Genomic DNA, 144179 nt, shown 5'->3' on the forward strand with positions numbered 1-144179 from the left:
AAGCAAGTGTAAAATGGATAGTCTGACACTTAAAAATTTATACAAAGTGGAGGTTAAAGTTTACATATTTGAAAATCACATATACACTAAATTACCATTATCTGAATTATCCAAAGACAAATTGCACCATAACAGCTGCAAAAAGGCATAGAGTTTTGTTTTGTTTTCAAGGGGACAAGAGGGACGAGCAGAGGAGAGGGAACAACAGATAAATTAACAAAGTAAGACCAACTTCGTAAGGTCAATCGGAGACATGCGGACACAAATTAAACAGCTTTCATCTTTGAACCATAGGATAAAAACAATCATTTTGTATTTGCGCATAAAAGTTTAAGCCGATTCCATGAACACAGAGGGTTTTCATAACATAATATTTTGCCACTGCTATTCACAGAACACTGCAGATGTTATTTTAATTTTATGTCGTTCTAAAGAAATACATGAAAAGTTTTAAATACAATGGGATTTTATCACTAAAGGGCCAGAACGGCTCTTTAATGAAAAAACAAAAAACAAAAAACAAAGATCTTCATTATTCTATGCAAAAGCTTTATTTTTAAAAGTTCAGTGATCTCATAAATAGAGACACTAAGTGGGAGTTTCACGCATAAAACTCCTTAGTAGGTGCCTTCTGATAAGCAGCACTGGATGGTTTGCGTTCTCCAAGGTCGTAACTTCCTTCATCCTTCTTTCTCATGCGATACACCAACAGCAGGATAAGGAAAATTGCAAAGAGAAAGCCGATAACTCCGCCAGCAATGACAGCTGAAACACGCCAAAAGGAAGATTACTTTCAGGAGAGATTCAAGGGTTGCAGAAATTAACTTTGTGGAGCCCCATCTATTTACGCCTTTCTAAAAGGCTCCATTTGAAAAACCCCCAAACACTTAAAAACTGGATTCAACGAGGCAACCAGGTAATTACCCAAATCTGACATTCCCGAGGAAGGTACAATACTTTCTTTGATTAGAATTAATAATATCGGCCAAAAGCCTCAATAAGAAAAATCTGGCTGGGGCCTCACCTAATTCCTTACTTTAAAATTCTTTAATTTTCTCACATTTCCTAGTCTAATCTTCTAATTGCTTTTTCAGTGAAGGCACAAAACAGGATATAAGTGACTTAAGTTTTGTGAGGGTAAATATGAAGAAAAGCAAGCCAATGTCCTTTCTAGTCTTGGCTTTGGGACTATCCTTTCAAGGACTGAGTGTTCTTAAATCGCACACGTCTTCCCCTTTAAAATCAAATGGTGACTGCTTTCATCAGATAAGTTACAATGAGAGACAGCATCCTTAATGCCTTGGGCGTTATTTGCGTCAACTGCCCTCCCCCCATAAAGGACTTTTCCTTCTCAAGTTTATTTTGGTATCAGGATGACTTGGAGCTGGACGAATTGAGCTTCACATCCCACCATACCCCCACACCCAGTTGTTCTAGACCAACTCAGGTCCTAACTTTCCTCTTCTTGTACCAAGCGGTAGGATGAGGGAGCAGAGAGAAAATAAAGAACATTTGCCTAACTCTTGTCTCTCACTCTGGAATGAGACAGGCCCTCAGACTGCTCTAGGCAGGAAGGTGACTGACATTCAGCAAGCTTGGCCTATACCTCTGAATATCACTTAGCCAAGCAAGGCCTATTTAAGGACCCTCCCACCAGGCCCCCACTGGGCTACTCACCTGCCAGGACTTCTGTTCGTTTAAACAGATTGTCTGAGTGCTTCTCAGTATACACATTTGTATCATCTTCAGCTGGGTCCATTTTCCTTTCTGAGTCAGAGAGATGAACTTTTTCTTTATCAATTTCTTCAGGTGACTGATAAGGGAAAAGATTATAAAGATCTTTTTTAATGTGCTAGAAAAAAGAGAAAACAGAAGTATATTCCAAGGTTTATTGTTTTCCAACAATGAGTTTGGGAAATAATTGTGATGTTTATACCAACAGGCAAGTCCTAGGATGGAGCCACGTTGTCCAAGGTTTAGTAGAACACCATCGCAGGTAGATGCAAGATGGCCGCTTAGTGCGTTCATGATAATCCAGATGACATGGTTAGCTTGTTTTAGTTGACACTTCATAAGCTCCGTTTTCTCACCACTCCTCTGACTTCAGGCTCCAGCTCCTTCTGGCTGCGCCAACCCAAGAACATGGTCCCAATTCTCCTTACCCCTTCAAACTTTCTGCTACCCGGGGCACTGTGATGACAGCTTCCTTTCAGGCCTTCTCTCCAGGTGTTCTCCAAGGGCTCTTCCTGCTACCAACTCTGGGGAGTAGCCCTCCAGACTTAGTCAGCAATGCTCCCCTCTCCCTACTCACTCTTACAACTTCAACGAACCCTGAACTAGAACTTCAGGGGTCTGGGCTCTGTAAATAGCTCCTGTGTGATCCTGACCAAGTCATGCCGCTTTCCTGCACCTTGGTGTCTACCTCCATTTAATGGAGGGCATTCTGAGGTTCATGGGCTTTCCACAATTCTAAAGCACAAATCCAAGGTGGTAACTCTCAGAAGCTCAGCTCCAGCGAGCATTAACCCCAACCACACATTATTATGACAAATCTCATGAATTCCCCTCAGATTTTTTGAGTCTCTATAATCATTTGTGAGACCTGACACAATTACCTCTGACTTACCTTCGGATCTGCATTTCAGGGGTCTGTGGGTGTGGGGACAGGAGGTCTCCACAGGGCTGGGGCCACCATGCACTAATAGGGACAGTCCCACAGTGCACAAGCTTCTGGGTGCTCTGGATGGAACATTCATTCTTTACACTGAAACGCTTTATTGTATAGAAGCAGGGGTTTGACTAAGAAGAATTATTTCTACAGTATGGAGCTAATCTGAAAGACCTCAACTCTTGTATATATGTGCAAAATGAAATTACAAAAAGGCACCACAGATGATTAAATGAAATCATTTAAAGATCTGTCACATCCATGTCTGGTTGTTTGGATGCCGTGGAAATGTATTGGAAGTAAAAGATTGTGAGCAATGCTCTGCTTCAACCAACAACTGTGTTCTTTTTATTTCTGTCACATAAATTTACAACAAACTAGATAGGATATCTGTAACAGTGACACTGATACCACTGAGAGACCCATTTGAAAGCAGTCTATGTTAAAGATATCCTAGAGGCAATGTTTAATTTAATTGTACCACCATGTAACTATAAGATAGAAAATTAAGTCACTTATTAATAATATTCACTATCAATATTATCATTATCAGTACCTAGAATAATGTTTGACACATGATGAGTAGCATTTAATAAACCTCTCATGAAGAGATGAATGAGGACTCCATTGAATACAAATGATACTAGGAATATAAATATGTTAAAATGTTTGGGGATTCTTAATTTCTGAGCTCATCTGCTAAACATCTATCTTCTTTATCTAGGTCTGACACAATCACTTCCTTGAAGCCAATTTTTTAAAAATTTAAATCAATTTTCAATCCATTCCTGTCAACTGACCAGAACTCTACTCTCAAATTAGGTTTTGCTTAGGATACAACTCTTTACCACTGAAAGACAAAGTGGAATTTCCTGCCTCAAGCTAACGGGTCTTGATGGTCACTGACTTCAAGAGATTCTGTCATGACAAGCGGTCAAATAAAACTGTGGTAACGCCAAATGCATCTTTCAACAGCCACACTGGATAACTGTGCCACACACATTCTGAGGGACCCTCTCCCCATCCTACCATCAATAACACACACCAGTTACTTCTCATTTCTCCCCTTCTCCCATCCTTCTTCCATTCATTCAACTTCATACATTTATGGAGCAGCTACCATGCATGGAGCCCCCACATGCTAGGTACGTCTGCCTCAGGGTTCAGAGACCTCCTTTTTTCCGATCACCTGGCCTGGGAAGTCAGTCTGCCACAACAGTAATTGCCCCATCTTAATCCTGCAGAGCGCACTCCAGGCTGGAGAGGATTGAACATGGCTCTTCCGCATCTGCAGAAATGTCCTGCCTTCCCTTTCACATGCCCTGGGGGCACCTTGGGGCTGGGCGGGGAAAACAAATGCACTCTGACAAGGGGAGGAAAAGAAAAGCGTGGGAAGCCCCCATGTGTTCCTAGCTGCAGGGGGGCACCTCTTCCTCCAGAGAAGACCTGGCACTATGGACAGGAGGCAGCCTTCCGCATCCTGTCTCCTACAAAAACTTGGCAGCATCTTACTTCTGACCAACAGATGGGTGAACTCTCAAAAGGGACACTTGTGTTTCCAGGTTTTCGTAAGCAGCCTGCTACCCTGGGACCATGGACAACGTCTACTACTGCAGTTACACACGCTCATTTGGTGAATTGCCTTGGTCTCTACGGCTCTAACCAAATTCAATGGAGGCTTAGAGAATGCTTCCTGAGTCTCAGGTGCCATTCTATATGCACCCACATTTCTTCTTCTCAAGGACCCATGAGGAATGGCTCAGATGAGCTAAGAAATTTGACCAGATGCAGGATTTAAAGCCTAGGCCATCTTCAGACATTTTTTTTTTTTTAAGATTTTATTTATTTGGGACGGTGGGCGCGAGGGAGAGCGCATGGAGCAGGGGGAGGGGCAGAGGGAGAGGGACAAGCAGACTCCATGATGAGCATGGAGCCTGATGCAGGGCTCGATCCCAGGGAGAGATCATGACCTGAGCCAAAACCGTTAGCCAGACACCTAACGCACTGAGCCACCCAGGTGCCCCTTCTTCAGACTTTCATATGCATTTTCCAACTTAAATAGCTTACCCCGTAGCGAGTGGTCAACTAACTACAATATAATAATTATAAGGCCAAAATCACCAGTCTCCTAGTTTTCACTAGCTAGTAGTTTTGCTGTGTTCTAAATCCAAAGACCTTATTTCTTAACAACTCAGCTCTCAAAATGACTATATTGGGATGTAACCACGTGCATCATTATCACTGTTAGAGGCCAAAGTCTGTAGGCCACTGATGATAGGCCTGAGGAAACGTTCAGAAATAATGAGACAGGTGCCTGGAGTGTCCTTATTCCATTACCTGTTCCAGCACGTGTAAAGTTCACAATGGTCTTAACTCAGAACAAAATCTTTATGAAATGAAAACAAATTTTCTTGGCTGAAGCTCAAATAAACAGAAAATATCTTGCTTCTTAACTGGGCTGTGAGATCCTTAGAGAAGAAGCATCCTGTGAATGATATCCATATAGAAGCTAGGTCTGGGTGATAAAAGTAGTAGGAAGAATGACCTACCGAGCTAGGAAGAGACGTGGAAGAACCTTACATGAATATCGCTCAGAGAAAGAAGCCAATCTCAAAAGGCTACATACTGTATGGTTCTAATTGTATGACATTCTGGAAAAGCCAAACTATGAGGACAGTAAAAAGATCAGTACTTGCTGGGGGTGGGGGGCAGGAGAGATGAGTAGGCAGCACATGGAGGGCTTTTAGGGCAGTGGAAATACTCTGCACGAGGCTACAATGGCAGATACATGTCATCGTACATTCGTCAGAACCCACAGGATGTACAGCACCATGAGCGAGCCCTAAGGGGGACTATGGACTCTGGGTAATAATAACGTGTCAGTGTACCTTCATCGGTTGTAACAAACGTACCACAACGTGCGGATGCTGACAGAGGGGAGGCTGTGCACGTGTGGGAGCAGGGGGCCTATGGGAGCTCTCTGGACTTCCCCCTCAGTTTTGCCGTGAACCTAAAACTGCTCTGAAAAACAGTCTCTATTTAAGAACAGAAAAGTAGTAGGTGGGTAAATGTCAAAATGATCCAAAGAGTAAGGAAGAGCCATTTACAGCAATATAATGAGAAGACCATGTGAACTCACATCATTTTTGAAGGGGGCTTCTCAAAAGGAACAATCTGTGCAATTTTAAAAAGCATTTACGAGGACCCGCTAACGCAATGCAAAACAAACACACCTTCGTCTGAGCAGGTATCTTGTTCTGTATCTTCAGTGTCGTGGTTTCCACTTTTGGAACAGCACTAGTGAACCCTATCTTTGGAAGTGGTCGGGATGTTGTCAGCTCTGGGCTCTCTATGTCCTCATCAGCTCCTGGGGGGGAAAAAAACAAGCAAAGGTGAGCTGAGCACAGGAATCCCAACACAGGTTTCTCTATGAGCAGAGGGCGCTGTGCGGGGTGGACGCTGACAGAGCCAGGTGCTTTCAAACTACCTGCTCCCCAAGAACCCCACACTAACCTTCCCGCAGTTTTCACACGATGAGGGGATTTCAGAGTGGATCTGTGGGCAGCCGGGCATTTTCTGTAATATTATCCTCAACGCTCTCAAGGACCCCTTCTTTCACTTCCATGCTCAAATCTCTCCTGCTTACAAGATTTCTTCCTTTCCTATGCTGAAACATGCCACACTTCCCATTTTAAAACATGACACAACAAGAAAGGCAGACTCTCCCACAGCAGACCCTTCCTTCTCTGAGGGGATCTACTGCCCCCTCTCTCCTCTCTTTTATAGCCAGACTTTTCCAGTGGCCTGGTGGGTCCTCACCAGCAATGCACTCTGCTGGCCTGCCTCTAGTCAGATTTCCCCGGTCACCACGCTATCGGTGACGTTAGTTAATGAGGTCACCAACGTCCTCCACAGTGCCGTAGCCAAAGGCGTTTTCCAGAGTGGTCGTCATCCAAAGGAGGAACCTCCTCACACCACTGGACACTGGCCAATGATCATCTCCTTCTCCATATACTATCTTTGGGCTTCTAGCACTTTGACTTCCCAGTTTTCCCCCTCACCTCTTGGGCTACTTCTCTCCTTTGTAGGCTCATTCTCTTTCGACCTGGACGCAAAAATATCAGAGTTCCTTAAGGTTCTGCCCTAGGCTGCTGCTTACTCTACCTTTTCTCCCTCGCCTACACTCCTGGCTTCAATTACCATCTAAATACAAAAGAAACCTATATTTATATCATTAGCTTAACCACTCCTCTGAAATTGAGACCTACATATCCACTGGCCGGCTTGGCATTCTCACTCAAAGGACTCAAAGGTACCACGCACCTCTCACATGTTCAAAACAGAGCTCACGATCTCCCTTCCTGTCCACCTACAAACCTGGTTGTCGTCCTGTGTTACCTGGCAGAGAACAGAACCTTCCATTCCTATAAATCACAACCTGACTTCTTCCTTACCCCCACCTTGAATCCATCACCTCAGTTCTGATTTTACTTTAATAGGTCTTCGCTCTAACACCCTTTCCACAGTTCCAGGGCCACCAGCCTCATCCAGACCACCATAATCTGTCCACAAGCCACCAGACCTGCCTTCTTCCTGAGAGCCCCCTCTCAGTTCACTGCCCACAAACCAGCTGTGACCCCATCATCCTCCTATTTAAAACCATTACAATGGTACCCCACTGCTCCTGAGATAAACAGAAAATGTCTCAGCCCAGCCCTACATGGTTCAGCCCTGAACCACCTTCCCAGCTTTCTTGAGCATCATTTTCCCCTCTTATCTGTCCCCTGATGTCCTGCCAGAAGCCCTCACCTGGCTAATTCCTAATTCACCTCCAGACCTCAGCACAACGGTCATTCCCCATCTCATCCTCCCTTCCATATTATGTCAGAGCCCTCTGTTAAATGGCTTTTTAGTACTACCTTTCTTAGCCTAAGTACATTTACCACAGATTTGTAATCATGTGTTTATTTGTAGGCTATTGATTGAAGTCCCCCCCTCCCCCCACCCCAGCTCACCACCACCACACACGAGACTGGAAACTCCATAAGGCTCCAGCCTCTCTGGAGCCTCTGGTTTGCTCTCTGAGACTCCCCAGCACATACAGGCTCTGATCCAGTGTTTGTTCAAAGAGTGACTAACCACTAACTGCCACCTGGGCACTATTTTGTTTTGTCTTTGCCTTTTGACCAGAATAGCATTTGAGAATTTCTGACATTCAAATGCAACATTCTTTTTGAGGTGATCACTTGTCAAATGTGTAACAACTCAAATAAACTCAAAACTCTGTACCTCAAACTAACCCGCTTCCTCAGACAGGAACGAGTAACGAACACCTCCAAGTTCCTCACAGAAGCACGGTCACGTAACAAGCAGTTCAGAAAAGGTAACGTGCTAGAGACAGGGCAAGAGCTCTTGTTTTTGTTTAATGTCACATTTTAAAATATTTTATTCTATCAACTGTCTCCTTTAACTTGAGCACATACACTCATCATACGGGGAAGAAACGGTAGGGTATATGTGAAATAAATACGGGATTTGGCATTAAAAACAAACCTAGTACTGGTTCTGGCCTATTTAGCTGTGTGACCTTGGGTGAGGAATGCCTGAGCCTTAGTGTCTTCACCTGTAAAATGGTGATAATGAATTCTCCGAGGTCTGCATATGATAGATATTAGAAAGCACTGTACACACAAAACAGTATATGTAAATATGTCACAAATAATGATGGCTCCAGAAACACACTGCTCTTTTATATCAGCCCCCCTGATTTTCTATCAAAGTCTTACATATAATATGCTTGATTTATTCCTACAATGAATCATTTCCTTACAAAAGATTTTTGCCAATGCCAAATGAAAATTTTCCATTAAGGGCTCTCAAGACCCCTTCATTCATACCAGTTACAAATATGAATCACCGAAGTAGGGGGATCTGTTGTGAGAGAGGGGAGATTTTTGTAAGGTCGAAAATTCCCTCAAGCTAGACTTCCATCAGAGACAGGGGAGTGATCTGCCTCGGGTGGTTCTTCTACTGTATTTGTCATCATCTTTATTCAAATAGATGGTCCCCCCCTTGCCCAAACAAGAGACCTGGGAGCCCCCTGGATCACATCTCCGGCATCCCTGACTTGTGAGCTTCTCATTGTTTCCCCTGGCCTGAGACATCCCACCCCAGAGCCTGTTTCCACCTGGGAAACTGCTGCTCACGTCATCTTGCTCAGGATCAATGTCATCCCCTCTCTCCACTACAAGACTATCTACTTCCCAGCCTTCAAAACATCATGGCTTTGGTCTCCTCTACTGTTTTAGGTGTCCTTGTGAGTTTAAGAACAATACCTTTATTGACAGCTTAGTTGGGCATTGGAAAGCATGTGTGTTCCATCTACCATTTTTAACCAGAACTCTACATTTCACTCTCAAATTTTTGTTGTACAGCACTTCACCATATTATGTCACTCATGACATGGTGGTACAATTATTTTTTCTCATTTCTGCATTTCTCTGTCTCTTGGTTCCTTGAAGACAGGGACCAAGCCCTTCTCATCTCTCTGCCCTATAAGAACATGGCATGATGTGTGGCATTCAGTGAATGCCTGGAGTGTTCATATTCATTAATGTCCATTCTTGAGTCCACACAAATAGCATGGCCCCATCTCCTCACCGGGAAAGTACCCTCTAGGCCCCTGGCCATTTTCCTCTGGTCCATTTGCTTTTCCACTAGGTAGCTAAGCGGAGTGAGGACAGAGGGAACACTGACCAAAACCCTGGGGCATCCCAGTTTCCAGCTGGGACCGGGCATCAGCTAGGCAGGGCACCCTGATTCTAGAGTGACATATTATGACACAGGAGGCAGGTCAACAAAGGAGCAAAAAGGAACACACCTCAAGTCCGACTCCCCAGCCCTCACCCCAGCTCTTTTATGCTCCGATAGTATCGTCGGAGGCAAGTTACTCAATCTCTCCGTGCCTTGGACTTTCCCATGTGAAAACTGGAGATGGTAACAACCTGTCCTTATAGAGATGGTGGAAGTATAGGAACAGTGCCTGGCACACTGTATGGGCTTTACGAATTCTAGTTACAACTTCTACTACCTTTAAGCTGTAAATCGATATACCTTTACACAGTGCCAAGGGGTCTCCAAAGTCTAGAATGATGCACTTCTTTGCAGCAATGTTCTGCCCAGGGCTGGAGCCATCGCAAAAGCAGTATGGATCCACACTGAAGGCTTAGCTCTATCTATCTGATTAGTGTGCTCTGGATTTCAAATGACCCACTCCAGACTCCTTTCACCTGCACGGGTACAGAGAAGCAGGACTATGTACCTGCTTTCTTTATATTAAACTTCAGGACAATCTTGGCATAACTCAAGAAAATGACTTGGACAACATCTACAGATCTAACGACTCTTGGATTCTAAGATCTACGAAATGGGAAGAAAAGGGGTCCATATTATCTCTTGGGACATTTTGAAGATAGTTACAAAGCACTCTTGAGGTGCCAAAGGAAAAAAAAGAGGTGCCAGGAGTGAAAGATATTAATAGTGTTGCGGGCTATGAAGAACAACTCTTTCCACACTCATGTGGCATGTGTGGTATATATCACTTCCCCAAGAATAACTAGGGCTATTTTTACATTCATATTGCACTGTAAGCTCATTGTTACTAGGTCAGCCACCATCGCTCTCATCTTTCTCAGACTTGCTGTTTTCCAACTTAAAACACTCACTCCTATACAGGTAGACCTCAACAATTGATTTTAGTCTGTTCTGGGTCATTCTGAAGCCCGGTCCAGTCTGATTTCACACATCTACATTCAGCATAACTTTGACCATCTGTTCAATCTACAGTGAAAACTCCAAGCAAGAAAGGCCCTGGATAAGACTTTCCTAGCGTACTGCTGACCACAAATTCCTGACTTGATTATTCGCTGAATATATGCACAAGTTCTTCTTCCTTTCCAGCTTCTTGGGGGGCCATTCCTGGTACAGGTGAAACATTTTCCACATATGGTAGATTGCAAAACTGCCAGAATCCTTTACTCCCCCGGCCTTGTATCCACGTCCTCTGTAATGTGACTGTGCACATCCTTTCATTCAGACTTGGAGGCTGGGCTGGCCTAGGACCTGCTTTTGACTAGTCAAATGTGGTAGGGATGCTGTGCCAATTCTCAGCCTAGCGTGCAAGAGGCTTTGCACACTTCCACTTGCTCTCTTGGGGTCTCTGCATCCTCCTTTCAACAAATGGCTGGCCCACTGGAGGAGGAGAGACTGTGTAGACCAGAGCCAAGTTTGCCCCAAAGCTGGGACAGAGCCCAACCAAAATCAGTAAAGCTGCCCAGACTCTAGCTGACCACGGCCACACGAGGGGGTCCAGTCAGCCCAGCCTAAATTGCCATCCTGCAGAATAATGAGCTAATGAAGGACTCAGCATTACTGAGATCATAGGTTACAGATATACTAGGGGAGTGAGGATATCACTGTACCATCATTTTGCTTGGCTGATACATTCTCCCTCCTACTCTTGAGTAGGAAGGCACAACTCTTTTTGCTTCCACCCATAATCTAGAACGTAGGGTTGGTGGCTTCATCAGACTGGTGTCTGAGGGACTTCTTTCAGGGTGGCTTCCCACTTTTATCACTCTGAAAGCCTTCATAATAAAATTAAAACCAATGTTAACCCAACACTGACTACTTGCCAAGCACCAAACTCTAAGAGCTATAGATGTTTTAACCCCTTGGAGCCTTGCAACAACCTGGGTGACAGAGATTATTATTACTTTCCATTTTATGAAGGAAGAAACGGAGACTCAGCCAAGTCAAACACATTCCCAAGATCTCACAGCTTAGCTAGAATGTGCATCCAGGCATTCTGACTCCAAAGTGTGTCCTTAACCACTGTGCATCCTGCCTGTCTCCTTGAAATAAGCTCCAGTAGGGGTGGGTGGGTGGGTGGGTGGGGGTGTGTGTGTGTGCGCGCGCATGCGCAAAAGCATGGAGAACAGAGGTGCTCATGGAAGTAGATGGCCTTACCCGAGCCTGAGGCAGAAGCATAGTCATCATCATCAATAGGATACACTCCCGAAGCTTCTTCAATGGAGCTATTGTCGAGGTACATGTCTTTATCAGATGTCAGCTCTGCTCTCTGAGGAAAGAACAAGAAGGGGTTCAGGATGGTGAGAGATCAAGAAACCTGCTCATTTAGTTTACTGTTCAGGTTTACCCCAAGGTGACTACTCCTCTTTCCTCCAGTCCTTTGAACCCACATTTCCAGCTCTCCCCTTCCTCGGGACATCCTGCTAACGTGGATTAAGTCACAGGCTGACCATAGGCAAACCCCCTGCCCCCCAAGGGAAGCCTCAGTAGCCTAATCCAGGAGAACGAAACAGCTCAGAGACCTAAGCACCTATCAGGGGCTTATTTCGTTATACTCCACTGAACCTGTCTAAGTTTCGGTGGTCCCAGGGTTAGTTATAAGCCAGCTCAGGCATTCCCTCTGTCACAAAGTCATTGTGAGGCTCCCTTACTGGAGAAGTACCAAACACTCAGATTATTTAAGACTTTCTTGGGGACGAATACAATGGTTTTACCACACTTAGACCAAATCATCACCCAGGGAGCCATCAAGGCCCACCAAATGTCTGCAGGCCTGGCCACACTCAGATCTTTGTCACTGTGGCCGAGAGCTCCCCAGGTGTTCGGGCAGCCCAGACCTGTGCAGACGCCAGGAAGGGAGGGCACCCTGCAGGCAGCAGTCCCCAGGGGGCTCCTCTGACAAGAGCCAAAGCCCACCTAGGATTCACTGGCTTAGCAGAGCTGTAATGACAAATGCAGATAAAGCCACACGAGCACATTCTTTTTATATTACTGGCACTTGGAACCAGCAAATCACACACTTCACATGGAGAGGGATCATTCGCAAAGTACGCCAGCTCTACAGCTTCTTTGCTCTTCAGTAAGCGTTTTTGTATTAAAATTCAACCTCATCCTGGCCATAAGAGTAATTCACATGAATTGGAGGCAGAGTAGATGTGTCATTTTTTTATAAAATGGTTTTAGTAAATTGGTATTTTCCCGCCAGTATCTCAGGAAAACCCAGAAACAAAAGCAGACGGTCAGATTCTAAACAACATTTGTGTTTGGAAATAGGCAACACTCATTATTGTCCTATTTTTAAATATTAAATAAATTCAACGTTTGCTCCTAAGGGGAATTATAAAAAATGTTTCCCTTACTACTCTGGCTCTCGTTAGATTTCCTCTTAAAATAAGACTCTGTGTTCCAGCGCTCGCTTTGACTGGAACCTTCCTAGGAGGACAGACGAGGTCCAGCCCTCCCTAACAGCACTACTTTATTCTCTCGGGTTTCAGCGGCTGCCTGGCGAAGCTGAAGCCTTGTAAACCTGAGCCCATGTTCTCCACCAGGCCTCAGTGCCAACCGACAGAAGAGTATGCGAACTCCTTTTTTTGTGTGAGCTTGCCACACCGGCGCGCTGAGCACTGAAACCCTCGGGGCTCGTTTTCCAGTGGGCTGGCTGGCCGGCATCGAGTGACCACCCTGAGCCAAGAGCGTGGTGGCATTTTTCTGCTAAAATGGTCAGAGCTGACCTCCGCAGTCGGAGGCCGTCGGGCATCATACTGGTTTCCAAAGCCGTAATTCCCAAAGCTTGTGAACCATGTCAGGATGGTCGTGCAACTCTACCATCAACTTAACTGGCCCCGAGCTGACTCTCCACCGCTCTGAGGGCAAGGACTGTACCTCACGTCTCTTTAATCCACCCCAGCTCCCCGCAATCACAGTAGCTGGTGCGTGTGTATATATATTATATATGTAGTAGGTGCTCAGTAAATGCTGCTTGGCCTGTTGGGGCTCACACTGTAAGGCAATTTTCCGTCCGGCTTATGTTAACCTCTGTCCTGTGACTGTCATCTGGAGCTCCCTCTCATTCTTTCTCTCAAATCCTGCCTATGAAACAGGCTCTGACCACCCCAGTCCCTGGATGTGGTCATACACTGCGATTTTGGATTTTATAGCCTATGAACAGTTTAAGCCCTAAACTCTTACTGTTATTTTTCATTGTTTCATGTGTACTTTCTCTTGCCCCTCCGCCGAGTACAACTTGCTGAAGGCAACACACTTCCTGCCTCTCTCAAAATGCCTGCGTACTCAATAAATATTTGTCAGTTGAGATTACCTAAAACAAATTGGCCTTTGACTCAGGTTTCAGAGTTAACACATGTCACGGGACCTCCAGGATTCCTACAGTTAAAATCTCTCCATTCTAAGCCTGGGAGATTGTCTGCCCCAGACCTCCCATACACGTTGCATCACATCTCCTTAAGTAACCCAGAGTCTGAAACCTAAGTCAAAGTATCTTTTAACATATTAGAAACCTATTTGTCTTTTCTTAATATTGATTCCATTTTCCTCTTGGCTCTGTCCAAGAAGTTGGAGGTGGCATGGTAACATGAAGATATTTAATCCCTACGGGTAAACTGAATTTCTGTTCATTAGGTGAGCCAGTTGTCATCTGTCACAACAGACAGGCAGAGGGGCCAAGAAAACGTCTCCCAGGGAATTCTGGCCACCTCACAGTTCAACCACACTGGGTCGCCTGACAAGCAACTGACTTCCCCAGGACAACCCTCTGAGGAAGCTGTCCCACCTGAGCTGCTACAGGACCTGGGGTAGAAGTGTGGGCGCGTCTGGAGAAGCTGGTTTGCCCTCGGCCCCTCGGGGTCTACAGGGCTCCAGCATGGTTGTGGGGCCGATGAGATGTTTCACAGGCTGGAGCACCACTAGGTATTTGGCTCCTCCATCCTCCAGTGTCGTGCAAATGATTGTGACATCAAACCCACAGTTATCTCCTGCTCTGATGTCAGGAGGAATTACCAAAATCCTTCCACAGTGTCCAATTTACTAACAAGCAGGGCCCTTTTCACTCTGTAGCAGATAATGCTCAAAGAATGCCTCCCTTGTCTTTCCTTTAAACAACAACAACAACAACAACAAAAACCTTTCCAAACATGACAAGTGCTTTTTGTGGAGACTCCGCACTCCAGGCTGAGAGAATTTCTGCACTCAACATGCCTGGAGAGCAAAATGGATTTGCACAAACACTCCCCTGGGGCAAGATGTGCATCTCTCGAAAGCCATGGAAAGGGGTGACTCAAGACGACTGCTTTTACACCTAGGCACATGTGGGCGGCCTCGCTAAGCAGAGAACCCTGGGACTCACCCTGAGCCCCCTCTTGCTCAGTGAGACACAGCCACTGGACTAAGGGAACGGGGAGAAAATTCACACAGGCACAGCCCAGCAGCACGGAGCGGCAGGCCAACGGGAGGATTTCACAACGAGGTGGTTTAATGTGGGACTGACCATTTCTGTGAGGCTGTGCCAATCCTGTTAGCTAACAGGGCTCAGAGTACGAGCTGAAAGAAAAACAGCTGGGCTTTCAGACCTTTTCCCCCTTGGCTGATGCAAGACGTGAATACAGGAGAGCAAAGGGAAGCTGTGGAAAGCCACTAGGTACGGTGAGGAGGAAAAGCTACTGCAAACCAAGATAGAGGCTGACACTTTACCACCTTCGGCCACGGAACCTGGAGCACTACACTGCCTCCAAGGAGAAGGCAGTTCTTCCCAGAGAATGCACCACTGACTCAGTTTTGTATCCCCACGATGCCCAAAGGCAGGCAAGATACATACCTGCTTCTACCCTAACTCCCTCCCTCCTTCTCAAGCCCCCAAACTGCAGCAACCGTATCATACTGGGCCTGGGCCATTAACTATTAAGGCCTTCTTACTTGGCCACTGGCTAATAAGTCTTTGTGTTTGACTCCATTCTCTGCAGAGGGACCATCCTTAAATGTCACCGTATCACTCCCAGCTAAAAACCTTTTATTGGTTCTCTGTCACCTGCAGGATGAAATAAAAATTCCTTAGCTTTGAAAGAAGTGCTTTCACCATATGGTCTCACCGGCACTTCTAGTGTCGGCTGCCGCACCTTCCTCTACCCAACCCCGGGCTCCCCGACAAACTCAAAGAGACCTGGTCACACTGATTTCCTTTATGTAAGACCATTACGAGGAAATACACTCCTTTAAGGATGGGAAATTGAGGAAAGCCATGGTGATCTAGGCCTTACATGCTTGAGGATGATGAAAACCAGTATTCTGAGAGAATGATTTAGCCCAAACTCATATGGTATCTGTAATGTAAATGAACAGAGAAATGTTAATTCGACGCATAAAAGACCAGTGCCCGGATCTTGGTTTTAGTAATATCACCAACCTGTCTATTTGTGAGACAGCAAGTGAACAAATCTACATATTGGACTTTCTCACATAGATAAAGCCTACCTTGAACAAATATTATGTTTCAAACTGCCAGTGTGGAAATCAGTTATTTAGAAATCTGAGGTCTTCCTTGGAAGATACACTGCCTTATCTACTAGATGAATGTCCTCTAACTCCCTTAAACTAGCGCAAGCGATGAACAGTGGTCAAGGTAATTAAAGCTCAAAGCAGCAGGTGTTAAATTCACTTTACGGTTGCAACTTAGGTTAATAACAAAGTCAGAAATTAGAAAATCTAACTATTTATGGACACCAGACATCCCTGCAACTGACCTTCAGAAAATTAGCCTTTGGATATAAAAATAAAATACTCATGTGGCCTAATATTACATTCTGTATCACATCACAGAAAACAAACATCTGGATGATGCTCTTAGTTTTAGGGTAAAGGCACATCTAGTCCTGATTTGGACTCACATGTCTATTAATTTTTATGGTGATTACAAAGTGCCAGACCGGCTGTAAGTTTAGCTTATCTTTCCAGAGATGACTTAATAAACTCTTTTGTTACTAGCTAACATACACTGTAAATGAATAATAATTACCTAAAATTTTCTCCCACACCGTCATTCAGAGATGATACATGTGTCCTTCAGATGAACTTGACAACTCTGGCTTTTAGGTAGAGCCCAAAGGAACATTAATCTTAGAGCTTGACTGGACATCATAGGCATCAAGATCACCTATTTATTTCAAAAAGTGAAGAAACAGAGCAAAGTAGCTTTAAATCATCCAGTCTGGTTGGTGCTCAAATTTGAGCCCAAGACTCTGGACACTTAATTCTGGGCTCTTTCTGTTACAATGTAATTCCCCAGAACGTGAAGATATCAGAGCCATTCAGCCTGGGATTCAGAAGGATTAGCAGTAGCTAACTGCTAAGTGTTTATTATGTGCCAGGCATTTTGTGCTAAGTGTTTTGTAAGCACTGGCACATTTAATCATCTCAACAATCTCCACTGCAGACCGAGGAACTGAGGCTTGCCCAAAAAACATACAGCTCAGAAGTAGAGAGCAGAATTCATATCCAAGTCTGAACTTCAAAATGTAGGCTCACTGAGAGTGCTGGCCGTGCTGAGCCTACCTCCCTGCCTGCTTTTCCTGTGATTCACATGTAATCACCATAGTGGTCCTGAGAAGAACTATTGTGCAATAGAGTCACACTGACCTGCCTGATCCAGCACTTACACATTTTGGCCATGGAAATTCTCCCTCCAGGATATCTATTTAACATCTTTCAGAACTAGCATTCTTGGCATCCTAGATAGGAAAAAAATTCTACGTTAAGAGTTAAGAGTTCTAGCTTAACAGTTCCTTCTCTGCCTAATGTCCTGTAAGTTCCCCCTATGAAGGATGCCTGGAGTCATGACCATCAATTGCCATTCATTCATTTCAGGAATACCTTCCTCTCTATCAAGTATCCCATCCAAACCAAAGAGGTAACAGAAGAAAAGATCCCTATGTTTATTGTTGGAAAAAGATACTGTTGTCCTTGAATAGGTGACATTTGCCTGTTTTGTAAGCTTATAAGCAAACACTGTTGGATTTACAAGCACTTATTTTAAGGGTTTGTTTACAGCCAACTAACTACCTGGTACCTAATCATGTTCTAGGCTTACTCTAACATCCTGTATAAAATACATACAAACGCCAAGGTCAAAGGTGAGGTCACACATGAAAGAAAATTTATAAATTCTTTACTTAAGAAAGCTAAAGTGTTATACTTTTTTTTTTTTGAGATTTATTTATTTATTTGAGAGAGAGCTTGCGTGCACAAGTAGGGGGAGAGGCAGAGAGGGGGAGGGAGACAATCAGACTCCCTGCTGAGCAGAGAGCCAAATGTGTGGCTGGTTCTCAGGACCCTGAGATTATAACCTGATCTGAAATCAAGAGTAGGACGCTTAACCAGTTGAGCCACCCAGGGGCCCCTAAGCATTTTAAGAAACACTTTAGGGTACCTTCCATGAAGTGGGGAATGGATTTATAGGCATACCTCAAAAATGGCAGGTTTGGTTTAAGTTGCAATAGCATTATGTCCAAAAAAACCAATCTATGTAACTTAATTATAAAATATTGCTAAAAAAAAATGCTAACCATCATCCAAGCTTTCAGTAAGTTGTAATCACTGATCACTGTAACAAGTATAATAATGAAAAGTATGAAATATTGCAAGAATTACCAAAATGTGACAGGGACACAAAGTGAACAAATGCTGTTGGAAAAATGGTGCTGACAGACTTGCTTGATGCAAACTTTCAGTTTGTAAAAAACAATTTGAAAATTGTTTCAAACCTTCAATTTGTAAAAAACAAACAAAACACAATACCCGCAAAAAAGCACAATGAAACAAGGTCTGCCTCTAAATTATTTATTTGCACACATTAGGAAAAATAAATCCAAATTCTGAAAAAAATCGTTAGGCTTCATGAAGGAAGAATCGCATGTAGGTATAAAGTGTGAAGGAAAAGGAGAACTAGTCAGGCCTGCTCATAAAAATGGCAAATTAAAAAAAATTTTTTTTTAAATGTAAAATCACAGGCAACTATATAGAGAAATCCAACTGGTTCCATGAACCTTTTGCCACAAACTGAGGCAGATGACAGAATTCCTACAGTTCTTCAAGTCTGAACCACTCATTTGGAATTACCACCAAGGTGGGGTCTTCCTGTTGGATACAGAGGGGGAATCTTATCTCACCACTTAGAATGCACATTCCTTGAAGAGGTCCAAGAATCAGGGCAGGGCTGTTTTCCGCATCTTCTATCAGACCTAGCATCGTGCTCTACGAACCAACACAGAATAAAGGCTCAACAGAGTAGAAGAGGTCAGAGCTGAACCCAAAGGTTCCCCGAAAGGCTGAACCCAAGCTTAAAGCCATTTGGGGAAAGGAAAGAACCATCCTTTCTAACGAAGTCAACTGGTTACCTCACATCTGGGAAAACTAGATCAATGTTCTCTTACCTGGTCTCTTTAAAAAGGGCAATCTGCAATTCAGCCTTCTACTGTGAGGAGAAGCTATAAAGGTAAGTGTTGACCTTAGAAGAAAGTGCCAACTCATTAAGGATGCCTCCAATGAGCCAGAGACAGTGTTAGTCTTTGGAGAACATTTCAATGGCTGAAGAGCACTTAAAAAGTAACACTGAGATAGTGTACTTAATGCTAGAAATTTTCTTCTTTGTTAAAATAAAAAAGAAAAGAACTGAAAGTGGTTCAAAAGCAGTTTGATTTCCTAGCTTTTAAATTTTGAAACATTTGAATTACAAAATTCAATCAACATGTCTTTTAAAAAATACTCTTCCTGAAATTGGTTTATTGCTAATACTAAACAAAAACCAGTCTTCCTCTTAGGCAACAAGGAAGTCAAGTCAGGGGAGGGCAGGGGGAAGCAGGACACACTGATTCTTTTTTTTTAAGTTTTTATTTTAATTCACACACCAGCAATTCTTACTTCTGTTTGTGCTAAAGGGTTCAGATTCCTAATCCGGAGAGAGAAGCGAAGAACCTTTGCCCTGAATTAAATTCGTTGGCAACAAAAATATGGCTCCGCGAAGCAATGTATATTAAAGCAGTGCCTGGGACTTTTTGAGTGGGATTATGTTGAATATGCATGACACACAAAAGGAAAATGTTCATTACTTACAGATGTGCTCCAAGTTGTGCTTTCTTCCTTTTTTGGAATATCAAACAGAGGAAAGCAAGAGGTTTGTAGCCATGTTATTATAAGCATTGCTGCCTCTCCCCCTCCCAAACTAGAATATTCCAGTATTTATTTTGTTATCCATATGACCACAGTTTAGACTAGAGTAAAAATAGAAGCCGTGTGAGCCTAACCTGAAAAGCCCCAAGTGCTGGAGAGGGTCAGTATTAATATATTCTAACTGAAATAACGAGATTCTGTTTCCTGGTGGAGTTTGGCAGGAGCAGGGGGAAAAAGAGATTTGGAATTTATTTCTTATTCAGAAGTGTTTTGTAAAAACTACCATAACGGGACAGACTCCAAGTCAAGCACAAGAAGCCAACAGGCTCTGGTTTAGATTTAATAATTCACTCTAAGGGTTTTCGACTGTGACAACTTTAGGCCCCACGGCACAAACACATATATTCTCCACCCTATATGAGGGCCCAGAGAATGCCACGGGAAGCCTATGGGACAGGCAAACAAGAAAGACCTTAGGTCCAAAGGGCAGACCAGACCCTCCCGGGCTCCAGCTGATGATGCCAGAGAAGGGACCTGCGGGCTGAGGCCAGCAGCAGCTGATGGATGCAATTTCCAGCTGAGACCGTACGTCAGAGGTCTAACCTAGCACTGAGTTTGAATGTTAATAGGAATATGGGACACTTTATTACTGGTCTGTAAAGAGACACCTTGACTATTTAAAAGGCACCAACTAACAGAAATTGGCACAGGCCCTTGGGGAAGCACACTGCTAAGGTGTTTTAAGAAGACAGGAAATCTTTTATACCATCTGACCAGGTATTTCTAGCCTCAGGAATTATCCTAACGAAAAATTATAGAAGGAAGAAGAGTTAGGGTGTTTACTACCACACTAAAGCAAAATCACTGAGATGACATGATTCCAACTACAGCGGGGGGCTGCTCTGTAAATGATGTGTGATGTGTTAGCTTTCTCAACATAGCCGTTAAAAATCATATACCGCAGAGCAACAAAGAAAAGTGTTTAGACAACACATTAAATTCAAAAACATATATTAATTTTTCCTAGTATTACAATTCTATTAAAATTTCATTATCATTTGGCCAAACGCAGATAGGGGAATGGAAAACGAAGAGAGTTCTGGGGCGCCTTGGGTGGTTCAGTTGGTTAAGTGTCTGACTCTTGATCTCAGTTCAGGTCTTGATCACAGGTCGTGAGTTACACACACACACACACACACACACACACACACACACACACAGTGAAGAGAGTGCATTGGTGAGGATGGTGGCTTATGAGTGACTTCTTTCCTAACTGACACTATCACTGCATTGGTAACATATATATGTGGTGCTGCATGCACAGCAAGCACAAAGCCATGAGTCACAGTCACAGGTAACAAGGGACCAGCCTCTAAACATCAACAGTACAAACAAATAAGTTTTCAGAAGTTCAACAGTTCATGCATTCAAACATGGACAAGTGCATATATACAGAGAGAGAATCTAAAGAAAGCAACATGGAATTATATAGGTGTATAAGTGATAAACACTAGAAACAAAACAAAACAACTTCACACTTCAGAAAAGTGCCACAGAATGACCCGACAGTGCTTGGGCCACTCCTGATTCATTTCATCCGAGGTCACAACAGCAAAAGGTCTAGCCAAATGGATATTCAAATCACAAGATTCCAGGTTCTAAAATTTCCTGGGTTTAATTACCCATCTTATTAGCTACTCTTGGCTCCTGGGTTATTTAAAGCAAGGAAGCTGCTCCCTGTCAAAGTCAGGTTGCCCAGGTTTCTCACTGAACACGTTTGCCTTCCAGCTTAGGCCCTGCCTGTGGAGGCCAAAACCTGAACTCGGAGCATTGTGCCCTGACGGGCCCACAGGGCTGACATGCCAAGGGAGCCCCCAGATGTTCCACACTGCTCCTGGTTTTCAGAGTCTGTTCTACTACACTTATCTCTCCGTAAGGAGAGCCTCTCATTCTGCCTCTCCTACTGATTCCAGAAAGCCTCTGGCTTGACCCAGTGACTACCTGACCTCGGAGGGCTTTTTCAATAAAGATGACATTTGTGGCTGGTTTCTTATCCTGAAAGATTGAAAGTGTGTCCGCACTTACCCAAATAAAAGTAACAGAGCAAGAAGGGGATAAATACAAAGGTGGTAAGACCACTGATTGCAAAAGAGAGCCAAGCTGTTCTGAATAGTGGGCTTTTAAGACCTAGTGCCAAGGATGCCCAAGCGATTATTCACATTACTAGTATCTGCTGGAAAAAACCACCCTGATTCTGCCCCAAGACTCTCAGCCCCAGGCCCCATATTTCTTGTTGTTATATAAAGAAATTGTTCTTGACTAAACTTTTTAACCGAGTGGGGGAAACAAAACAAAACAAAACAAAACAAAACGAGGGTCAAGCTGCTTTTAAAGAAATTATTTCCTTGATAGAGAAACCAGGACAAGATTTGAAGATATCATTAGAGTCTATTATGAGATCCATCATGGACCCTGCATGAAATTTCCCAAGAGACGGAACCTCCCCAGGCTGCACCACAGCACTTGAGACAGGAGCACAAGATCCCGGACAAAAGCACGTGCTTCACAGAGGGTGTTTATGTGAGTCCCATGACCTGTGCCACCTTTTAGGCAAATTCATTTCAGAAAGTACTCCTGTTGGCACGCTGAAGTGTTGTATTTGGCTAATTTATGTGAAGATAACATTTACACATTTGCCAAATGAAGAGGAAAAAAGACTGATACTTTTCCCCCACCAACAATAAACACTTTATTGGTTTTGTAAACTGACATGTGGCAAAGCTTCCAGAATCCCAAGAGGTAACCTGACCCATCCCAGCGTTGTCTCCTGTCTTGCTGATCTACCTCCTCCATCAGAGCCTAGATGTGAAGACAGACACTTCGCCGATGGAACTGTATACGGTCATGATACAGGGTGTAGAGGATGAAGGGAAAGAGGGAGCCTGCAGGATGGTTTGGCTACCTGCTCAGGTAAAAAATATTGAAGGAGTGCTTTGGAATATCTATTTACAAAGAGCATTTCATTACTTTTTTGCCCCCACATGAGGCTGATTCACAGTAATTCACTAGTGATAATTAAAAGTCTCAGTTGGAGCATACATTCATAAGCACCATTTCATGAGAGACACAGCACTTAGTTTTCTAAAATATGGTAAAGAAAAGCAAATAGTTATGAGTCAAAATATATCAGGCCATCTCAGGGAAATTGGTTTTCTTTTCTCCAAGTGAATCCAGTAATAAAAGGAGCTTGCCAACTGATTCCATCCGTTCTGAGGCAAGCCATACAGAGGCCTCTGTGGTGATTTAGCACCCAAGAGCGCTAAATAAAACTTGATGATGCTAAACCTAACACTATTTTCTAAAAATTCCCACATTCCCCAGGATCTTCAATTCTGCCCAAAGTCACAGACCACCCCATTTCTGCAAATGCCTCTGTAAAATAACCAATGACAAAGTCTCGATAAAAAGCCCTTCCCACCCTTTCACCCCTTCAGGCAAGCCCTCTGAGCTACCTGTATCTCTTAATTTTCTGGGGACCTCAGAGTCTTACTGACAATGCGTAACCCTGGGAGCCCGGGCCACCGTAATGGTTTCTCACTCGGGTTCCATCACATGCCTTCCAACATGGGACCAATTTCTAGTAGATTTCACTGCTCCAGGCATCCTGCCTCCTGACAGTCTCTCTCCCCACAGAGTGTTTATTACTTAATTGGTACGAGATCCACGTGCAGCCCCCAAGAATACCTCAGTCATGGCACACGTATGTAAGATGCCCACCGAAGACATGGGACGGGCCTCAGGGAAACAGCTGGGGAGCCATCAGCTTCCAGGATTCCTAATGTCAGCAGGACATACCTGCCTTTGGCCAATGTTCTGGAATAAAAGGAGACCTCCGACTCTCTTCCTGCTGTTTAACCTTGCACACCGCTTGTAGCAAAAAATTACTCACTTCTTGCCCCTCCTGCTTTGGAGGCTGAAGAATGCGGGGCTGAATGATCACAGCTGCTGGGCAACCTCTTTGGCATGCAAGCCAGCAACTCCTCACCTAATAGCCTTCCTCTGCCTCGCTGCCCGGGCCCACCAGGGACCGCCACAATCTCTTCAAGCGGTCACATTGCAGCGCAGCCCCCATGGAAACCCATTTGGAACTGTTCAAGCTCGTACCAAAGATGATGTTTTTAATACAGATTGTTCTTTTTAAATCCCTTACAAAAGCAGCTGTAATCAATCGTGCTGGGGAGGGGAGGGGGGCTCCGTAAAAAGCTGCCACTCAGAAAGTCCTAATATTGATTCCTTCCCCTTTCATGGCTTTTAAGAAAACAATCCCATGCTAAGAAACCATAATCAATTTCTCTAGACTTTGCTAACATGAAACAGTATCTAAATTACAAAATATTTTTTTTTAATTCAATGAAAACCATAGCCGATATAAGAAATCCATCTGTTATCCTGCCTTTCGTTCTAGGGAAAACATGTTTGTTTTTGTAAAGGAAAGTCAATTGAACATATTCGATAATTATTAAATACTGACTAAAGCTCAGGAACTAAGAGTTGTTAAGCAGGTGACACCCAAAGATTAAGGGGAAATCTGTCTTCATTTGAGATCTGGCTTTTCCAATTCTTCATTTGCAAGACAATATATGCTATTTTTCCCTGTGCCTATTCTTAGAGAAAACTATCAATTCTAAGCCTGTGTTTATAGACCGTCATGATTCCAAGTGGTCACATCCTGACTGAACTTCCAAATACCAGAGTATTTTAAGTCGTTTCCCAGGAATTATGGTAGATATATTATTCTGTCAAATCTGCCTCTCCACATTAGGCCTCTCAGAAACACAAACATTTCAAAAGGCAAAAAGTCAATGTTTAAGACTGTAATGTGCAGATGGAGCAATTTGGCATTTTCATTTTAAAAAAATTATATTAAAAGTCCTCGCCAGCCTCAACAGCCCATTTCCAGATTAGACATTAAGGAAAAGCACAGTTTAAAGTAATGTCTGTTATCTGTACTCCTGTTTAGAATGAAAAAAAAAAAAAAACAACCCAAAGACTTTATTAAAATGCCTTACATAAAATGAATACAGAACCGGAATCTAAGCAGATAGACAGCCCATACCACTGTGTCAGCGTGGCACTTACCACGTGCACGAAAGGAGATCTGGTCAAATCCGAGAACTGGCAGTAAAGCAGAAAAACAAGAAAACTTAACTGCCCTTTACTTTGCTCCCAAGTAAGTATAATTTCAATTTCAAGGGAGTGAGCTATGATTTCTGTGGTAAGGATCTGATGCTCATTCAGGTTTCCTGTTCCCAGCATCCAAAGACCACAGGAGTTTACAGAACGGATGGCTATATGATTTGCAAATGTATTAGTTGAGAAGTTTAACTCCCTCTCCACACCCACCCCAACCCTTCAAATTAGAGAAGGCCCCTGCTTTTTCACCAAACTAAATAAGCAAGAGCTGAGGGTTCTGTAAACCTCCTTAACACTAGCTGATCAAGGGCCAGAACCTTTGTCAAGCCCTACCTCCTGGGGCCGCCACACAAGGAGGATTTCACAGCTTCACTGGCCTGGGCAGCCTTTGTATCCCCAGTATGTTCCTTAAAGCAACTTTCCTCCAGCAAACAAATCTCTGGCCTTCCTCTCTTCCATTGTAAAACTGTTGCAGCACAAAACACCCAAGCATTAAACAGAAACCAGAATTAGGATCAGCCTGGCCAACCAACGCCAATCCCATCCTTCTAGTTGGATGCCCTAGATCAGGGCTGGCTGGGGAAATTTACTACGGGGAGCAGAAATGTTCTATATGTGCCTTGTCCAAAATGGTAGCCACTAGCCACACGGGGCTGTCAAGCAGGTGCAGTGGGGCTAGTTCAACAGAGGCACCGAGTTTCTTATTTTATTTACTTTTAATCCATTTAAATCCAAATAGCCGCATGTGGCTAATGGCTACCATACTGGAGAGGGCAGTTCTGGAGAGAATTTTTAAACTGCTGTTGGAAGCCGTTGACCGCTGCCAGGCTAAGCCACTGAGGGACAAGTGCTCTCCTTAAACAATCACCACACATCAGCAGGAACGGGTGCCTAACAACCTAATTACCTTTTCCATCACAACGCTCCCTGGGCACTATACACCTGTCAGAAAAATTAAGCATTCAATCTAAGTAGGTCCTTTAATGACCATTTATCAAACAGCTACGATGCACTGAAATGTTTTATCATTTGCTTAAAAATAAGACGTCAAGGCTTGGGGATGGATACACAAAATATTGTGCAGCTGAACAATGCAATATTATTTACCAATACAACGAGGTGAGCTATGAGGCCACCAAAGGATGTGGAGAAAACTTAAATGCATATTACTAAGTGAAAGAAGCCAGTCTGAAAGGGCTTACGTGTTAGACGTTCCAACTATCTGACATTCTGGAAAAGGCAAAACTATGGAAACAGGGAAATGATCATGGTTGCCAGGAGCTCAGGGGAGCAGGAGGGAGGGATGAAGAGGTGAAACACAGGGGATTTTTAGGGCAGTGAAACTAGCCTGTGTGAAACTGGAATGGTGGATACATGACAAATGATTATGCATTTGTCAAAATCCATAGAACTGGACAACATTAAGAATGAACCTTCATATCAACTATGGCCTACAGCTAATAATAACGTACCAACATCAACTCAATAATTGCAGCGTACACAAATGTAACAATAAGGTAAAAGGGGAGGCTGGAGGAGTCTGTAAAATTTATTCTACAAATTTTCAAGAGTGCTCCCCTGCCCCCACCAAACAAGAAATTCTATTATCATGAAGTCCAAATCCCTGGAGAACTCCTGAGGCCTGCCCAAATAGTCTGCCCTGAGCTAAGCCTCCTGCTAGAGGGACAACAGATTTTTGGCAAACCAGCAGAGAAGAGATGGTTCCTAGTTACTAACAATGTGTGTACCTGGCTGCCTCACCCCCATGGCATCAGACTCAATTAGCTTCACCAAACAAATGAGACCTTTCCAGATTTCTAGACGTTCTACATGGCCCCTTCACTGTGGTGAGCGCATTAGGAATTCATTCCTAGTCATTCATTCTTGCCTACACCGATCCATCAAGCAAGGAAGGAAACTGCTAACAACAGCCAAGTGCAGTCCTCTCCTGGGAAAATGGTTTCTGTCCATGTATTAAGTAATGAGCTGCACCATTCATGCCCCCCCCCCACTTTGCTGTCACCATCATCGGGGTATTCTCTGATGCATTAATAAATTGCAGGAGGTAAGAACTCTAGTACATTCTGGAGTAAAAGAACTAAAATAGACATTCTTTCTTAGGACAGCTGGGGAAATCTGAATCCAGACTGGATACCAGAAAATAACCTAGAATCATTTAACTTTTCTGTAGGAGATATCATCCTTACAGGGGCTGAACGCTAAACTATTCAGGTGTGAAGTATCCTCATGACCAAAATGGACTATTCAAAGCACAACTCAGAAGGATCTAAATAAAAGAGAATCAAGAAAATATAGTGAAATGCTACCAAATTATTTAAATTTAGGTGGAAGAGCTGGTCCTAGTCTTTCAGCTTTTCTGCATATTTGAAAATTTTCATAATGAAAAAGTTGGGGGAGAGAGGAAATGCCAGTTAAAGAAAAAAACTTTCCAGGGGATATCAAGGCTGGTCATAAGGCACACAGTTCCTCACTAAGGGGACAAGAAAGCAGAGGTTTCATACCAGAAAACAAAGTGAGCTGAGCTTCACTGAAAATCAAGCCAGCGTGTGGTTAGGTGGTTTAAGCTATCTGGAGCCACAAAAGATTGCATGGGAGGGGAGAGAGGTCATCAGACAGTCTTTTAGAAGAACAGGAAGCTACGAACTTGAAAGACAAATTACAGTCCCAAAGGGAAAGGGTTCCCACCTTTGAAGATGTAAGGGGAGAAAGCAAAACCAGTCAAGGTAAGGAACTTACCAGAACAGCATGTACAGCTAGACTCTGAGGTGATCCATCTTTGGACAAATAAGCATCTGACACACAGAGATGGGATGGGAGCAGGCCATTTTTACATGTGAGGTTTTAATGGAATTCAACTTCCAATTGCAAGTAAAAATTATAGGCTGTGAGTAGGCTCAGATATTACGAGCACGAAAACAAGATTTTGCCTCCTTGAGCACATGAGTAACGGGACGGTCATCCAACAGCTGTGGCAAGAGAAGCACATTCTGATCTTCCTTAGCTTCATCTTCACCAGCCCCTCAATTAAACAAGAAATTGGTGGCAGCACCAAAACCTAAATGATTAATGTATTATATATTTGTATATTAAAAGGGCAACTTGAAAATTCAGGCTGGACACTCATGATTTGTGTACTTTTTTGACTTTAGTCAGTAAAAAACTGACTAAAACAGAGTCTCCTAGAACCCTTTTCCCTGGTCAGAGCATTCTCTAGAATACAGGTTTGCATTTCCAGACATTAACAAGACACAAAGCAGGTGGATCACGTGGCTCTTTTTCAGGCACACCTATCAATCTGAGCGCTGAAGTTAGACACCTCAACACTCACCCAGGAAGCATGTAGTAGGCTCTGCATCTTAGGGGAGAGCAAAGCAAATCCCCACAGTTTTCATGACGGAGAAAGGCTTGGATTTCTAGTTGTTTAGAACATACATGTAATGCAATAATTTTCCCATGGTTCTTGAGTTTCCCAAAGAAGTAAAGCATAAGGGTGGGAGGTGTTAAATGTCTTTCTCACAGAACAAGAGTTAAGACCAGACTAGTGTCTCAAAACCTTCCACAGAAAGTTGTCAGATGACTATAGACAGGTGTGGTTCCTATCGCAACAGGATAAGATCCTACAGCCTGTGCGGACAGTAGGTCTGGCTTTGCTACTTTTCAGCTAATGGAGATTTTGCACCTGGTAACCACAGATAACCCTCTTAGCTGGCTGCAGCTTGGGGGAAAAGGACGCCTGCTTTTGCATGGGGGCATCTAGGGGCCATTATGGTTTAAAATTCTGAAATTCCTGGGCGCCTGGGTGGCTCAGTCGTTAAGCATCTGCCTTCGGCTCAGGTCATGATCCCAGGGTCCTGGGATCGAGTCCCACATCGGGCTCCCTGCTCGGCGGGAAGCCTGCTTCTCCCTCTCCCACTCCCCTGCTTGTGTTCCTGCTCTCGCTGTCTCTCTCTGTCAAATAAATAAATAAAATCTTTAAAAAAAATAAAAAATTCTGAAATTCCTGAGGGGACAGCTGCTGCTGATAAAGCAGATGAATTGTGGTGACAGTGATCTCATTTCCCTCCACCCCAAGTTCTCAGGCGAAGACTCCACATCTCCTGCCAGCTCAGCTACCAACCCAGGGTCTTCGCCTGAAGATCCGGCCTATGTCCAGGCTTGCCAACCATCCAGAAAGGTTAGAGACGTGAGAGGCCCCCGAGGCTAAAGATGCTGGCCCCTCTCTATCTACTCAAGCCCAGGGTGGACTCGTTCTGTCACTGAACACCTGCTATGTGCCGCGTGCCGTGCCAGGTGTAAGACCACAGAGCTGCAGGGGAGTTGATCTAGCCTGGTGAAAGGGGGGAGGTGTGTGTGTGGGGGGGGGCAGGAGGAACGGGTTCAGGAAACACTGGCATTTAGGGGTCCAGGACAGGATGGGGAATTCAGAGGAGTCCTGGTCCTGCACGGTGGAGGGTAGGGTGTGTGTCCAGGCACAGAAATGACAGTGTGAGATGAGGCTGTGAAAAGGGTCAGATCCTGAAGGGCTTTGGGGGCAAAAACGAGGGAATTTATATTTATTCCGTAAAAGCAAATGAGGGACTTCAAGGAGAAGTTCAAATTTGTGTTTTCAGAAAGATCCGCCTGGGTGTGGTGTAGACGATGCACTGAGGGCGTAGACTGCAGTCAGGGTGATGAATCCGATTAGGCCAATAATTATGTAGGAGGTCTAAGGCCGGGGGATTGTGAATGAGAGTACGAGGGCAACAGTACTAATGTGGGTAAAATCCACCGGGCCTCCAAACTGGCAGAATAAGGGCTGAGTGAGAGGATGTAAGTTTTTTTTTTTTTTTTTTTTTTTTTTAGGACAACAAAAGCTGCTGTCTTTATAGAGTATCTGTGTGTGGACCAGACCCCGAAATATTCTCAACACCCAACAAGGTAGTACAATAATATTACCCCCATTTTCCAGCTACCCGAGCCTTGGTGATGACATGGTTTGCCACCATCACCCACATAGTAAGTCTAAGAATAATACCCAGATTTCTGATCTGGGGCCCCTGAGTGAGGGGTAAAGTCCTTCACGGACTCAGGAAGATAGGAAGAAGCAGCAGTGGGGTCGGAGGTTAAGTTGTGTTTGGGACGTGATGAGTTTGGAGAATGAGCAAGTAGGACATGCCAGCAGGAGTTACTGAAGAAAGAACTGGAAAGGATATGGAGAGATGATGGTTTTCTCCACTGCTGCTGAACGACGGGGTTCTCGTAGCCCTTTTGGCCACATGCCGGAAAGTCAGGCAACGTGGTAGGAGTTGGGAGGTGTCATGAAGAGAATCCACGTGGACTAAATTCTGAAGGCGTTTCCCTGGGGGTCAAAGGAGAAAATTACGCCAATCATGCCAACAGCTCCCGTTTTCACGGGAAGACTAAGGAGATGCACTGTGTTGAGAGTCCATACCGAATGTCAAGTAAAAACCCAACACAAATGTTTACATTTGTGTAGATGCACTCGCACTTTGAGGCACGTCAGGGGCCATGTTAAAAAAGCGACTGTTCCTCAAACTCAAGCCACCTCCAGGAAGGTCACACAGCTTTGTTAGTCTGCCTCACAGCTGAGCCACTGGTCACCACGACCCGGCAAACCTTGACACGAACACAACCAAGCACACACAAATGAACTGAATCAGGGCCGAGAAATAAATGAAGAAAAGATTTGTAATTAAGCCTTAACCTCACCCCGCCTCCATATAAACCTGTCGGAATAAGGAGTTCCTCATGAGATTAGGAAATGTTGAATTAATGTAGGTCATGACTTAGATTAATTCATCTTTTGAGAGTAAACACAGATAACACAACAAGTGATTCCACAGAAATGGATCACAATATGTGCAGGGCTGACAAATCTAGACAGATTTCCAGTTTGGGGCTCAGACACCAATCATTATACAATAAGGGAACGGAACACACACATCTATTGTTTTTTAGGAAATCAGCCTACATAGCACCTAGGCTCTCAGGAAACGAGATGTCTAGTCATCCCAGGGGAGCACAAAGTATGCAGTCAAATTGTAAAACCCCAAAGAGCCTGGGGAAGCCATAGCCATGGCCGCTCCACCTCACGCCCCCAGAGATGCCCAGAGCCGCTAGAACCGTTGCACTGAGGAGCTCAAACACAGCACAGAACGCCTCCACCAAAGAACAGAGGACAAGGTGATAAATCATTATCACTGGCTGAACTCACTCCCCAGCAGGTGGCCAGAGAGGTTTCAAAGCCCAGAAAATGTTTCCATGAAAGATTTTAGGCATTAACCACCTTCTCCTTTAATATGAAGAAACATTTTCCACCAGGGGCTCTGGAGTCAAAGACTATTAAGGAAAAGATTCATTCGGCAGCACCTCCTGTGGGGTCACCTCTCATTGTTCCAGGCCCCCTGCTCTGCAAAAGGCAGTAATAACACACAATGAGGCCGCCAAGGTGGGCCCAGGAAAAGAGAACACAGTCACAAGACTCCCTGAGCCAGCACTGATGGCCTTTAGTACAAGGACACCCCCCAACTTACCTTCCTAACAACCCTCCCCCCCTCCTGAGAATGTCAACCCTTCAATTTGCTTGTCCTGAGCCAAGATCTTTCCAGAAGTAAAAGTCTACCTGTGCAATAATAAACGGCCCCATGACTTGACAGAGCCAAGACCCAAAGGTGCTAACAATATTGTTCTCTCTCCCTCTGGGATCCAAATACCACCAAGCTGACAAAGATGAAGGTTTATGACATTGGAAATGTTCAAGGTACTGTAAGATTTTTTATGATTTTTGATAGTTTTAGTTTGTGGTCAGCTAGGTTTTCTTCCATTTCAACACAGCTTTGTTGCCAGGCATTGCGATCCGCAAGCCAACAGGCAAGGTCCTGTCCTTGAGGCAGCCAGCAATGCACAAAGTGTTAGAAAACAATGAGGTGTGTTCTTTGCTAGCAGACCAGGCACACCTCTGCTGAACAGATCAAATCCCCAAACTACGAACATGATATCAGGTTCCATCAGATGAAATGGCCATTTTGTAGGTCAGAAACATCTCAATTCCCATATGGTTTGGTCTATACAGGTTTTTGTTTTTATTTTCTTAATTGCTTTGTTTCTGTTCTCAAGTTGAGCAGGGGCGGTATCTGAACTCTTCACCATGGTCTGTAAACTCTGCATTATCTGGAGCTCTCCATTTTCCATCCTTACCTCGCCCCATCTCCTCAAATACACAAACCTGCTCCTACCCCAAGGCCTCTGCACAGGCTCTTCATCTACCTCATACTCTTCCCTCAAGCTTCTCTGTGCTCCAATCCTTCTCATTTCAAAGGACTCATCTGTCTTTATGAGGATATCCTCAAAAAAGCCTTTCCTGACCACCTTACCCATCATTCTATCCCAGAAGTCTAATAAAGACATAACACAAGCCACACATGTAATTTTAAGTTTTCTAGTAGTCAAATTTTAAGATAAAATTCATTTTATATGTTTTGTTTTTAAGAATTGTGGGTACAACATACGTTAATTTTACCATTTTAACGTGCACAATTCAGTAGTGCACAATTAGTACATTTGTATTGCTGTGTAACCATAAACGCCACCCATCTCTGGGACCTTTTTCAGCTCCCCAAACTGAAATTTTACCCATCAAACAATCACTCCCCACTCCCTCCACCCTGCACCTGATAAATCACCACCATTCTACTTTGTCTTTAGGAATTTGATGATTCCTCCCATAAGTGGAAATCATACAATATTTGTCTCTCAGTGCCTAGCTTATTTCACTTGGCATTCTTATGTTTTATTTAATCCGATATGTAAAAATTTAAGACGTAATCCATGTAAAAATGGGAGATATTTATCATTTTCTTTTCATCCTAAGTCTTTGAATTCCAGTGTACATTTTACACTTACAGTATGTTTCAATTTGGACCAGCCAAATTTCCAGGGTTCACTGGACACGTGTGGCTAGTGGTTCCAGTGGCTACCACAGTGGACAGCACAGGTCTATCATGTGACTTTTTTTTCTCTAGATGGATTTTTTTCTTCTTTCTATGTCCATATGTTTTTCTGTCTCCCTTCAGCAGAATAGGAGTTCCTCAAAAGCAAGGCCTGTGTCTGTGGCTTTCTTTCCTCTAAACCCAGCATAGATTAAATAGAATACAATCACATAAATATTTCCAGACAAAGGTCTTTAGAGCAGATTCTTCCAGAAATGAAAAGATCGATCTCCAAATTATCCCTGAGATCCTGTACCACCCGTAACGGAAACACCACCAGAGACTGCTTAGTAATTGGTCTCTTTTATAAGAAGATGCAGCAGCAGCACGAGCAAGTGGGTAGGAGCCTGGACCCAGACTGGCCCGGCCCTGCCGCCTCCCCTACCGGCACCGGGATGTCTCTGAGCTTCAGGTTCCTCATCTCCAATGTGGAAATGATCGTGATCGTGCCTACCTCAGAGATCTGCCATGAGCATCAGATCAGTTAATATGTACTTAATATAAAGTACTTTGAACAGCGTCTGGCGCATACTAAGTGCTCCGTGCGTGGGTTAGCTCAATAAATCATGCGAACAGGTCTCGCCATTGCCATTTTAGGAATGACGGGCAGCCCGGCTCCAGACATCTCTCTTCTTTGAACAGTTCATCCGCACAGCAGGACCGGGATTACTTTCCCACGGGGCACACGTGCTCACCCACTCTCCCGCTTATAGCACTAACAACAGCCCGATGCCTACAGAAGCCGGTCTAAATTTCCCTGCAGGGCAAGCGAGAGGAAGAGCACGAAGTGAGTTAACAGCCAGACTCCAGCTCCAAATGGTGAGGGTTGGGCCAGGCTCTGCAACTTAAAAGCTGAGTGACCTTTGAGAACACATTCAATTTTCTGAGCCTCAGGTTCTCCATCTGTAAAATGGAATAACAGCACCTACTTTTCCAGTTTGTTAAAAAAATTAAATGAGTTAATACCTGCCAAGCACTTTTTACAGTGCCTGGCACAAAGTAAGCAATCAATAAATATCTATTATAATGACAGGGCCCTCCACAACTAGACTCCATCCTATTTATTTATTTTTTAAAAATAGGCTCCACACCCAGCGCAGAGCCCAATGAGGGGCTGGTACTCACAACCCTGAGATCGAGACCTGGGCTGAGAACAAGAGTTGGACACCTAACTGAGCCACCCAGGTGCCCCCCACCCCCAGACTCCACTTTTTATAGCTTCGTTTCATTTAAAAACCATGTAAGCATCGAATAAGTACTAGGTAATATGTCAACATGGTTCTTTCCCTCATGGGAACTTACAGTCAGGTAGGAGACAAGTAGGAGCCAGTTATAACCCAGGGGGGCAGATGGTCTGCTAAGAGTGGTACACTGTAGGCTCAGACCCACAACAAGGGAACCGAACCCAGTCTTGGGGTGGAGGGCTTTGTGGAAGAAAGAATATCTAGGCTGAGACCGTAAGGGGGAGTGGGCATGAAAGAACATGCTACCGTTCTTACCCAAGCTCCAGCCACATGAAACCTCTCAGCCTTCCCTTATCACCTGACTTTTCACTCCCCGTCCTGCCTTACCGGGATCACACTCTGACTCAGGTCCGCCTACTCCAAACAGAGGAAGAGTTCCCCATGTCACCTGTTTCTCTACTAAGCACAGAAACTGTTCAATGTTTCCACTGAATGGATTCCCTTTTCCCCTGCTTTCCCTTAGGATGAAAGACCCACATCTCCAGAACGGTGACTTGAGCTATGGTCCTAGACCAGGTCTGTTAACCAGCTCCTGGCTTCAGCAGACCCAGCCAGGCTCAATATATTGTCCCTGACCAGCTCACATTCTACAAACTTGCAGATACATGAAAAGATGGCTCTAACTTAGTCTCTGGGTATTTATTGCCCACCGATGACCCGGGAACTCCAAGTAAGAGTCCTACCTCCAGGTTTTCCCTTAGGCAAGTCACTGAACTTTTCTGACCCACATAGGTCACCTACCCCTCCAGCCACTGTGCCTGTGTAGCTAATACAGGCAGAGCTTTGGGGCTCTTCACCAAGCACGATTCTAACCATTTTAGCAACCGGCCAATGGTTTGGTATCTCCAACATGTTCTGGTTAGGATTTTAGAGGAACATTATGAAAAACAGATTCACTGGAGCTGCTCCCACCTCTCGTTTAAAAACCGACTCTTTGGGCTGGCCAACAATTTTATTCGTTACAGTGAACATTTCATTTTCCACCCCCACAAGATGTATTATTTCACCACAAGATGTGCCAAGAGTAATTAAGAACTTCTGAGGAAGGGAGGAAAAACCCACATGTTTCCCTGCAGACAAGGGGGTTACCTGGCTCCGACCTCGTTAACTCCGTAAGACAAAGCAAAGCAAATGGAGGCAATTCTCCTTTGCGTATAAAATGAGCTCTCCTCCTATTGGTTAGATAAGAGTCAGTAACTATGCCTCTATAAGGAATCGGTGGTGGAAAATACAGACTTTCCAGTGTGTGGCAGATTTAGGTTCGAACAACCACAATACCTTGGTACGAGTTTCTTCTTCTAAAAAGTGAAGATTGTAACACCATTCTGGTGGTTACAATGACTACCCACACATAAAATGTCTAACAGTGCCTGGCACACAGTAGGTGCTCAACAGAGGTTATTCCTACTCTACTTATCAGAATACAGTTGGGTAATGAGGATTTGTGTTAAAAATAGGTTTAGGAAAAAAATTTCTATGACAACTAAATTATCCTTGTGAATACTCTTAGATTAAAGATGACAGAACATGCCAAAACTTAAGACTTTCATAAGACTCCATTTTCTCTTCAAACTGCAATTGAGAAATGAGAATTCCAATCTTTTTGCTACCAGAATTCTTGGAAGTCGGACTTTGAGGACATTCGATACAAAGTGTTATAGTCATGAGATCTTATTAAAACATTTTCACTTGTGTAAACTTCAGAGAATAAACACATACTTAAACACACACACACACACACACACACACACACACACCCCTCCCAAAATATAAATGCTTACAATGGGATTAAAGTATGAAAATAATGCACATGTTTCTCATATTGCAAGGTCGGAATGATTAAAGGGAAAAAAAAAAAGACCACCAATCTCAGGGAAACTAAGAACAACCAGCAAAAATACTTTTTGGTATGGTATATATGCTTGTTAGTTGTATTTCACATAAAACTAGTAAGTACAATAGTTATTATAAGAGCTTCTTGAGACATCTAAAATATGTCCAGTTAGAGCTGATATGATTTCCATTTCATTATTTTCCCAGAAACGTTGTGGGTAGAACACTTGAAAACCCTTCACAGTAGTCCTTATCATTCCAGCGAATCAGCTGTAGCCTTTGCTTCCAGAGCTACAATACCATTAATGGTTTCATAACTCCATAGCATTAGGGCAAATTAAACTCTCTTAAACAATCCAGAAATATTTAAAGGCCATGTAAGAGTTTAAGTCTTTAAGTTCATTTACCAATGTCAACTCCACTGTTTTTCTATGAAATGTGTTTTAAAATTAAAATTCCATATTTCTCTAAGAGAAGCATCTAAGAAACCCACAAAGTTGGCCAATATAATAGTCAAAATAATATAACCCTGATAATAATGATAAAACACCATCAGACATTTCCTTTTGCTGCCTTACATCTAGGACGCACTTTTACGTCCTCTAGTGAAAGTGGATGCTCACTGCACCCAGGTAAGGTAGACCACACAGCAGGCATCATCAATATCAAAAAGGATGTAAGTCGAGGATCCTACACAAGATCACACAGATAGTGAGCGGCCTTTTAAGGAGCAGAAAAGAAGACTCGAGTCCAGGTCTTGTGGGTGACGTGCCCACTGTATTTTCCATTAACAACAGGAATCTTAGATGGGGTAACAATAACTCAGGCATGTCAACTGGTTGCAGAACTTCCAGATCATCAGTTCCTCAATTATCCATCCCTGGACCCTTCACCTCCCACCTGCAGGGAAAACACCATTATATTCCCAAGGTCTACCATTTCTTCATGGCAGTTGGCTATGTGGCCTTTCCAATTAGACATTTCTAGGGCTTGTTGAGGGAAATGCAATCTTTCCCAATCTATGTGTGACGTAGATATGACTGGAGTCAGGGGAAATTGAGACACAGCCAGTTACAAGGCAACACTCAACACCACAGTCACAGAAGAGACTGATGTCAATGTCACAGATATTCAACTCTCTACCTTCGCCACCCTGCTCCCCACCTTGTCCCTGCCCTCATGGACAAGACCGCATATGCATATACTTAAGATTACATATATATTTTGTATATATACATATACACACACACACATAAATATATATCCAAAACTTATTAAACTAAGACTTAATGTAAATTCATTTCTTCAGCACAGATAAACAATGAAGAGTTGATGATCCCATAAGACCCAAGATCATCTCTAAATCAAAGATTAAGTCAGATCCAAGGCAGTTTCGGTGGTTGATATGATTTATCAGGACCTCTTTGAGCTCACCTATAAAATAAGAAATTGGACTGCAACATCTCTAATAAAACTTTCACCTCCAGAAAAAAAAATGAAGACATTTTTTAAAAATTGATTATTCACAGGGCGCCTGGGTGGCTCAGATGGTTAAGCGTCTGCCTTCGGCTCAGGTCATGATCCCAGGGTCCTGGGATCGAGTCCCGCATCAGGCTCCCTGATCCTTGGGAGCCTGCTTCTCCCTCTGCTTCTCTCTCTCTCTCTCTCTCTCCCCCCGCCGTCTCTCATGAATAAATAAATAAAATCTTAAAAAAAACAAAAGAATGGATGCTGGCAAAACTTTAAAAAAAAATTGATTATTCACAAATGGCAAATATAGACTCACTGAACCAGACTGACACTAAGCCGACATCTCATTTCTTAAAACAAACTTCAGAAATAAGAGATTAGTGTATTCATACATACTATTCATTCATATAATTCACTCATAAGGTATTCATTCATAATTTTAACTAAAATACCTAATGCATCTCATACTTTTAATCCATATGCTTAATGTATTAAAATTTTCCCCCAAATCCCTTTCCTCAATGTACAATTTTGAAAGAACAAATAAATATACTTGGGCAAAAAAAGATAACCTATTGCTAATTTATCAAAGTTTATGAAGCAGAGTGAAGAATGTACCGAGGACGAATTAAGATACAACACCATACAATTAAGTCAGTGTTCCAAAGGACCACAAAATTCAACTCCAAAAACGAGGGGCGAGGCACTTTTCCCAAAGCGCTGGCAGGGCTAATTTTGGCACTTAACTACCAGCAATAATAAAACTTGAAAAATGAACCACAGAAAAAAAAAGAAAGAAAAAGTAGAATCTCAAAGTATTTCCATTGGAAAGTTTTATTCAGTTAGATATCGATAGTCTAGGTGTGTAAAGGAAACAGCTTAGGTACATTCACCAGTCGGAGAGCATTCTTCAGGCTTTCCCTTCAGAATCCCTCACAAAAGCAGCCCCGCTGGGTTGCAGGTCCTTTACCTCTCTCCGTGAGGCTAGGCCCCAGGCAACCCTCACATAGAACCCTGTGTGTAAGGGGCTGCAGTCCAGGCCAGCAGAATGCAACTGTAATGAGAACAGAAGTGAAAACTCTTCTATGAGGTACTGATCACTTTTTAGGGAGCCCCAAATGCCCTACTCAAATCACATTCATGCTTGAACATGCCCTTGCAAAGTTAAAAGCACGAAAGGCCCTCTAACAGCCCATAGGCCTGGGCAGAAGCCACAGACCTACGGCCACAGCACCTTCCCAGCCCTCTTTCCCTAATCCCTACTGGGGGTACAGGTGACCTACATTTCCATTTTCAATGAGACAGGGAAATGATCCCTACATTTAACAATAAAACTCAAATGTAAAACCTTCTCCCCAGGACAACTGGGGACACCTGCGTGTTTCAAAATGTTGTAATTACCAAGTCATTGAGCTACAACAAGCTACAAGACTATGCCTAGGCTGGGCACAAAAGGAACAACAGAGATGCTGGCACAGGTTGGCTAAACCGCTCTCGGAACACCGGCCTGTAGTTTGGTAACTGGCAGCTTACTGGCTGTCCGGCCCATTGGTCTGTAATGACAGAGTGTAGCCATCAGTGGCTCATGGGTAAATATGGCCAAGTGTCCTCATCCAGTATGTAGAGAGGAAACAGAAGTAGAACCCTCAATTTAACAGTGCTTTTTCAGGCAAAGGGCCTGTCAGATGACATAGATTAAGAGCTTAAAGTATATTATATATATACATATATATATTTTTTAAGTTCAAAACACAATGTTAGCACTTTTGTACATAAACTCCAAAGCACAGATCTGAGTAACTGATGGCTCCCTTATGAATTTATCCCCTAGACTAAATGTATTAAATATGAACTGTACTGCTTCTACTTCCAGCTTTGCAGATTGCTTAGAAGAGCAGTTCTCAAGACGCAAGGTAGGATTCCTGGAGCACCAGAATCAGCGCCGCCCAGACACCTGTCAGGACTGTAAATTCTCAGACCCCACGCCAGACCTGCCGAATCAAACTCTGGGGGTGGAGCCCAGCCACCTGCGCAGTCACAAGCTTTCCACGTGGGTCTGACGCACACTCCAGTTGGAGGACCCCTAGTTTAGAAGTCTGAGAACAAAGATAAAAAGCGGAAATGTAGAAGATATTTATAGGAAATGAAAGGACTGAGAGAACACTCAGCTGAGTTAGGAAGCCAAGAGCATGAGCGGGTGTGCTAGAAAAGACGAAGGTCAGGTGAAAGGCAGGAGGACTGAGCGTTAGCTCAGGAAGCCCAAACTCTAACTGGAGATTTTGAGCTCTTGAAAATTTGCGGGGCAAGAAGGGAGATCCTAGAAGGGTGGGTTAGGAAGGACAGATGGAAGACTGTCAAGAAGGCAGATTAATCCAGAGCAAGGTGATCGAATATGGACAAAGGAGAGACTGATAAGGTTTCAAAAGGGGAAACATCACTAAGACTTGGCAACAGAGACATCTCGCTGACAGCATTTACAGAAACCACAACGGAAAAGGTAGGTTTAGGAGAAGACGGGCAGATTTTGCTTTTGGTATTTGAGGTAAGCACAGAGTGTCCAAGGGAAAATGCCTATCAGGTGGTTGGAATGGTGCAAGAGGAAAGAACACAGAGCCAGAAAAACAAATTAGGGGTGATGTGTGTGAAAACGTTGAACTGAAGCCACAAAGTTAAGTGCTATCACCAGGAGGGAGGGCAGAGGGAGGGTACAGAGAAAGAAAAGAATGGCGCTCTACATGAATGACTCTCCCCTCTCCCACAGTCACTAAATTAACCTTGGCCTCCACAGGAGAACCATCCAAGTCCCCCAGTGGGAAAGAGGGAATTCAGGTTAGCCTGCAGCTACAGAGAGAGAAATGCGGTAATTTAAGCATAAAAGTTCTGCTTGAAAACATCCCTAATTTTATTTTAGGTTTCGCTAAGAACGAAGAATTGAAGGTGAGAATTACCAATTATATGTGTTTCAATGGAATCCCTGGTTCCAGTAATTAAGATAATTAGAGCAAAATCTGCCTATCAGAATGAGTGTGTTAGGGATGAGGAGCCTGCAGAAGAGGGGGTGAGGAGCACTGGACTCACTCTAATTCCAATAATGCAGAGCCTCTCCCTTGCATTCTGATGAAAAAGAGTCGTCTCCTCAAACTCCCAGAGTGACCGAGACCCGCAGGGAGAGCCCTGCAGCTTCCCCATCCCCCACCATCCTGACTCCCCAGGCCGACCATCACCTTCAGAAACCCCGCCAAGGCCAAGCAAGGGAGCGGCTCCGGTGGAAATACCACGTGTGTCCAGTTATCTTTACATCACTGAAAGGCTAAGGCCCAGGAACTGACCTACAGAAACACAGTCAACTGATCTCCGACAAAGGGGTAAAAGCAATAGAATGGAGAAAGCTGCCGGAACAGCTGGACAACCACGTGCAAAAAAAAAAAGTCCAGATAGACCTTACACCCTTTACAAAAATTAACTCAAAATGGATCATAGACCTTAATGTAAAACTATAAAACTCCTAGAAGATAACACAGGAGAAACCCTAAACGACCTTGGGTATGACAATGACATTTTAGTTTTAATTTTTTTATTTAAGCACAATAGACACACAGTGTTACATTAGTTTCGGGGGCACAACACAGTGATGTGACAAATCTGTAACGTGATGCTGTGCTCACAAGTGTAGCTCCCACGTACCACCGTACAACTCCATTACAACGTCACAGACCATATTCCGCAGGCTGTGCCCTTTCTTCTCATGACTTAGCTATTCCATACCTGGATGCCTGTCTCTCCCCCTCCCCTTCAGCTCATACCTCCATGACCATCCCCTTCCTTCTGGCAACCATCAGTTTGTCCTCTGTATTTACAGGTCTGATTCTGCTCTTTATTCGTTTTTTTTTAGATTCCACACGACTGAAATCCATGGTCTAGAACAATGACTTTTTAGATACAACACCAAAAATACAATACACAGAAGAAATCCTTGATGAACTGGACTTCATTAAATTTAAAAACTTCTGCTCTGCTGAAAACACTGCCAGGAAAATAAGAGAACAAGCCACACTCTGGAAGGAAATACTTGCAGAAGACATAATCTGATAAAGGACCGTTAATCTAAAGGTTGTGGAGCACATGCTCTTCCTTCTTCTTTGACAGAAACCCCCCCTGCCCACTCTGACTTGACTACTATTTGGCTTTTGCCCCATCTTTTCTCCCTGTCCCAACCCTCTGAGATCTGTTCTTAGATCTGTTCTTCAACCTCTTACCACTGGTACCCAAATAACCTCCCACAGTAACGCATTTCAAATTAAGGAAAGTAAGGAGGAAACCAGATTTGGTAAGGAAGAAATCTGCTTCGTAGACACGACAAGAACTTCTTTGTTAAATCGATTGAGGGATCCTGCACGGTTGGGCCATTTAACTGCTATGAAATAAACAACAGTGGTATCAAGTGGCCTGGGAGGAACAGCTATCCGGAGAATAAACGCAATCGAGGCCATCCCACTCCCCTTGTACAGTGAGGCTGTTGTGAATTCCCACTTCCCACTGGTCCTCTGGGAATCTGATGCGACTGCGTACAAGGGTTCTAAACTGTGCAGGCCCAAGGGGCATTGCTCACAGTATGAAAGAGGCTCCGGCTGCTTGTTCTTGCTCTCCCCAGCTCGTTCAGGGAGCCTACTCTTCCTTCCTTCTCTACATGAGTTGTGTGTATGTTTCTATACCTAGAGGAAGATCCACCTTGCTTGGTCAAACACATGGTGGGCACACTTGGACATGGATATTGAGAATTGGAGGGTAAACAGACACACTTCTGGATGATGGCCATGTTTTCCTGCCTATGTGTCAGACTGCTCACTCCAGCTTTGAAGAGCTATTTTATCTCTCTTTTAAAAGACCAAGGGCTCTTAACCTGGTACGTAGGGAGTGTACGGATGGTTTTAAGGGATCCATGAACCTTCTGATTTTTTAAAAATAAAATCAAGTGTAAGTGTATACTTTCATCACATTCTCAAAGGGGCTTATGATCCAAAAATAGTCTCAGTACTACCATACTAGGTTATATAGAGAAACACAATCACTCCTGCTATTCTGAAAGTCACATGAACAAAAAATCCATAGTCTTAAAAACATAAAATCTGTCCTGTCATATCCACCAACTATTGTAAAGGGTTAAATACTTGAGACTCTTTAATAATTCAGTGGAACCATTAACTGTGGAGCAACTAACTCATACAGCACTTACCAAAACACTTCTACATAAATATCCTTTAATCTCCACAAATTGTGAAGTAGATATTATCCATGTTTTAAAAATATGGAAGCAGGGGCACCTGGGTGGCTCAGTCAGTTAAGTGGCTGGCTCTTGATTTCAGCTCAGGTCATGATCTCAGGGTCCTGGGATCGAGCCCCAGGTCGGGCTCCACACTCAGCCGGGAGTCTGCTTGAGGAGCCTCTCTCTTCCTCTCCTTCTGCCTCTGCCCCACCCTCTGCTCACCTGGACTCCTTCACGTGCACTCTTTAAAAATACATAAATCTTTAAAAATACAGAAGCAGGCTTTACAAAGTTAAGACATTTTCTCAAGGTCACGGTACTAGTAAACCAGGATTTGAACCTGGGTTGCCCGATGCCAAAATCCATGGTAACATTTGGTATAATACTAGTTAAAAAAAAAAAAAAGAAGAATCCACTGGACAATAGACACAGAAATCGTATTAGTGGTTGCCCAGAGCTGGAGGGATGGGGGGAGAGAAGGCGAGAACTGCACAGCAGGGCGGGGGACAGTGACTGCTAATGGATATGGCGGGGGGGTTGGGGGAGGACTTCGATGGAAAAATTCTAAAACTAGATTGTGGTGATGGCTCTGAATATACTGAAAACCACGGAGTTATATACTTGCTGAATGGCTAAGTTGTATGGTATGTGAATTATATCTTGAGGAAGCTGTTAAGCCAACTGAAAATTGTGGAGGGAGTGAATGATACCTTTGGTCCTATATGAAGCTATGAGGGCTTCCTAGAGGTCCAGGTGTTTTGTCCCCCCCCCCCCAAATATTTGATTCATTCCACATCAGAAAGCTTGGTAGTAACTGGAAGAGAAAAGTTGGCTCAGTATTCCTGGATTAATGCCAACTTGGTTAGACTTCAGCTGAAGAACTCTCGAGTTTCATCAATCTCCCTTCCTATAAAACGGGGATGATTGCACTACTTATTTGCACTCTTACTCAGAGAGGTATGAAAACTGAGACAAAAACCTAATAACCTAAACCTCAAAGCACAAAGCTTTGAGCACCAAATCATTACTGTTCATTCTCTTTAGCCTGGAAAGGTAGGGGCAAAACCAACCACAGATCATACGTGGTGTACAGCTTCCAAGAAAGCAGATTATGAAAAGCACTCATGAACATGGCACATCAAGCTTATCTTTAAACCACGGGTTCATTCTTCCATTTCTCTCTCCAGAGATCTTCAGTGGCCTCTTACTACTTATTAAATCCGAAAACCTTCTGCCTGGCCCCATACCCCACCTCGTTTCCTACCTTTCACCAACAACTCCACGAGATGGTCACCATTCCTCACTGTCCAAACTCCACTCCATCTCCAAGTTCATAGAGATTCTCCAGCATCCCTTCTTTTCTCTGCTCTAAACTGTCAAAATCCTAGATCTCTTAAGCCCCACCTCAAATTTCACCTCCTCCTTGGCCACTCAGCCTTGACCCTCCTCCTCTGTCACCATATCCCACCTCGTCCCTACTGGCTCTTGGGCCAAATACCGAAACCCTGTTTTCACCATTATTCCCTGGGGAGATCCCACATAGCAGCGCCCAGCCCTTTACTGAGCATAAAGTAGATAACTTTTGCTATTAAATTACCGTGAGTAGATTTACTTCCCAGTTCCAATACGGCATGCAAAAACAGTCTAAAAAATAAACCATTTCCTCCATTAGCAATTCATAAAATAATCTGGACATTTTCTTTATATGGGATTTTTAAGACCATGTATTATTAGTTAAGCACTTCGGTGGAAAACTCCTATCACCTGAGTTTATTACACAATAATAAGTTTCATTTTGACTCATGGAAATGTTTTAAAAATGGATAGTTGATTTATATGGACTTATCCCATTTAAAAATTACATTCAGTCATTCATTCACTAAATATTTCAAAGCACCCACTGAGTGTCAGGAACTTCGTCTCATCAACAAACCCTAAGCCAATCTCAGGAGATAAATTTCAGAAATTCTTTGTCATGTTTAACTTTGAAAAGAACTCTTCCACACACGGCAAGGTTGTTAAGTGAAGACCACAACCAACACAAGTGCCCAAACAGGCCACATACCTACCAATGAAGGCCCGTCAGTTGCTTGCCACGGGACCAGCACCAGCCGTCTCTTTTGTTCAAACATGGTTCCTACTCACGCAAATCTCGAGCTGGAATCACAGATTCCTTTCTCCCTTCCCAAGCAAGCACCAGGGCCAATCGAGTTATTTTCCTCTCAACCCCATCTCCACCCAGCAGAAAAGCAGCACGTCTGAACCCTAGCAAACCATTTCTAAATGACACACAGCTCTACCCTACACTTAGAGGCTCTTCAACCGCCAAGAACAGAATGGATCCTTCTCTCAGACGGGTTTCATGCAATTAGAACTGCTCTAACTACTCATGCATACCAATTATGGTCTTTATTTACAAAGTACACTGAATGTAGACAAGGTTTAGACATGCCCTGACATCTATCCTCAGGATCAGTTTAATATACTTGTGTTCCTCCTGTATTTATGTATCTTCTTTAAAACAATTCCAGCCTGGCATTCTAAGACCTTCCTACTACAAAACACAGCTATCATGTTCTTGGGTTTGGGGCAAGTATCCAACAGATTAAAAATACCATTCAGCAAGAAACAGCACCATCCTTATATGAAGACACCAACTGACCAGACACATGGCAAAATTGATACCAAAATAATCCTAAAATTGGTTAAAAGTGTGTGTGCACGGGACGGGGGCATTGCATAACCAAACAAGAAGGATCATTTTTCTTCTAAACATAATAAAAATGTCTTACTAAAGCTGGTTTATATATAGTTAACTTCGCAAATTATCAGCCCCAAAGAGGCGAACATAATGGTGAGAAATCAGAAATAACATCACAAAAATAAACCACAGCATAAGCTTTTAGTTCAAGATTGACTTCCACACATGTCACTTAATCACATTTGAATATATGTGTGTGATATTCTAAGAATTCACTCCAAACTATTTTAACAATCAAGCCCAAGAGGAAGTTGAAAGGTCTAGCTTTCACTAAGTTTGACAATTTATTATAGCTCAAGCTGGAAATCTACTATTCTTAGACCAAGAGAAAATTGATTTGATCGCAAGCCTTTTTTTGCAGCAAAGAAGTACATGGATTTGTACGGATGCCTCAACTTGTAGGGTCAATAAAGCGAGTTTGAAAGAGGAACAAAGGAAGGTGACTGGTGCAGAAAACGCTATTAAATCTGAAAAGTTTTGTCAGGAGTAGCTGAGAAGTGGTCTCATTTTTTGAAAATTCCCAAGACCGTAAAGTATACACAAGCCAAAGAGAAAAGTTTTAAATCTAGCCTACGTTATTAAATCCCGCCAATGACATATATTTGTATTTAAAAGTTTATGCAGCTCCCCTAAGTCAATACTAATATTTGTTGTCTGTGTGCTTTTACCTGGATTCCAGTACCTAACTGAGCCATCCTCGTTGCTCTGTAAACATGAAGCAATGCTAAGATGGAGAAGCAAGAGCTACAGCACTCCATGCCCTGTCCCACCCTCGGTAGCCAGTATCTATTGGTTAATTGATTGGCGTTTGGACTAAACAAAACACAGGAGTCCTAATTTGGTCAAATCTGACTGAGTGTTCTACCAGCTACTCTTAATGGATGTTAAGGGACTCTCACAGGCTCCCCATGATTCTAATGGCTTAAGAAAGGAGACAAAACAAAGTCTGTATCATCCATCCATCCATCCAGAACTCTTATGCACCAGGAACTGTGCCAGAGTTGAGAATATAATGGGTGCATGTTGTAAATTTTGGAAAACGTCCTGTTTTCCTCATGCTTCAGCATCCCCACAAACAGGTTGTCGATATCCTGGCTCCGGCAGCCAGAGAAGAGTGTGATAAAGCTAAAGCTGGTCCCCTGCCACAACTTCTTCTTGCACTCCCCTGTGACCTAGTGACATTCAAAGGCACCAATGAATTCCCCTCAAGCCTTTTGCTGGTATACTCCATCCTGACCCCAGTGAAGACACTTGCCCAGGGGACCTCACTTTCTCTCAGCTCCCCACCCACTTGGCTGAGCATGTTTCCTGGGCACTCCTTTCCATGTACCCCCCCCCCGCCCCCGCATGGCACGCCTGACCTCCCTCTGCCAGGATCTGGGAGCATAACAACCTCTTTAATTTCATATGCGTCTCTAAGTGTAATTTCTGCGGTCATGTTGGAATGAATCTTGAAAGATCTCACAAAGGGGACTTACTTTTCCATTTACAACACAGGGTGCAAAACTGGACAAAGTCCCCATCCTTCTCCAGCTTGCTCTAATCAGGGAGACCACCAAGGGCCACAAAAGTAGCCCACAGAAGTGCGTGCTTCCAAGGAGAGATGAACGGAGTTATGATTATGTCGAGTGGGGGTGGGGGATGGAAGGGTTGGTTAAAAAAACATGGGCAGAGGCCTGAAGGATACCCAGCCTTAACTCAGGGAAGAAGGGAGGGGAGAAGGATGTGGGAGGGGGGAGAGGAGAGTCCCATGCAGACAGAGCCACTCAGGTAATAGCCTCCGAGGGAGGAAGCCAAGAAGGCAGGAGAGGCTGAAAAGCTGCCATGCTTCTGAATGGCGGGAGGGCAGGGAACGCAGGGTGGGAAGGCAGAGGCCAGACCTACACCGCAGTGCCTTGCTGACAATGTGTCTTTATCTTAACGTAAAAAAAGAAGAAAATCAAAACCACAGAGCTTTGTATGGTGCAGTAGAAAGTGGACTGGATATCAAGTCAGACCCGTAACCCAAGTCCCAAGTTCTAGTTCAAAAACGACCTGAGTGGCATTCACCCTTGGGCCTGGTTTCCATCCCACTCAGAGAGTCAGCTAAAATACTAACACCCATCTCTGAGCACCCTTGTGAGGAATGAATAGGTAAAAGTATGTGAAATTGCTTTGTGAAGTGTTTGGAAAATGAACAGCACCGTAAGAGTAAAGATTATTTTTAATTAAATGCTGGAATATAAACCATGATCTGCACAAAATCTACCTTTTCCTTTTTTTTTTTTTAAAGATTTTATTTATTTATTTGACACAGAGAGACACAGCAAGAGAGGGAACACAAGCAGGGGGAGTGGGAGAGGGAGAAACAGGCTTCCTGCAGAGCAGGGAGCCCGATGCGGGACTCGATCCCAGGACCCTGGGATCATGACCTGAGCCGAAGGCAGTCGCTTAACCAACTGAGCCACCCAGGCGCCCTGGTATATTGAATTTCAATACACCAGAATCTCGTACCTTAAAAAAGCACTACATGTAAAGCTCCTCAGAAAAAAATATCCCCGGTATAAATCCAGAACTGTATGTCATCAATCAATTACCTTATTATATAGAGAGCTTGGAGTCAAACCAGACAGATTATGAATCTCTGTAAAAAATTAAACACAAATAAGTTGAAGTCACAAGGGACTCCCATGGTCTGAAGGCAATATTCTAAAGTAGAGCAATAAAGCATAAAGAAAAGAATTTGTGATTCTTTATGATGGATAAATGGCTGTATTATCTACTCTGTTATTGGTGTGTGCAGTTCTTGCTGCCAGTAAAATACCAAGAAGAAAAAAAAAGAGCAAGATGCTTTAAAACCGCTGTTGGTCTAAGTGTAGCTTATCTCTACAACTTCCTATTACCCTTATCTCTTCCGAAAAGGAAGTTACTGAAGCAATCAAACTTAGCAAGAGTAATGACTCCGTAGACAAAACAAAAACAAAACAAAAACAACTCCCCACAAAAACCATTTACGCTATTTATATCTTAAAACGTATATCTTCTAGATCATTTATAGCTACAATTGTTGTAGGTATCGTCTATAAAAATTTTTTTAAAAATCAAAATAATAAAACAGTACAATTTTTTAAAAAAATGTATTCTCATAGACAACCCGTATGATTAAGCATATTTATAGATTGGTTATATCAAATTTGAATGCCTTTAATATTTTCTGAATACTGGTTTATAAGGCTTGAGTCTATTTCCTCACAAAACACATTTTTCTTCCATATATTCATCAAATGAAACTTATTTTATGTTTTTTGGCAAATTCCCCTTCAACCGAAAAAAGCATTTTGTAAAATAAGGCTGTCAGATGTTTACATCATGTTAAAATCTGAAACTTGTATTACACACAACCCCAAGACGAAAACTGCTTTCTTTTCATCAGTCTGATTATAAAAATAGCTAATCAGGAATTCCTGAAATACCTACAATTCTTTTTCATACAATACCAGAAAACTCTTATGAGCTTAATGACTAGAGAAGCATTACTCCCTAACAAAGGCAAGATGCCTCGAGACTCCACAGGAATTTCATCATTGCAAGTCCTTGAACGTGGCAGGGAGGGTATACCACATTTGATGAAAAGTTCACTAAATACACTAGACAATTGTGAAGTGTCCCTTCTAAAGAACAACGGAACCAAGACACAAAATTGAGAGGGTTCAAGACAGTATAACACTATTTTTAATCACATTAGAATTTAGTGACAAAAAGCCTTAAAACTCCTTTGTCCTTTTCAGTCTTGAATGCAGAAGAAGAGTAAGTGGAATTACTAGAAAATTCTATCCAAGTAAAACTTAGGACTTCACAATGATACTGAATCAGAATAAACTCAGATATGACAAACACCAAATGGACTGAATGAATCAATTTTTTAAAAGGCAAAGTGCAAAACTGATTTTATGTCAAAAGACTAGCTTGAGAGAATTTTCTTTGAGACGTTGGATAGAATTCAAACAAATACACGGTAACAACACAGCACCATTTACTTCTCTCTCAATTTTAAAACCCACATTTGCCAAGATCAGTAATGTGGGATATAATTCAAGAACTTTAATATATCAAAACAAAAGAGGGAAAGAAGTTCCTCAGGGCTTCTGGATAGAATATAGTCCCAAGATGGAGCTCAGAGTAAAAACAAGTTAGAGTTACATATTAGATACTAGGATCTATATTTCATTTCTCATTTCACCTAGAGACTAAAACATTAACTGGAACAAGGTCTGGGTAAAGCAGGGGCTTTGGCCAAGCCTAGTGGGAGAAGAGCGGCATCCAACCAGAAGCCAGCCAAGAACACACACCGATGCGTCCCAGCTTCTGAAGAATACTGTGTATAATTTGTTATTTTCCCCAAATCAGGAGACATTCAGGCCCTCCAGAGAGACAACAAGAACTGCCATCTCCCCCAGCCAATCAAGTCCTGACTCATGGGGCACATACCCTCCCCCCGCCCCGCCCAAAGAATGGACACAGGCTGACCTTGTTCAAGAAAAAGGAAAGAGGAAGAGAGGAGAAAGATTTGAAGGAAGATGAAGATATCCGAGAAAACCTATTCCAAGAAAAAGGAAATGGGCCCAAGAGGACTTGGCACCCAAGTTCACAGGGTTGGAGTCAAGAGGGCAAGGAGACAAAGTCCCAGACCCCTGGAGCCTGCCAAACGCGCGGTGCAAGTCACATCTCTTTTCTGGTAGCTCTCCTCAGCAGATTCAGAGAACGACCTGCCTGCTGCTCTCATAAATGATCAAACTCAATCGCCTGAAAAGCCCATCAGAATCCAAAATTAAGCACCCTAAAACTAGCCTGCATATCGTGATGAGCGGTACAGTAGGTTAAGGACCGGACTTTGGAGCTAGATGGGTTAATTCCTGCTTCCACTAGCCCCTGGTGACCCTGGACAAGGTACTTAACCTCTCTGTGTCCCTCCGGTTAACTCACCTAATAAACTGGGGCCAATAATAGTATCCCTGCCTCGTAAGATGGCCGTGAGGATCCCCTGACTTTACATACACGGATCGCTTAGAATAGCAGCCTGGCACAAATGAAGCAACACATTGTATTAGTTATTAGTAATTACTTACTGAGGAAGTGGTCTGTTTTAAACTGTTTTATACTGTCCTATGAAGAAGAGATGGGTTTGATTAGGAAAATTATAACCATGGGAAGATTTTCTCTTAATCCCATTTAGTGGGGGAGATGTGAGTTTCTTGGGGCTTATAGGAGGAAGGTAATGCACCCCCAGAGCAAGGGGATGACAGGCATCTTCGGCACCTACACCACCTGCCTAGGCTAGGTATGGCCAAAGAAACCCTCCCCTGGGAGAAGGGGCTCGAACCAAGTGAAAGGTCCCCTGGGAGAGTTACCTACTGTTCCAGCAGCCCTGCTTACCGGCAGGACTCGGGTAAGCATGCTCATCACTGGCTGAGCAGGAAGCAAGTCCCAAGGCTTCAACAGTGACTTGTGAGCTGTGTACACCTGGGGGCCTTGTCGGACAGAGGATCATGGAGGCTGTTTAGGACTAGAAAAGAGATCTGAGCACCCATCAATGGGAAGCACTTGACTCCTGTCACCCCAGAAGTGAGACCTCCACAGGAGGTTCCCGGGGGCTCCAGAGGCTGAAGAGGAATCATCACAGAACGGCACCAGACTCACGATTGGCCAGTTTAAATAGGAGTCGCTGTGGCATACTTCAACAGAACATTTTCTATTTTCTAATAAAACGTGCCTAGAAAATGGAGATCGGGGGCTTGTTTCGGACTGTGAGTTACTAAGTTATTTCCCCAGGTTCCTGGCGGTCTGTGAGTTGGGTGGCAACCAGCCCAAGATGCGTGATACATACGTAACAGAGGAGAGAATCAAAACTCCATTCTCATGAGCGCCTTTGACACAGCTGCTGTGCTGGGAACAATGAAAGGCCAGCATTTCCCTGAAAAGTCCATTTTCAGTGGAACTTCTCTCCGGGAATGACTGTCCGCATCCACCATCAAGTGCTTCAGTTAGAACTATATTCTATCCAAAATCCTAGAGTCAGACTGAGACAACCATCCAGTCTCCCATTCTGATTTTAATTTTTACATTTTACAGCATAAGTACGTGTAAATATGTGGTCTTTGACAAACCTTTTGGGTTCCCATTTTCATATGAACAGAGAGGTCCCTAGACTATGCTGCCTGTATCTAGAAGTACTCATGCATGACAGGGGAGACCCGAAAAGCTCAAGTGTAAAATTTTGCACCTAAAAGAGAAAACAGTCTCAAAAGGGGAGCCAGATTTCAAAACTGCTGAATTAGAAAGATTATTCTAACTATAGTTTAGCTGACTACCCTTGGCTAAAAGAATAGTGTACATGTCCCTACATAACAATTTCTAGGCTCTGGTTTCATGTAAAGAAACAGGTTTTATTTTAGACAACGCTCATTAAATTTTAAGAAATCAAATTCAATAATAAACTTACTGAATCCCTACACAAAGGCATTTCAGGGTGTGCAAACATATGAGTTATTGCTCCAGCCCCCAGAAGAGAAACGGATATAAGGACTTCTAAAGCTGTTATTTCCCTTGATGGGAGGAACAAAGATCAGACCAATAAGATCCTATAAACAAGGAGGAACAAAGGGCCAATAATAAACATCCCCCAGATACCTGCTGGCTTCAATGACCTACTAGGTAAAGGACAACTGGTTCTATCTATGAGCTAGACTAGTTATATATCTACAATTGGCTATATTAAATACCTAGAACTGGTTCTATATACCAGTTATATTAAAGCTGTATCAATGCTCCTCAGTGTTACTGTTACTAGGAAGGAACTTTTCCCCTTTCTCAACAGCTGAGAGGCTGCTCCTTTTTCTAAAAACTGCTCAGTTCATGGCAACTGCTGGACAGTTCTCAGAGATAAAGACTCCGGTCCCATTTTCAGAGTTACCAACAGGTACAATTTTTGTTACTCACATCGCCCTCTCCCACACTTGGAGGCAAGACAGCCTCAACGCCACAAGAACATCTCAGGGGCTTGTAATTCAAGGGTAGGAAACAGAAGTAAACCGAAGGGAAAAGAGGTTTTGTTTATGACCCCCATCCCCGTTGGCCCATGTCAAGTCCGCAGGTTGGGGAAGGGGGGGTGGGTAATGCAAAGGAGGAAAATAGGGGGAGAGTTTAGAAATTCCCCAAATTGTTTTTAAATAATGCATTTCCTAAAGTTTTCTTAATAAACTATCTCAATTTCAGTATAAGGGTGTTTTGTTAAACACCCAGTTTTTAGATTCGTGTACTCTGACTACCCAAGAAATATTTCTGACCGATAGACTTTGCTATACAGGAGATAAAAGGTACACAGGCACATTTGATTTCTATTTACCAGAATGCTGAGAAGAGAAAATTTTACACAAACATACTATGCTGCAAAAACTCATTAAATAGGATGCCTGCTTCTTGTGCACACTGTTTTCTAGAAAGTTCTGTCTCCCATGCAGAGTTGGGATCAGAGCTGCTTTATCACTATGGTTCTACTTCCCAACCAAAATTGACATCAAGACAGTGAAGGCCGCAGCTTTCAAAGCTGCAAACTCCTTGTCGCATGTTCACAGCAAAGCAGATTCTTAATGTTAAACCTGGCAGTTTAAACAGAAGGCTCAAACCGGGAATTTCATTCATCCATTTCTGCTCCTAGCTACTTCCAGTAGCTCCTCAATATTCAGGAATATTCCTGCCACTTCAAGAAGAAACAAAGGAAGCCGTAAAGTGAGAGGCTAAAACAGAGGTTAAAAACAGGTGGAAGGTGGCACCTAGCTCGCTCCAGCCTGAAGACTGCTCGAAGGAGAGAAGAATTCCTCTGTCAGGATGAATCACGTCACAAATCTGCAACAGAAAGCACTTGTGACTCTTGGAACTTTCTTCCCCCTTGACCCCTCATGTTTGGGGAAACCCAAATACTACATACCTCAACTACCTTTATTATCGTTGTTAGTAATAAACATCTATAAAAGTTGCATTAAACATTTGCACAGAAAGTCAAACCAGGACCCACACCAAGTCCATTCAGATATTAAGAAAGCATCTTTTAAACCCAGACCCCACACTTTTGCATGTCGGTCACCCTGATATCCTGAATCAGCAGGCAAAAGCCATACTCTACCCAGGTACACCCTAATGTGGCTTATTACCATCTACAACTCTTACAGAGAGAGCCCAGGCTGAAGAGCCTCAGGACCCAATACCGTGATGAAGCAAATGAATCCAGACCCTGTGGTCTGGGCTGACACCTAGCAATTGCTAGTAGTTTCTTGCATTAACAGCCCAGTGGAGAGCATTGGTGGGGAGGTGGTCCCCAAGTTTGTGGGTGAGCTTGAGTCATAATTAGGCCTTCTAGATCCATATTTGCTGACTGTGACTCACACTTTTAAGTTGGGCTGCCTAAGTCTTTCACAGGGTAAACTAGTGAACCAGATTTTCACATGTCTAATCAAGACGTAAGATGCCAGTAGGCCCTTGCACCACCAGCGAAACATCGTCAACTCAAACTTCTAAGACACGATAATAAATTGAAAATAGCCTGCATTTTTCCCCCAGCAACTCAGATATGAGACCTTTCAATCTGACACAAAAAGGTTTTGCAAAGCAAAAGGCCATTTAGAATCGGCCCGTTTTCCTTCTGGTGCTATGGCTTTTTTTTTTTTTTATTGGTCACACCCAGTATAGCAGCCTACAGGCTGCAGGGAAAGTGCCCCTTCAGAAAAAGGCCTTGCTCATTGTGATGGTGACCTTCAGCAGAGGGAATTCACAGCAGGATGCTTTGCTGGGCCCATTAATCAACATATGGAAACTCAAACAAAAGGCTTGTTTAGCCCTTCTTCCCAAAAGCATTTCTTAATTCCACAAAGGAATCAGAAGGAAGAAGAGACTCTAGGATGGTTAGAGGGCTAACCATTCTGACGAATCTTTAATGAAACACTTGAGAAATCCATTCACACATAGCTCTGTTTCACACGCCAGCTTTTTTCCTCAGCTCCAAACTTGATAGTAATAACTAGTAATCCACCTCCTTGCTGTTAAAATAGCCCTCTCTTTATACTTCAGCAGAGACCACTGAAATTGCTCAATGAGGAACAGGAAAAATTCATCACACATTCTACAAAAAGCTCCCTGTTCCCTTTTTCCTCTGATTTATTATTAATGATGGCATGCCCACCCACACAGAAACAAATGGAAAGGCTAAGTGAGTCTAGGGCTCCACTATCACTCCATCCAACGTACTGGAGCCTTCTTTGTTCTTCTGGCTAATTTTTTCCACTACCAGGAACTGATTTTGGATTTTTAAAAAGAGACAGTAGAGAGAAAGCAAGCCAACCAATCAACCAAGTATTAAATTATCTCACCCAAAACCTCAGTAAGGGCTCCTCTGAGACGTGATCAAGACCATGGACACTCTCCCAGGAAAATGTGCGTCCACACAAAACAGTACAGTTTCTGGGAATTGATTCGCGAAGTCCTTAGGGCCATCCGGGGTTCGCATTTTCCAAGTCAAACCCCAAGACTACACCAATCTTTGACCTTGGGCTAGTATGCATGACTATAAAGAACCACTTAGAGGGGCAGATTGAAAAGGCTGACTCTAAAACATTTCTACAGATTATGTAAATGGGAAATTTCTCTGCAATCTCTTAGCAGTCTTCTTCAGCTGTCTGTACCTTCCTGTGAGGAGAAGTTCTACCTCTTTCATTCCTCATCCACCCTTCTCCCAGTCTCCTCACGCGTGTGTCACCTCACCAGGAGCACTGGTGACCAGCAGCCTTGGAACTGACCTTCCAGCTAGAGTGCTAGTCTCCCCACCATAAATCCAAAAACTTCATCCAAAAATGGAAGGATTGTCAAAACATAGTCCCCACCACTCCGTAAAGCAGAGGTTCCGTCACTTGGGGTGTCCAAGGTCAGTTGGAATGTTTGCCTGAAATGCAGATGCCCAGGCCACGCCGTACCCCTCAGAACACCCCAGACTGACAGAATTTCAGGGTGGGGTGGAACACAGGAATGTGAACATTTAAGAAACTCACTGGACACTTCGAGAACCACTACTCTCAAGTAGTCTTCCATGTGAGCCTGGCTAGGATCCTCATTCCCGGGGCGCCTGGGTGGCTCAGTCGGCTAAGTGTCTGCCCTCGGCTCAGGTTACGATCCCAGGGTCCTGGGATGGAGCCCCGCACTGGGCTCCCTGCTCAGTGGGGAATCTGCTTCTCCCTCCCCACTGCTCGTTCTCTCTCTCTCTCAAATAAATAGCATCTTAAAAAAAAAAAGAAAAAAAGGATCCTTCTTGCCCACCTCCTAACAGGACATGCTCACTCTCACCGGAGACTGTGTTCTATTTCTTACCACTACATGGAAACACCCACCTCTCCACCTACCTAAATCTTATGCATTTTAAAAGGTCTATCTCCAAGTCCCTCCTTCCCCAGTACTGATCTATTCTGGGGTCTGTCAAGGTGAATTCTTCTCTGACCTCAGATCAGCATTACCTAGTTCTTAAGAATGCCAGTTATTAGACCAATCCAAGTTCTACAGTATTAGAAGAACACGGAATGAAATGCAAATACATAAACATTAAAATAACAAAGTATACATAAAACAGAAGGAACTCCCAGAACCACCTAAAGGTTGTTCACTGAGTTTTCTGAAAATCCTCTGAGGTATTTCTGAATCCAAGGTCAGGCAGAGAGGAGTTAAAGTCTCCAAACTTGCTCTCTCAGCTAATGCAGTGAAGGCCAGCTCTCAGAGAAAAGCTGGTGAGGTGGGGACAGCTGTGCCATGGCTTAGCCTAACAGGATACACGGCAGCGCCAGGGGCCAGCTCAGCGGGCTTCAGAAAAAGACCTCAACTCCACACCTCCTCACACCCCCTTCACAGTGGTATTCTGAAAAACACCTATACAATAATGAAATGAAATAATAGGCCCATAAAAACCAGGGCAGACTGAAAACTGTAGGCGATAACCTACTGCACAAAAAACACGCAATTGCTTTTTTAAATTATGCTCAAACTAGGTGATAATTATACCAATAATAAGGTTCCACATAATATCCATGTGTTTTAAATTTCTGCAATCCTCACATCTTATCAGTGGGCATAACCATCTCTAAAACTACTCATTCAAAAAACCCAAGTGCAAAGTTTCCCAGGGATATGGCACTGTGCTAAGTGCTGCCCAGACCCCGAGATGAATGCAAAACGGTCATTGCCCTCGAGGAGCTCAGCACAACCTTGATGGAGGAATATAATAAAGACAAATAGCTATAGTGCAAAACAGTTGTGTACTAAGTGTCACAAGAGGAAGTCGAGGAACTACAGGAGTTTCGGGGCGTGATTACTAGAAGAGAGAAAATAGCATTCAGGTGGCAGCTTTCACCTGGCTCCTGAGGGACGAGGGTAAGTCTGTTAAGTGGAGGCTAGAACTGACAGGACAGTTGTCGAGCAGGAAAGGCAAGAGCTGAAGAAGACAGATGAAAAAAATCCCTATGCTCCGAATGGAATGAGACGGCCACTGACACAGGGCCATCAAGAAGATATTCGAGCTGAGGCCCCATGGCCTCTCTTGGGTAAGCCCAAAGGATGGGGATAATTTTGCAGTAGTAAGGTGTTTTTGCTGATGGGCCGACCATGTCCAATTAGCCCAAAGGTTATTTCTTTCCTAACAAGGAAGCCTAAATGGAAAGGAAATTGGAAAAAAAAAAAAAAAAACTTTTCTGAAATAAATTGGGCAAGAAGAAGAAGGAACATCATGGCTAGAGCAGTGGACAAAATCAGAAGATGTGGGTTGAAGTCTAAGTTCACCCTGCCAGCTAGAACGCCTTCAGAAAGTCACTCACACTTCCGTTTCTTCACATGCAAAACACAAATGATAATTCCTACATCCGGTAAGACTTTTTGCTGATCCAACAAGATGGGTGTGAGGGTCCTTTGTAAAACTAGAAAGCTCTTTCAAAATGTAAGGTGATATTGCTGGGTAGCTGTTGAAAATTTTTAAAAAATTTTAAATACACACAGTGGTCATGATTAAATAAAATTCAGCAAGATGCTTGCTGTCCACAAGGGGAATGCTCGGCTCAGGCTGAAGCAGAGGCCAAAAATGCCAGAGCAGAGAAAGGACCAACCAACAGGTTGGTGCTAGGATAGCTGGGTTGCTGGATGGACAGCCCTGAATGCACCTTGCAGCTAGACTTTCCATTTACTTAAAGAGGTACATCTCTTTAAAGAGGTAACCTGACTGAATTCTTTGGGACCACTGGAAAAAGCTAGAGGGCTTGTTTGTTCTCTGCTGGAAACAGAACTACCCTTCAGTGCTAAAGAGGCATTAATAACCTTCAATTAAATAGGCATTAGCAACATCAGCTTCCAACTTCAGGGGCTCATCCTCATCCAAAACATTCATTAAGTATGGTTTACTGTGCTGGGTCCTGCAAAGGTCAAAGTGCACAGCCCACGTCCTCTCTGAATTTATAGTTCCACAAAAGAAAATGATGTGGGCTGTAAACAGGAGATACAAGCACATCAAATAGGGGATTTAAAAGCGCAGGCCGATGAGGAAGAGCAGAGCTGGATTTGGTAGCAGAGCAGAAAGCAAAGCAGTTAAAGCAGAAGTTGGTTCAATGACCCAAGGCCCTGGTTTGGGGAAGCACTACATGATGTGAAGGGAAGGGAAGTTGGGCAGAAGGGGGAACTACAAAGAGAACTATTTCAGGTCCTTTTTCATGGCTTGGTTCAGGGTCACCTGAGTTTAGGACCAAAGCATCCTTAACCATGACATGACCTTGGACTCCCCCAACTCAGCAGTTTTGCACCCTTACCTTTCATTGACCTGTAAGCCCCCTCAAGTCTGGGGGCTTTCATGTCAGTCACTGGAGTATAATCAGCCCCGCAAAAATCAGGTGCCCAATAAATACCTTTTCTTAATTATAGTAAAATATACATAACATAAAACTGACCAGCTTGGCCATTTTTTTTTAAGATTTTATTTATTTATTTGACAGAGAGAGAGATCCTAAGTAGGCAGACAGGCAGGCAGAGGGAGAGGGAGAAGCAGGCTCCCCGCCGAGCAGGGAGCCCGATGCGGGACTCGATCCCAGGATGCTGGGATCATTACCTGGGCCAAAGGCAGATGCCACCCAGGCGCCCCAGCTTGGCCATTTTTATGTGCACAGTTCAGTAGTGTTGTTACGTACATTCACAATGTTCTACAACCATCAACACCATCTATCTCCAGGAAAACTGAAACTCTGTGCCCATTAAACAACTTCCCATTCTTTCCTCCCTTAGCCCCTTGCGACCACCCTTCCGCTTTGTCTCTTTGACTTTGACTATTCTAAGTACTTCATATAAGTAGAATCATGCAGTACTTGTCTTTTTGTGACTGGCCTATTTCACTCAGCATAATATCCTCAAGCTTTACCCAATGTTGTAGCACTGGTCAGAATTTCCTTCTTTTTAAATACTGTGTAATATTCCATTGTATGGATATACCACATATTGTTTTTCTCTAGTATCTTCTGAATCAGTGAAATAAATATACCTTGGAGATGAAAACACAGTCTCCAAATTTGAGAGAATTTCAAGTCTCCTGGGTTGGAATATTTAAAATTTCTTAAGAAAAACAGAAGAATTGGCAATTAAAAAAAGATCAGGGATGCCTGGGTGGTTCAGTCAGTTAAGCATCCAACTCCTGATTTTTCGGCTCAGGTCATGATCTCGGGGTCATGAGATCGAGCCCCGTGTCAGGCTCCATGTTCATCACAGAGTCTGCTTGTCCCTCTTCCTCTGCTGCTCCCTCCCTCTCATGCTCTCTCTCAAATAAATAAAATCTTCTTAAAAAAAAAATCAGGTAAGAAAACACTTCCCAAAGCTCTCTTCTTTCTACTACTCAAGGAGAATGCATGACTTAATAACTCACTTGGTGAACTGAGATTTTCCCACTAAACTACCTTGTTTTTACCAGCTTATATTTTAACACTTCCGTTTCAATGCATGAGTAAAACCTATTTTCATGAAGTTTAGGAGGATAGCCTCTTTATCTGGAAAGAGAAAAATCAGTATAGAATGAACAAACATTGCTAAACCTTTTCAAATCCTGACTTCTAAAGCCACAGAAGTTTAAAAAAGAAGGGGGAGAGTCCTCTGGGCAGCAACTATCACCACAAGGTGACCTCCCAAGTTGGGCAGGTGGGCACAAGAGGCCCCACCAAAAACCACTGTGTACAATTCTGATAGTCTTTAGGACATTACTGGTGTACCTGCAGGGGTTTCTAGTTTCCTTCCTCCCGCCATCTTGAGATTCTGAACTGACATCAGAAATGCATAATCACACGATTTTCATAATAAACACTACACTCGTTCTTCCTACTCCCTAGAACTTCTTAGGGGCTTGATCTAATGACCTCAGTAAAGTTAAATATAATGATTTGTTTTAAATGTTTGTCTTCTGTCAACTCTTCCTGTCAATATGGACCCATTTTAGGGCGCCTGGGTGGCTCAGTTGGTTAAGCGACTGCCTTCGGCTCAGGTCATGATCCTGGAGTCCTGGGATCGAGTCCCACATCGGGCTCCCTGCTCAGCGGGGAGTCTGCTTCTCCCTCTGACCCTCTCCCCTCTCATGTGCTCGCTCTCTCTCATTCTTGCTCTCTCAAATAAATAAATCAAATCTTTAAAAGAACATATGGACCCATTCTCCCAACCAAGTTAACTGGTTAGAACTGCTTCTGTTAATTTCTATCATATGATGTCCTAAGGGCAGGAAAGGGTTAAATTATACCTTGATCCAGAAAGGACACCTTAGAAAATTGGAAAACGTGGGCAGTCACCCACAAGACTAAGAATTCCAGAAATGTTATCTAATAAGAAAACTGAATGAATGAAAAAAAAATGCGAGCAGAATGCATTATAGTGAAAATCTAATTCATGTCCTATTGCTTTTTAATCACTAATAACTGACCAGGAAATCAGACCAGGCAACTAAAGGGAGCAGGGATCATTCCCCACATGTCCTTTTGATCCTTGTGGCATAATGCTGGGTAAATATCTATTCTACTTAATACATATTGATTTACAGAGGGGTTATTTACCTGACAGTGAGCAATAATGCAAGACTGTGGTTTCTCTTCCTTAACACAATTCAGTAATTTTTAAAATACAAAATCAGTCAGAAAGGGAGTCAACAGAGCATGAATCCAAAAATATTTATGTACTTTACCATGCATGTATCCCTACAAAGCAAAAAAAAACCTAGTGGAGATCAGTAAGCAAAAATAAGTACCCCAAAATGTTTGAAGAAAATACACTTTCATATCCTCTCATTCATGCTTAGATGTGTTTCATCTTTGAAAACATGTAAGATAAAAGATCTTCCTTTAATGTCATTTCTGCAAGAGCTCCAACAGCTCATGTAGACACAGACAGATGCAATTCTATGGTCAGTACTGGTTATTACAAGATAATGCCAGGCCCTGCTTTGTCCTCTTACTTAAAAGGAAAACCAGAAGACGGTCTTTTAGCCAAAATTTATATTTCATGTACTTTTTTGAGACACAAACACATAAAAATTAAAGGAAAACATCCTAACGATGTTTGGGCAGCAAACTCCAAAGACAGCTCGACTTGCAACAGCTTCTCATGACAGCCACACAGGGATAACCAAAATGGAGGGCAATCAGACCCACGAAGGACCATATCCAGAGTCAATGCTTTGGTCAATGGACTGGCAAGGCTGACTCAACTGGGGACAGTAGGACCCAGCTGTCTGATCTAACTGTACTTAGGGCAAATGAATTTCTTCAGCAACTGCTCTTTGCATTCCGAAGACTTGATTGAATTCTTAATATTTCATTCACAGCTCAGCAAAGAAGATCCTTCTGAAATATCAAGAGCATGGGTGGCTGAAGAAGTTGCCATGGCAACTGTCCCTCCTTCAACTTTCAGCAATTAAGAAACTTAGCTACATTGCTATACTTTTCTTGTGCAACAGAATTTGAGGCCGATAACCCTATAATGTGACAAAATTTAAAGATCCTTGAAGCAATGGAAAACTACCTGTATTTGCTTTAGAGAGATTTAACATTGGACTCTAACCAGCTTCAGTCAATTCAGCCTAAACAGAAAAAAATTCCCCAAAAGTAATGTTTACAGAAAGTTTTTTTTTTTTTTTACTATCCTTAGTATCTCTGGCTTGAAATATTTAATAAATATTTGTAAAAAAAAGTGCATTTGTATTTTTCCATATATATTTTTATATCATAAAACAAACTTCCAGGAAAGGGAACCCAATATATAACATAAGCTTTACATTTAACACAGACTACAGGAAATAAGTTTGTGTTATGGCCATGCCTCAAGACTAAACGTTCAGGAACCAATTAGGCCTGAAGTCGGGGGTCACTTTAAATAAAAAGAGTTTAAAGACAAAGCTGACAGATATTTTAAGTGCATCAGCACTCAAGGAATGAGAGAATGGACTCCTCCCCCTCCCCCACCGCAAGTTATCCTTAAAATTCACAGCTGTAGGTTACAGCCCCACTACAAAGTACTGGGCTCATTTAAAAAGCATTGAAACCAGGAAAAAAAATAAATAACCAAAATATCCCAAAGGAAAATCTTTAAGTCAGTAATTTTTTTTAACTTCCCTGAACCTAAAGTCACTGGATTCCTAATGCAGTTTTATTGACATAACACCGTATAACTGCCTGATGTGCTATTTCCCCCAACAAAGAACCCTGATAGCCCTCAACCATACTTCAGTGCCTGCATTTGTACCTTAAGTATATTGCTTTCAGAATTTTCTGAGAACTTCGTGACAGCTCTGAGATACCTAGACACTGACATCCTATAAACTTGAGGCTGGGGATCCCAAGCAACCCATGAAGCTTCTAGAACACAGACAAGATTTCAAATTCCAAGGGGTTTAAAATCAGATTTACTTTTTCCTCTTAAAAATAAATGATTAGAACTGCTAGACCACTAGCCTTCTTTCTTATTCTGTACCATTTATAAATTCTTTTGATAAGGAAGAAAAATCTTACTGTCACAGGACAATCTTTTCGGCCCCCTAAAATTTACCAAAGGTCATTAGAATTAATCAAGTTCTACTAGTTTTCACAATGGAACCCCACACAAAAGTACTAATAACATACCAATATTTGGAGGCAGCCTGGACTGGCTACGAAAGATTCTGATAGAAAATTCTTCATCAAGGGATCTGAGCTTTTTTTTTTTTTAATATTTTACTTATTTATTTGACAGAGAGAGAGAGAGCACACAAGCACAAGCAGGGGGAGCAGCAGAGGGAGAGGGAGAAGCAGGCTCCCTGCTCAGCAGGGAGCGCAACGTAGGGCTCGATCCCAGGACCCCAGGATCATGACCTGAGCCAAAGGCTGACACTTAACCCACTGAGCCACCCAGGCGCCCCAAGGGACCTGCACTCTTAAGAGCTTTTCAGAAACGCAATGCAGAGCCCGGTTTCCAGTATTCTGGCCAATAGCAGACTTTCTCTAATTGCCACAGAGGGAAAGCTCATAGGTCATCAATCCTAAAGCAAGCTCCTAGAGGCCGGCATTCCCTCCTGACCTGGCACTTCTTTATATTTCCCACAACAACAGAGCACAAGCTCCAAGAAGCTGGGACTGTACCTAGACCACTGCTACATCCACACCACCTAGAGCCCCGCCTGGCATACACAAGGCACTCAAATAGGATAATGATCCACATTCAGCAGGTACTCAAAGATTATGGCTGAGCTAACCTCCACCTGGGAGCATCTGTTAATTATCCTTCACCTGATGATTCCCATCCATAGCTGTGGCAGACCCAGTTCCGCCTCCCAGAGAGGGAAATTAAAAGAACAAAAAGTTGGAATAAGCCCTTCTATTTTCAAATTTCTCACCCATAAATTAAATTCCTTGAGGGGCAAATCCATATCATCTGATTACTTCGGTACTCCCCACAGACACTTCCCTAAGTGTTCCCAGTTGACAAACACAAATCATTCCTGTTTGCGTTTTCTCATTCAACAGCATGCCTTTAAGCTGCATGAAAAAGCCATTTCTAGGTTTCATAAAACGGCCTAAATACATAACTGGTAGAGTCTGTATTCAGTCAAGGAAGTGAAGACACAATGCCATGTTCCAGTATGCACCTTGGCTGGCAAACACAGGAACGTAGGTAAGGCTGAACCAGGCTACCATTACACTAGAATTGGGGAATCAACATGGACTAGACAAAGAACTTAATAGAATTGAATTATAATACCATGCCAGACAACCACAGTTTCCTGTGTTCTTAAGCTTAAATAGTTGATGGATGGTAAATAGAAGGATGTAGGTGGTGGTAGTTGGTTATGATATTTAAAATTTTAGTCTCTTTTTTCCAACTGGCTTTCATCTCTTCAGTTTTAAAAGCAAAGCAACTCCCAAGTGTACAGGTTTTGATAACTTGAGTACATTCTTGATTTGTGTAAATGAAATATTTGGTTGTTTTTACATATACTAGGCTGTTTTTAGTTTCACAACCTTAATTTTGTTGTTTTAAAAACAACCTTTTATTCTTTAGGCTGTGCAAAAGAAATATATAATTTACTACTCTTAATCATATACTTCTCTGTATAAAACATGGCAAACAGGTAAACCTTCTGGGAAAACATGCCCTATAAAATGTTTTTATGGTTCTTAATGTCCGGGAAGAAGACCATAATGAGGCATCCTATATAAAAGAAAGTCCTATCAGACTCCAGTTTCTGAAACGCTCAAATTCTATCTACTCTAACATCACTAGTTCATTGTGTAACCTTGAACAAACTACTTTACCTCTCTGGGTCTCCCGTGTCAATACAGATGTGTCTCCCTTATAAACTGGGAGGGTTAGATTAGTTTCCCAACTGCACCAAGATTCTAATGCCCTTTGGCCCTCAGGACAGCTGGACAGAGCCACAATGGAGGGAGACCCCAGATCTACCACCTTCAGCCAAGAGAGGCCATTTGTTTTTCCGCAGTGAGCTGTGCAAACCTTTTTAAGGTGTACCATGATGGGAAAATGACTGGAGGCACTGGAGTAGATGGCCTCAAGGTTCATGCCAACCTGGACATTTGATAAGTCTGTAATTTTGAGTCTGAGCTACTGCCAGAGCCAACGATGTGATTCTATCATCTACACTGCAGAGCAGGGTGCTTTATAATTAGGCAGCACTCAACAAATTTGTTACAATGGCTCAAACTGCCCTAGCATCACTATAAGAAATCAACATTACTATAAAAATTAAATATGTAATTACAATGTTGTTTACTAGCATTCTACTGATTGAAAATTTCTATTACTTAAAATCTTAGTTTATTATCTATCTTCAGTATGTCAAGGCACACTGTAAGATCCTAAGGTATTACAGAAAAGAAAGTTGTCTGTATTTAGCATATAGTTTTAATACAATGTTATAGTATATTCTAACTTTCATAAATAATTACTATATGCCATGGTAGCTTCACTGTTAATCATTCTAATATTTTGGGGGTACCTGGGTGGTTCTGTAGGTTAAGCGTCTGCCTTCGGCTCAGGTCATGATCCCAGGGTCCTGGGATCAGCCTCACTGAGCAGGAAGGATGCTTCCCCCTCCCCCTCTGCCTGCCATTTCCCCTGCTTGTGTGCACTCTCTGTCAAATAAATAAGTAAAATAATCTTTTTTAAAAAAATCATTCTAATATTTTGCTAAAGAATTATAATGGCACTTCTAATTCCTCATGCGTCCACTACCTCCATCAATTAGACAAAACAATCATAGTTTCTGGAGACTTAAAAAATATTCAGTCAACGAAAAGTACCTGTTTGAGAAGCCAGAAAAAAAAGAGGGTTTAAACACCTTTAATGTGTTTATCCTCAAAGTAAAGCAAAACCAACAAAGGGCAAAAAAAAAAAAAAAAAGCCCTCGTCCCCTGCCCCTCCCCACCATCTAGTCAGAAAGTTCTAGGCAACTCATTACCAGAAAGATGTAAATAAGCAAGAGGGACCTGGGAGAGGAAAAACAGGAAGGGCTAAGGAAGCAGAAGGGCTGGCACATCAGGGACAAGTCAAGTGAAAAACAACCTCTGTCCCTTAGCTAAGAGAGCACAAGGAACATCTAACTATACACACACACTTGGGATCAAGAAGAACGAACGAAGAAAGAAGAATTGTTCCCTGATTCCCAGGGTCACTGGGAAGGGAAAAAGAGGAAAGAAAGCATTTTGGGAGAAAAATGGGGAGGAAGGCAACTTTGGGACAAGCTATTCTGCATAAGGAGAAGGCTTCTGCCTCAGTCTACACACAAGCTTACTGCTCAAAGGTTACTGCTCACCTTAAAGCAGCCTTGAAAAGAAGCACTGAGCAAGAAACCATGGGATGAACATACCCCGGGGTATTGACACAATAAGAAGTAAGTACAGGGTTAGTTGACATTTTTGTCAGAATCTTAACACTGACCGTCAGGGTGGCCACTCATGGAGTTCTGGGATATGGCTACAAGTGAGGTTATCAATTATTAGTCTTCTCTTAAACTTAACCCACTCTTAACCAGGGAAATCTGAAAGATATAGAATATTATAAGAAAATAAAAATTACCCATAAGATCACCAGAGGTAATTACTGATAACATTTTGATGTTTTTTCTTCTTTTTAACATGGCCATTGAATATTGAGTGGGAAGGATGAATGGTCCATTATATTTGAAATTATCTCCTTTTCACCCAGTTTTCACCTCCTGAATTTAAAGCAACTCACTGCATACAGGTTTCAGGCATTAAGTGTGACTTCTGGTACTATTTGCACAACTCACTGGGGGAAACAAATGGCCGCTCTTGGCTGGAGGCCACAGATCTCTGTCCAGCTCCCTGGAGGGCCGAGGAGCATCTGAATCTTGGCACAGCTGTACAAGGGCATCCCAGTTAGTAAGAGGATCTAACTCAACTCTCCCATTTTACAGATGAGGACATCAAGACCCAGAGAGGTGGTCTTGCTCTTGTCTTGTTCAAAGTCACATTGTTCAAAGTCACAGTATATATTATAAATAATTTCAGCATTTCAGAAACTGGAGTCTAACATGACTTGTCTCTTACACAGGATACACCATATGGTCTAGGATAAATTAAGGATCATAAATCCCCTTCATAAGGCATGTTTTCCCTAATGGTTTATCTCTTTGCCGCACTGTATATGGGGAACTGTATAATTAAGAGTGGTAAATTACAGATAGCTCAACTTTTGGAAAATCCAAAGGCCAAAAGGTTGCTTAAAACAACAAAACTAGATTAAAAAGCAAGGTTATAAAAAACTAAAATTAGAAATATTTACGTTACTTTACAGTTTTTAAATAGTAATATTTCTTAGTATATGTAAAATCCAAACCATTTTTATTTTTTTAATCCAAACCATTTTAAATACTTTAAAATTTTAAATGGCATTTCTTTCTAGAAAGGGTATCAAGGTATACCCTATTTGCATTTTCTAAGTCTTTCCCAATACGATAAAAAAAAAAAGAATCCTTGTTTTGCATTGTTTTGATCCTAGTGATCATTATTAGCCATTTGTAACTCTTCTGTAAAAGGAACACTTTTATGTACTCAAGTTGAGCGATCACTGATCGTTTCTTGCTTCCAGGCTTAAAAAGATATCTTCCTTCAGAGATCAAGTATCTTCCAATTTTTTTAGTTTAGCGTTTTAGAAATATAGATTCAACTCCAATTCACATGATTGATATTTTGGTATATGACCTGAGGCAAGGATCTAAACAGGTCTTTTTTTTCTTTCCCAGGTATTCAATTTTACAACCTCCTTTACCAGATAATTTGTACATTCCTCCCATGACTTATCACCTAATTATTATTCTACATACTGAAGATCTGAGAGGTGCTGTTTTGTCTGATTGCATATTTTTTAAACTCACATCATCTTTTGTTATCAGAGCTTTGTAATATGTTTTAATCTCTAGCACCAATCTTTACCTCATTCTTTTTCCAAATTAAAATGTACACCTATGTGTATACAGGGCTGTGTGTGTGTACCTATACACATTCTTCCAGATAAACTATGGAATTAATTGAAAAACTTATTAAATTGATTTTTTGAAGACTACATGCAAAGATCCTTAACATCTCAATTTTCTCTGGTTCCTTTACCCGAATTATTTTGCTCCTGTTCCAAACATTCAATGCAGGTTCTAAAACCCCCTGGTTTTAAAACCCCAGAACTCGGGGCGCCTGGGTGGCTCAGTCCTTAAGCGTCTGCCTTCGGCTCAGGTCATGATCCCAGAGCCCTGGGATCGAGCCCCGCATTGGGCTCCCTGCTCCGCGGGAAGCCTGCTTCTCCCTCTCCCACTCCCCCGGCTTGTGTTCCCTCTCTCGCTGTGTCTCTCTCTGTCAAATAAATAAATAAAATCTTAAAAAAAAAAAACAAAACAAAACCAAGAGCTCTAGCTCCACCTGGATTTGAGCCCCCACTTGGACAGCCAGCATGGCTGCCCACAGTACCACGCAGGGCACACAGAGGCTCTAGGAATTGATGCTACAGGGCGTGCAGAGCCAGATCCCAGAGGGCCCCGTGTGCCCCACTAACCCACAGCATGGACTTCACTGGAGGCGCAGGGAGCCACCGAAGGACCTTTAAGTAGGAGAGTGCCCTGCTCAGATTCTGTTTTAGAAGGATAAAGACAACCAGCTGGATTAGTGTTAAAGCACTGCCAGAGGCAGAGAGAACAGTCAGGAGTCCCCTGTGGTCCCTGTGCTAGACAGGTAGTGACAAGGACAGAGAAGGATTCCAGTGGGTTATGCTACTGCAGTCTTTCCTCTCTTGCTGTACACTCCAGAAGCAGAAATAATGAAGCTCATGAACCTGTCCCCAAGCCTGGTCCCTCCCCCCACGTCAATAGGCCTCCCTCTCCACCTCCAGCGGTTACACTCACTCAGCCAGTATTTACTGAGCACCTACTATGGGTCAGGCATCATACTAGTTGCTGAAATAAATTGTGGATGGATCAGTGCCAGATAGCAGCAGAAGTCATCAAAAATGAAGAATAGGACTCTGACTTCTAAAAACAAAGCCAAATATTAGGAACTGTAGTCACCCAAACTTCAGGAAAAGACTGTTGTATGGAGCCACCACCTTCTCAGACGACACCTGCCTCTCCCCTCTAGGCCAGTGGCCAGGCCCAGAGCTCCCCCTGCAGATCCAGGAAGCACGTGAGTACCCTCAGAAATTTAAAAGAAAAATAAAAAAAGAAAAAGAAAGAAAATCTGGGAATCCAGTTTACCAGTAAGGCATGGTCTTAGACAAGTCCTCCAAAGTTCATATGGAAATCCAGGTGACCTGTTAAATAATGGTCAAAGTCTTTATCTCACTCGAATTCTGGTTCCATAAAAGACAATAATTATTAGAAAGTTCTCAAACATCACATCATTGCAAAGCTGAGCAGTAAACCACACAAAAATAAAAACCACCCACTGAAGGGCAGAAACGACACTACATTAGGTCCCATTTATTAAGTGTGACTACAGCAGTGCCTGGACTTCTACTGGACAGGAGGAAGATGGAAGAGGAAAGATTTTTAAGTATCACTCAAGCATGTTGATAACAAGCTTTGCAGCACTGGTTCATTATTCCCAGCCACCCTGCAATCATTAACCGGGGCAGCAGCGGGGGAAGTGAGAAGACAAGGTGACCCAGTTCCTTGCCGAGGAGACTTCGATGTCTTCGACCACAACTCTTAAGGAAGCCATAACTTCAACATCTGAAACTAAAAGAGCTAATAGCCTAAACTGGAATATCCAACTGACATGAGTTTGACTGGTTTTCATTAAATCTTTTTAGTCAGTTGTCAGTGTGCTTCAGAGGGAAAAAAAAAATACACACACACACACACACACACACAATTATATATATGTATGCGTGCATGTATGTCACATGCTCAACAGATGTAGGCCAGAATCGAAGCTGAGCTGAGTGGAGCTGCACAGTGAACAGCAGTTCCCCCCAAACAAAAGGTCAGCCATTTATAATGACATCCCCAGGGTGATATATGTGCACATTAGAAAGTTAGATTTCTTGAAAAGAATGTCCAATAAAGCCATCAATTTTATTTGGGGTTCATCTGGCTGCAATTTCTGCCTGCAGTCATTTTGCTCTAGGAAAACAGCACCGTGCAGGCACCTGGATTCACTTCAGGGTCCCTGCTCCATGCACTAGGACATTCCACGCATAGTTTCCCAACACAAGCCCTGAAATGCCTGCTCCCTATGTCTTAGCTCAGTCTGTAGAACATTCCCCCGCCCTTTGATGTCCAAGAAAAATACTCCACTTTATAACATGACCCTGCACTGGGCTTTTTCTGAAAGAAGCTAAGACCCCGCCACCACCGGGCCACCCTGAGCGTCTGTCCCAACAAGCGCAGAAGGTCGGTCTTAAAGCGACAAGCACGTCGGGTGAGGGTACATCTGCTAAATCCTGTTACTATTTTACGGAAAGAGAAATCACTAGAATCCCCCACAACTATCCTTAAAAAAAAAAAAAAAAAAAAAAGTCCACCTCTTTTCGGAGGTGGATTCTTGTCCCGAACAGTTAAGAATTCCTCCATCCTTCTTCAAGCGCCAGGGTCTTTGTTACCGAGTGCACATTTAAACCGATGTTTTATAATGTTGCTGCTTTGAGTCTCCTCCCTCTCCTACCAGGCATTTTGGGCTAGAATAGCCATCCCACCGTCACCTCCTACTGAATAATTAGAACAGTGGGCCAATTAAACTAATCACCTTTCCCCATATTTTTATCCAGCTTACAGATGTAAATCTCTCCCAGAATGCCTAGAATGAAAGACTCCTCTCTCAAAGCTCCTAGGACTCCGAGCGCTCCTCCTGGAAGAGGCCCAGCCCATCGGGGCCAGCTTCACTCACAGCCCACATTAATCAGTAACATTTTCAAATATGTGAGATTCATGTATATTCACCAGACATTCATCTTTCTTCTTCAAGAGCATCTAAAGGATCTCCCGTCATTAATCCTGAACTACTTCTACACTTCAAAAGCCTAAACTTCACATGAAGGTGGTTGAGCTCCAGCAGCAAACCACCAAATCTTCTACAAAGAGATTATAGAGAACGGCAGTGCTTGCTATACAATGTGGGATTTTTAGCGGCTCAGAGATCCATTGTATGCTTTTTCTGTTTTGTTTTTGAAGGGAAAAAGATTTTTAGAAGAGATTTCAAATTCAGAGGTTTATCACTGTAGTGTGAGCCACACACTATGGAGCCGCTGAATTAGTAACTCCACGGAGAAATTTTTCCTGATGAATTACACAGAATCTTCTGGCTCTGAAAGGAAGGACCTATTTTCATTCAAACGCCAAGTGACAAGCAGTGCAAAAGAAAAATTCCAACCCCAGGCAAGAGCAGCAGGAGGGAAATCTACTTCATTTGTGCAAAACTAATCCAGAAACAGACCTATGTACCCTCTTCCTAGAAAAAGCTACCACCAGAGGAACATTCCTTCTGGGCAAGGCGAGGATGTATCTTACACCTTACATCCTGAAACTGCTCATTTTGCTAAATGTCCAACTGCATAGCTTAATCACTACCTCAAATATAGATCATAGATCCTTAAGCTATTTTCCCATAGTAGTCCAAACAATTCTCCAAAAAGTGTCCTACTAGATCATATGAATCGGAATAATTGCTTATTGTTTTAGTTACCTCCCTTCACACCATTACAGCATAATACAGCACTCAGAGTGTTTCCCAACGGGGGTGAAGAGCCCCTGCTATCAAATCAGGGAAACAAAGGAGGAAGGAATTAACCACCTTTTGATACCTTCTCTTTCAAAAGGATGCAAAAGGGTATCTTTGGTGAAGAACAACAACAAAAAAAAAGGTAGCTTTCCCTTTTGACCTAGCTTTTCCCCCCAGAGGAGGTGGAAAAAAAAAAAAAACACAAAAAACAGGTTACCACTTGGAAAATGCACTTTAAAGCAACAGGTACTTCAAAAAGCTCAACCAATAAGCAGACGTAGGTATGTCCTAATTAGGCCACTGAATAAAAAAAAAAATCTACCCAAAGCATAGCTCTGCAAGACTTCCAACTGCCTATTTTTTTTTTAAAGACTTTATTTATTTATTTGACAGAGAGAGACACAGCGAGAGAGGGAACACAAGCGGGGAATGGGAGAGGGAGAAGCAGGCTTCCCGCTGAGCAGGGAGCCCGATGCAGGGCTCGATCCCAGGACCCTGGGATCATGACCGGAGCGGAAGGCAGACGCATTACGACTGAGCCACCCAAGCGCCCCTCCAACTACCTATTTGAGAGACCTCCTCCTACTAAGCGCTCCAGACCTCCCTTTCCTCCCTCTATTTAAAGCTACGATGTCACCAAAATTCTTAGAAGAATAAATGCAAAGAAAGACATTCAACATATCTCAACAGAGTATCCTAAATGTAACATTTGCTTTTAAGCTTTGCAGAAAGAATGCGGGACCCAGAAGGACACTCAGCTCACACTCACCTTAAAAAATGAATAAAGCGATTAAAAACCCCACTATTCAGCTCACACTCACCTTAAAAAATGAATAAAGCGATTAAAAACCCCACTATTTAAAAAAAACACTATTAAAAAGTATAACAGATTCCAGATCAACTTGGAATTTTAGTGAATAAGATCATCCTGATTTTTCTCTCTTGCTTAATCAATACCTTTTAGATCAACAATGTTAAATAGGACCATTATATCATACAACACAACTCACTTGGCAAGAAAAGAGAACTCCCCCATTTTAGTGATATCCTTGGATTTAATGTATTCTTTCCTATGAGAAATTAGCTTCCCAACCTTTAAAAGGAAGAAAACACAAACACAAAGCAGGGAAAATTCTCAATTTCCAACACAGATGTGGAATAAACAGCAACACATTCTTCTCAAAGAATGCTAGATTGCCATCTTCTCTGACAAAGCCTTCTGTGACCTGGACAACCTTAGGCTCAAAGACCCCACACATGTTCCTCAACATGAGGATAATGTGAGCCCACCTACCTTCTCCAGACTAGAGGCCATAAATCCTCAGAGGCTGCAGCCCTGCTCCGGACCCCTCCACGACTGAACAAAAGGTTCATTACATCAACATCCTTCCTAGTTTTCAGAGCCGTCTTCCCAGATTCAAGTTTTCCCTCCCCACACCTCTCCAATATGCTTGTTCTGCCTTGAGGGATCATACACAGAAATTTACTGGAATAATATATTTGCTGCTCACTTAGGACTTACACACTGATAAAACACTACTACTAGAAAGGAAAATCTGAATATGCCGGGACAGTCTATGAAAGGTGGTTAATACAGAATTCCAAAACGCTTTTTTAGAGTTTCTTCCCTTCCGTCTCAATTTTTTAAAAGGAGAGGATTTGTACTGACATGAGAATTATGTCATCAAGAGTGTGGTACTCTCTAAAACAGTGCTAACCTGAGAATGAGGGGTCCTGAATTTTAGTTCTGACTGGTTGCCTCTGAAAATTAAAGGACCGTAATGGGCACTTGCAGGGCCGAAACTCTGCTGTCCCCTTCCTAGATTGTTCTCTCAGATTCAATCTTCCAAAGCTCCACTTTCTTTTAACCTCCACACTGTTTTGGCTTTTGCCCTTGGGTGTCCAAGGGAAGAGTCTTTTGTTAGAAAGACAGCCCTGACGTTCCCCAGGGGCCCAAGGGTTAATGCAGGTCTCCCAGAGCAGGATGTACATAATCAAACTCAGACAGCAGCTGCTGAGTTGGAGATAATCCTAAAAGGACTACTTCAGACCTCCTCTTTCTCTCACAGTGAAATTGCCTGGCACCAGGCCTGTTCCGGCTGTTTGGGCCTTATGTTTTCCGCACATTGCAAACAACATCTTCTGTGGATTCAACCCTCAAAATGCCAATGGATTTTTCTGGTTTGCTTTTTCAAGCTGGCTTTCCAGAAGCAAATACTTAAAACATAAGCATGCACGGTGTCCACATGCTCATCGTATATAAACAATCTGGGATGGGGAAAGAGGCTCTTTGAGGGGAAGGGATATGGGACTCCTTATTAGTGGCATTATTACCGCTCCTCTGTTCACTTGGGCAAACAAGATCTCACATAACAGTCAAAGTGACGAAAGCAGCAAAAATCACTCATTTGGATATTGCTGAATTTACCAATCTCTCACTAATAATTTCTAATACTCACAGTGTTTCCATGAAGTCACAGCCTCTGTCCACTTAACTGCCATGGCCCTAAAGTAGGAATAATTCTAGGGGGTGCCTGGGTGGCTCAGTCAGTTAGGGGTCTGACTCTTGATTTCAGCTCAGGTCATGATCTCAGGGTCTTTCTTTTTTTTCTTTAAAGATTTTATTTATTTATTTGACAGAGAGAGACCCAGCGAGAGAAGGAACACAAGCAGGGGCAGTGGGAGAGGGAGAAGCTGGCTTCCCGCGGAGCAGGGAGCCCGATGATGTGGGCCTCGATCCCAGGACCCTGGGATCATGACCTGAGCCCACGGCAGACGCTTAACGACTAAGCCACACCCAAGCGCCCCAGGATCTCAGGGTCTTGAGACTGAGACCCACCTCCAGCTCTGCACTGGGCATGGAGCCTGCTTAAGAGTCTCTCTCTCCCTTTCCACACCCCCCACCCCATTTGCTTGCTCACGTGCATTCTCTCTCTTGCACGCGCTCTCTAAAAATAGTAATTAATAAAAATAATTCTACTTTGTTTTCCTGGAAATATAAGGTGACTTAACAGTTTAACCTCATAAAATGGGTTCCACTTGTAGATTCAAGAGAGCTTTTTTACAATGTGTACTTAAAAAGTAAAACGGTTGTCACTGCAAAGTCTTCTTGGCAGAATTCTATCAACCATACCTGGCAAAAGTCATCTTGTTCCAGGAAGTCCAGTGAGAAAGGTGAAGATGATGTGTTAAGACAATCACTTAGTTCCAGATAATAACTATTTACTCACAGCCAAATTAGTGCCCAGCATAAATTATGGAAGCTACCAATTTGATCATACAACTAAGGTTATACTACTACTTCTAAAAATAATATGAAGTTAATTGGGATTAAAATTTTGACCTACAAAACACAAATTTGAGATTTTTTTTTCCTCTCCCCAAGTTATCCAAGGTAATAATTTGATATAATTACATGTTCTCATAAGACATCTATTTTGTTGTTTTAAAGTTTCTCAGAATACTTCAATCCAAATCACCCTTCAAGAACACATATCCTATTTTTTATACTTATTGTCTAATAAATATTGATCACTGTGAAACATTTTGAAACATGTCTCTATGATGAAACATTAAGAAACCATGGAAAGTAAATTCCACCAATAAACTGTATTAATACTATGGAATCTGAGGATTTTACAAAAAGCAAGGGGGTTGTAAATATCAGTTTTATGATTTTTTAAGACTACTCTCTAGAGAATTGAAAGGATTCCTCTTATCCCAAGGAAGTTGTAAGTGCCACACCTGGTTCAGCCTTCATTCGTAAGAGCCTTTAAAGCAAACTCTCTCTCCCCTACCAAGGCTCCTAGGCTCCTCCAGCAGGTATGGTCCCAATGCAGAGGACCACATTTGAAGCTGCAAGCTTCCCAGACACTTTGATTCAGGCTGATGGTACTCCTTGTTTCCACCCAACGGGTCTGCATGAGGATGTCCAGATGAGTTCTGTTGAGTGTGGGTTGGCTTTGCATGCGTGAGCTTTTAGGTGGAAGGCGTTAAAATCAAACCATCAAAAACCCTGTAACAAATCAGCAAGACAAGGCAGATTCGCACACTTCCTGACCGAAAACTAGGATGGACCTCCTCCAAATGTTCCACTTGAAGACTCTGCCAGACTTCAGATCAAAAAAAATTTAGTGGATTAAAACTAACAGCTTAAGAGGTGAACCATATTATTCCTAATTATTATTACTACTCTATTCATGCACCAGCTGTGAATAATTATTCTATATTTCTAAATTCCCAGAAATCCAAGAATAAAATTAAGACATTTCTGAAAAAAGTTTCGCCTCTGTATGTGTAGTTAACTGCTCTTAAGATAAGGCAGTCTCTCCAACTAAATCCACAAGGCAGAAGCACACCTCACAGCAAAATCTTGTGTTTTCCTTTCTCTCTGTCATGCATTTCATCTTTAAAAATTAAAATAACCAAGAAACATTAAGAGCACATAACTAGGTTTTTTTATACCATTAAACTAAATAACTTAAGAAAATTGGTCAGTTCATTCCCAACATTTGTTTGCTTCCCAGCCCCTTCTCATCAGAATCAGCAGGAAAATAGGAGTAAAATTAATAGCAGGTCTTTATTCTTTTGGTTTTATGTACAGATGACAATGAGAAAATATACTAGTTTTAAGGGATGGCCATGCACACAAATCACAGAATTTCAAGCTGATTGGGGGGAAGCATTAGAATCTAGTCAAGCTCCTTCATTTTATAGCCAAAAACACTTCAGGCCCAAGAATCTATATGCAGGGTGAAGGGCATTCAGAGCTCATGAAGGTCACTTAACTAAGTCTGTACCTGCAGGGCTAAGCCAAGACCAGAAACCTAAAACGTGCTCCACTGCAAAACATTCTGCATTTTTAACAAATCCACCCCATCACCACCGGCACCCAGAAAATTCAAATTCCGTCAGCCTGGAAAGGCTCCTTTCCCCTGCAGCCCAGGGATCTTCAAGCAGCCCCGGGGCTCAGGAGCTGGGAACTGGCGGGTGGGTCATGATCACGGATGGACAGCATTTTTCACCTGCTTCATGACAACTCTGGCTGTCAGTTTTGTATGCATTTGGGCGATTTTCAAATTTGAAAGTTTGTGGATAGATGACGCAGGGTGAAACATTAGCCTTTGGAAGAGGAAGTCCATCAAATGCCTTGGGGCCCCCAGAATATAGTACTTGGGTTACTTGTAACCTCATGATCTGTTTGGAGTGCATTCATTTGCCCAGTTTGTAACAGAACTACTAGATTCCAGGACGACAAGACCACACATCCAGTGTGTAAGAGTCAGAGCCTAAAATGCAGGGGGGAGGGGGGTGGAAATCTGCTGGGAATTATTCACTGAACAAGGACAACCGCCCTTCACACCCCAGTTTCTTCCTGTCCCTGACAGGTGGACATTTTTCCCCTACTGTGGGAATTTTCCCTCCTATTCCAACTTCTAGTTCCCATATTCAAAAGCGACTTCCACCCTCCGCTCTGGAAGGAAGAAATCGGAGCTACAGCAGCTAGTTGGAGTGGCATCTCCGAGAGGAAATGGTCAGTCACAAAAGAGGACTGCATTCTAGATGACAACTGTAATCAATTTGCTTGGCTGGCAAAAGAGGAGAGAGGAGACTGGAGTACCATGTGAAAATCCGGGCTGGAATTTTTAAATCTTTATTCCAAGGTAGTAGGTAGAAAGAAAAAGAACATTTCCTTTAAAAGAAAGGGCACAGTGTAGAACTACAGTATGTTTGGCTACAAAGATCAAGGAGTTTCACAAATGGGGAAGCGGAGGCAAAAGAGGCGGGATGATTTGCCAGAGGTCACAGCCGGCTGCTGGCAGAGGAAGGCTAGCTCCCAGAACCCAAGTCTTCTGGCTACCTGTCCAGCCTGCTCTTGCGTCACCCAGAATAAAAAAGGAAATGCAACATAAGGGCTATTTGGGCAAAGTAAAGAAGTACAGGAATGGTTCCTAACCTCAGCGAGCCCTTGTGCCTGTCCTCTGTTTCAGTGGTATTTTTCACCAGGGTTGTGTAAGCCTCATAAGGAAAGCTTTGTGCTAGGACCCATGGGTCATGGGTGATCGTGGCACAACACGACTGCCCTCGACCAGTCTTCGAAGAGCTACTCAGTCCATGTGGTAAAATGGCAAAAGGGTAATACTTAGGAGACTAAAGGTACCTCCCAAACCCCTGACAGTGGCCCCCTTCCCTTGATACTCTTCATGCTACCTTAGAGACCCCCTGCCTCTCCACCTTTAGAGGCTCTCTTCTCTTCCCCCTCAAGGTCACCCACTGTGACTTTAGCTCCCCAGCACACACTCTGGTTCACACCAGTCAAGCTGGCTATTTGATTAACCACCTATCAGGGCCAGCTGGAGTTTGCAGCAACATCAAATCTCAATAATTATATGGTCTCGTGAATTTGGCAAATAGAGGTTTTGCCATCAGTTGAACAGAAAGTTCATCCTAGAATGCCATATTTCTTCAACCAAGGGCCATAAATGATGTCTAGTTTCAGTCAGACCACCTTATCAGGAGAGGAAACAGAATATATCTTTTGTTGCTCGGCATTCACCTTCAAAATACAGATGACAGAATCTAAGGTTAGTAGGAAGCTGTAAATGTCAGCTCATCTCCCGGGTAGCTGATTTTTTGAAGATCCCAAATAAATGGCCAAACGCATGCTTGCTTACCTCCGAGCATTGGGCCTCACTACTTCTGAAGTGGTCTGTTCCTTCTGTGACCACCTTTTAGAAAGGTCTTCCTTTTATTCAGTCAAAAATCTGTCCCCTTAGAAGTTCCACCCCTTTCATTCCTGATTGACCAAAATAGAAGATCCAGGAAGACAAAGGGTCAGATGTAAGTCATTACATTATATCTTCCTGGTGCTTCATAGTTGGTACTTCCCAGAAAATCGTTTTGTTTTTTAAACTTCCAGTAAAATAAAAACCGAACCTCTTGCACATGCAGAATGCTAAAAGTAATTTTATGTTAAATAGACTAAAAGGCTCTCTTGAATGAATACTAAACACATCTGCAAACAGTTTATGGTATGGAATTTGTTTGAATCTTCTGGGTTCTCTGCCTCTCTTTATACCTCAAGGCACAAAACAACAAAAGCTGCCTGGTAAAGACTCACAAGAGTAGTTAATGCCCAAGGAGAGAAACAGCAAACACCAGGAGGCAGCTCACAAATGCGCTCTTAATATTTATTAAGCCAACAATAGTGTTTTGGGTAAATCTTATTAACGTAATATACCAAGTTCTGGGCAAATGAAATTTTAATTCATTTACATCAAATGTGCCTGCAATCCACATTTTTATTAAAAGGACAATAAGCATTCAGTTGAGAAGCTTGGAAATGGGAGGTTATTTTGAATATCACGTATTATTTTTCTGTCATTTAAGACAGTTAAAACTTTAAGAAAAATGTTACATAGTATGCATTTAGAAAGCTCTGGTTGCAGGAGTATAATTCAACCATTTATATAATTTCTTCTAAGGGCTGTGGGAAAGGTATGAGTCTCAGAAATCACTTCAAGTCTTCTGGGTAATGAGTAAGATAGAACACACACACACACACACACACACACACACACTAAAGAAACCAAAACCTTGAGAACGAAGGAGTAAACAGTAATTCATCATTTATGTAACACTCATCGCTATTTGATGTGCTAAAAGCCTCTATTTATACAATCTTTAGCAGTTAAAGATGCAAACCACTTTATGGAAAACATTTTTTTAAAAAAAAGCACTTACCAATTAGCCAAAGATAAACTTGTTTATCTTTTCCTTTATTCATATTCCTGGACTTCCCCCATGACCTAAGCCACAATGTTCCTTTTTATTTCTTATGCCAATCGGAGTTGGGATTTTTGCTACTAGCACCTGGGAATATCTTAACTCACTCGATTATGCCTTACGGGGTCTTGTTATATCTACCCCAGTCCTGGGTCCTTCTAGCCGTAGCTACCATGCCAACCCTTTCCTCCCTTTCCAGCTTCCCGGAGTCCACCCCAGGCAGCAGCCGAACAAAACAGCTGTGCGGCCTCCTCCCAAAACTTTTACATTGAGGGCATTCTAGAACTGACTTCTATAAAGGAAATTCACTATTTCTATATTGTTTCACCAACTTTAATGTGATTATGAGTCACTAGGAGTCTTGTCAAAATGCAAATCACATTTCAGGAGGATCAAGTGGGGTTGAGATTCTGCATTTCTAACCAGCTCCCAGGTGATGCTCACGCTGGTCCAGTGTCCACATTTTGAGAAGCGAGGCCCTAAAGCAATGGCCTGTAAGCATGGCTGCACATCAGAATCACCAAGGCAGCTTGAAAAACACCAAAAACCTACTGCTACCTGGGCCCCACAACCAGGAGCTCCCATCCAATAGTGTCTGCAACAGCAGGATGAGAACCCCTCTCAGCAGCTCTCCATCTCCAGCACGCAATAGAGTCACCTGGAGGGTTTTTAAAAGATGACTGCTGGGCCCTATCTCCAGATTTCAGATTCGGCTGGTCTGGGGTCAGGCCCAGAACCTACATTTCTAACAAGTTCCTAGGTGATGCAGATACTGCTGGTCCATTCATATGGAGAGACCTGACCTAATGCTAGGGTTAACAACTCTAACAGACTTCATTTCCACTGAGAACAAACACTTCCATGTGCAAATTGTATTATATCAATGCTCTGGAACATCTATGTATCAGGGACACGCTAAGAGGGGGAGGGTAGAATTCACATGTCCACTCCCTTAATTTCTAAGAGTAGTATACATGCACGCTTCATACTTTGAAGAGACACATTTAACCCTGTTGTTGCCAAATTAAAACAGAAAACAGCGATGTTGAATTTTATTCTAGATACAACCTAAGACTTACTAGGTTTAAAAGTATATGAATTATAGCAATGGTTCATTTTAAAGCCTTGCTCAGAATAATCCAACTCTATTGTGGGACAGATACATGTTGAGCAGTAGTTTCTAAAGGGTCAGCACTTTAATGTTATCCTGCAGAGCAACTTTTAAAAGCTTTGAAAACTCTAGAATTCTTAAACAAGGTTTTTTTGATTTTTTTTTCTTCCCGAGTCAATTAAAGATAGCCCCTTTTATTCAAGGGATGGAAAATTGTGTTTCAGAATTGAGTGAGGGCAAACATGCTCCCAAATTAGATACCAGAACAAAGTAAACTATGAATAGATTAGATAATGGACTGCTGCTTTTTCACTTAAGCAAGGACTAAAGACAACTCCGACGTCTTATTCACAGGATAGCCTAAAGCACTCGCTCTTCCCTACTTCAACCCCGGAAACAGCAGAGTTCCATGGAATTAATTCAACTTGAACAAGGTCCAAGTAGCTGAGCTGCAGTAATAAAGGATAAACTGAAGAAAAAGACCATCATTAAGACACGTGTGTAGGGCTTATACATGATCAGTAACTTTGGACAAGTTCTAGGACACATTCCCAATCAGTAAAACACAATCTCTCCGTTCAAAGCATGAACTCAGGCAAATCTAATAAGCTGACCAAACATGCTTTTCTGCAACCAGGCCAAGGGGACAAGCATCCTTTGTTCCACTGAGGAAAGTTTCTGAAAGGAAAGAGAAATGTTTCCATTTTTTCTAAGACATCCTCAGACAGACTTCATTTATACATATATAATCTTTTGTGTAAAGAGCATGTATCGTAACCCACCAATGTTAATTATCAGGAAAGCATGAGCCAACAGAAAAAGAGAAGGAAGGGAGAAAAGGAATAGCCTGGGAGCAAGCATGTTCACTTCCACAGGGCTCTAGACTGGGGCGGGAGGCTCTCCCCGGGAAGCCACTGCATTCCACGGGGTTTGGTCACAAGCAGTAGGGAACGTGGTTTAACAAGACAAAACCTTACCCACTAGACTTCCCTCTAAGCTGAGGGGACCCAGAAGGCACCCAGAGCCCTGGTTCTCAAAACTTCTGGAAGCTAGAATCACCTGGGGAGCTTTTATATAAAGCCACCTGGCCCTTCCCCACCCCAGTCTGATTTAACTGGTTCTGGGTGGGGCTCAGGGGCCCACACCTTTTCCAAGTACCCCAGATGAATTTAATGTGCAGGAAGGGGTGAGAGTCAGTGATCTAGAACATGCCCCTCACTCTCCAGAGCTAAGCACTAGAGAGGCTAAACCACCTTCGCCACCAAAACACAACAGAAACAGCAAGAAAAGAAAAAAAGAGGAAAGAATTCGGCCTCCCCCTTTTTTTCCCCATCGCTCTGTCTTTCCCATCTGGTCATTTTTCTTAGTCTCAGGTTCAGAACCTTCAAAGAGGGTCCTTTCTTCTTTGATCAGCACATCGAATCAGCCGTCCATTTCAATCAGTGTCAATACGGAAGCAGTGCTGACTCTGCACCGAGCATGCTTCTAAATGCTGGACAAGCAGGAACTCATTAATCCTCACAGCATCACCGGGAGGTGGCTACTGTGACTAATCTCCTTTTTACAGATGAGAAAACTGAGGCAGAGAGAGACTAAGACACCTGCCCAAGGTCACACAGCCAGCCACCAGCAGAGCTGGGAATTTAAAGAGACCCCATGAATTCCACCGATTGGTTTCCGCATTACCAGACACAAGTTTGTGGAGAGAAGCCCACGAAGTAACAGGCTCCATGTTGGGAAAGGAATCAGAACATGGGTGACCTAGAATATGTGGCCAACCAACGCAAAGGAAAGGTCTGACACTTCCCTGTTGGGAGCTGTACCCATTAGACCGTATTAAAAAGGGATTATACATTTAAACACTTTCACTGCTCTCTTGAAAGATGACAGTATCCTGTCACGTCTATTTAAAGCTTAAAACAACAACAACAACAACAACAACAACAAACCAACCAACCCAAGGACCTATCTTCTGCTAGGTCACCTAAAATGCAGTCGTGGCAAGTGACGCCGCCAGGCAGCTGTGAGACAATTTTAGATAAGAATGGAAAGTGCCCATCACAGTTCTAAGTACACAGTAGGACATCTGCATAGTAATTTTCAATGTCAGTGTCCTTTAATAAAATGCATTTCTTAAAAACATCACCCCACAGACTTATTTTCTGTAAAACTAGGATGCAAATATATTTGCGTTATTATGCTCGGATTTACCAAAGAAGTATTCAAGAGAAAAATGTTGGGGGAAAAGACGACCCTACATCCAAAACCAGCAAAAGGAACTAAAGCTTCTACCTGGACCAGAAGTACCTCCACCCCCCTTTTCCTGGAAGGCACTGACCTGTTTATTTTTAGTATAAACCTCTAAGGAATGCTCTTTTTCCCCTCATAAAATGTGGTACTTTTTTTTTTATCCCATAAAATGTGATATTAATTCACGAGAACTTTACTTCCAGTTTTGATTCTTATCTCCAGGAACCTTTCAACTCCTTTTCTGTCTGCAAGTCTCCACAATCTTCCTATGATTTGCAAATCAACTGGACTTCAGCCCCTGGTCTCTCCAAATCCCAGGGCTTTCTGCTCTCCTCCCCTAATTATCCAGAAGGGTCACAGATAATAACAGAGTCTGCCGGAGCACAATTTTTGCTGCAAATTGAGAAATTATCTAAACATCATTTTAAATTATTCATCTTGCACAGAACACATTAACCACACTGATGCAGAGCATATAAGATATAACGTATGTTCCATTTGCTATTTCATTCACGTGTCAAACACGGGCCAGGAGTAGGTGTAGCAGGTGCTAATCATTAATGTGAGGAATGAGGAAGAAGAAGGAGCCAGAAAGGGAATGTTTTATGGTAAGAAAAAACTACTAAAAAATCACTGATGGCCTAAGCCCAACATTATAACTCTACCACTAACTAATTACGTGATCCTGGACAAATCACTTAACCTCTCTAGATGTGTTTCCTCTTAAAAGTCAATCCCGGCTCTAAAATCCATTGTTACATAATGAAAAAGCAGAATCCTAAAGAATACAAGGAAAATCATCCCAACACTTTTATACCTCTTTCCTTCATCAGCTAAGACTATTGATCTTAGCCAGACACATAAGGTCTAGCTCCCGCCTTTCAGGGCCCAAAGTTTATAGAGTATGGAGAATCAGACTGGATGAAATGTAAGGTTTCTTTCTCCTCAGATATAAACATCAATAAATTATTCAGGTTCTAAACAATTTCTTACTCGTTGTGTCTTTCGTGCGTTTTAATACTCAAAAGTCTTTCCTTGGAAAACACGTGAGGAAAGAAAAAAATTTGAAAAACAAGTGTCCTCAGGTCCTCAAGAGAATTCTGCTTTTTCTTCAACACACCAAGCTACTTCAGAGGTTTTGGCTCTGCTTTGCTGGGAAAGCAGTGACTTCTCTTCTACAAGGGGTTCTTCTCCTTCTCAGCTGCAGATGTAGTTCTTTGGCAGTTTTGATTGCTTAGGTATGTCTAACTAGATTCAGATAAAAACCAACTGAGGCATATTTTACATATAATGCATGTATAACCTATAGACCCAACCCATCTTCAACTACTCTAAATAATCAAAAGGTAGGTGATAGCTGCTTGAAGGCAGGCCATCATGTCATAATTTCTTTTTGTAACTTGCAAGACCAGCAAAGAGCTTTGCCCTTGGTTGATGTGCCGTAAGGTGAGTTAAATCTTAACTGACTGACATACCAAACATAAAACCTCATTCAATAACCAAGTGGCACAATGACAAAATCAAATCAAACCTAATGCAGCTTCCCCCTGCTACCTGAAAGTAGACGGTTCCCATGAAACCTTTCATAAACCAAAATGGCAGAAGGCAAAGAAGCCATTACCAGTAATTTACATGGAAAAACTTTTGGGCCTTCTCAGACCCAAAAAAATAACCTCTTTTAGGTTTCTCTGATACCTTAAGACACATTTTGCTAATGGATGCACAAAATAAATCAAGATAAAGCACAGATATTCACATAGTTCAAAGCTATGGTGGCTTGATGCTGGGATGTTGAAGTGTAGTTATTTGGGAAGGAGCTTGGTGGGGCCGCTCTTGATGCTTAGGGTGCATGCTGCCTCCACAACAGCTCATTGCAAAACAAACACTGAACACTATTTTCACTTCTTGCCTTTTTTTTTTCATAAAAGCAAAAATTTTCTTTAGATATCTTCCGGTTAGTGAAAACAAGTACTAATGTACATCTTTCATAAAAGTGCACTGGCCTGGGGCGCCTGGGTGGCTCAGTCATGGGGTGTCTACCTGTGGCTCGGGTCATGATCCAGGGTCCTGGGATCCGGCCCCACGTCGGGTTCCCTGCTCAGCGGGAAGCCTGCTTCTCCCTCTCCCACTCCCCCTGCTTGTGTTCCCTCTCTCACTGTGTCTCTCTCTGTCAAATAAATAAATATAATCTTTATTTAAAAAAAAAGTGCACTGGCCTAATGTGAACTTTACAAAAAGCAGGAGGATACGTGAATAATAAAATAAAAATACTCACCACTCTTATCTAAATGAGTTCAGAAGTGGGACAGAAATAAGGTTAAGATTTTAACTCATCAGCAAACCTAACAGAGAAATCAGTGTTTACAACATAAGATTGCAATGTGGACCTTCTTTAAGCATTTGGCAATTATATTTCCAAGTTCTGTTAGATTTTCAAGTCTTAACTGAATTTCCAACTTGTGAACAAATCTATTTTGAGTTTTAGCTGAATGTAATTCAGGAAACAGATGATGGCAGAAAGAAAAAGTATAATTCAGCATCACACCCTGCCTGGTAAAAAATAAACTGGTCATAAAATTGTGAAAATATATGTCCCTTGGTGTCAAGGGTGAGACTGCAAATGAGAAACAAAAAAACATATGCACACATATTTATGCACGTATAATATATTCCAGAATTACAAAATTGAAAGCTAAAAAGAAAGAGAATCAAATGTGCTTAAAACACCTACTATGGGTCAGGTTTTTGTGTTAGAAGTTTTCATTCATTATTGAAGCTAATCTTCAAAATAACCAAAAAGGCAAAATACTATAATCCCCAGTGTTACACTGAAAAAAACAAGCTCAGAAATGATAAGAAACTTCCCCAAGGTCATGTGGATTTCAGGTGGTTAATACCGAAAACCAAACCCCAATACGCCTGATTCCAAGACCCTCAAGATCATCTCCTGTGTCATCTCAATTTGGGAGAGCACGACACTGAATCTCGGCAATGCCACGTTCATATGGATTAAAATCTATATATGTTATGACCCATACTTTACTGCACTGTCACACACCTGTCACCCAGGCAACTAGAGACTGTTGCCTAACAACTCAGTAAACAGTGATCTTTTGGTTCCTAAACATGGCAAGTGAATTGAGCCATCAGCACAGATGTACTAACCTTAATATAGTAAACCTTTGAGTTAGCCAGAAATTAGAGACCCTTGTATTAACATTTTTATAGTCTTTTATTATGTATTTTCTGCATCTATTGAGAAGATCATATTATCTCCCTTAAACTGTTAACTGCATTGCTCTTCTGATGTTGAAGCATGCCTTGGATAAACTCTACTTGAATTCATCATGATTCTTTTAATAAGCAGCTGTTTTCAGTTTGAGAATATTAAATTTAATGAGAATATTATACTTAAAATTTTGGCATCATAAGTGAAGCTGGCCTATGGTTGTTTCCTGCACCCTCCTTGTCCAACTTTCACATAGAGTAATGTTAACCTCATAAAATGAAAAAGAACAGATTCTATCATTCTCTAAGCTCTGTAACAACAATCGTTCCTTCAAGGATCAGCAGAAGGTATTTGCAAACCCCTCTAGGTCTGGTGCCGTTTTTTTTAATTGAATTTTTTGTTGACATAATTGTAGATTCACATGCAGTTATAAGAAGTAATACAAAGAGATCTCTTCTACCCTTTATCCAGTTTTCCCCAATGGTAACATTTTATAAAACGATAGTAAATATCTCAACAAGGATATTGACACTGATACCATCCACCAATCTTATTCAGTTACTCAGTTTTATTTGTACTCCTTTGTGCCCGTGTGTATGGGTATATATAGTTCTATGCAATTTTATCACATTATAGGTCTATGTATACATATATAAAAATTTATTTAATATAACCTTAGTTTCACTATATAGTTTTATATCAGACTTTCTATTATAAAGTTTCCCAGTTATAAACATTCTTCAAATACATTTTTAATGGCTATATGGTGTTTAATGTATAATTTAGAATCTTTAACCAATCTTCTATTATTGTACACACAGGTTGTTTCCATTTTTTTTAAACTATTATAAGTAAATATTCAATAAACACATTTACCCAGCTATGGTTATTTCCTTTGGATAGATTTGAAGAGGTAAAATTACTGGGAAAAAATGGGCTTTTCATATCTTAACACTCATAGATTCATCTGGTCCCAGTAAGGAACCTTTCAGCAACAACCAATGACATATCCGCCCACATCACCCACATTTAGAGAAAAGGTGAATACAAACATATCCCCAATATCTGAACACAGAGCTAGGCCTCCCCAAATCAGGAAAGAGAAGAAGCTGTAAAAGAGCAGGCTCAATCCTGCAAATCCTAGGCCACTCTCTGAGTTGGAGCTAATCAGATAAGCCCTGTAGCGTACAGAGCCCCCACTCTTTAAGGAGACAGAAAACCACGCATCAGAATAAATAGTACCTGACGCAGGACATAAAGCATGGATACGCCACTGTGTGAAAAGCTTCTACCTATTCTGTCTCACATAATCCCGAAAACCTTGTTTAGAATATTCCATTTTACTGAGGAGAAAACGGAGCACAGAGTGATCAAGAAAGCTGCCCAAGTCGTGAAACGGTAAAGGGGATTCAAAACCACCTCCAATGATCAGACTCTGAGCCAGTCTACCATATTGCCTACTCATTTAGATTCTTGCTTGTGGTGTCCACAGCACTTACACCAGCTCCAGTGCTAACAGAGATGAGCCAAAGGGAAGGCACCAGCTAAAGGCCCCTCTCTGCAAATGGGATGCCTAGGCCAGAAACCAAATGAGGAGCCTGAGGCCCCTCGGTGACTTAGGCCTTAAAAAGCCCTTCAAATTACATCAACAAGGCATGGTGTCTTCTGTCTAGAAAGAAAGTGAGTTCCATCACATCCACTGGTCTCGATGCTACACCGGCTGATATCAGAAAACATATGAGAAAACACTAGACATTAGATCATGAACATTCAGAGCAATGTATGTAATCTCAGTACATGATGAGTACTCAGTTCAAGTTAACAGATTACCATCAGCTATTAGAAATGACTTACCTTTCAGTAATGTGAATGAATTCCCTGCTTCAATAAATAAAATAGTATTTGGCAGGAGCTTAATAATTACTTATTGATTAGGTTAATCTCAACATTTCTCCAATCTTACCCTGAAGCATATGGAAAAACTAAATATTAAAGACAGAAAATTCTTCTAGTTCACTCCATCATTTTATAAATGGGGAACCTGACATCCCACAGAGATTAAAATATGTAAAGCCTCACTTTTGCCCTAAAAATTGTACATTTATTTTTACTGCCTTTATATTTAATAATATATCACATGAAGCTACATATTTAACTTATACTCTTTCTTGGTAAGAACTTGAAATAAATTATTTTCCCTTAATAACTGGATATCTCATTCTACATGTCGTTCTTATCATGAGACCAAACTCTATTAATTGCACATACTCCTTAAATATCAGTACTACTGGTATTTAACATACCTGTATAATCATAAAAGAAAAAAAAATCCAAATGCTTTGTAAAAGGTGCATTTACTGCATCTCTGTGACATTTTTGACAAAACAGATTCAACAGTAGAGGGAAAAAATGTGAAAACCTATCTTGTCTTTAACAACATTTTCCATAGCTTGGAGTCCAAGACCATAAGCTGGCTCTCACAGCATCGACTACATACCAGTTGGCCTCTCTCTGCTAATACGAAATTCAAATGGGAAATCTCCAAAGACTTGACAGTTTCTCCCCTTCTCCCAGTCCTACCAATTCTTTGAGATACTCAAGAAAAACAGACATTCACAATTCTATTTCCACAGTGTTCTTTCCTATTCAGAGGCAGTCACCCCTCTAGCCTTGTTGCTAAAACTAACGTGGCCCCAGAAACAGACTTGTCAAAACGCAGAGATTTTTAATAGTAAGAGCCAAAGCTCAAATTGCTAAAAGGAGAAATTTCACACATTTCTACCCTTAAAAAAAAAAGAAGACTCTCTCTCTGCTCCCCACTCCCCAACATTCCCTCACCACCCCTGCCACCTCCTTCTAGGTGAGCAGTGGCACTCCAGCATCTGATACAGACAATATTCTCTCCTTCCGGTGTGCTGGAACCTCAATGGAAGCACACGGGAGGAAGCATGGAGGTAACCAATGATGGCAGGACTTGACTTCAATGTCTTGTTTATTCTTCCCACCAACACAGCAATGTTGATGAAACTGAGGTCTATCAAGTCAAAACTGGCAAACTAGCCCAGGTACACCCCCGGGGTTGGTGGATTCAGTGGATCCCAGACCACACTGCTTGCGAGCAAAGCTGAGCTTCAGCAGAACCGGCCGATCCAGACTGCCCTAGCCACTGGCCCCAGCACTTAAACATGGATCATCAACAGGTGTTTACCAAGCTCAGCACTGCGCAGGTGTCAAAGGTGTAGAAATAAGGGCCCTCCCCTCACATGGCACCAATCTCAATGGAAGAGAAAATTGCCCTCTTAGAATGTCAGAGGACTTAAGAACATCTTATACAGTTCCCTCATTTCATAGGCAAGGAAAGAGAGGCCAAGAAAGAAGAAAACCACTTAGTACCTTCTGTGCCTCAAGCACCATTCCTATGCTCCCTTATTATATGCTCACAGTAATCATGTTATAAAGGCATTCAGGTCCAAATTATACACATGTACATATGCATTTTTTCAAGTGACTTGGGAGTTTTAGTATCTTGTCCAAGTGCTACCATATTAAGTGGCAAAGTACCAGCATCTGAATCCGGCTTGTCCACTTCCCATGCCAAAGCCCTCTGCATTCTCCTGTGGCCCCCAAGGTCACACAGCTACCTACTGCCCACCAGCTAACACAAAATGGCATATAAAGAAGGGGTATAATATGTGACCCAGACCAACGGTTCCCAAATGTGGCTGATTCATTAGAATTATCTGAGATGCTTCATAAAAATACAGATCACCCCACCCCCTTCCAGGCCACTGATTATGCTGGTCTGAGATGAAGCCCCGAGATCTGTATTTTCACACACTTCTCATGATTCTTATCATTCATCTGCTGTACCATTTACAGAAAGATAAAAAACAAGGGCTCCAACATGAAAGACCATCCAGAGCTTGGGTCTGCATCAACAGAATGTTAAAGGAGAAACACTAAAGAGGTGGCTATGTCTCAGGAGTGTTCATGAGAGTGAGAGCAGCGGGCCAGTGCCAGAAGACATGGTGGGGAGTGATCAAAGGGGGGTAAGTAGGAAGGAGCAATATGATGAGCATTTTACAAATCCGGCAGAGATATTTAGACTCCATGCCACGTAACAAGAAACACGGAGGTCTGCGGACCATGGGAACACCATCAGAATGGTACAGGATAAATCAAACAGTAGGTGAACATCTGGACCAGGAAGAGCAACTACAAAGCACAGGTCTCAAGAAAGGGCACAGGTCCCAAGAAAGACAAAACTGACAGGGAAAGCTACCTAGATCACTAGAATGTGAGCTGCAAGAACACAGAGGAGTTAAGCCCAGTTTGCTCAATGCTTTATCCCAGGCACGTAGTAGGTGCCGAAGTGTATTTGTGGAATGAACCACACGTAGGTGGAGTTAGCAGTCCACTGAACGTGGAAGTCAACAAAGCAGAATGAGTCAAGGATGTCATCAAGATTCAACTCCAAAAGATTAGAATTAAGATGATGGTACTGGTCCAACTGACTAAAAAAGGTAAACAAGAGTAGCTTATTTTCAGCAAAGGCTCTTCTTCATCACTTCTTGCTTTTTTTCTCTCTCTAAAACTTTATTTTGGCTTCTGCTCCATGAAAGAATCGGGTGATTCTGAGATACCGGAATGTACCGTTGATGGTGGTAGAAATGGCAGGTCTTCTTCCATGGTGAGAAGAAAATGATGGGTGAGAGTATTTAGTTTGATTTTTGGCAATGGAAAAGGGACAGTGCTGTGAGAAACTAAACTCGGAGGACATTCCTCACACCGTCTATTGGGTCACTGCCAGCCGACATGCCAGGAACACAGTGGCTTGACCAGACTCCCTATAAACCTTAATGACAGAACTGTCTGTGTTCTGTGTGGCTGGCTCAGCCTCAGGGCTTTGCCAACCTGAGAAGACTCCGGGCCACCTGCGGCTGACCGGTCAGGTCTCTGGGAACTTCTGGAGAGCTGAGAATCAGTCCTGCCCGGGAAAAAATTTGGTGATCTTTTTAAATCCTTTCCAAACTCATGATTATTCAAGGGGCCATGTGAGTAAGCATGTTACACAGTCCTTCAAAATTAGATGTACCAGGTCCCAGAAGTAGGAATCAGAGGGCATACTCTAATTCCTTTTAGGACATCCGTCTTTTGCAAGCCTGATCTTACAGTATTTTTCTTTCCTAAATGATGTCTACGTACTGCTAATATCCAACTAAGAGAGAAACGGCCGAGGTTTTTATAAAATTCCCTAGCAAAAGTAATTTATTTCATTACCAGCACAGCCAAAATATATTTTTTTACGGAACTGAAAAAGGTTATGTGGTCCCAATTTCATTTTTCTTTCTTCTTTTAAAAAAGATTGTATTTATTTATTTGAGAGAGAGAATGAGAGAGGGAAGGAGCAGGGGGAGGGGCAGAGGGAGAGGGAGAAGTAGACTCCCCGCTGAGCAGGAAGCCTGACATGGGGCTCAATCCTGGGACTCCAGGATCATGACCTGGGCTGAAGGCAGATGCTTAACTGACTAAGCCCCCTAGGCGCCCCTTATTTTTCTTTCTAATGCAAACTTTCCAAAGCCTGCCTTTCATAATGCACTGAGAGGTAACCCATGAGTCCAAATGACTTGACAGTTTCTTTTAATTTACACATATTGAAACGTGTGTATAAAATTCCCTTAGTTCAAAACACTCCCTTTTCTTAAACATATTTCCAGTTCAAATTATGTGTTTAGAGCACTGTGCAATGTATTATTCCTAAAGCTAAACAGTCACGTTTAAAAAAAAATGGATCGAAAAACAGCAGCATATCACTACCTCCACACTCAGTCAGTCCTTCCCCTCGCATGGTGTTCCCGCAGTGAAAGCCTTAACCTGCTGGTGGAAAGTATGAATGCATGACCATGAACAGTCCCTGCTCTCTCCAGCATCCAGAAAGGAAGGGCCACCAGTTTCTTTTCACAGTCAGCTTGGAGCCTTCGTTCCCAAGAACCTCTGTGCCGCGCCCCCCCCCCCCACACACACACCTTCCTTTGTGCTTAGTGTAACACTCAAGAATTCACTAACTGCAGAAATTTTTCCTTTCCTCTTAAACACAGACTCTGAGCTCGGACAACCACTACTTCTTTTTTTTTTTTTTTTTTTCTTGAGCACGAGAGGGAAGAGGGGCAGAGGGAGACCACTACTTCTAACTCCCAGGAAACAGCTGTCGTTTTCACATTAAAATAAGAGGTCCTGGAAATAACGTGCTATAACAGCTAAATGTTGAAAAATGAAGTCTTTCAACTTCACATAGTTGAGGCTGCTAGCCATCAAATGGAGACAAAAAGTAATTTAAATGGACTAGTGGCCATCCTGGGCTTTGAAACAGCCTAACAAAACACTGCTAAAGTGTCCAAATTGACATTTTAAAAATATCTAATCACCTTTTGGATGATATTCCAATTACTGAAGAGAGTATCTACCACAGTGAAGGAGCTCGCTGTGAAAGCATCTAAACCTGGTCAGAAATGAGAAATATTAGAACCGCAAAGACAGAGTTCAGGGGAAAGGTGTCACCAGAGAGGAGAGTAGTTCAGGCAAAAAGCTTCCTTAAAGAGCACTGTCAGATTTATGCAAAACTCCGGAGAGCCAGAAGATAGAGACATTCTGGAGAAACCCCAAACAGTAACACTTCCTAGCAAATCCTCAACAAGACTCAGCGATAAAAGAACTTCCTTAACCCTGTACAGCCTTTCATGCAGGCTTCTCTTCAAAACCCTAGGAGTTCTCCCTTTGCCCCTGTTTTGCAACAAGATGAGCAATCATGTTTTTTCTGAAATAAACAGAGAATCTCTCCCTTTCTGTGGACAATGAGCCAAAGTTCATAACTGGCTGGGAGATTACCAGTCCCAACTGAGAAACCGATCATTTGCCAAAGAGAACTACTGATAAGGCTCGGAGTTCTATTTTACGGCCCAAGCACCCAAATACTCATCTATGCTGTGCAGTGTACAATTCTACCCGCTCTTCAATCTCAAGGAACGTTGGGGGACCTGCTAGCACACACAGAGGCTCCCACACGGATGAAAAATGTCCATCTGCTGCTCAGTGCCTAAGAGGTTTTCCACTCCTAAACTGCCTCAACTCCAAAAAAATGGGGTAGGGGGAGAGAAGGGGAAGGGAAGTAATATTCCAAAGGCGAGTGGGGAAAACTCACAAAACCACCCCTGGGCAAGTCAGGAGGTGGCAAAGGGAGGAGATATGGCAACCAGAAGGGCCAGAAACGGCTGCGCTCCCTAACCGAAGCTCCAGAAGGTGCCGAGGCTGCAGACAGAACCGGGAGTGCTGGGCTTCCACCTAGCCATGCAAAGCTCGGGGCGCCCAGGTAGGGGCCGCCACGGACAAGAAGCCCAGGAGGCAGTTCCCTTCAGAGGGCGCTCACTAGGCGGTGCAGGAAAACCAGCTCCAGCCTCAGAAAGGCAACCCAAAGAAGGAGAACCCAAGTTCCCGCAGCCGCGGCTGGGAAGGGAGGCGGGGTGCCCGGAGCCCGCCCCGGCGGGCGAAGGGACTCCTCCGGGCCTCGGAAGCACCCCTGCCAGGGCCCGCGAGGGCAAGCGTGGCAAGCTAGAAGCCTCGGTCCCCGAAGGGCCCGGCGACCCGAGGCCGAGCTTGGCGTCACCCGCACCCCGCCTCGCCCTGCACGCTCCACTCCAGTGCAACCCGTATTAACATGTCCTCCTGCCCCTGAGGGCCCGCGGGGCCGCCCTGCGCCCCTCAGGCAGGAGAGGGGCGCCGCAGGACTGGGATTCCAGGGGCCGGGGCCCCAGCATTTTCCGGCGCGTTCCGTGCACGCCCCCCGCCCCCGCGGTACCCGGGACTGGGCCTCAGGGGGTAGTCAGCCTTTCCACGAAGTGTCTGTTACCTCGCCCCAGCCGCCGAGAACATCAAACAAAAGAACTTTTGCAAACTTTCCTCTCCGGACACTCTCAGGTTTCTGAAATCGGGACCCCATCTCCTCACTACCAGCATTCAATCGACTAGGAAAGCTAGCTAGCGTGGGGGATGGTGTGTGGAGGAGGGGACCCCAAAGTTTCCAGGTTGTCCCTGGGTCTCGCCGAGCGCGCGGAGGGGGCGGGTTCCCTCGCTGGCCCTCCTCCGGCCGCTCTGGCCACCCTTTTCCCTAGGTCCTTCTCGGGCCACGCCGCAAGACCCCTGCGACGGCGAAGAAGTTGGGAGTGACTTCAGGGGCCTCTGCGGTTAGACAAAACTGCGATTCTCGCGCCCTCATCCCCGGGGACCTCGCGGCAACTCCGGCGAGCCGCACTTTTCTGCGGGAAGGAAAGGCAAGGGGGAAAGGGGTGGGGGAGCGAGCGCATTTGTCCCAGTAGATTGTCGGGGGCCGAGCGCCAAGTCCGAGGGGAAGGGATCCCCCAGGCGGCGCTCCCCAATTCTCCGCGGGCAGTGCGGACTCCCCATGGCTGCGAGCACCCGAAACGGCTCGCGCTCCCCCCTCCGAGTCCACTCACCGACTCCGCCGACACGCAGGCCACCAAGCCCAAGGTGAGCAGGATCCAAGCGCGCTGCATATTCCCCCGGGACCGGCTGCTCCCAGCCGCCGCTTGCAACGAGGGCGAAACGAAGCCTACTGCCTAGCGCCCGGCGCAGCCGGTGCAAAGAGATCCAGGCCAGAGCAGCCGCAACGACCGCCGCTGGGGCTCCGGCACTGGAGCTCCCGGCACTGGGGCTCCCGGCTCCGGGGTGCTCGCCGGCTCCTCCTGCGCCTGCTCCCGCCGCCCGCGGCTGCGCCCCGGGAATGCGGCGCCTTCTCACTTGTTGGTGGCTGCACTCCCGAAGCCGAGTTGTTGCTCCGGGAAGGCTGCTCTCTCGAGCTCTTCTTGCTCTGAGGATGTTTTACTCCTCCGCGGACTCCTTCCCAGTGCCGCGGTTCAGTTGCTGGTTTTGAGGAATAAATTAGATGGCTTGGAATGTAGCTGCAGCTGAAGTTTGGGGGCAGAGCGGTGAGGGCGCGCGATCCGCGCGGCTGGAGCTCCCGGAGTATCTGGAGAGAAGCGCGTCCGAGCCGGGCTAGTGGCTCAGCGGCTGTGCCCCTCCTCCTCTCCCGCCACCGCCTCCCGCCCCCGGTCCTCCTCCTCCTTCCCCTCCTCCTCCTCCTCCTCCTCCTCCTCCTCTCCTCCTCCCGCTCCCTCCCTCCCTCCCTTGCCTGCTTCTCCCCAGCTCCTCCGGGCGTCTAGGGGAAAGGAGGCGGCAGTGTGACTCCCAGCTAAACCCGGGAGAAATTCCTACAGGATTACGCCCCGATTGGCAGCTTCGGGGACCAGTGGGCGCCGGTGGCTCCGCTCTGTGGCCGCTCTGGATCTGCTGGTCCGCAATCAGAGCACCAGCGCTCCAGAGCTCCTTCGTTTTCTCCCTCCTTCTCTCCTTCACGCTCTTTTCTTCTCTATGTTGTCTCTCCACTCTCACTCTTCGGGCGAGAGATCGGTGAAACAGCGGGACTCGTAATTTAGCTTTTCTGCCTGTGAGAAGTAGACCCGTAGAAAGAAACTGCTTTGAGAGTTGTTAAAACATACACAAACTTCACAGATGCCTACAAGCATTGTGAACTGGTCGTAAGTCACAACTGCATGAAAATTGTGTTTTAAAAGAGGAGACAATAAATGTAATGTGCAGTGAGAGTATTTCCCACCCTCCCTAAACCCCCCTTCAAAAAAATAATAAAAATAAAGAGTGAAGGAAGACCCCTATAAACCCCAAAATGCAACACTTTAATACCATTTCTACCTCACACACAGTTTAAGCCCCTAAATCATTTTATAGGCTCCATTTCAGCTTAGGGGTGTTAAAGTTGGGAAGCTACAAATAGGGCAGTTTGATGAGAAATTGGATAGAGACACTGAATAACAACAGATTTATCTCTTTCTCAAAGAAAAGAGAGAAAAAGTAATTTCTAATTTGAAGAAAATAAGGAGTATGTATTTCCTGAATAGAAATAATTGATCAGAAATATTTTGTGATGGAAATTTTTTTCAATTCAGTGTCTACGGTATGTATACTGCAGACCATGGCAAATACCTATTCTCTTCCAGTTTCTAACACTATTTTCTCTGACTTACGGAGTAAATGAATTATGGAACTATTCTGCTCCTAGAATGCCCACTCCAGGAGACCAGGGACCTTTCTGTCTTTTTCACCACTGTATTCTAATTCCTGGTACATGAAGACACACAATAAATATCTATTAAATACATTTTGATCTAAAACTCAAGTCTATACTGCATACAAGTTGTGAATCTTTAAGATACATGGATATAGATATGTACATACTAGGCCATGGTAATTTTTGAACCTAGAATAAAATACAGTCATACTCTGAGAATTAGTGTCTTAGTAACCTTTCACTGCAATAAATCTCAAAGAAAGAAATTTAGGGACCTGGAGAGTTACAGCTCAAAGTCAGAGGCATCCAGCTCTTCGGTGTTGGGTGCCGTCCACCAAGCTCCCCATGGGCAAATCTAAGGCATTGACAGTCCAAGAGGTAATGTGGAGAAATAGAAATGTGGGCAAAGGAGGAAACGAAGGAAGGAAGGAAGGGAGAGACGGAGGGGAGAAGGAAGGAAGGAAAGGAAGGAAGGAAGGAAGGATGGAAGGAAGGAAGAAAAAATCAGGAGAACTGGAAGTTGTATCATCGGAGGTTTCTGATTCCACAGAAACTGAGCTGGCAACTGTGGGTCAATGTGGATCTAGCTTGGTTTTTGGAAGGATGAACTACAGCCATATTTTAAAGATGGATTCTTTGTGCCTTGAAGAATTTCATGAGATGGGGGAGATAGGGGCTTCTAAAAGGAGTTTCCAAAGGAAAATGAGCAATGTGAGGGAAATGCAAAGAACCATGAAATGTTGCCTCTACTTCCAAAAGAGATCTAGTCTGCTTTCTCAGGCTTTGGGCAAGGCCGCACCTCCCTTCTCTTCAAGTTACAAACATCAAATAAATTAGAACTCCAGTGAGAGCGGGAAATGTACTCATTTGCTGGCTTTCTGAGTTATTGCTGCTTATTGGGGCATCTACCTAAGAAGAAGCATGGCAGATGCTCTCTTGCTCTCTGATTCAGCTTGGGCAGACAGTGATAAAAATAAATAAGCACAAGCATCTGTTCAAGGAACATATATGTCCTTGCACCTGAAGATGTACCCCAAAGCTCTTGGTGTCGATGAGACTCCCGGTGATTTGTATTTTATAAATGATAATGCAGCATTGAGAGTATGTGTAATAAGGGGATGGTACCATTGTGAAAGTCACACAATATTAGGTATTTGATAACAAATAAATATTCAAATCTTGTGTTCAAATGCATTAACAGGTATGACCAGAAGGATAAGCTGGAGGTATAAAAAGGCACTAATAGTAAAAGCACCTACACAAGAGTTGGGTGCACAAACGTTGCCTATGCTGAGTGGGGGTGGTGGTAGGGGACAAGGGACGTCCGATGGTGCTAGGAACATGCCTCAACTTGAAACGACGAAGGTCTGTGTCTTAGTCTGTTTGGGCTGCTCTAAGGAAAATATCATAGACTGGCTTATAAACAATAAAAATTTATTTCTCACAGTTCTGGAAGCTGAGAAGTCCAAGATCAAGGCGCTAGCAAATTCAGTGAGAGCAGGCTTCCTGGTTCAAAGACGGCTCTCTTTTTGCCCTGTCCTCACATGGTGAGGGAGGGGGTGAGGGAGTTCTCTCCCCTTAGATAAGAGCACTAGTCCCATCCATGAGGGCTGCACTCTAATGACCTGATCCCCTCCCAAAGGCCCCGCCACCAAATACCATCACCTTGGAGATTAGGATTTCAATCTATGTATGGGGGCAGCTGGGGAGGGGGATGCAGGGGCACAAACATTCAGTCTACAGTAGCCTGTTTGTGTGTTTTGCTAACTGCAACTTTTTTAACTGAATAAAATTCTGTGGAATTTTGTGGCATATATCTAATACACGAAAGGTAGTATAAGTGATTAAAGCCAAAATCTCCTCCATAATGTTTGTTTTCAGGTCCTCCACTTGAGGGCTGTGCTTTAAGGGGTACAGCAAGTAAACTAGCAAAATCAATCACTCCCCAAATAGCTCACTGATTGCTGAAGTTTAGAATAAACAACCTACCTCAAGAATCTAGGAGGAAAATATAGAAAATGAACAGAATATAGAGACAGAGCTGCAGACATGGAAATAAAAAGGGGGGGCGGTGAATTAAAAGGCACAGAAAACATGAGAACATAGAAATGAAAGGTACTAGAGACATATTTTTCACCTAAGCTCACACACTGGACTCTGTCATTAGGGTAGCTAGTGATATCAAATTATCACCACGGACAAGCAGGTGTTGTGGCCCAAGGTGAGCTGTCACAGTAGGAAACAGCAAAGGGACAAAGATGCCACTTTGTTGTTTTTGGTTGTTCTTCACTTGCCATTCTCTGGAATGTTACCAGGGGTTTAGGCTAGAAATCGATTTAGTAGAATCAGCCCTGACTAAATTCACTTGAAAGGTGATAGAACCTGAGAACAAGAGGAAATCCAGCCAGCCAACTATTAATTACCCATGCTAATAATGGCAAGTGAGCTGAGACCATGACAAACATCTACAGGCCATCCAAAAAAAATCTATACTTAGCTTCAGATTTCCACTGTTCTCTTCATTCACTTTCATCATTCCTTTGCCAGGGAAGTTGGCTAATTTTTAAATTAAGAGTCGTCCTCAAATCGCAAGTCTATGACTAAGGTCCATGTCAAATTTCATCCTAAAATCAGAAATGGAAAATTTAAAGAAACTATTATTTATAGACTACATCATTTGGGGGTATCAAACATTTACCTAAGAGTCATACTTGGATATATGAACTTAGCAACATTCCACAAAGGGATCTTCAAGTTACTTGCATTGCGTTTGTATATATCCAGTTGAACGGGAAAATAGAATCCTGGCTGATTTTATGTAAAAAGGTACTGCTCCGGGCACCTGGGTGGCTCAGTTGGTTGAGCGACTGCCTTCGGCTCAGGTCATGATCCTGGAGTCCCGGGATCAAGTCCTACATCGGGCTCCCTGCTCAGTGGGGAGCCTGCTTCTCCCTCTGACCCTCTTCCCTCTTGTGCTCTCTATCTCTCATTCTCTCTTTCTCAAATGAATAAATAAAATCTTTAAAAAAAATAAAATAAAATAAATAAAAAGGTACTGCTCCTGTTACTGCTATCTGTAGGCTCTGATTTTGATGGCAGCTCGTTCTAATCCCACTCACTGTTCTCAGACATTTATTCCCTCCAAGGCCCTGAAGGAGAGCTCTACATACTGTATACTAAATGGTCCCACACACTCTTGATCACAGTTATGTAGACCAGGGCCGGGTGTGGGGAGAGGCAATTTATTAGTGGCCACTGACCAATCAGATCCACCCTTCAGATCACTTCAGCCAAGGAGCTCAGAGTCGAACTCAACTGTACATGGACCTGGGAGTCATCCAAAACTGCCAAGGTGTCCTCGTGTGATGAAATAGAAAAGGCTGATTGATGTATGTGGGAAAGAATAAAGCAGGTAACACAGAAAGAAGTAGAAATAGAGGATGCGTGATTCCAGAATAATGGAGGTTCCTGACTTTTTTTTTCCTAGCTCTTTTGAGACGCAAATCAAATTTGTTCCTTTAGGATCTGTGAGGTATTTTAGTGTCCTTAAGGTAAATTTTTTATTTTTCTTTAGGTAGTATAAGAGGGCTTCTGTTCCTGGTCAACAAATGATCCCAAAGACAGATGAAAATGAATCAGAGTTTTGGCTATCTTCACTCTGAGTAGAATGAAGTCCTCACCATTTAGTGCTAGATAAGTCATATGTAGGTAAAGAACAGTCTTAATGAAGACAAACTACATAAAAATTATCTAGATTTGTGAGGGGAAAAAAAACTTTTAAAGAAGAAGATGGTTTAACTATTGAATTACCTTAGGGGAAATGCTTTCCTTATTCAGGAGAGCTAGGTACCTTAAAACCTCTAAAAGCAGAATAGAATACATTGATATTTCTCTGAACAGAATAGTATTAATACTGGGATCACCTACAGGTTAATGCAGGAAATTATTTCATTGAACATTTTTCTAAAATATCTAGAAGGCGAAGTGCACAAATGTCCTGGTGTGAAAATGTCACTAAATTCTTTCAGGTAGTGAAATGTGAAACAGGTAGGATGGTCATGGCTGGGTGAGCTGTTAAGAACCCAATACATGAAGGAGACGTAATGCATCCTCTTACACCTGCTATTAGGGGAGTCCGCACACTGCAGTCGACGACAGCGCAGCCTTGACAACAGACAGACTGGGGTTTGATTTCCCGTTCCATCTCTCACTGTATTCTAAGAGGCCTTGACTCCTGAGCAGGCCACTGAATCTAAGCCTCAGTTTCCTCACCTGAGATTGGCGATAATGGGTGAATGTGTGGAGTCTATGAACTAACGCACGCCAACTATTTAGCGAGTTACTTTAGTGAACTCAATATAAATGCCAGTTGTCTCAATAAACGCCGCCTGTTATAAATGCCAGTTGTCATCAGTAGTATTTCCTCTGCCTGGAATAACCTATCTGTTCACCCAGTTCTCTGCCTAAGTCCCACTTGCCCCTTTGGTGTCAGTTTAGAAGTGTCCTCACTAGCAAATATTTGAGGGCCTACTGTGTGTCACAGACCCCCTCCAGGTAGCCTTCCCTGAGTCTCCTAGACTGAATAACAGACCTTTAGGACAATCAATTCTCACCTATTAATTACAATCCAGGATAGAATATCTGAGTATTGGTAAAACTTGCTGGTAGAAACATGTTATATTGTAGCTAAAAGTATGAACAACAACGACAAAAAAAACTGAACAGCATTAGGAGGACATAGGAAACAAAAGTACCCATCATTCTCTCTTTAAAAAACCATGTGCACCAGACCCAAGTTTAAACCCAAATAAAAACCTAGGGAAAGAGTGTAAAATTCCAACATGGCAAGTTCTGAAATAAAAGTTAAGAGAATTGGATCGTGAAAACAAAAAACCATCCCTCTGAATTCAGATGGAAATAAGAAAAATGCTTCTGGGAAGGAAAAGAATACTGTCTATCACGGAGTCCGAACTCAAAACGTCTACTTTTGCTCTTCTTACAGCTAATAGTAATGCCAGGATAAAGGTCGCAAGTTCTCTACAGACCTCATCCCAGGGTTGCTCCTCCAAAGCAGCTTTCCCCACCCCCCCTCAGCACAGGCACACCCCCAATGTGACCTGTGTCAAGGTCAAATTACCTCCCTCCTCACATAACCCAGATGGATACACACATCCATGACACACACGAGGGATTTTTTGTTGTTGTTGTTCGTTCTTACGTGTTTTACCACTGAACACTTTCTTCGTCTTGCAGAAATTCTTCCGAGTCCCTTGACCGAACTTCTATTCATTTTTTTAATGGCTGCGCATTTCCCTTTGGTGTTTCCCTGCAAAAGGCATTCTTTCTGTTTCCAGTTGTTTCCTAAAAACAATCTTACAGGAAATACCTTTTATATATTTCCTTAATTAATGGGTGATTTTCTTTCTGTGGGCTAGATTCCCAAGATTCGGATTGCGGAGTTGGGAGAGTATAAATGTGTTTAATTTTATGAGATGTTGTTTGAGTTTTACAACACAAAAAGTTCCCACCACTGATGTTTGAGAGTATCTTTTTCTTTTTTCCACGTCTCAGCCAGCAATTGGTGTTAGTTTTCTATCGGGCCAGTCTGATAAGTATGAAGTGACAGCCCATTGCTAGTGTTATGTGCATTTTCCTGCCTACTAGTGCTTTCGAGCATCTTTCCACGTGTTTGTTATATTTGGAGTTGGTCTTCTGTGAACTGTCTGTTCACATCTTCTCATTTTCCTGCATGACAATATGCCCTTTTTCTTGTAAGAGCTCTTGTATGATTGCTAGTAATATATCCATCTACAACTATGGTATTAATCCATCTTACATGTATTCTCATACGTAGGGCCATCTACTTCCGGTTCTGTATTCTATCCATTGATCTGTGTGTCTATTCTCATGTCACACCATATTCATTTGATTACCTTGATGATGTAGGACCCTCTGATATTTCCAATATCCCTATTCTTCCTAACCACACACAGTTTGCTTTTTCTTTTTTTTTTTTCTTCTTGTTTTTCTTGGGTATTTTTGGGTACCCTCTTATCCATATAAATTTTAGGATATTTTAGACACAACAAACCATTTTAGAATTCCAACTGAAATTCAGCTAGGCTTGGGGGCACCTGGGTGGCTCAGTTGGTTAAGCATCTGCCTTTGGCTCCAGTCATGATCCCAATTTCCTGGAATCCAGCCCCTGCATCGGGTTCCCTGTTCAGGGGGGAGGTCTGCTGCTCCCCCTGCTTGTGCTCTCTCTCTCTTGCCTGCTCAATCTCTCTCTCAAATAGATAAATAAAATCTTCAAAAAATTTCAAGTAGGCTTATATTATGGTTTTGGAACAATTCACACTTTTCATGATATTAAGGCCTCTCAAACCAGAAAATGTTATATATTCAACTTTGTTCAGATCTTTAACTATTAGTTAATAAGGTTTTATAGTTTCTTATAGATCCTGTGAACTTTTTATATATATTCCCATTATTTATATATACTTTGTCACTATTATAAGTAGGACTTCCCCTGTTTTCATTTAGGAACTTTTGGCTAGAGGACAACTGTTTTATCTTTTAATATTTGCTATGCTACCCAAAAATTCTTTAAGTAATCTAGTATATTTTTTTTCCTGGAGTCTCTTGGCTTTCTAGGTGTACAATGATATCATCAACAAAAAGTGTGGTTTTAATATCTTTTCAAATGCCTATGCCAGTTATTTAACAACAGAAGTGCTATAAACAGCAATGGTGATAACAAGGTATCCCGCTCTAGCTTCTGATTTTAATGAAAATAATTTAGGGCCCTGTTGTTTTATCATTTAGGATTACAGTTGTGGTTGGTTTGGGGGTAGTCTTCAGTAGATCAAAAAGTTGTGTTACTTAATTATGAGTTTTTATTAGAAATGGTTGTTGAATTTTATCAAAGCCTTTCCACGATGTTTTAAGATGATTCTATGGGTTTTATCCCCTAGTTGGTTGATGTACTAGATTGTCTTGACGTTCCTCGAGGGTGGTTTTCTAATAGTGAATCACTTCCATGTTCCTTTAGTAACACTTGCTTGATCTTATTACACCTAACTTGAGAACTTGATAATATCTGCTAGTATTTTACTTAGAATTTTGTGCATCTTATTTGAAAGTGATAATGGCTCTATAATTTTTTCATCCCATTTTCTACTTGATCAGGCAATGGCATTAAAGTTGGGCTGATGACATAAAATGAACTGGGAGCTTTCTATATTTCCTCTCTGGCCTGAACTAGTTGGAACAGCATTGAAAAAATCCATTCTTTAGAGATTAGATAGCACCACTCCAGGAACCCATTTAATCTTGGTACCTGTCTACGTGGTAGCTCTTTTACCACCATTTCTTCTGCCATAATTGGGTCTACTTAAGCTTACTATTTCTTCTTGGTTCAGTTTGTCATTTGTATCTCACCAGAAAGTCATTATTATCCTCAAGGTTTTAAAATCTTTTGCCATATATTTGCTTCTAGAGAGATAAGCCTTCTCTTATGATTCTTAAATTTTCTCCTGCATTCTTCTCTCATTCCTTACTTTGTCTCTGACAATTCTTTCTCATCTGGCTCTGGAGATTTAGCTCTTCTGTTATCCATCTTCTTTAGATTAACTTTTGCATTTACTTATCCTTACTCTTTTTGTGTTTGTTTGCTTTCTCTTTTATGTTCATTCTCTTATTCCTTTCTTTTGTTTTAAAAATTGGTCTCTTTCAGTTTCTTAAATGGAATTCTAAGTTCTTTTATTTTGTCTCATTTTTTTAATAATAATAAAAGCACTTGAGGCTATGCATTTTCAACCCCTAGGTAATTTGTTCTTTCAGTTTAAGAGCTTTTAAGATTTTCCAGTTATCCTTAGAATTGAGGGCTTTTACCAGGATATACCTACATCCTTGTGATTTCTTATCAATGTAGCTTTCAGCTTTCAGACTCGGGTCTTTCTGCTCAAATCAAAGTTTCCTTGTTTGTTTCTTTAATCGCAGGTTTTGTGTTTTGTTTTGTTAGCTTTATTATTTAACGTTCCTCACTTTTTTTTTCTTTCTGGAACTCCTATCATTTACCTGTTACTCTTCTTACTTGCTTGTTAAGTGTCCTAAATATATTCTCCAAATCTCTTATCTTTTCTGACATGATTTCCATTCTTCTCACATTTTTGCTTGCTCTCAGACCACTAATTCAGGTCTTAATGGCAGTGAGCATTTCTCCTTTAACTTACCTTCTGAATTTTTTATTGGGAAACCTTATGTTTTATTATCAACTAATATTATTTATTTGCAAATGCAATTGTGTGCTTTAAGTGTAATTTTTTTTAAAGATTTTATTTATTTATTTGACAGAGAGAGACACAGTGAGAGAGGGAACACAAGCAGGGGGAGTGGGAGAGAGAAGCAGCCTTCCCGCCAAGCGGGGACTCCAATGTGGGCCTCGAACCCAGGACCCTGGGATCATGACCTGAGCCAAAGGCAGACGCTTAACGACTGAGCCACCCAGGCATCCCTTAAGTGTAATTTTTTAAAACTAATGTTTCCGTCTGTTTCCTCTAGCAGTTTTATTTCCTTGGGTATATGATCTAATAGTTTTTCCTCTCTCAGGCTGCTGGATACCTACTGCTTCGATGGGGCGTTTTACTGCTTTGTTGGCTGGTTTGGGTCTTAGATCTTGCTGATGAGAGAGGATCCTTATGATGGAGATCCACCAGTGGGGGAAGGCAAAGGGGTTTTGCTCATATGTCCCTGCACAGATAGGCAGGCATGCTGTCATTTCTCTTGCCTCCCTGCCAGGCCACCTGGAGGAAGCCTCTCTCTTCCTTGGTCCTCAGCCTTAAGGGCAGGGAAGATTTATCCCTCCTTGGCCTTTGCAGAAAAGGATCAGAAAGAGTTAGCAACGGACATAGAGCAGACAGTGTCTTCTGCCCTACAGACATTCTGTGGCTCATTTTTCTTTTGGATTCTCCTTGGGGAATTGAGAGTACACATGGGTGTGTGTTAAGGACTGGCACTTTTGCGGCCTCTCCTAAGCTATTTTTTATATTTTCTAAAAGGAAATCAACACTGAAATTATGACAGAATGGCTGGATGGGACTGTGGCATCGGACCGACAGATGTTGGTTTTGAAGCCCATTTAAGTGAGAACAGAAAAGGCTTCAAGAGTTATTTGCAAGGTGAACACTTCAGGGAAAACGTCATGCAAACCAAGGAATGTCTGCGTCACAGACTAGAAATTGTAGCTCTAGGAGTTTCCATCATTTGCCCAAATTGATCCAACCGGGGAGTTTTAGAGCCAGGATTCCCAGCCCAATGTGTCTGGAAGTTTTTTTGTTTGTTTGTTTAAAAGACTTTTATTTACTTATTGAGAGAGAGAGAGAGAATGGTAGAGAGAGAGCACGAGAGGGAGGAAGGTCAGAGGGAGAAGCAGACTCCCTGCCGAGCAGGGAGCCCGATGTGGGACTCGATCCCGGGACTCCAGGATCATGACCTGAGCCGAAGGCAGTCGCTTAACCAACTGAGCCACCCAGGCACCCCTGTCTGGAAGTTTTAAAAGTCTTCTGGAATCTCTTGCATAAATTTGAGGCATTAACTACCTGTGAGCTTTTTACAGGTTTAAGCAAAATTCATAAATATTTCACTGAGGGAGTTTCCAGTTGTGTTTTTAATGTGTTTTTTAGTTTCCATATATGTAGGTTTTTAAATCTATCTTTTAATAATCAAGTGCCAATGGCTTGCATTGTCAGCAGAGAACATAATTTGGATATTTTTTCTCTCACTATTATGTGTCTCAAGCCAAAGAGGACCTCAAGGTAAACTCAGAACCTCCTTACTGGGTGATGTTTATTTTCTTCTTTTGTACGTATCCTTCGTGGAGGCCCTCCTGGAGTATCAGGAGCAGCTGGGGGTACTGTGCTTCAGGAAGAGGCATAAAGGACATTTGAAGGTTCTATAGAAAAACAACAAAAACGACCACAGATTTAGGAGCTATCCAATGAGGAGAGACTAGATGAAATAGTAGGCTTCAGACAAGATAAAGGATGGCAGGAAAGGGGCTAGTGTTTTTACAGTAACGAAAGTAATCTTGGAGGTCAGATTTGTTCATCAAATTCTAGATTTGGAACCAAAGGGCATGACTTAGTTCTTGGAGGAAAGAGTTTTAGGACAAATGAGAGAGAACTAATCGTGAACTTTTAGAAATTCCTTTTTGTTTTTGCTGTATTTTATCATAAAAAATTCCAAACATGCATAAAAGTAAAAAGAATTATGTACTGGAGATCTTTTCCCCAAATATGGCTTAGAATGAAAATATAAACAGATTCAAGAAGCATTTTCATAATATACAAATGACGACTGGACAGTGGACTTTTAAAAGCCCTTAAGGATTTTGGGGATTCAAATTTTGAGATGAATATTTTAGAAGATGTGGATGATAAGAAACTTTGGGGTAGGGTGCCTAAGTTGATATGAGAAGGGAAGCACTGGGAGTACGGGTGGAAGGAGCAGGTACAAATGTCCCAGAGAAATATTCGGACATGTGAGAGGGAAAAAACTTGTAGCAGTTGGGAATGTGATAGCCTTGCAAAAACACGAGAAATTAGATCTCTGAACTGTGAATGTTAGTCGTAATTCAATTTGCTTTGCAGCACCATAAAAAATTCAAAGTTTTTATTAAAACAAAATGAAAGCTTATAAAAATCAAGTAATGTCACTTCTTCTTCTGGCCAGAATGGAGTAATTGCTACTGAGTTTGCCCACCTATCATAAACAACTATAAAATTGGACAAAATATATAAGGTAACTAGCTGTTTTAAAGCATTGCATTACAGGCAGTGCAGGATTATGGTTCTTAGGAGAAAGGAAGCAAACAAAGGGACACTCATGGCTACCCTAACTTTCTGTGTGGGAGAAATTTCTGGACCATGACTCAAGGAGGGAAAGCCCAAAGAGCAGTCTTGCTTTGTTGAGGAGATGAGATGAGAGATGGGGCTGCAGAATACTGAAATGTATGAGCAGGGTACCGGAAAGGATTTAGCTACACAGAGGGTGACCTCAGAAGTCTGTGTGGATCCATGGAGAGGGCTAGCAGCCTAGTAGAAGACAGCTAGTGTCTGTTTATGCTGCTAACAGCAGCATAAAGATACTAGACATCCTAGAGTGCTGGTAGATGTTGGAGTCCTGATCCAGCTAGAGTAGAGACGTCATTGCATTCATTTAACATCAGAGGAAGACCACGTCTTCAGAGTAAGTTCTAGCCATTTCCTAGGACTAAGGATAAATTCAAAAGGGAATCACTCTAACAGAGCGTAAAATCAAGCCTGACAGGAAAATACAGATCTTCCAGTATAGTAATTGTCTGTCAGAACAAAGTTCAGCACTCTGTTGTTTTTTTCTTTCTTCCCTTCTCTTTCTTTCCTTCTCTTTCCTTCCTTCTTTTCTTTCTTTCTTTCTTTCTTTCTTTCTTTCTTTCTTTCTTTCTTTCTTTCTATTTCCTTCCTTCCCTCCCTCTCTCCTTCCCTCCCTCCCTCCCTCCTTCCTTCCTTCCTTCCTTCCTTCCTTCCAGTACACTCTAGTATGAAGCCCAATGCAAAGCCAAACTCATGATCCAGAGATCAAGACCCGAGCTAAGATCAAGAGTTGGACGCTCAATGGACTGAGCCACCCAGGTTCCCCAATTCAGCACCCTTTGAAGGAAGGCAAAATAATCCCTACAACATATCACCCATAATATCCAGAATGCCATCAATAATTACTAGACATGCAAAGAAATAGAAAAATATGACCAATGATTTTCTTAATCATTTTTCTTAAAAAAGAAGGTAGTCAATAAAAATAGACTCTGAGGTCACCAAGTTGTTAGATTTAGCCAATAGGGACTTTAAAATAGCAATTACACATATTTCAAGGACTGGAAGGGAAAGATGGACGAAAAGAATAAACAAATAAGAAATATTAGCACTTAAATGGAAATTAAAAGAAAGAGTCATGAAAATCCTAGAACTGAAAAGTAAAACATCAGGAAAAAAAATCAAGTTAAAAATGACCAGAGCCTCAGTCACTTGTGGGACAGTATCAAGTGGTCTAACATACATGTATTAGTGCCCCAAAAGAGAAAAAAAAGGAGAAGAGGGGAGACTGGATGGGAGGAGAGAGCAAGTGATGGGAGAGAGAGATTGAGAGAGAAAAGCAAGGGGTGTAGAAAATAATATCTGAAGATATTGGCTGAAATTTTTCCAAATTTGGATACAAGAAATTCAACAAATAGTCTGTGGGGTGAATACAAAGAAAACCACATCCAGACACATTATGGTCAAGTTGATGGAAAACAAAGTTAAAGAGAAAATCTTTAAAAAGTCAAAAACAAAAGACACATTAGCCACAGAGAAATAATTATAGGAATGTCAGATGACTTCTCTTCCGCAACTTTGCTGGCTGGAAGACTGGGAGACTATCTTGAATGTGCTAGAGGGGGCAAAAGACAACTGTCAACCCAGAATTCAATATCTAGTAAAACTGCCTTTGAAAAATGAGAATGAAATAGACATTTTCAGACGAGCAAAGGCTGAGAGAATTCACTGCCAGCAGACGTGCACTATAAGAAATACCAAGGAAATATCAAGGGAAATGATACCAAATGTAGACTAAATCTATAGGCAGGAATTAAGAATACCAGGAATTGTAAGTAAATGAGTCATATTAAAAATTTTTTTTCTTTCTTCTCTTAATTTCTTTAAAAGACACTTGATTGTTTAAAGCAAAAATAATTATATTTTTAGTTTGGAATTTGTAATGTATATGTAAGTAAAATCCAAGACAGCAGTAGCAAAAAGAATGGAGGAGGGATGGTAAGTGGAATTATACGTGAGGTTCTTACATTTTATATGAAGAGGTACAAAATTAATTCGAATTAGAAATCAATAAGGTAAGGATGCATATTGTGATCTGAGGGTGGCCAACTTCCAGTATGCCTGGGACCGATGTGTTTCCTGGGATGGTTAGTCATCCTATTTCATATGTGTGGCAGATAAAATAAAACTGGCAAGATCGTAGGCTTAAACTCAATTAGAGCAATACTGACATTAAATTCAAAGGGACTACACACACCAATTAAAAACAGAAATCAGTCTGGATTAAAAAAAGTAAGGCTGAACTATAGGCATTTTTTAAGAAATGCACTTTTATGTCTACAAACTCAAATAGGTTGTTAGTAAAAAAATAGAGTAAGTATACCTGGTAAACAGTAAGCCTAAGAAACTATCAGACAAAGTAGACTTTAGACATTGTTACAAAATACTGAAAAAGACATTTCCTAAGGTTAAAGTGTCAATTCCTCAGGAATACATCAATATATGTGAACTAGTAACGGAGCTTCAACAAACACAAAGCAAAAACCGACAGAACTTAAGGGAGACAATCATACCTGGATATTTTAATACTCCTTTCTCAGTAATTGATATAATAGATTTAAAAATCAGTAAGGATATAGAGGATATAAACAAAACTACCCGTCAGCTTAACCTTATTGGCATTTGAAGAGCACTATACCTACCAACTGCAGAATATGCATTCTTTTCAAGTGCCCGTGGGATATTGCCAAGGTATACCATATATCACCAAGGGACACCATAAACTGGGTCATAAAATAAGTTTCTATAAATTTCAGATTTAAATCTTACAGAACATGTTTTCTGTCTACAGCAGAAATGAACTAAAAACTAATAACAAATTAGGAAGTAATAATAATAAGATACTTAGAAAAGGCCTAGATATTTGGAAATTAAATAACATGCTTTTAACTAACCAGTGGATCAGAGAAGAAATCACAGGGTATTTGATAAAGATTTTTTTTTTAAAGATTTTATTTATTTATTTGACAGAGAGAGAGAGAGCACGAGAGCAGGAACACAAGCAGGGGGAGTGGGAGAGGGAGAAGCAGGCTTCCCGCCGAGCAGGGAGCCCGATATGGGACTCGATCCCAGGACCCTGGGATCGTGACCTGAGCCGAAGGCAGACGCTTAACGACTGAGCCACCCAGGCGCCCTTGATAAAGATTTTTAATTGAATTAAAATGAAAATAATGTGTTAAGTTTGTGAAATATAACTAAATCAGTATTTGGAGAGAAATGTCTGGCTTTAAATTATTACATTAGAAACAAAGGCTTAAAACCAACTCCCTAAATTTCCAACTTAAAAAGGTATAAAAGGGGGTTGCCTGGGTGACTCAGTTGGTTAAGTGTCTGCCTTTGACTCAGGTCATGATCCCAGGGTCCTGGGATCGAGCCCCTCATTGGACTCCCTGCTCAGTGGGGGAGTCTGCTTCTCCCTCTCCATCTCCTTCTGCCCCTCCCCCTGCTCATGCTCACACTCTCTCTCTCAAATAAATACAACATTTTTAAAAAAAGGTGTAAAAGGTAAGCAAAATAAACTCAAATAGGTAGAAAGAAGGAAACAGTAAAGTCAAGATTAATAATATAGAAATAGACAAACAGTAGAGAAAACTAACAAAGCAAAAAGTCAGTTCTTTGAAAAGATTAATGAAAGTATTAACCCCCTAGCAAGATTAAGAAAAAAAAGTAACCCCATAGGCAAAAATGAAAAACTCAAAGAACTGTGCATGTTGTTGGTGCTAATTAGGGTGAAGTCTGCACTGGTGTTTTGTTGGATATAGAAATAAAAACCTAGGAAGTCATTTTTCTAGGTTCACTACTGATTTTTGAGAAAAACATTTAAGTGTTTTCTCTTTTGCCCATTTCTCCAACTGGAAGTCAAAAATGAAACACTAAGAAGAGCCAAAGTGGGGGGGGGGGTAGGTAAAAATACTGTTAAGTCGTATAGGATCTATGGGTTGAAACTTGTAAGATATTTTGTAATCTTTGAAATATTATAAAAGTGCAAATGAAACCAATTATGAAACCACTGGTTCTATTTTTATTTATTTGGGGGCTTAGGGAGACCTCATATATACAAAATCTGGTTAATCATACTCCTTGGTTCACAAAAGCTATTATCCTTGGTCTGGGTAGGATTCTTTTCTTTTCATTTATGTTTTAATTTGTTTTTGTGTAGTTATTTAACAAAAACTTAGGAATCTGCCATCCAATCTAAGAACACCTATCCCCAAAAATTAAACTTACCGATGTGTTATCAACCTCAACTCCAGAAACACCCGATAGTATCCTGAATTTTGTCTTTATTACTTTTATATATGCATAAACAATATTTTGTTTAGTTTGCTTATTTTATATCTTGGACATGCGATTTTTCAGTATTATGTTACTAAAATTTATCCATATTGTGGGTATAGTTCACTCATTCTATTGGATAAATATGCCACAGAATAATTTATCTATTCTGCTAGTGTAAACATATGGGCTTTTTGGGGGGGGTGGTATTCTTAAAAATAAGAATGTTTGGCTGCTACACAAGTATATGCCTGGGAATAGAATTGCCAGGTCATGAGATATGGCTTTACAAGATCATGCCAAATTATTTTCCCAAATGGATGTAGCAATTTATACTCCTTCCTGAAATGTACAAGTTATTCTACTGACTCACATTTTTTCCAATATTTGGTATTGTCTTATTTCTTAATTTTTATTGATTAAATAGGTATAAAATGGTACTTCCTAGCCTTGATTTGCATTTCCCTTCTTACTAATAAGCTTGAGCATCTATCTCTTCAAATGTTTTTTGGCTATGTATGTTACCTCTTCATGAAATGCCTCTTCATTTTCTTTTGCCTATCATTTTATTGGATTATTTGTCTTTTTCTTATTAACGTGAAAGAGTTCTTTATATGCTCTAATAACAATATTCTCTGTTATGTGTGTTACAAATACCCTCTCTTCCTGATGTGGCTTATCTTTTTAATTTTGAGGGTCTCTTTTGATGAGCAGAAGTTCTTCATTTTAATGTAGTTGAATTTCTCATTAAGGAGGGCACGTGATGTGATGAGCACTGGGTGTTATATGCAGCTGATGAATTATTGAACACTACATCTGAAACTAATAATGTACTACATGTTGGCTAATTGAATTTAAATAAAAAAACAAAAACAAAAAAAATTGTATTGCTTAAAAGATCCATAGTCAGAAAGATATTCACCTACAGAGCTCTAAAAGTTTTAAAGTTTTGCATTTGACATATAAATCTTTAATCCACATAAAATTGATGTTTGTGTTGGGATGAAGTAAGGATCTGATTTCTTGTCTTTTTTTCCCCTTTATAGATAATTGTATCTGTCTTTACTGTCTTCAGGCAGGAAGAGTGACGGAGAAGCCTAGGAAGACAATCTCTGAACATACATTTTTCCTCACTGGAGTCGAAGGGCAGAAGGCCACATCCCCCATTTGTGAGAACACAAATCTAATGTACTGCTCTGAGATTTATCATCAGATTGCAAAAATGGGAAGAGCCTACAGAGTTATATAACCCATCACTCAGCATCCAGAGATGTTTCAACTAAACCACTCAGGACAAATAAATATCTGACTCATTTTAAGATATCTCTGGGAAAAGATTTCTCATTCCAACCCTCGACTGTTTTTGTTAGAAAATTTCCCTTTGCCTAGTCATAGAATCATGCTCATTTCCTTTATATTGACCCTTACTAGGAAATATTTATTGTAATAACAATTTGCACATGGATCACAAATGTCCCCAAAGATCATAAACTCAAAATTAGTTTGAATTAGTGTTGCAGATCAAGGTTTTGAACCTGAGTCCATGAAACGTTTTACCAGCCTGTAAAACATTTGCCTAAACTTTGGACCACGTCATAGCCCTGATGTGGTAATGCCAGGGGTCGTTAAGAGCATAGAGAATATTGGTGGTTCTCTTTCTCAGTTGAAAAATTATTGCATTAATTTAACTTAAGTTTAACCCAATCTATTTTTAGCCCTAATGAGCCTAGGGGAGGGAATAAATATATGGATGAAGTTAGGAATTGTGATGGTTTTAAATAATAACAATAGCGGCGACAATCAAAGAATGAATTACAAATTATAAATTTAATTCTCAGGTTTTTTGAACTTCTTTAGATAACAGGGAAACAGGGGACGAAAATAAATAAATAGGCTGTAGTTCTGTTTTAGCTAATTACAAGCTAAAAATAGACCACCAAGAAAGCCCTACCTGTAATCCAAATACAGGATCACACTTTTGGATAGATATTTTATCTAGTAATAAAAGTGATAATTATCTTCGTTATTTGTAAAGAATTGGGATAAAAATGAGCCAGGAAACCTAACCAAACTTGATATTTCTGAGGAAGGCCATAAACTGTTTCATCTCTTCCTACTATATTCTGATGCTCTTCTTCTCTGGTGAAATTCTCTACTTGATACCTCCCAATTTGCTTGCCCTTAATATTCTCACCGCGGTTCCTTTGTCATAGGCTAAAGGATACTTGTTTCTTAAGGACAGGGTTTGAGTTATGGTTCTCCTGTACAGCTTTCGTGCTCTTAAGGTAAGTATCTAAGAAATGAGTCATGAAAGCTCACATGAATGTTAGGTGGAAATTGTTGATGATGGCTTTCTTTCCTTTATGGACAATAGGAAATAGCAATGCACATTTAGGAGTGGGGTCAGGGAAAAGACCTTTAAGCATTTAATTTCTTTTTAGTTAGAACAATCTCTTGTATAGAAATGTTGCTAATAGCAATCTAGATGAAGGCTTACTTGAGACTGGTGCTAAAACCATTCAAATGTTGAAGTAGACCTTAAAACTGGAGGTTGCATTCTCTGAGAATTAGTAAATGCCCTGGAAGTTATATTTGTATTCATTTTATGTTCAAAGACGTGTACTCACAACTCTTTCCCCCCATTAAACGGGAAGCTATAAGGGCTCTCTGGGTTCAGATCAAAGAGTTATTGCTTTCTTGCTTTGCCTCTGCCATGAATGTGATGAGTTTTTAACAAATCACTCCATTTTTCATCTGTTTTCGTTACTGTATTAAATGGAGATGACCAGCACATTTACAAGGCTTTTGTTGGAAATAAAAATAGTTCAGTATGATTAACTACTACATGCTATATTTACTAGCACAATTCCTCATTTCCCCTTAAAGTAATTTGTAAGGCATCTGGATTCTGGTCTATCTCCATTCTTGGTTTAGAGCTAAAAAGGGTAAAGCAGAAAATTATAGAAAAGACCATACAAAAGTCCCAAAGCATATATTACTGTATATTTTTAAGAGAGAAATGAAAGGAAGGAGTAAAAGTATCTTTCCTGTCCTTTCAAGTTTCAACTTAAACCCTAAACAAGCAAAAATCAAAGAATTTTACATTGGAGACTCTCACTGTGAAAGCATCAAAACATGTATGCCAGTGTTTCTAAGTGAGAAGTAGACAGAGAGGGGCAAGTAAGGAGAACCTTCTCTTGAACCCTTCCCAGACCTTCTTCTCTTGCATAAGCACCTGCAGTCCAGAGGGAGGATGTGCAGCCTCTCAGCAGCTGTGGGGTAACAAGCCTCTGCAGGCCAGTCACCCAGCAGGGTTAGAGGGGCCCGTGCCCTCACTGAATAAACTTAGAGAGAGTTCCCACAGTTCAGTTTGGTTCATTTGGTTTCTGGCAACTGTCCAGAAAAGCTAAGAAGGCAGTGGATAAGAAAGAAGGAAATACAAAAGCAGATCGGTGATGGAGAGTCACTAATTACCATTTTTCTTGTCCTATTCAGTGGCAAATGACTGATCGTTGTTGGATGCTCCTTTCATTGAACACTTTCATGTCCTGGGAAGACGCTGTCCTTTAGAATTACAGGTTTCCCCTGCTATCCAAAACTAGAGCATTCCTATGAAACCTTTCATAAGCCAAAATGGCATGAAGTGAAGAAACAATTATCATCAATTTATATGGAAAATTTTTTTAGCATTCCCAGACCCAAAAAATAACCTCTCACAGGCTCTTCTGATACATGAGGACACATCTTGCTAATGGATGCACAAAATAAATCAAGATAAAGCACAGATGCTCACAGACACAGTTCAAAGCTAAGGCAGCTTGATGCTGAGATGCTGAGTGTAGTTCCTGGGGAAGGAGCTTGGTGGGGCCACTCTCACTGCCAGGGATGAGTGCTGCTCTATAAGGGTTCACTGCAAAACAAGTGCTGAAGGCTATTTTTGCTTTTCACCTTTTTTCTTTTTTAAAATTTCATTCAAGAGAGTGAGCAAGCGAGAGAGAATGTGAGCGGAGGAGGGAGGGGCAGAGAGAAAGGGAGAAGCAGGCTCCCTGCTGAACAGGGAGCCAGACCCTGGGATCATGACCTGAGTGGAAGGCAGATGCTTAACCGACTGAGCCACCCAGGTGCCCCGGCTTTTCACCTTTTTTCATCAAGGCAAAAATCTTCTTTGGATTTCTTTCAGTTAGCGAAAACAGATACTAAAGTAAGTCTTTCATAAAAGTGTGGTGGTGTAACAAGAACTTTCAAAAAGCAGGGGACTACCTGCATTGTCTGCATCTCCCATGGAACATAGAGTGAGTGCCTTTTTCAGTGAATCTGTATGATATTCTTACAATTCCCAGAATAGCTTGCCAATGGCCATAGTTCTTTCCTTTTTTTAAAGGTATGTTCAAGAAGCATTTGTATGGATGATGTGGGAGAGAAGAGTTTAAATGGAGGCAGGAGTTGTCTTGGTTAGTGGGGAAAGTCAGGAAGGAACATAAACATGTAAACTACAGAAAATGTAATGAAGTAAAATCATAAAGTACTGAGACACTATGACAATAAATGCCTACATATTAAGCAGTATATCACCTAAAGGGGAAATAAAACAAAAAGATAATAGCTATGAATTGCTGAGATGTCTCAAAATTTAATGACTTATTTGGTTTTTTCTTTTTTTTTTATTCTATTCAGGAAAAACCATAAACATAATTTCACTTGTCTTAGACACTTTTTATTTGGTTTCTAGGTGCAACAAAAAATTTGAGCTCTGAAGTATTACTTTCAACATCTAGGACATAAGGAGGCCTTAAGGGGGTAGAAGTGTTACTGCTTTTGAAAAAAAAATTTTGACTTGGTGACAACTAAGTTTGGGTTAAAAAGAGCATTCCACATTCTGTGTGCACAGGACACAATTACAACTGAAGGTGGCCGGTAGAACAAAGCCTAGTCTGAGAGGATGCTTTGTCACCTAGGTGTGTACAGACCCAGTGTTGGCTCAGGCCATTCCACGAGGCCTTCCCTGCTTCTCCAGCCCAAAGCTGTGCTTCCCCTGCAATCCCACAGCTCTTTGTTACCATCTCCTGGGTCGCCTATCATGTGCTGTAAACAATCCCTACTAAGTGCTTAAGGCCTTAGACCACATGTTCAGTTCAGTTCCCTGGAAACGGAGTCCATGGCAGAACTTTGTGCACATGTGATATATTGGGGGCATTCTCTCAGGAGGCATCTGCCGTGTAGTGAGGGAAGGAATAGGGAAGGGCAAGAATGTGCTTCCACCAGATACTCTCAAGCTCTGGAGCATCCTTTATGCATAAATTATTTTTATAAATATATAATATATAAATTATGCCCCAGAGCTTGAGTCTGTGGTCTCCCTTGACTCCGCAGAGTCTGTCAAGGGAGCCTTTTATACCCTTCCCTAGGGTTCCCAACTTCAATTGAGAGCATCTTAACTCTGGGCGAGGTGGTTTCCATTGCCCAAGGGCAATCTTCTGGACAAAGTTGCAGGGATGAGCCTTCAGCCAAAGCACCAGCAGAAGCTGGGGGGACAAGCACACCAACCAACAAATAAGAGGGATACCAAGGGATCTGGGTGAGGCACTCACATCTTCTGTTTCAGCTTGGCATGGGAATCAGCATCATGCTTCCAGATGTAGGGAGCATTCTGGAGCAGAATTAAGTGAAATACAAGCAGAGCTGGGACAGCCTATGGCTGACAGTGAGGGCTTACTTGACAGAAACCAGCATGAACTAATTGAGGCCTAGAGCCAGATGATAAATAATAAGAGTAACCACAATAATAGTTAATACTTATATAGTGTTTACTGCATACCAGTCATTGTTCCAAGCTCTTTACTTAAATGAACATATTTATTCCTCACAATAACCCAGTGAGGTAGGTATTGCTCTTATTCCTAATTTACAGGTGAGGACATTAATTTACAGATGAGGAGGTAGCCATTAACAGATGGCTTACATAACTTCACTAAGGTTACAAAGTAAGCAAGTGACAGCTGAGTTGCAAATCCAGGTGGTGTCTGAGTCCCTGTGTCACTATTGTCTTCCCAATCCAGAATTTACATACCACTGCCAGAAAAGTGGGGATGGGGTATGTATTAGTTTTTTATTGCTGCTGTAGCAAATTACCACAAACTTAGTGGTTTAAAACAACACAAATTTGTGACTTTATAGTTCTGGAGGTCAGAAGTCTGAATGGGCTTCTTTGGGCTAAATTCAAGGTGTTAGCTTGGCAGGGTTCCTTCTGGAAAGTGTAGGGGATAATCTATTTCCTTGCCTTTTCCAGCTTCTAGAAACTTCCCACATTCCTTGGTTCATGGCCCCTACCTTTTTCTTCAAAGCCATCAGTATAGCGTCTGCAAATCTCTCTCTTACTTTGACTCTGCAGCCTCCCTCTTTCACTTATAAGGACCTTGGTGATTATATGGGGCCACCCAGATAATCTAGGATAATCTCCCCATCTTCAGATTCTTACTCTAATAACTTCTGCAAAGTCCCTTTGCCATATAAGGTGGCACAGTCCTAGGTTCTAAGGATTAGGATGTAGACATCTTTGGGGGACCATTATTCTGCCTACCACTGGGTGGCAAGGAGCTATCTCAGATTTAGTTTTGAGCACCTAACCCAGAAGAAGGGAGGTTCAAAATATATCTTAATTTTAATCATGGAAGAATAAAATCACATTTCTTCCACATATGAGTTTGTACACTGAGATTCATATCTGGTACTATAGCTTCTACATGTATCTTGTAACCCACATTTATTTATTCATTCACTTAACAAATATTTATTTACCACCTGCCATGAACTGTTCCATGAGAGAAGAATGGTCTTCTATTATATTTTAGCCGTTTTACATTTTGAGGTAAACTTGTTGGAGTCTAAGCTACCTTAACTAAAACAACTCAGTTTGAGAATGCATCTTTAAAAGTAAGCACTAGACAGTAGGTTACTCAAAAGCAAGGTTATGCAAAGTTTAGCAGATTCCTTCTTATTTTGGGTTAGATCATTTGTAATTTTTAAAAACTGTGGTCAAATACACATAACATTTACCATCTTAACCATCTTTCTGTGTACAGTTCAGTAGTGTTGAGTATACCCAAATTGTTGTGAAATAGATTTCCAGAACTTTTTCATCTCGCAGAACAAATTCTGTGTCTATTAAATAAAAACTCTCCACTTCCTCTTCCCCCCAGCCCCTGGCAACCACCATTCTATATTTTGATTCTATGAATTGTCCTACCCGAGATACCTCATACAAGTGGAATCATACAGAATTTGTCTTTTTGTGACTGGCTTATTTCACTTAACATTAATGTCCTTCAGGTTCATCCATGTCACATGTGTCAGAATGTCCTTCCCTTTTAAGGCTGAATAATGTTCCATTATATGTAGAGACCACATTTTGTTTATCCATTTATCTGTCAACGGACATTTGAGCTCCTTATCTATAATTCTCTCAGAGTCTAGGAGCCTTGTCTACAGGAGGTGTGCCCCACAGCTAACATTTTAGCTCAACTCTTCATTTCCCCACCTCCTACTGACTCCTCCCTACCAACTGCATTCTAATTCTGAAATGACACATTCAAGTACTTGGAAAATAGTTGAGGCAAAATACGTACAGTTGCAAAATAAAGTAAGAATAAAAGCATTCAAGGATTCACAAGTACATTTCTCCCCATACTTTGGTGTTCTGTGTATTAAAAACAAATCTACAAAAAAAATCAGTTGAAAATATAAGTAATGAAGGGCATTACTAGGGGATGTAAAGCCTGAATTTGACATCAAAACACCCAAAATTATATTCATTACTCTGAAAATTTTTATTTGCCTCATGCTGAAGAACAGAACAGAATTTTATAGCTCTGTTATGATTACACATAACTTTTGGTCTATTATCTAAAATAGAAGGCCTATAATTTATACCTCCTATCTTCAAAAAAGATGTTTTTCAGCTTTACATTAGAACAGAAGAAGATGTTCCCAAAGCCCATTTAGGTCAGAAGTTAGAGTTGTTTTGTCAACTCAACAATTAATAAAGCTTGGATTTTTAGTTTTATTTTTTTAAAACGATGACACTCTACTTTTGATACCCATCCTCCAGCAATACTGGCAAACGTACCCAGGGTCGTGTGAACAAAAATATTCACTGCATTACTGTTTGTATAAAGACAATAGAAATGTCCTAAACATCCCCAAATAGGAGATTGATTATATATATAATGCTACACCAATACTACAGAATATGTGTGGTCATTTAAAAAAATGTAGCAGATTCCAACATCCTTATCCAGAAAGAGCTTGAAACATATTATTATCGTAAATAAAAGCAAGCCACGGATTAATACAGATAGTACTAATTTATTCAATGCATATTTGTTGAGAGCCAACTACCTCATACCTAGTTGTGAGGATTTAATAAGGACTTGGTGAGAATGCAGCCTGACACATATATCCAGTGCTCCAAAATGTTAGTTATTTTACTAGGTATTATTCTGCTATAACAAAATAAGCAGAATAACCTCCAAGAATAAGTCTCCAAGACATAATTCTTTACTTTCTTTTTTTATTTTTTATTATTTATTTGAGAGAGAGAGAGCAAGAGAGCATGAGCAGGGGGAGAAGCAGAGGGAGAGAGAGAGGGAGAAGCAGGCTCCCCGCTAAACAGGGAGCCCAATGAGGGGCTCGGTCCCAGGACCCTAGGATCACGACCTGAGCCGAAGGCAGACACTTAACTGACTGAACCACCCAGGCGCCCCGTGATTCTTTACTTTCTTAAGTAGGGCCAGCCCCTGGTGAAATCGTGGACTTGATCTCCACCATTCTAGTACCCATTTTGCAGACTTCCAGAGTCCTTGGGTTATAGTACTTCCGTCCCCTAACGTCCCATCACCCATCTACACAGGATGCCTCAGGCGGCCCTCATACAGACCTACCATATTTGGGCAGAAGATGAAATATTTATCTGTCCTGCACCCCATGCTCATAAGATCCTGCCTGAATTATTATTAACCTGAAAGAGCTCGTTTGTACCAGACCGACAAGTCTTTGCTAAGGATTCCCATTTTCCATATTGATGCCTCCTTTTAGCAGTATGTTCTGGAAACACTCTCCTCTTAGGGCATAAATGTCAGATCTTGACCACTCCCGGTTCAGAGAACATAGAGAATGGGGTTTGTGTTCTGGGTTCTGAAGTCCTGTGACCTGGCTTGAAAGAGCCCAGATCCACCATTTGTTCTTAGCTCTGATCTAGAACGAATTACTTACTTTTTCTGGTTAGAATTTTTTCAATTATAAATTGAAGATAATATGCACTCTTAAAAGATCGTTGGAAGGATTATTAATAACATGACGTAAAGCCCTTAGCACAGTGTGGGGCATAGAGGGTACCCTCACCAACTGGTGGAGTTATGGCTGTTTAGATAAATAAGTGGCTATCTAGACAGCCAGGATCATGTGTCTGGGTCCCGTTCAGTAATATGGATGTTGGTCCCATCTCATTATAACTGTAATCTCCTTGAAGATGGGACCCTGTCTTCTATTGAATTTCTTTCTTCCCCATAGCTAAGGCGACTTGGTCCCCAGGTTTTTCAAGGAATCTTTCCTGTCTCCTTTGAAAGACCATGGCCTGGACCACAAATCTGCTTTCTGGATTGGACACTCTGGCCAGCAGAGGAACACAGAAGTTAAGACTATGCTTCCCAGGGGCGCCTGGGCGGCTCAGTCAGTTAAGCCTCTGCCTTCCGCTCAGGTCATGATCCCAGGGTCCTGCGATGGAGCCCCGCATCAGGCTCCCTGCTCAGCAAGGAGTCTGCTTCTCCCTCTGCCTCTGCCCCTCCCCCCTGCTTGTGCTCTCTCTCTCACTCTCTCTCAAATAAATAAATAAAATCTTTAACAGCAACAACAAAAGACTATGCTTCCTGGAGTCCAACAGATGTATTTCTTCCAGATACTCATGGTGCAGTCTTCGGCAGATTATTTTACCCCAATAAGCCTCAGCTTCCTAGTATGTGTGACTAGTAGAAATTCTGACCTCATAGATTGTGTGAGGCTTCAGTAAGATCGGGTGTGTAAAAGATGTAGCAGAACCTGGGGTACGGTGAGTGCTGGTATCATCTTCTCCATCCTGCTCCTCCTCATCGGAATACTAGAAAACTCAACCCTAACGCTGAACATACAGTTCTCAGTCTTTCACTTGGACACTTGCCTAATGAATGCCAACTATATAGGGAACTGTGATGGGTGCTTTAGAATATAAAAATGGATGAGGGTGCTCCTGAAGTCATGTTGCTCACTCGGTCATGAAGGAGACAAACATACAATGAGGTGAATTAAATGATGGCGGGGGGCCGGGGGCGGTGATGGCAGGGGGGAGGATAGAAGGAAATCGATACGTTTTGTGGATGAATTGAGCGGGCAGCGGTGTGCTCACTGGAAAGGCTGAGCCCTCACCGACGTTTCTCTCCAGGTCATGTAAGTGCATCTTGTCTGGGGCTGGGGAAAGCACTCTACCTTCCCTGCCTGCCTGCTTCTCAGCAGAGGTTGCCTGCAAAGGCTTTCAGGGCAAGTGGGAAGAAAATGTGACATCCTGACACAGGAAGAGATGTTCTGGAACAGACAGAACTCGGTGGTTGCCCTCTGACTTCCTATACTGGCAGTGGCAGCTTTGCCCAGATCTGGGGCAAGCTCTCATGCATGCATGCATTCATTCATTCATTCGTTTGTGAACCTTCTCTGCGTGGATCTCTCATTAGCGTGGGTGGTTGGGCTCCTGCGTAAACATGTATATGCCTAGCATGTTCCATGTTCACAAACACTCAAACCCTTCTGTCAACTATTTACTTTTTGCAAGGTTTGTGTATCTACTGTGTTTACAGATTATGATGCTATACACAGGCTTTCATGTATAGAGAAAAGGGCACATGATTTGAGTCATAAAACTTAGATTTTCATCACAGTTCTGCCGTGGATGTCACTCTAACTTTCTAGGCCACACTTCCCTCATCTGTAAAATGGCCCTCACGGATTCATTTCAGGACCAAAAGAAAGCACATTCCAAAATAAAGAGAATTATGTATATTTACGTTGATATTATCATTGCCATTACTGAAAAGAAATTTCATAACTGTTTCCTTTCTTAAAGAATGGAAAGATCAGGGAAAAATCAGTGGAGTGCTGACTTGCCAGCCGCTGATCAGTGTGCGTGTTCAAAACACACCCAAAATATCTTGTACAAACTGAAATGCTCTAAAATGTTCAAGGGGGTGCATGTAGAATAGCAAAGTGCAGTGATGGTTTTGACAGTCGATAATAGACATTGCCTGGAGGCCACATCATTTTTAGCACTTGAATGTTAAATGGGAGCATTGATTCAAGAGATTCTAAATGTGGTGTTGTAATAGCCCAGAAGACAGCTGGTCTCTGTTAACCAGACAGGAGGATGTGAGTGGATGGTGACTTTGATCTCTGAAGAAATTTATACAGCGGGATAAGAAAGGAAGAAGAGGAAGAAGCAACAGTATTAAGGAAAGAAACATCAATTAATAAGGAGTCAGGGCAAGAAAAAGACTCTGAGTCCAGTCCCCTGTCTGTGTCCAGGGAAATGGATCTAAATGTTATCAAAAAAGCACTTATATTGAGCTTTATTCATATTTGGATCTTGCCCTAGTGGAAAATTCCTATAGAATTTCTAACTCTATTTACCTTGAGATCTTCATTTTTGAGCAGGGGAGGGTTCAAATGATTTTACACATTTGTAATATTCTAGTTAAATTTAACCATGAAATGAAGTGTGCATTTGAGGAAATAATAAGAGTTAGAATCAGATCATTCTGGACTTTAATTCCTCTGCAGCATTCGCACCAAGGCCAAAATTGCCCCAGGCTGCTCCCAGCCAATGGCCAGGTACGGTTGGGTGCAAGAGCCCAACACAGGACTCCTCTAATGGGAAAGTTTTGCTCTGGATTCCACCCCCCCCCCCCCCGCCGATAAGCCTGGCTGAGACTTTCCCCCGAGCTGTGCTACAGTCTGCATACCCTCCTCCTCCTCAAGCCCCCTTCCTTCCCTCCTCACACAGGTGTAAGAGCAGATCTAAAGGCTCTCCCTGTCACTCCTGCTTCCCCACCCCTTTACTGCACTTCTAAATCCACCCTGACATCTGCTTCTTAGCAACTTGAACTGCCACACATCCTCAAAGGCTTGTTGTGAGGGTTAAATGAGATAATTCATTTAAGGTGCTTGGCATGGTATTGGAGTTATAGCAGAAGCTCATTTTAAACTGGCTGTTGAAATTGTGAGAAAAAAGAATAAAGTTGCAGGCACCACATTACTTGATTTTAAGACTTACATAAAGCTACAGTCATCAGGACAGTGGAGGTATTGGTGAAAGAATACAGACACCTAGATCAATATAGAACGGAATAGAGAGTCCAGAAATAGACCCGCACTAATACAAAAGCCAATTGAGTTTTGACAAAGGTGCAAAGCAATTCAACGGAGAAAGAATAGTCTTTTCAACAAATGATGTTGGGACAATTGGACATCCACAGGCAAAAAGTGAACCTTGACCTAACTTCACACCTTATACAAAACTGAACTCAAAATAGATCATAGGTCTTTATGTAAAACCTCAAACTATGAAACTTCTAGAAGAAAACACAGGAGAAAGTATTTGTAACTTGAGGTTAGTTCTTAGACATGGCACAAAAGCATGATTCATAAAAGAATACAATCATAAGTTAGACTTCATCAAAATTAGAAACATCTTCTCTGTGAAATATACTGTTATGGGAATGAAAAGACAAGCTACTGACTGGGGAAAAAAATGTTAACAAATATTCCACAAATGACTTCTATCCAGAATAGATAAAAACCAGCAAAATTTAACAGTAAGAAAACAAACCAGCTAAATCACTGACAAAACACAAACAGATACCTCACCAAAGAGGATGTAATGATAGCAAACAAGCACAAGAAAAGATGTTCAACATCACTGACCATCAGGGAAATTCAAATTGAGGTCACAATGAGATATCATTACACACTTAGTAGAACAGTTAAAATAAAAAATATTGACAATACTGAGCGCTGATAAGAATGAAAAGCAGCTGGAGCTCTCATACATAGCTGATGGGAATACAAAATAGTACAGTCACTCTGGAACTTTCCTATAAAGTTAAATATAGACTTGCCATATGACCCAAAAGTCCCACTCTGGGTATTTACCCCAGATAAATGAAAACTTGCATTTATACAAAAATCTGTACATAAAATTTTTTTAAAAGATTTTATTTATTTATTTGAGAGACAGCGAATGAGAGAGAGAGCACATGAGAGGGGGTAGGGTCAGAGGGAGAAGCAGACTCCCTGCGAAGCAGGGAGCCGGATGCGGGACTCGATCCTGGGACTCCAGGATCATGACCTGAGCCGAAGGCAGTCGCTTAACTAGCTGAGCCACCCAGGCACCCTCTGTACACAAATATTGATAGCACTATTCTTAATTGCTAAAAACTGGAAACAACTCTAATGTCCTCCAACAAAGATGCATAAACTGTGGTGCGTGCATCGACTAGAACACTACTCAGCGGTGTAAAGGAGGAAACTATGAATACGAGCAACAACTTGGATGAATCTCAAAGGCGTTATGCTGAATGAAAGTCAGTCTCAAAAGATTAGGTACTATATGATTCTGTTTATAGGACAGTCTCTAAGACACAAAACTATAGATAGTGATACAGAACTGATCAGTGTCCAGGGGACAGGGTGGGTCCGAGGGCACGACTACAAAGGGGGAGCATGAGAGAGTTTTCTAGGGTCAATAGAATTGTTCTGTATCCTGATTATTGTGGTGGTTACATGAATCCCTGCATATGCTAAAATTCGTAACACTGCACACCAAAAAAAAAAAAAAGGTGATTCTACTGCATGATAATTTAAAAAATAAAATTAATTTATAAATTAGTCATTGGTGTTATAAATATTGATATCGAGGGCTAGTTTTGTAAATAACAGTTGCCATTGATTGGTACCTCACTGTTTTAAGTATTCCTAGTTTTCACTTCCACACCTTGTGGAACCTCCCATGAATCTCACGCCAGCGCCTTGCTGTGTTGTTTTTTTAAGATTTTATTTGTTTATTTGAAAGAGACAGAGCATGAGTGGAGAGAGGGAGAAGTAGACTCTGCTGAGCAGGGAGCCCAATATGGAACTCGATCCAAGGACCCTGAGATCATGACCTGAGCCGAAGGCAGACGCCCAACTGACTGAGCCACCCAGGCACCCCATCTTGCTGTGTTCTAAAATGTCATTCAATCCTATAGTAAGACCAGGGAGATTTTGTTTAGAAAATTGATTCAGCAAAGGATAGCTATAAAATGCCATGAAGATTGCTCAATTCACTCTAAGTTAGTAATGAAGACAATGCTGCTGCTGGTTTTGATACCAGCATCCTGAAACTCTGGAACATTTTCTCAATGGTTCATTGGTGTAGGAAGAGCCTACCAGATACTAACAATAACTCTTCCCCATTGGCACGAGAGTCAGCAAGTCCTGGCTTGAAATGTGGTAAGGACTTCCGGGGGGCTCTCCGAAGTGACACATCAGCGTGACTTGAAAGGACTGAAGGATTCTTCTGCACCAGAGAGTGGATGCTGCACAAGTAACCGTGAGGCTTCCCTCAGCTCCCGGTTGCTTGTCATTTCCTAATCAAGCCCTGACTCTTCCTCAGTGGCTGACTCTGCTTCTGAGAATTGGGTAGTGCTGTCTCCCAGCTGCTTCTGGAGGGCAGATGGTTGGCCCTGGTAGACAACCACCGCTCGCCATGAAGGCAGAAATGGAGTTACCTCGGCTACCAGTTGTAGGTGGCAAGTGGAGCCAGTCATCTACCTTCTTCCCTTTGGATTGCCAGCTTTTCTCCAAAGCCCACCCACCTCAGGCCCACGCCGAGTTCCGAGCTCCAAGTAAAGCCAGCGGCTCTCTAGGGGAATGTAGAACTCCACAGATGTTACTCCTGCATTCATTGGAAGTTCATCCACAGTTTTTAAAGAAAGTTCACCAAGGGTAAAAGTGTGATTTTTGTGTGTATGGAGAACACCGTGGGTGTCCCCTTTGATGATATCAGACCAAATGGCAGATCCCCAAACCGCTTTCTCAGTGTTTTCTCCAAAAGGGAAATGTCCAACAGCACTGGTAGCAAAGCAATAAGAATTCACAACACTGAGTTATTTTTTTCATTTGTCAAATTGGCAAAGAGTAAGAAATGCCCTTGCCTAGGCTTTCGTTCTGCAAGTTCATGGCTTCACTGGCCTAATACCCACATCCGGCCAATGCCCTCTCCCGGCAACATGCAACCTCCTGTTTTCATTTAGTTACTTTATTTACTATTATTTATTAACTCTTATTTAGTGAAGTTTGCTACTTCTCTGCTCAGTAGAGGAAATATAGAAAATACCAGAAAAGGCAAGCAAGCAAAAACAACTACCCACAAACAAATGTTGATGACATTCCCCACGTGTTTTGTAAGCAGCATCTGTTCCTATTTTTAAATGGAGGTAGGATAGCATTACGCACAGTATTCTATAGCTTACTGAATTTTCACAGTCTTTTTTTTCACAATCTTTTTTTAAAAGATTTTATTTATTTGAGAGAGCGCACGCGCGCGCGCGCGCACACACACACACACACACACACACACACACACACGAGTGGGGGGTAGGGACAGGAGGAGAAGCAGAACCCCCCCCGGCCGGCCACTGAGCAGGGAGCCCACCATGGGATCATGACCTGAGCTGAAAGCAGATGCTTAACTGACTGAGCCACCCAGGTGCCCTTCACACCACATCTTTTTTTTTTTTTAGATTTTATTTATTTATTTGTCGGGGTAAGGGGGAGAGCACAAGCAGGGGGAGCAGCAGGCAGAGGGAGAAGCAGGCTCCCTGCTGAGCAAGGAGCCCGATGCAGGACTCGATTCCGGGACCCTCGGATCATGACCTGAGCCGACAGCAGATGCTCAACCGACTGAAACCCCCAGGCATCCCTCACACTACATCCTAGCAAGCACATCTCCTACTGGTACCTACACATTGACTTCATTTAAGGAGGGCAGTGCTCAGTTCAACAACTCTTGTCCCAAACGACAGTTATAATGCCTCATCACAAAAAAATTCACATCAACTGTGGCTGTCCCCCTGCCAGGTTAATTTCCTTAATTCTGCTGAGACTTTTGGGCTCGCTCTCTCCCCATCCCCTGCCATAGGGAACTCCAGGGAGAGAGAGAATCAATAGTTATGGGGGGTTTTCACTTCTGGTTAAAAGCTTTATGGCTGACAAACCTCACCCTCCCAGAAAGGACCTCTTGAGATCCAATTCTGTATTTCTTAGAGAGCCTTGGATGTGCCCATGCAACACCCTGGCATCCTTCCAGCAATCTCTGAACACAGAGAAGAGATATGTATTCGAATCTAGTACTACCACCCCTATTAACAGCTCGTTTCTTCTCTGGAATAACAAACACCACCTGCCACCCTTTAGAGTTTTGTTTTCTAAAGCCCTCCTCAGTGTTTCCTGGAATACCCAAGAAAAACACACACCTACTTGCTACAATCTTTCAGATCTGCTTCCTGTGAAATAATGACCACAGGAGATTTCAGCCTCTCCCCCAAAGTCTCAGAAATGATGCCAACCCTTTCAATCTTATTCAGACCTGTGCTCCAGAATTAAGAAGGAATAAAATTATAAAACTTTAATGCACATCCAAAGACAGCGCAGAAAAATACCAAGTGTCCTGAATTACAAACAGGAGTCTTAAAGGATCTTCAATGCCCAACCCAAGCACTCTCCTTCTGCGAAGGCTTCCTGGAAGAGACGATATCTGAGCCAAGGCATAAAGGATGAGTAGGAGCTAATCAGGGTCAGGTGGGGGCAAAGAGTGGGACCATCTTGGCAAAAAAGTATGATAAGAGCAAAGGCAGAAGCAAGAAGCAGGGAGGTGAATCTGTGCCGTGTTCCGCTATTAAAGAATAAAGTACAAGGTTGGTGAGGGGGCACAGGGAGAATGGCAAGAAATGAAACTGGAAAGCTTAGAAAGGGAAAAAATGTCTGCGAAAAAACCCCAAATTAGTCCAGGCTCAATTCAAAACGTTATATTCTAGTGGGCTATATTGATCTAGTGGTTGCTTCTGCTTACCACAGTTCTGTACAGTATTAAAATCCGTACATATAAAATGAGATTTAAGCAACATTTTTTAAGCAGTTTTTACTCCTGAAATTTCTTCTCCACAATAAAAACCCATCTCCAAATATTTTCTATCCTTTCTTGATGTAGCATTTTAGGCAAGTTTAGCTGATTAGCCAGTTTCACCCTAACAATAGGAGAGAAGGTTGTATTTGAATGATGACTTACGTGTATGTATATAGACAAGCACTTGTGAGTGTGTGTGTGTAGAAGGTGGCACCACAGACATGCCTTATCCACTGATCTTCATTCCCTGAACACCTTTTCATATCTCTGTGGCTTGGCCCATGCTGTTCCCCATGCCTGAATACCTTTCCTCCTGTGCCTTCCCAAACTGAGAAATTCTTGCTTATTCTTTACCCAGCATTCCCTCTGTGAAGCCACGCCCCATGGCCCAGGTGGTCTGAATTGTCCCATCTGTGTTCCCACGGCGTGTTCTATCGCTTCTGCAGCCCTGAAGGTAGCAGTCCTTAGCTGTGGCTCTACATTACAATCATTGGGGCCGCTTTGTAAAAATACTCTTGCCTGGGCTTCACTCCTAGAGAATCTGATGTCATTGGTCTGGGGTGGGGGTGGCCAGGAATCAGTACTTTTTTTTTTTTTTAAGATTTTATTTGACAGAGAGAGACACAGCGAGAGAGGGAACACAAGCAGGGGGAGTGGGAGAGGGAGAAGCAGGCTTCCCGCGGAGCAGGGAGCCCGATGCGGGTCTCGATCCCAGGACCCCGGGATCATGACCTGAGCCGAAGGCAGATGCTTAACGACTGAGCCACCCAGGCGCCCCAGGAATCAGTATTTTTAAAAAGCTGTCCAGGGGGTTCAAATGTGAATCAAGATTGAGAATCACCACCTACCTAGCACTAATTTAGCTTCATCCCACAAATTTTGAATTGTTATAATTTCATTTTCATTCAGTTCAAACATTTTTAAATTCCTACTGAAACTTGCTCTTTGATCCATGGATTATTTCGAAGCGTATTCTGTAATTTCCAAGTATTGGATATTTTTAGTTTTATTTCTGTTATTGATATCTAATTTCAGTATGGTCAGAGAACTTACATTGTATGATTTAAATTCTAAGTTTGTTAAAGTTTGCACTAGGCTGCAGAATATGGTCTGTTTTGGCGAATGTTCAATGCCCACTTGAAAACCATTTTCATGCTTCTGTGGTGGGGTGGAATGTTGTATAAATGTCAACTGGATGTAGTTGGTTGATGGTGGTGGTCAATTCTACTATGTCCTTGTGGACCCTCTGTTTCCTTGTTCTATCAATTACTGAGAGAAGAGTATTAAAGTCTTCAGCTATAATTGTGCATTTTTCCATTTCTCCTTTCTGTACTATCAGTTTTGCCTCGTGTATTTTGAAATTTTCATTAGTTGCATGCACATTGAAACTTGTTTTATCTACTTGAACTGACCCCTTTCTTTGTCGCCATGTAATGTCCATCTTTATCCCTGGTAACTTTCATTCCTCTGAAATTTACTTCACCTGATATTAAAGTAGCCATTCTAGCCCCTTTCCATTAGTGTTTGCACTATATCTTTCTCATTCTTTTACTTTTAACCTATAACATTATTTAAAGTGGGTTTCCTATAGATAACATGTAGTTGAGTCTTGCTCAGTTATTTATTACGACATTCTCTTTCTTCTAATTGACGTAGACTATTGAAATTGCATGTCATTATTGATATATCTGGATTAGGTATGCCATTTTATATTTGTTTTCTATCTGTTCCCTATATTTTTGGTCCTGATTTCCATCCTGTCCTGCTGTCTTTTGGGTTATTTGAATATTTTTCAGTATTCCACTTTAATTTATGTTGTGAGCTTTTGACTATAGTTTGGTGTAGTTTTGTAAGTGGTTGCTCTATGGATCACAATATAATATTTAACATTCACAATCTACTAAGAATAAATATTTTAGCACTTCATGTGGCGTTCAGAAAATCTGCCATCATGTACATCTCTACTCTTTACTCTCCTCACTTTTTGTTACTTATATACATATAATATCTAGATATTATAACCCATCACATAGTGTTGTGATTTTTGCTTTTAAAGGTTACACATATTTTTAGACTTCAGTCTATTCTATTTATCAAGATATTTACCATTTCTGTTGTTCTTTCCTTCTTGAAGTTTCAAGGTTCCCTCCAGCATCATTTCCTTTCCATCTGAAGAACTGCCTTTAGCCTTTCTTCTAGAGCAGGTCTACTGGCAACAAATTCTATTAGCTGCCCACTCCTGAGGATGTTGTTAGCCTTAAAAGCAAACTGCACTGTTGTTTTACTAGCAAAAAAAATGGGTTAATTCAGGAATAGCAGAGAATCGCAATTTGGGACACGCAACCTACAGCAAAACCGGACGCAAGTTTGGAAAACAAAGTAGAGGAGCGCTCTTTTACAGCGGAAGGGACCACCCGGGAGGGGCTCTGCTCTTATAAACAAAAAGTCCATGGGAGTAAACGAGGAGCTCGAAGTATGGTGGCTGTCCATTGGCTGCATTGTGACTCTCTCTCATTGGCTGGGCTGTTGCCAGGCAAGTAGAAAACCTTAATTCCTCCTGCTGGAGTAGTAAAGTATAGGCTTCTTCCTGTTGGGAATACAAAGTAGTCTCCTCCTGTTGGGGTTTGCAATTGACAAGGAGTGGGAGGGCATGAGCGCTCCCCCTGCTGGCCTCCAGGCTCCATTTTAAATGAGGTTTAATTTTATTAATTTTCGTGTCTTTATTCTGCATTAATTCCTGAAGGGTATTTTCACTGTGTATAGAATTCTAAGTTGACAGTTCTTTTCTTTAAATGCCTTAAATGTGTTGTATGGCTTCCTGCGGGCCTCTACAGTTTCTGGCGAAAAACCTATAGTCATTCAAATTGTTGTTCCTCTATAAGTAAAGAGTCATCTTTCTATGGCTTCTTTCAATATTTTCTTTTGTATTTTCAGTGTTCTGTAGCTTAACTTTGATATGTGTGAGCATGTATTTCCTGGAGTTTTCTCCTGTTTGGGGCTTCTTGAATCTATAAGTTTATGCCTTCATCACATTTGGAAATTTTCAGCCACTATGTCTTCAAATGTATATATATTTCAAATGTATATATCTTTCGATGTACTATGTGTTGGTTAATTGAATTTAAATTTAAAAAAAAGATAAAAGGCAATTTTTAAAAAATGTATATATCTTTCTCCTTCCTTTCTGAGACTCTGATGACAAAAGCATCAGACCTTTGGGTATGGTCCCACAGATCCCTGAGGTTCTGTTCGTTTTATTTTCAATCTTTTCTCTCATTATTGTTTCATTGGCTGGTTTCTGAAATATTAGCCTTTGAAATGGAAAGACTGTGCTAAGGTTAACTCAGTCATTTACTGTCCTGTTTTACCATCTGTTGTGGCAGCACTGAAACTAGACGCATTTCTCACCTGACAATCCTACAGTCACTGAGACTAGATGATAATTCTTACCATTTATATGGTGACACCGTTTACAAAATGTCTTTTCACACATTATTGATCCCCTGTAGCCCTCGGTGGAGAATCATGTATTATTCTAATGTTTCAGGTACAGAGTTTGAGAAGCAAAATAATAAATAGCTAACCTAAGATAACAGAACTTGTAGAAATTAAAATCAAGACTCAGACCAATTGATTGTAGAATGTACATCTTAGTTCCTTCTTTTATACCAGTGGAATTACAAGTGAACTTTAAAATTAAGACTGTTTTCAAGCAAAGCTTAATAAAACTCGAATATATAGGGGCGCCTGGGTGGCTCAGTTGGTTGGGCGTCTGCCTTCGGCTTGGGTCATGGTCCCAGCTTCCCGGGATCGAGCCCCACATCGGGCTCTGTGCTCGGCGGGGAGCCTGCTTCTCCCTCTTCCACTGCCTGCCTGTCTGCCTACTTGTGCTCTCTCTCTCCCTTTGTCAAATAAATAAATAAAATCTTAAAAAAAAAACAAACTTCAAATATATGAACAGGTATGAACAGAGTTGCTCTGGTTGAAGGGCAGGATTGGCCTCTAGGACATTGTACTCTGAGTGGTAGAGTGTGAAAACACTGCCCTGAATCACGATTAGACATTGAAGGCTTGAAAAATGACCACTGAGGACATAGTTTCTTCTCACCAGAAGTGAAGCCCATCTGTCATGCATTCATTAGTTCGGCAAATTTCGCCACAGTTCATTCACAGTTTCTCCACCTGCGCACTGAAGTTGAACCTCTTTTGCCTGTTACTTTTAGTCTAAAGTGGGAAAGATGGCGGGGGCATCCTCCATCTTGACAGACTACCACCCTCAGTCTTCTTTGTTAATTTGTGAGAGTCTCACCTGAATTTACTAAAGAACAGAGGCAAGATTAATCTTGGGCAATGTTCATTGTAATCCTAAGGTTTCTCTGTTTTTTGGGGTTTTTTTGTTTTTTTTCCCCCAGCAATTCTTTGCATTCCTAAAAAAAACGGATGCTTAGCAAGGAGACAAAGTTGAAAAGCAGAAAAGCTGTGGGCAAGGGCTTCAAGCCAGTCAATGATATGGTGGTCCTATGTCTTGTCCCCAATAACTCATTAACAAGCCAAGTTTCTGGGTTTTTTAGTGTGACATTTGTGGCTTTCTTTTTCTTTTACTTTTTTTTTTTAGAGAGAGAGTATGCACGCATGTGTGCACACGTGCGTGAGAGGGAAAGGCAGAGGGAGAGAGAGAATCTTAAGCAGACTCCATGCCCAGCACAGAGGCCAATGTGGGGCTCGACCTCACAATTCTGAGATCATGACCTGAGCAGAAATCAAGAGTCCGATGCTTAACCAACTGAGCCACCCAGGCACCCGACGTTGGTGGCTTTCTGCCACATTGCCATGTGAGTAGCATCTCAACACAAGAATGGTACAGATTAAATTTTTAAAAAATTTACAGTGCTATTATTTATAAGTTTCAGATTTAAAATTCAATCTCTATTAATCCCTGGAGAAGAAAGACTAAGTGGCCTCTGCAGCCTCAGCTCCTGTTGTCAGTATCCCCCTCTCTACACCTTGAGGTACAACGAGGGAACCGTGGGTGAGACTGAACAGCCTGCATCTTAGGATATATACCAGTGCCAGTCTATTATTTCTGTGACCCTCTATTCTGGCCGTGGGGGCTAGACTAGTACCTATTCTGGCATCAGGTAGGAAGACAGTAGCCTTGTAGAGTATTTAACCACCTCCCACTGTTGTGCAGGGTCAAATCTTTCACTGACACAACCTATTTGATTTTTGTCAGAATTTAAAAGTTTTATCTTTTGGGGCGCCTGGGTGGCTCAGTTGGTTAAGCAACTGCCTTCAGCTCCGGTCATCGTCCCAGGGTCCTGGGATCGAGCCCCGCATCGGGCTCCCTGCTCGGCGGGAAGCCTGCTTCTCCCTCTCCCACTCCCCCTGCTTGTGTTCCCTCTCTCTCTGTCTCTCTCTGTCAATTAAATAAGTAAAATCTTTAAAAAATTTTTCATTAAAAGTTTTATCTTTTATGTTCTTATATTTCAGATTTTCTATCTCTGCTCAGTATTGCATTCCAGATAATTTGGTCTCGGCAACCCAGCAAACCTCCAGTTCTCTAGTTCTCCTTCAGGGACAACTGTATCTAGTCTAGTCTAGTCGTCTAGTCTTTTAAAGCATTTACTATTGGATTCTCCACCCACACCCCCAATAATGACTAGCTACTCTCTTCTCTAATAAAGACAAAGCATATAGAAGTGTCTACTAAATATGTATTTGTTATTTCAAGACAGAAAAAAAGTTGTAGGGCAACAATCTTACAAATCATCAAATGAAAAAGTATTAGAACAACCATGTAATAGTCTCTCTTTTTTCCTTTTTGGGAGACTAATCAATGCTAGTCAATGCTAGCTAGGATGCACGGAAGTAGATAGTTTCATATATTATAGGTGTCCGTATCAGTTGGTACAATATCATGAAGCAACCACTGATAGACAATACATATCAGGAACCCAGTAGTTTAAGCTCATGAGACATATGGACTATAGGTAATACTTTGGAAAGAACATGAATTTGAAAATAAAATAGAAATTATATATGAGATACAAATTATTACTATGGAATATAAGCTGGAACAAAATGTGAACAGTATTTGGTTCGGGGTGGTATAATTATAAGTGATATCCTTTCTGCTTTTCTTTTTTAATAAATGTTCTTGTACTAGCCTTCTTTTTTTTAACTGAGTAAAATTCACATAGTGTAGAATTAACCATTTTTAAAGTGCAATCCAGTGGCATTAAGTACATTCACAATGTTAGGCATCTATCGCCTCTCTGTCGTTCCAGAACATTTCATCCCCCCAAAAGGAAACCCTGTCCTCAGTACACGGCACCCCTCACCCCTCTTCTTCCCCCGGCCCTGGCAACCACTGATCTGCTTTCTGTCTTTATAGATTTACCTTTCTGGATATTTCATATAAATGGAATCATGCAATATGTGCCCTTTTGTGTCTGGCTTTTCACTTAGTATAACGCCTTCAAAGTTCATCCATGTCATAGTATGTATCCATGTCATAGTATGGAATAGTACTCCATTGTATGAATATACCACACTTTGTTAACCCATTCATTCATTGATGGACATTTGGGTTGTTTTTATCTTTCAGCTATGGGAAACGGTGCTTCTATGAACATTCGTGTACAGGTTTTTGTTTGAAGACCTCTTCTCAATTTGTTTGGGAATATCCCTAGGGATGTTTTTAGAAAGCCAGATCTAGTCACTCGGCAAAGGCATGTTTATCCATTTTTCTTTCTGAATTTGTGTGCAGCATTTTGGATGTGATGGAACACAGGAAAGGAGACCCTAGGGTTGTCCTCCCATACCACGGTCCCAAGCGAAAGTCACGATAAGTGTGTGAGCCCTGGTGGGCTGCCACAGGGGTCCTAAGGAGTAGGTGCTCTAGTTCAGTGCAACTCAAAATGCAGGCTGGGGGCTGGGTGCCGGTGGGTGAACAGTGTAGTACCACTCAGCAGGTTGGCATTTTGAGTAGTGTTACTTAGCACTGGTAATGTGCTAAGCACCGATAAGAATCTGGGGAGGTTTTCGATAAGACCGATGGAGGTCCAAGAATCTTTAAATGAGGGCTAGGAAGAAAGAGAGGTCTTTTCGGTCTTTAGGGGTCTGAAGTAGGTTTCTATTTACCTTGCATGGCAGCCTCAGGCCATATCCGGGGGCGAGGAAAGGATAAGAAGAATTTGCACTACCCTCTACGCTAGCAGACCTCCCCACGCCATTTATGACTCAGAGCTGGCTTAGTGGATTGATGGTTACCTGGGCAACAGATGTCGTATGGCTCTCATCGATAGTTCTGCTCTGTGTGTGACAACTTGCTCAGGACCGCTGGGCTTTGCAGTGTTCTTCTGAAACAGTTGGAGCTCTTATCTGGGATTTGCTTCCAGTTTCATTACAGAAAGCTGGTCCCAAAATTACACACATGGCCTGAATGCACCTCTACTTCTGTTTCCTGCAAGAAGAATAAAATCATAAAAAAGGATTACAAATGGAGAAAACAACTCCCTCGATGAAGTGGATGGAAATTCATTTACATATTATTTTTTGAATGTCATATATTTAAGCCCACAGGAGCCCCTGGAAAGATATTACAAAGATATTGCAGCCAGGAAAAGAACCCAACTACCTGAGAAAGAGTTGTTCCTCTTAATAGGATGTGGAGATTAATCTCAATTGGGCATCAGACATCAGCCAAGTGCTCAAAAACCACTGAGGCAGAAAACGTTGCAGGTTTTTAATCAGAGTTCCGGCTGGGTCAGAGTGATGTTCCAGGTTAGCTCATCTTCACATTAATGCTCCAGCCCAAGTTGGGCAGCCTTTAACATTTTCCTTAAGTACAGAGTGCTTTAATTAAGGGAAGCAAAGCAAGCAGCTGGTGTGAATTGTTCGGCTGTTAAGTCTTCAATGCCAAGGCCCAATCTGGGGCACTTCTTACCAAGCTTTCAGTATCATTCTGGAGTATGAATTTGGGGTAGTCAACAAGTGTTTGCCAGCAGTGAATGGTGAGATTTCAGCACAAGATTCCCACCACCACCACCACCACCACCACCACCACCACCAAAGCCATCCTGACCTGAATTCAGGTCTTATCCCTTGGGTAAGCATTAGCTTCAACTTTTTAGTGCTAGGATTTTCAGGTGAATAACTTCACCCCCTAAGTTCTCGACTGAGAATCTGAGAAAATTCAAATCAAGCTTCCTGAAACTCTGGCTCTGGGAGATTCTTTTAGAAACCCCCGTGGCCCTTTCAGATCTGTTCTTTTCTTCTACGTGGCAAATAGTTTTCATATGTGATTCATGCTGGTCCTGGAGTGCTGGAGTGAGAAGGATTTTAAGGCCACTTTAGGGTTCAGCAACAAACCATGCTGTGGGCCTGCCTCAGATGCAGGAAGGGATTTCCATACCTGACCTTCTGTCTGACTTCAAGTCTGTGGTGGATTCCTACCCCTTGGGAAGGTGAGTCCCTTGGCCTGGGATCCCATCCTCCAGGCCTGCCTGCCTCCTCAGCAGTAGGATGGGGTGGAATGGTTTTGAGCTCAGACTGACCTAGATTCAAGCCCCAGCTCCAATAATTATTAGCTTTGTGACTTTGATGAGAACATTAATTGAAAAAAACCTAAGTAGACTATCCAGCAGAGGACCCGGCTTTGGTAGGTGCTCTATAAGTTATACTTCTCTTTTACAACTCAACTCGAGCTTGTTTTGGAAACTGTTTCTGGCTCTTTTATCTACTATGGCCTCCCAGGTACCCCTCCACTCTCTCTTTTTCCATTTTCCCGGTGACTGACATTTTCCTCCTCTCCCCCCGCACTAGACTGAGCCACTGGAGTGTTTATATTTGTTGTTCAAGAAATGCTGCTTGCTGATGGTTAAGTGCTTCTTAACTACTGCTCCTTACCCGTCTGCCTTACACGTTGAGATATTCGTGCCTGAGAGATGAAAAGGATCTGTTCCTAAGGCTCCTTCAGCAGTGTCAAGGGCAAGGTAAGCCCTAGCAACATCAGCTCTTCCCAAACAGAAAGGAGCCAGCCACACAGAATGTGAAGAGAGCCTTAGTCATTTCCAGACCATCAAACTACAAAGGAGCTCTTCCGCACTGCCATATGGCCGGCGAAGCCAAATGCATCCAGTGACGAGCGTCACGGTGACACACTGTGCCGAGCTGCTCACTGAGTCGCTGGGATGATAGTACTTCCGATGCTGCTGGGATCAGAATCCCAATGGGGACAGAGGGTGACGCTTCTACCCGGCTGCTCTTCAGCAATGCGAATCCTCGTTAAACCCTTAACCCTCCTAAATTCCACTTTAGGGGCTTAAGCGTGGCGTTGGGTGACCTTATGAAGAAAGTCATGAAATGTTCTTTATGCCAGACTTGAGAGTGGGAAATTGAGTAGGAAATTCCTTAATATATTTTCTGTACATTCAACACTGTGCCCACCCCTATTGTCCCTCTCTGTTCTCCCTTTAGTGGGGAGGAGGTTTCTTAAGTATAAAATACAAATTGTTCTGTGGGAGGTGATTGGTTCTAGCTTGAAAGAGGCTGCCTTATGTGGTGGGTGCCACAGAAACACAGGCAAACAGGACCCTAGTCAAGGAACAGTGGGAGATGAGAGATGGCCTTCACTAACTCCACTCAGGGAGCAATGACAGAATGGGGTTGGGACCCTATGGAGATGTGCGTGGAGACAGTGGACGGGTAGGCGGCTGAGGAGAAGGGACTTCTGTGTGGCCACATAGTACTGAGGCAGCACTTGCTGCAAAGTGGCCCAAAGGAAAGGTAAATAAATATTTATGCCAGCCTTTGGGAGCCACACGTTTTTGATAAGCTGTGAATAAGATTGGGTTCTTCCTGGGGATAGATTAAGACGATCCATCTTTCTAGACTTTGGGGGGCCCAGTGGCAGCATTACATGGGCATATCTAGTTAAAAAGCAAACAAAAACAAACCAAAATACAAAGGTTCTGATATCTTATCTGCCAAAAAAATTTCTCCCTCTCTCTTTCCATGGTCTAACAGTAACTTTTACTACAAGTCAGGTGCTGTTCAGTGCTTCATGGGTTTTTAACTCTTTTAATTCTGTAGATATTATCATTTCACCATTTCACAGCTTAGGAAATGAGGCAAAGACGAATGAAGTGACTTGAGCAAGGTCGCATGAGCTCACGGAGGCAGATCTGGGACTGAGAGCGTCAGCCATCTGAGAGTAGAGACTGTGCTCCTCACTGCTAGACACTGCTGCCTCTCCTCAGCCAATAAGACCACCTTCCAGATGCCCCCTTTAGTCCTGAACAGCCTCACTGCCCACCCCAACCCTGCCCTGTCGCTCCCCCTCTCTGTAACCTCACACCTGTGCCAGGAGGCCTCCAAGGGGGCTCTCCTGTGACTCGAGGGATCTACGAATCACCTCCAGACTAGACTGGCAGCATGAACTTCATCTTGTAATTATTTTTGAATTCCTTGTGTCCATTCAGTAATAGACACAAAGCCAGCACTGGGAAATGTTTGCCAGATGAAATGAATGAATCAGGATATAAACTTAAGGATATGGAAGAAAACTGGGGCCTAATGGGGCACAAATTGCACCTTGTAATAACATTCGTATTTGTTGACCACCTGCTTCATTCCAGGCAGTGTGCGGAGCACTTCTCATGCATTGTCCTTTGATCATTAGCACAACCCGCTAGGGTAGTTCTGCTATTCTCCCCACTGTAAATTGAGGAAAGCGAAGCAAAGCTTAGATTGAGCTCCTCAAGTGCACACAGCTAGTAGTCTACAGATCTGTCTGATGCCAAAGCCACTGATGTTGACCTGCTTGTCTGAGCTTGCGTATTTGTTGTGGGAACATGGCAGAGGGTTTTCCAGTGGCCGTTTTGAAGTCCTACCATCTTTGCTATGGGTTTCCCCAAAACAATGCTGCATATGATCAGCTTGAAAATCTCTACTTTTCTTATTGGTGTTACATAATCATTGCATTGTTACTACTGCTGGCCTATTCGAGTTGAGCTCCTGCTATATATGACCCTAGGCACTTTTAGTATTTAAATGTCTTTAATCCTTTCAACAACTGCATGAAGAAGTTACTTTTATTAAACTCATTTTACAAATGAGGAAATTGAGGCCCAGAAAGGCAAATTAAAACTTGGGCAAGTTTCCACCATGTGGTGAGAGACATGTCAGTATTTAGCCCCAGTCAGTCTGGTTCCAGAGCCTACCTCCACCCCTGTGCTAACTGGACTCACCAGCAGTACTAAGCGCTCCACATCCCTGCCTGTGGCTGCCAGTTCCGTAATCAGCTTGCAGACTTCAAAGGCCAAGGCTTGATCTCTGGATAGCGGTGGTCTGCACCCTAATGCTGGCCAGATGTTCTGCAAACACCTCGGAGATCTAGGCCCTCGGTTATCAAGGAGACCAGGTGGGGATGGGTCAGTGCTAGTTCCCAGCTCTGCTGGGAAAACTGCTTCTGATAAAAAGGTCAGAGCTAACTTCTCTATATCATTAAAATACTCGTTCAAACCTCTGCTAGTCAATGAATTTGGCTTACTTGTTTCTCTACGTGCTACACCTGTCCCCACCTGGCTTTCTATGCGCAGAATGTTGGCTTTCACATCCATGATTTGCTGAAAGGGTCAAATTCCACACTGGCTGTTTCATCAGAAGGGTGAATACTGCGTGTTTAGATATTTGATGTGTTCAGAGTGAGAGTGTTTTCCAGTGAAAGCTTTGGAGGTTTTCGGGCAGAGCCTAGAGTAACAAGGGATGTTAGAGCTGGCCAGGGGCCGGGGGGGTGGGGGGGAGGGATGGGGGGGTCAAAGTCCAGCACCATCTTTTTTTTTTTTTAATAGATAAAGGAGGCCAGATCACCAGCGGCCTGCATCTATCCAGCTAACAAACAGCAGAACCAGGACAAGACATCCTATCTACCATCAACAGGCCACCTGAGGCTGAAATTATGTTTGCTCAAAACTCTTTGGGAATTTATTTTGGCCTCATCAGCAAAGCCCGGGACCTGAAAATGCTATTTCATTGTTGGAGAGGAAAGAGGGATGTGACATCAAGGCATTAGTATCTCTACAGTCAAACTGAAGTGAAAAATGGATCGGCTTTCTGGCCAATTTGATCAATCAGGGTAATCAACAGGAAGTTACTTCCTCAAATATCCAGGTTCTATATTTGAAGTAACTGCTCTATGTATGTTAATTCTATGTAACTTGATGTAAGTACTCTGTGTATTTCAGTATGCTTCTATGGACAAGATCATTTTGAAGTTTTGGTCTTTTTATCCTTGGCTGCTAGGAAAATTGTCACACCATTTACTAGATCGCATATACCATTAGCCTTTGACAAATGTTTGCATGTGAAACAAGTCTGTCATTTAAAAAATAAATTTGTGGTATGGGGTATCCATTTGAGGTAATGGAAGAGTTCTGGAACTAGATAATAATGGTGGTTGTACAACATCATGAATGTGCTTAATGCCACTGAATTGTACACTTTGAAATGGCTAAAATGGTAAATTACATGTTATGTGTATTTTTTCCATAATAAAAAATAGATATAAAACCTAATTATTATAAATAAGAAAAAAATTGGTTCAGTTGCAAAAGAAATGTATTTCACTGACTTATTCAGTAAATATATATGGAGTCACCTGCCACGAGTCAGGTGCATATTTAAAGAAATATTTGAGGGTGCCTGGGGGGCTCAGTCAGTGAAGTGTCTGCCTTCAGCTCGGGTCATGATCCTGGAGTCCCAGGATCGAGCCCTGCATCAGGCTCCATGCTCAGTGGGGAGTTTGCTTCTCCATCTGCTCCTTCCCCTGGCTTGTGTTCTTCCTCTCTCTCTCTCTGTCTCTCTCTCTAAAAAATACAAATAAATAAAAATCTTTAAAAAAAAAACAAAGAAATATTTGAAAGTACTTGCTAACTGTAGAGTGTTATGGAAATGTAAGTTATGTTTGTGTATAATGCATGTGTTTGTGAATGAATACTGGATACTGTCCATTCACTCTTCACCCTTCTCCACCTTGCTTTCTGTTTTGGGACCCTCCTCTGAAGGGACTGCAGCAATGGATTTCTTTACCATTTGGCAACCTATACTGGGTTTCACGAATGGGAGGGGCCAGAGAAAGGAGATAGGGAGGGCAGAGTGTGAGGTTGGGGTATATATCTCTTCAACTCCCTTCCTGGCAGGTCATTGTAAATTGGTTGTATCCTTCCACCAAAGGACAAAGCTCCTTGTGGTCAGCCTTCTCTCGTAGCTACCATCAGAGAGTTTCAGGAATACATAACTCTTTTATTAAACAATCCTCAATTACCATGTATGAGTACGCCAACAGATTCCTGCCAGAGCTCTGGCCAGTACGGCAGGTGTGCATTGTGTGTGTGTGTGTGTGTGTGTGTGTGTGTGTGTGTGTGTCGGCGGGGGGGGGGAATGGTAGACATTTTCCCTGCCCCAACTCATTATCTAAGGCAATTGGAAGTGCATAAATTAAAATTTGTCTGAGAAATCCAGAGGAATTTGGAATAGTGAGAACTGAGTTTTAAAGATTCCACTTATGGTTTCTTCTAGGTGATTGTGGTTTTTTGTTTTTAATCTTTTTTAACATCATGTCTCATGGTTGAAAAGGTGACTATACTCCAAATGGGAGACCATTCTCTGAAATTCCCATGATTTTAGAAAAAATGGACTTTGAATTGACAGAGTTTTGAAGTATTCAATATCTTTTATTATAAAACAAGAAAGCCCCATTTCAACTAGGGACTACTGATTGCTCAAAACACTCTTTTGAATAAACCTATATTAGTTTAATGAAGTTTTCCTGTGATTAGTAAAATTTACTGCAATTATATTCAAACCCCAAATTATGGGCCTTATACACATGAAATACAGTACTGGTTTAAGGCAATTAGTTTAATCACTTTCCCGATGTGAAATGGAATAGGGACACTAGAGAGCAGGGCTGCCCATAGCACACTGTGTGAAAAGGCCAGCCCTCCTTGTTGGTCCTTGCAGGATAGAGCCTTACTTTCTCATGACTGCTGCCGCCCTTTCCTCCACAGCACATGACATTTTACAAAACAATGCACCACAGAGTGGTGCCTTGTTACTGTTCATCAACATCCTCAAGCTGTGTCGTTCAGGCCTTCCTCACCATGCATCTGGACAGTTGCCACCTTGCTTCCTCGTGTGCTCAGGCATGATATTCACACTGCAGAGGGTGCCTGGGCCAAAGCAAGGCTTAAAGCCAGCCTGCACTCTGTCCATCAGATCTGCTTCGGTTGTTTCAACAAAAAAGAGGCGACTTTTTCTAATTTGCTCGAAAGTGGCAATAGCAGCCCAATTGCTAGTGTCTCCTGACTGGTCTCTCTTCCTCTGGTCTTGCTCTCCTTTTATTTATCCTTTTACTAGAATAAACTTCTAAAATGCAGGTTTTGACCACAATGAGATACCACCTCACGCTGGTCAGAATGGCTAAAATGAACAAGTCAGGAAACGATAGATGTTGGCAGGGATGCGGAGAAAGGGGAACCCTCCTACACTGTTGGTGGGAATGTAAGCTGGTGCAGGCACTCTGGAAAACAGTATGGAGGGTCCTCAAAAAGTTAAAAATAGAACTACCCTGTGACCCAGCAATTGCACTACTAGGTATTTATCCAAAGGATACAAACATAATGATTTGAAGGGACACCTGCACCCCAATGTTTATAGCAGCAATGTCCACAATAGCCAACAGATGAATGGATAAAGAAGACGTGGTATATATGCACCATGGAATCTTCCTCAGCCATCAACAAGAATGAAATCTTGCCATTTGCAATGACGTGGATGGAACTAGAGGGTATTATGCTAAGTGAAATGTCACTCAGAGAAAGACATGTATCATATGATCTCACTGATACGTGGAATTTAAGAAACAAAACAGATGAACATAGGGAAAGGGAAGGAAAAATAAAATAACATGAAAATTGAGAGGGAGGCAAACCAAAAGGGATGCTGAACTCAAGGAAACAAATTGAGGGTGGCTGGAGGGGTGGTGGGTGGGCAGATGGGGTAACTGGGTGATGGGCATTAAGGAGGACACTTGATGTAATGAGCACTGGGTGTTATATGCGACTGATGAATCACTAAATTCTACCTCTGGAACTAATAAAAAGAATCAAAAGTAAAAAAGTAAAATGCAGGTTTTGAAAGCATGATGAAACAATTTGAAGAAGTTGCAAATAAATGGAAAGATAGCTTGTGTTCATGAATTGGAGGAATTACTATTGTTAAAATGTCCATACTACCTAAGGGATTTACACATTCAATGCAATCCCTATTAAAATTCTGTAACATTTTCACAGAAATAGAAAAGAAAATCCTAAAATTCACAGTGAATCACAGAAGACCCTACATAAAAACAGCAGTGTTGTGAAAGAAGAACAAAGCTGGAGGCATCATACTTCCTGATTTCAAACTATATTATGAAGATATAGTAATCAAAACAGTGTGGTTACTGGCCTAAAAACACACATAGAGACCAATGAAACGGATAGAGAACCCAGACACAAACCCTTGCGTAGATGGTCAAATGATCTTCATCAAGGATGCCAAGAACACACAGAGGGAAAAGGAGAGTTCTTTAATAAATGATCCTGGGAAAACGAAATATCTACATGCAGAAGAATGGAATTGGACCCTTACCTCACTCGATATACAAAAGTCAACTCAAAGTGGATTAAAGACTTAAATGTAAGACCTGAAACTGTAAAACTCCTAGAAGAAAACATAGGGAAAACTTCTTGATATTGGTCTGAGCACTGATTTTTTGGATATGACCCCAAAAGCACAGGAAACAAGAAGAAAAATAGACAAGTGGGATTGCATTAAACTAAAAAGCTTCTGCATAGCAAAGGAAACAATCAACAGAGTGAAGAGGCAACTTATGGAATGAGAGAAAATACTTGCTT

General features: G+C 42.2%; 1 protein-coding gene across 1 annotated transcript; it reads right to left on the reverse strand.

Annotated features, from left to right (window-relative positions):
- Nucleotides 1-532: 532 nt before the first annotated feature.
- SDC2 (syndecan 2) lies at nt 533-94708 on the reverse strand. The gene is made up of 5 exons (XM_028112417.2): nt 94148-94708; nt 11696-11807; nt 5902-6035; nt 1678-1813; nt 533-765 (listed from the first exon to the last, which is right to left on the reverse strand). The coding sequence occupies exons 1-5, from the start codon at nt 94205-94207 to the stop codon at nt 602-604; spliced, it is 606 nt and encodes a 201-aa protein (XP_027968218.1). The 5' UTR covers nt 94208-94708; the 3' UTR covers nt 533-601.
- Nucleotides 94709-144179: the final 49471 nt, after the last annotated feature.

This window comes from Eumetopias jubatus, unplaced genomic scaffold, assembly GCF_037043125.1.
Source record: "Eumetopias jubatus isolate StellerSeaLion01/CBP00866 unplaced genomic scaffold, mEumJub1_p1.0 scaffold_4, whole genome shotgun sequence".
Classification (NCBI taxonomy): Eukaryota; Metazoa; Chordata; class Mammalia; order Carnivora; family Otariidae; genus Eumetopias; species Eumetopias jubatus.

What these genes read in the sequence shown, in the direction of transcription:
- SDC2 (XM_028112417.2), bottom strand. Translation starts at nt 94,207, where the DNA reads ATGCAGCGCGCTTGGATCCTGCTCACCTTGGGCTTGGTGGCCTGCGTG. An exon ending in TGCTTCTGCCTCAGGCTCGG is followed by an intron (nt 6,036 to 11,695) that starts GTAAGGCCATCT and finishes TTTCCCCCCCAG; the next exon opens with GAGCTGATGAGGACATAGAG. An exon ending in AGATACCTGCTCAGACGAAG is followed by an intron (nt 1,814 to 5,901) that starts GTGTGTTTGTTT and finishes TTCCCTTATCAG; the next exon opens with TCACCTGAAGAAATTGATAA.